Source organism: Corvus brachyrhynchos, unplaced genomic scaffold (assembly GCF_000691975.1).
Source record: "Corvus brachyrhynchos isolate BGI_N302 unplaced genomic scaffold, ASM69197v1 scaffold188, whole genome shotgun sequence".
NCBI classification, from domain to species: Eukaryota; Metazoa; Chordata; class Aves; order Passeriformes; family Corvidae; genus Corvus; species Corvus brachyrhynchos.
This window is the reverse complement of record NW_008239647.1, coordinates 26,549-160,994: the sequence shown is the minus strand read 5'-3', so window position 1 is coordinate 160,994 and position 134,446 is coordinate 26,549. Positions and strand designations below refer to the sequence as shown.

At 39.5% G+C, this 134,446-nt stretch overlaps 1 long non-coding RNA gene across 8 annotated transcripts; it reads right to left on the bottom strand.

Annotated features, from left to right (window-relative positions):
* Positions 1-14,100: 14,100 nt before the first annotated feature.
* LOC108448639 lies at positions 14,101-75,354 on the bottom strand. Of its 8 annotated transcripts, none has more exons than XR_001864597.1 (8): positions 57,827-75,354; positions 27,894-28,061; positions 26,279-26,424; positions 23,764-23,850; positions 20,930-20,985; positions 20,210-20,348; positions 17,710-18,776; positions 14,101-16,948 (listed from the first exon to the last, which is right to left on the bottom strand). It is a non-coding gene; the product is annotated as an uncharacterized LOC108448639 (long non-coding RNA). The 8 variants fall into 8 exon arrangements; XR_001864599.1 differs by lacking the exon at positions 26,279-26,424 and having other exon boundaries at positions 57,827-57,974; positions 58,334-75,352; XR_001864598.1 differs by lacking the exon at positions 26,279-26,424 and having other exon boundaries at positions 17,710-17,791; positions 18,527-18,776; positions 57,827-75,344.
* Between the last annotated feature and the right edge of the window lie 59,092 nt (positions 75,355-134,446).

Sequence of the window (134,446 nt, the reverse complement as noted above, 5' to 3'; positions counted from 1 at the left end):
GTGCTTGGAGAACTTTTATGATTTCATTTTCTTTGTATTTCTCCCACAAGGACTGCATCTTCAACCATCCCATGGGATTATCCTACCTTACAAAGGAAGGGGATCTAAATCAAGGCAGAATGGCAATACATTTCAACTGAGATTTGGGGGAGACAAAAGAAATCTGAGGGATGATATTGAATATGTTTTTTACAGGATTCAGAAATGTGTTGTTGAGATATCAGGTAAGGAAGAGCTACTGAGTAACAGGAAGTCTAAGTCAAAAAGCAGCACTCACGCCATTGATGCTCAGACTGTGAGAAGAGAGGAATGAGATGAGGAGTGACCAATTCCAAACTTGTTATAGACATAGTAGAATGACTGTTCCTGTGAGCAAGACCTCAGAATGAAACCACCACTCCAACATGCATATAAAGTTGTTTTGCAGTCAAGGCAAAAAAAAAAAAAAAAAAAAGTAGAAATTAATGTCTAATGAGGGGAGCAATTCCTATACTGCAGCAGAACAAAGTCTTCACTGAACGTTTTTTAATGTGTCCTTGTGGAGAAACAGTTGAATTCCACTCAGTATAATTCTTTCACAAGTGAAGGGATTTATGAGAGACCAGAAAGTTCAATAATGTAGGCAGGATAAAGAAAGGGTGAGGGCCATATCCTATTCAATAATATATCTGGAATGAATTGCTGAACTACCAGTCACAAGAGGGCATCTGAAAGGACTTTCCAAATTGTATGAGGGTTTTGAGGTAATAATACAGCTGGTTACTAGAGTAGGACCCTGTATCTCTTTCCTAACAATTAGAAGCAATAGACTGTGTGATTAACTGCAGTGTTCAAAACTAGAATTCTTCATGTTTTGTGTAACAAGGGATGACCACCTAACTGAAAGGTAGCAGTGTGCTTCTGCAATATTTTAGGAAAAGCATTCATTCACTGTTCAGCCACTTATTCACTCAGATAGACTAAATGCCTTTGTACGATCTTCTAGTGACAAGTAAAACTTAGATCATGTCTCAATACTTACAACAAATCTATAGGACACTACAGACTTTCTGGGGGTCTTATATCTGAAGTAGTTGAAACCACAAATTTTTATACAAAGCCATATATAATCTCCTTTCTTATTTAAAATCTTAGCTCAGTTCTCATCGAAGCTTCAAAAACAGATGGCAAAACTGAGTGGACCACTCAAACCATAGGCACTATGCTACAGAGAATAAAATCTCTTTTCATCTTTGTACTGTTGAAATATTTAAATAAATAATTAGTACAGATTCTCCTCTCTCTTCTTCACTCTACGTTTAAGATTTCAGTGAAGTGCATGCATTTTTTTTTTGTTATTTCTAAACATATACTTGCACATAACCATTACAGATTTGAAGTAACTATTTATGCAAGGCAGAGGTCCAGCAGTATTTTAGACATAGTAGCAAATTAAACCCACAGCAATACAGCAGTCCAGCCTACTGAGGTTATATGGTTCCAGGCATAAAAGCATTTTGGAAACTAGTATTACATTATAAATCATTTATGTGGGTACTTCCAACAATATGAAGAGTGGAAGGAAAGAAAGAGGGACATATTTCAGAAAGACTCTAATCTGGTTTTACATTAGAGGTACAAGAATAGAAAGCAAATAACCATCTATCTCAAACCCAGGAATGGTAGCACATTGTTTACCATGCTAGGAGAAATAAGTGTGACATGAAATTTGTTGTTCAAGCCTTGCTTTATTTATTTATTTGTTTAGGTTTTTTATTTTAGTTATAGTAATAAAGTTAAAAGATGCTTAATACTGTTAATACCTTTAAGTAAAGCTACTGCTGAAAAGGTCTGGGAATCTGAGACATTTCATGCAATAGAAGTTATTGATATACTTAGCTAAGAACTCTTTTTCAGTTCTCTATGTATCCCAACATTTTTTAGTACCAATTGAACTATGTAATTTGCTGAAAATTTGCTGCATCCTTCAGGTTCATCAGAAGCTGCTCATAGACAGCCTTTAACTACTCCAGAAATAAGAGTGACACAATGACTGGTGGGGTTTTCAAATGTATACAAACAGCTATTTCCCCAGACCAGCTCTGCTGGTTGATACAGCTCCTCCATCACAAAAAGTGAACTGGTCAGGGCTGGAAGGGATCCCACTTCCTTAATTGAAGCTGGCAGCCATCACTGAAATCAGCCTTGATATAAGCCCCTCAGACCTCTTGGAACGAGTGGAACCAGCTGAGGGTACACACAGAAAGGTCCTCCATGCATGTGAATCCTGGACCCAGAATTCACCTGAACTTGTCTGATACCTTCTTAAGGAGGACTCCTACTCTTTTAGCCCATTGTTCAATTTCTCCTTTCCCCTCCAGCCTGGCTCCAACAGACTGAGATGCTATGGTGAGCCTAATCTTCCAACAAAACCTGATGTTTCTAAATGTCAAACTCAGCTGGAATGCATCTTCTGTGTAAACTCCATCTTAGTACAAAAAAATGAGTTGTCTCCACCACTAAATGTCTGATCAGCAAAGGCTTCTCTTAGCTGAGTGACTGTAGTTCTTTCTGTTTTGAGGACTCATCATATGAGAGATATTTCATATGTCAATGTGACAGCAACCCCATAGCTAAGCCGATGAGATCTTGCTGCGGTGCCGTTGCTGGCTAGCGCGCTGCCCCGAGCACTGGGCAATCTTCTGCCTGCCCCAAAAGGGAGGACGGGGGCCGATCACAGCGCAGGAGGGCAGGCGAAGCTCCTGGTTGGGTTCTTCTTGCCCACCGATGGCAAAGGTGTGCGAAGGAGGCAGGAAAGAAGCAGAGGAACTTCTTTGTGGGGGAGAGAGTTTATTGAAGAACACAGGAAAACTATGGAGAAGCTGAGAAAATGGGACTGGATTGGGGTTTTATACCCTATAGAGTGGGCATGGAAAACACGTGGTAATCTAAAATACCTCAGTTAGGGGGTGCCACAAAGATGGGGAAAAGGAATTGTAGCAAATGGGAGAAGACGTAGGCGGGGGAGAGTAACAAGGGCCAATCAACTACCAAAGAACATAGAACTCTCTGGAAAGACAACCAAATATGAGAAATAAGGGGAGAGGAAAAGTGGCCAATGGTAAGGCACAGATCTACATATTTTTCACAGCCTTTTGGGTGCTGCCTGTGACTTCAAGGCTTTTGGGCTGTGGTGGCATCAAACCAATGGACCTTTTGGTCCACTTGATCCAGCTGACCCTGGGGTTGGCCATAGTTCAGCGCAACAAGATCTGTCAGCACCCCAGCGCTCAATGGAAGGTGGAATTTCTTGCACTTTTGCAGGACAGAAACGAATTTGAGTGGCTGGCTGGACATTGCCAACATAGGGAGAAAACAGCTGACTCAGAATAGCTGTCTCATCTAAAACTTTAAATAAGTAAATCTCAAATATCCATTCTGTTGACTCAGACATAGACCTTCTCTGTATCTCACTTCTCATGCAGGGATGAGAAATCAGTCTCAAGCCAGATTTAAGACTGAGTTACATCTACAGCATCTTAAAATCTACTGCCCTTTTCCATTACTCACGTGAAACATTTCAGACCCCACCTAGAGCTCCTGGGATCCAGTTAAGAGAGGGAGACCATTAATCAACTAATTATGCTTAACAAGAAAGGGAGTGATAGAGATTGAAGGTGCCCAGTGGCTTCATGGGTATTGCTGTGTGCCAAGTTCCTGACATTTTCATTGCTGCTCTTGACTTCACCTTTGCCTGGATATGCAAGTGTCCTATTCAGGATATGACCCAGCTAACATATGGGACACTTCATCAATATGTCTAATTTCATCAAGGTTATTTCAGACATTCCAAAGTGTTTGATTTGGGCTTACAGACCCATTTCCAGCATCTGTTGATGGACATCTGAATACTTTATCCCCCTCCCTCCCACATGCACTCACTGAAGACAGAGAACAGTACTTGAAGCAAGCAAACAAGGAGGGTGGTCGATGGTGGTTGATTACTCTCAGCTGGAAGTGCACTCTGAAATAGCAGCACTGTCCAGTGCTGTATTTTTCTACACTCTGGTGTGAGACACTGACCTGGTTTCAATCATGCTGTCAATCTTCTCTCACAGGACAACTTTTCATTTTCTCATCTCCATTGTGTGCCTCTTCCAGTCTGACTATAGCCTCCCTGAGCATGAATAAGCAGAACCATGTGAGGCACTGTACACAGGATCCTAGCAGAGATGTGGCAGACTAATGCTTGCTGTTATTTACTGAACATATTTTCCCTGGTAGACATTTGGTGTTTCACAGTTGTACCACACCTATGTGATCATGAGTGACATGACGTGATAGGACTGTGTCTAATTGTCGTGTATTTAACCTGTGATTCACTAGAACACTAAACAATTTTTTTTGTTTCCTGACCTTTTCATGGAATGAAATATGACCTCTTTGTAGAAATCTAATTTCTTTTTTTCTGTACTGTGAATGAGTCTGCAACTTGAAGTCAAGTTCCATTTCCACTACACCAGCCTTTCAGCTCACCCACTCTCTTTTTCATGATCCAGTTAATTTGAATACTGCTTAACTAATTAGCCAAATACAGTTAGCCAAAAGCAACTTTTGGGGTGACAGTCTCTGAGATTGGTACCAAGAGTGATAGATCTCTGATGAGCTTTCTTCTAACCTTCCTCCAGCTTGATAGTTTTCTTGTGTGCATCTCATTCTGTTGTCTCCATTTTAACTAGTTCAGGCAAGCTCAAGCCTTGGGTTAGGGTTAGGGTTAGGGTAAGGGTTAGGGTTAGCTTTAGGGTTAGCTTCAGGGTTAGGGTTAGGGTTTGGGTTAGGTTTAGGAGTAGGATTCCGTTTAGGGGGTTTTTTAGGTTAGGGTTTGGGTTAGTGCTTGCGTTACGTTTATGTTTAGTGTTGATGTTAGGTTTAATGTTAGATTTAAGTTTCGCATTTGCGTTTGCTTGTGTTTAGGTTTAGGGTTTTTCTCTTCCAGTTTTCCTTTGTCTCCTTCTGAACGCTTTCTTTTCTTACAGATTTTCTTCAAATTTTTTTTCTTTCTTTAGAGATTCACTTTTTCTCAGAAAAATGAAACTAGTTTTATATATTGCAATCTAATTTTTTCCTACGTGATATTTTCTTCTTTTTCCATGTTTTAATTATTTTTAATTATCTTTTCTTTTAATAATTATTCTTAAATCTTTACATACCATTAAGCCCAAATTAACAGTTACAATTCCTGGGTCACTTTTATCCTCTTTCCTAAATTCATGCACCACGTTTGCTATTCTTCAAGCATGTAGTGCTCTCTGAAGATGGTTAACTACTGTCTTACTTTTAAATCTTTCAGTACTTGGAAGGAAACATCATGTTTTGGGCATGCAGTGTTTCTATATTTCTATTAGAAATCCTTAAGTACCATTTGCAGGAAACCCAAGGCATTGTTTAGCCTGAATCTTAATATCCATCCAAGTCCATTTGATATTGGTCCTGAAGTGATACCTGCTGATGGCTCTATTCTTTAATTTCACAGAAATGTTAGCTGCACACAGATAACTTTAAGCCATTCATGGAGTAGCAGCTTTGGAGTCTGACAAAAATGATGCCCTAAAGAAGCAATGGTTTTTCTTGGAACATCATATGTAATATGGCAAAGCCACTTCTGAGGCATTTTATTTGGTTTTGATGGACTCCAACCACTACTTTGTCCCTTTGTGACTTTGTAGGAGTTGATGATTATAAAGACTAGCTGTTCAAATATTTCGTGATGTACTTTGCAGGGGGGGGTGTCAGATGTCCATACATTTCAACGTTCCCACCCATTAGAGAAGTAAACATAGAGATTGCACTTCTAGAAGATTTGATAAAAATCAAGTGAATCTGAATGCCTTTTAGAAGTGATTTGTAATTGGCTTTTTTCCCCTGACTTTTGTCATTTTATGATTTTTCCCTTCCATGCAGGTCCATCAAGGTTTTTTTGGATATTATGGATTGTATTTACCCTGCTGTCCTTGATAAGCTATGCCAGCTCTGAAGTGTGGGCACCTCTGGCCTCCACTACATCCTCCAGTAAGTCTGAATGACCTCTTTTCAGGTCACTGGAACCTAATTCCAGCTGGGTGGAAAAGACTTTTAGCCCAGATTTCCTCTAAAAGATTGAGAAATTCTTCCCTTCTTCTCCCAAATTTTTTCCTTTAACTGCTACACTATTGCTATAATGTTCCCACTGGTGTCTTCATTGCAATAAACAGGCTAAGCAAAGAAAGAAGTAAGATCCATATGGTCTGAAAAGCATCCACAGACCTTTGCTGAACTTTGTGTCTGTATTATTTATTATTATCATCTGGGAAGCCCTTTACTGCAAGAACTCTGGCTGTCTCGATAATTCTCTTGTATTTGTTCAACTTCAGAGTTCCATAAAAGACAGGAAAAGTAGTATATAAGCATGAAAGGAAAATATTTATTTTCTTTAACTTTCTAGCTAATTATTTTTCCTAAAAACGTGGAAGTTTGAAGTTTCTGTACCTTCAAGGTTTTGTCAGCGTAGGAAAGCTGTAACAACACAGCTCTATTCTGATAGCTGTATAACTGTCTTTATAATCACTTGGCCAATATCATAGCCTGTCTCCCTTCCTGTCCTAGGTTACAATGTAAGATGTAACCAAAAGTATGTATTCTATTATCATCTTCACAAGCTGTTGAAGTAGGTGGGGCAGTGTTTGTTATCTCCTACCACAACTCATCCCTGATAACTCCCTCTGGAAACTATCTCTGTTTAATGGGCAATCAAGGACCCACCATATGACTCACAGAATTACATCAGTCCATTGTGAGATGCTCCGCCCAGGGGGAGGAACCAAGCATTCCCACCTGGATATAATCCAGGGCTTGGAACAGCACAAGCAGCAAGACCTACCCCACTGGACTGTCAGGTGAAGATCAGACCCTTTTCTACAGGACCACTGCTTCAACAGGACCACTTCATCTGGACTGCCACCACCACCCTCACTAACAGGGTGTGAGGTTGTATTGTGACTCTGTCAGTGTTCTTTTACTGTTGCATTTATTTTAATTTTCTTATTAAATTGTAATTCTGATTTGTAATCTCCCACTGGTTTGTTTTCAAACTAGTACACTTCCCTGCCTGCCTGCCTCCCTCCCTCTCTGGAAGTGTTGTAAACAAAAGCAAGAAAAGGAGATGGGAAAATAAGCTTTAATTCAAAAGTAAAAGAAAAAAAAGTATTACCATTTTATAGACTAAATTTCTCTGGTATCACTCACAGTAGAATGACAATCTAAGCCAAACTGTAAATTCCTTTATTTACTTTCAAGGATTTTTATTGACTGTTGTGGGTATCCTTTTAACTTCATCCCACACCTGCTTGTTCTTTCTGAGCTTGGGATATAGCCCTGCTCAAACAGTAGGAAAAACTAGAGGTACCTGACACAGACCCCCGCCCTTCAGCAGGGCTATTTTGAGGGAAAACAGATTTTATTTATGAGATTTTCTTTATTTACAAAGTAGCTATGTGTAAAACAAAACCAGTTGAAAGAGATAGCTGGAGGAAAACGTGAGTGTCCTCTCTTAACCACTTGCTCAGCATTGCTGTGAGGCCTTTCCCTTGAACCAACAGCTCCTGTATTTCAGCCAAGGTGGTTTGAGAGCTGCCTTGGAAATCGCGTTAAACCCGTGCAGGAGCTTCCTCTTGTCCTTGAGCAATCAAGGTCTCACTTACTGCTCTGCCCAGGAGGTTCTGGCAGCATTTGCATTCTCTTCAACCAAGAAGAAAATGTGACCGTAAGGATGCTATGTTTGCTTCACAGGACTTTCCTCCACCAACAAGAAACCAGATGAGCTGCTCACTTGGCTGAATGAGTAAGTTCCATTTAGATAAAAGTATAGGCAAGGAAATCCTGCAATAATATCAACACCCATGATCAGTAATTAATAAATGCTGCAAACCATAACCAAAGATGTGCTAAGTGCCTGACTTTGGCTGTTTCTTGGAATATATTGGATCTCACATGCATCCATATGACTTTATTGATTCCAATAGTTTCAAAAGGATGCTACCAGAGAAGAGTCTGGTTTTGCGCCCATTATGTAAAAACATACTTATATGTGCCATTTATGTTTAAAGCTCTTCACAAAATGATACTGCAAATCCCTCTTTCAGTTACAGAAATAGAGGCACAAGAGTGATTTGCCCACAGTTGTGTAGGCAGTTAGTAGAAGAGCAGAGGGTTTGATACCCACAGCTCCAAACTTGGAGCACAGCACCTCACTGTATGAATCCTTCAGCCTCTTTTCATGTATGCACCTGCCTGTGGTTAATGAAATTACCTGCTTTTCATTTGCCAGTGTGCTGAGCTCTAGGAAGGGAAGCAGGAGGAATCAGCTCGTGTGTCAACTCTGAAATTTCAACGGTACAATCTATATACTGGGATTTGTGCATATTTTAAATCTGTTATACAAACAGCATTAACTTTCATAATTTTTATTCTAAAAATTATACAACATACTGTCTTTCTGGATATATTTTAATCTGTTTTGATCTAAAAATATCCTAAGTCTGCATGGAAGATACAGCCTGTCATAGATATAATGGTAAATAAACCTATAGAAGTTATTTTCCTGATATATTTATCTTTGTTTTCAAAGACATTTGGAGTTTAAGATTTTGAGTTTGGCCCCAGAATGATGTTACATCAGCTTGTGATGTCAGTTTCTGATTGACTGTGACACAATGTTTTGCCACTCGTGGCCCAGAACATCACATGTAATGTTTCACTCTTTTCCCTTCTTTCTGCTCATTGGTTCCAAAATAATTAGAAAAAAATAATTGATCCTGTAAGAATGATGTTTTCATAATGGATGAGTAATCCTGCTAGATTACACTGTATTAGACTAGGTTATGCTGTATTGAAAATCAAATGCATATGATCAGAGTTTTGCCTAAAAATTCTTCTTCAATGAAAATTTTCCTTTTAACCAGATCTTTTAATGAGCTTCATCTGTTCTTGAATTTCTCTTCTGACATATACAAGCGACTCACATTTCATAAAACATTTTAGCTAAAAATTAGATCACCAGTTCTTCTAAATGAAATACAAGGGATTGTATTTTCAGAAAACTTCTTTTTCACAGGATAACTAACCAGCATATATACTAAAAATGTATACAACTTTCAGATATCTTAGAGGGAGGCAACACCAAAAGAAAAGTCTCCATTTCTTCCGTTTGCTTTGAAGGTTGAAATATATGTTTATGAGTCTTATTGTAACAGACAGTAAAGGAGAGGTTTTTATTCTCAGCATAGAAATCTCTGACTACTGATAGTAACTAAAACATAACCAGCACCCCTCCCTTCACCACGAAAAACTACCACTACCAAAAATCCTAATACCCAAATACAAAAAGAAAACCAAACCAAAACAAAAAAATCACATGGGTTTTTTTTGTTTGAAATGTACAGGCTATAAAATGCTATTAAACATTCAATAACTTCTCTTGGATACCAATCTTCAACCAGCTTTTATTTACCAGGTCCTCTGCCTCTTTCTACGTGGCTGCAATGACACAGTTACGTCTAATGTCTCTTGTTTTCCATTCCTTGCAAGTTTTGCAAAGCTAATGCCTCCCATTTCTCCTCTCAGGTCTTTGTAGGTACCCACCCCTGTACAGTTTCCATCACTGGAGATTTTAAAAACAGATCTTCTATAGCTGCAATTTCTAACCAATCATCTACAAATATGTGCAGTGAGGTACAAATTAGCTTTCTGATAGTCTAATAACTGAATGAACATAAACGCTAATATTAAGCATGGGAGAAGGGCTTCTTCAGAAATGTGAACATATCTAAAGCTCAAACAACTTATTCTGTGATTTAAAAAAGCTTTATTGTCAGGGCTTTATTGCTCATATTTGACTTGCTTTTCCTTCATCTCTGAGTTGCGATGTGCTGTATCTGAAGCAGCTTAAAGCCACCAAACGAGACTTTCTGGAAGGCACATTAAATTTTCCTGGGACCAGGATCAGAAATATCCTCCGTAAGATCAGCTCTGCAGTTCCAGAAAGGCTGGGTGAGTGTGTGAGCATTAAAATATGTAACAGAGTAGGGAGGAAAGAATAAGAAACTGAGGAGTTTTCTTGGAAAGAAAGTTCCATGCCCCAGTTACCCCATCGTGCCCAGTACGGGTTGCCAAAGCACGTCAGTGTGCTATATAGAGCCTGTACTGCTTGCACTTCACACATTAGGAGAGAGGCAATGAAACTCATTTCTGCTTAAGTACCTGTGGTGTTTGCAGGGCAGACTATAATCTACTTCTCACTCTGACAGTCTCTGAGACTTCTCTGACAGCTCTGAAAACAGATCTCACTCCTGGCATATTAGCAGAGCTGAAAGCAACAGTTAGATCTTGCCATTACCTACAGCTGATTTCATTGGGAAGCATCTTGTGTCATTCAGTCTTTGAACATGATTCAACTTGGACTTTCAGCCTCCCAGGAAAATGACTTGTTCTTATGTCTAGCACCAGCAAGTGTGTGGTTCATAGGCTCACAAGAAAAATATAAGCGCTAAAATCATTTTATCGTGTGCTAACAAGTCCTGCACCTGTCTAGTGTTCAATTACTGATGTGTTCTGTGAGAGCAACCATGTTGTCTCTCAGCATTCATTTTGCCCAGCTAGAAAACGCCCTTCTTTCTAGTGTCCCCTCACAAGTCATGATTGTGATTATTCCAATCCTCCTTTCCCTGCAGCTGCTCTTGCTTCCACGTCTCCTGCCTTTACCCAACTGACTTTGCAGGTAGAAAGGCATATATATATATAAATATATATATATATATATATATATTTTCCTCTCCCTGTTGAAAACATTTTCTGACATTTGGTGTTTCCATGCTCATATCTTATTGATTCTTGGCTGTAATTCAAAAAATTATTATCTACATACACATACATTACTCATTTTTACTGAGTTTATTGAAGAATTTTCTGTTTGCTCCTTACATTTTACATTATTTGCTCATTTCAATTATTTCAGACCTGTTGATAGCACTTTTTTTCTTTCTGTTAAATTCTAGCCCTTTCCTCTGCTGATGATGCTGTTTAACCATGTATTATCTGCTCACATCATTAGTATACAAGTTTATTACAAAACTACTAATTAATCAGTGGTCATGAGATCTATTGCAAGGGAGTCTCACCACTCTGCCTCCAGCAGAATGCTTCCTCATCCAGCACAGCCTATTTTCACAGCAGAACATTGACTTAAATATGTGTTCCTAATGGCATGGTATCTTCCTTCAGTCAAATCTTCTGTGTGGTCACAGTAATTAAGACCTCTTAGATACCAAGTACCTCTTTGTAGCCTACAGCACACCAGGCACCACTTTCATAACAGGGTGAAAGATGTGGGCTGTGCAGCATCTCTCAGAAATACACCATTATTCAGTCTGTACCTGTAAGCATGGTGATATTCTCACTGGTTTGTATTTGCACACAGAAGGGTTGTGTCTGATGCAGCCTCCCCTCACCAGGCCTGATCCTGACCCCCACCCACAGGCTGACACCTTGGCTGGTTCTCATCTCCAAGCAGGTGCCCAGTACCCAGGACTGTGGCTTCCCATGGCTGCCCAGAATTTCTAACTGGGGAGATGGAATAGGGTCTGGACGGTGAGGTCCTGCCCTACCTCTCCAGGGGACCACCATACCTCTTGTCCTCAGGGAATTGCTGGTCCTCACAGTGTCCTAGCAAATGCTGGATTTAAGTTGCAGCTCTTTGGTGTCAACTGCTTTGCCCATTTTTGTATCAACATGTGTTGTGTTCATCCATACATGTTTTCCATGGGTCTGATATTGCATAATCATTTTTATTGCCCACATTTCTGCATACCACTTAACCCAGGGTTAGGAACAGAATCATCTGCATTCCCACATACTACATTTCATGCCAGCTGGGATTTGGAGGTGAAAAATTGTGTTTTGTTGGAATGAAGTGTTTTAGTCATTTTATCTGTTCTATATTCATACACATATGAATCTGAATACCCTAACAGATTTTCCACTTAGTTTTTAGAGATACTACAAGCTATTTTGTTTGAAGATTTGCAGTAAAAGAACTGTGAAATCTAAGTAGGGAAGAAATAAGTGATTTAAAAACCAACAAACTGAAGTGTGCATTTAGGTCTGGATGCAAGTCTGGTAAAATATCACCATGGTTCATGTGCTGCTGGTGAAGGAGTTTGAATACTTTCAGTATGAGGCAGACAAGACATCTTGTTTATGGGGACTGGTATGGTGTCAAAGCTCCCATGTTGCTACAGCACCCAGATCGGTCCAGCACATAGCCACTGCACACAAACCTGAACATCATATGCTGACAACTAGACATATTTCCTATTTCTGAGGAAATAAAAATGGGGAAATTGTTTGACCTGGATTAAGTGGTCAACACTGAGGCCAAATTCAAAGGTAAGGGTTTGAGACAGTCTGGATATAGGATATAAATTCATTCACATTGTATGTAGCAGGAATTGAAACCTCTTAAAATTGCATGACTGAACTGTAACATTATGTCCTGTCAGCTTTGCATTGTTCAAGTGGAAAAAAAGAAAGTTATATTATAGCTGGCCTTCACTATCTCAGAGATGGCTGAAAAATAGTCCTGTTCATCTCTGGGGAAGCAGCAAAGAGAAAGTTACTTTTGAAACTATGAACCAGTGAGAGAAAGCTTTTGGATGTTTAGTATCCAGAATCTCAACCCAAGCTGAAGACAGGGATGGGATTATAGCCAGGTCATAGATTAGAGAAACACCATTTCATTAGGCTGCTCCAGCCACAAAGGGAGGGATCTGGAGTCCAGTCCCACAGTAGCAAATATCACAAGGTGGGGGGAGAAGCTGCAATGGCAGGAATTGGGGATGCCAGTCCATCTGGATTTTCATCTACCATGTATGTTGGCAAGGCAAGCAAGGAAAAAGAACTCTGCCCGTGTGTATGTTCTTGCTCTGTTTCAGTTCTGCAGATCTGGCCAGTCAACATCCTTTGCAAGCGAGGATCTGTCTCAGGTTTGGTACTGGATTATTTCCTTTGAAGTGGGAGTTAAAAAAATACATGCATTTGGAAACATAAGCCAATAACCAATTACTAGCATGTTCAACAGCATTTTAGACTGCCACTTGAAATGCCATCCATTCATTACCCAGCAGAAGGAACACTGAAAAAAAAACGAGAATGTTTTGTGGTTTTCTGACAGACTGAATGTATGACGCAAAGCCCTTTTTGCATGTCATACAGCAAAACTGAGGAAAGTTGGTGGATTTCAAGTCAGAACACACCTGTTGCTCCAAAATTACCTTTTTTTTATATACCATATATTACATATGGTAACCTTGGCAAAAGCTAGTTAGCTGATGTGCAAGTAAATTTTTGTGGGCATGGAGTAGGACTAAGTTAAACCTCATCTCTACCTTGTTAAATAAAATAAAATGGGCAATTTGTCCCAGCAGATTGCTTTTCTGGTGACTTCAGGGACACGCTCCAATCAGAACCCCAGTCTGCATCCCACCCTTTCTCTGCCTGTCAGAGAGCAATGCCCTCCCAAAGAGGGGAAAATAAGCTTTAAGTGCCACTGATGGAGTCCCAAGTGGCACAGAGACACAGCTGCATCACAGCTCACATTACTAATTTCTCAGACATCTAAAGATGTGAGAGTCGAATCAAAGCCACTGCAGCGCTGAATGCAGCAGCAGACACTTTTACAAAAATGAAAGTGCTCATGCATTTGCTCACTTTTTTGCTTCTCAGTCACATTAATAACACCCTAGGCTTCTGCAATCCTATTTCTTTCCCCCTTGTTTTTATTTGCTTCTCCCTGCCCCTCCATATAGCCTATACATGTGTTTTGGGTACGGACTGTGGGCTGGTTACCCAATTAGGAACAGCAAAGCTAGCATTATGAAAATACAGTTAAAGTCTATGTCAGTGTCACCATTAAACTACTACAGTAAATAAGATATTATGGCACTTTTTTTATGGACCTCTTTATCTTAAGTGTTTTTTTCCCTCCTCATGTTATCTACATCCCCCTAGGGAGAACAGTTACCTACTATGAAAGAATTTGCAAGGCTGTAGCTTTTATTATCATTTAAATTGTCAGGAACATTAAGACGTCATTAGTGACAATGGCAACAACTAACCAAAGCAGGAGGGAAGTAGTATGTTTCCATTATCTGTTTCTTTTCATTTAAATTTTCTGTGTGCCTTGAAATGAGGAAAAAACCTGTTCTCTTCTGTCTTGAAAACGTTTCACAACATTCATTCTTCAGCCTTACTCAAAGACTTATTTAAGGATGAAATTATGAAAATACTCCTTAATCCTATATTTGCTCATGTAAGTAAACCTCCTGAAATATGTGGAATAATAGAATTGTATAAAATTAATCTACTATCTCTATTCAGAATGGAATATTAAGTGAATAATGTTATTACAGTTGAGTAAGTCAGTAGTAGGAAAAAATGTTTCTGATTTATTTTGCTATTTTTTCCTGCCTGAGCACTGGGCAGCCCATTCCTCAATTTTATTGTTTCTTGATGCAGAATACGACTGGTGAAAAACTCTTGAAAGCCAATTCTGCAGCTGTTTAACTTTACACTTTTTGAGTGGGTTGCTGACAACCTGTTAAGTTCAGCATCAGAATAAAACTTTAGAGTCCTAGTCTGGAGCTGCTGTTAAGTGACTCATTAAGAACATTTAACAGTCAGAATTTAGACTGTTCTTTAACATTGATTGTTATAAAGCATGATTTTTTTTGTTTGTTTCAGCAAACACAAGTGTATTCCAAAGTCTACAACTCATAATAGCAAATACAAAATTGCTATCTGAATACATTTTATCTTGAGCAAACCCAACACTATTCACCTGTAGACCTTCCTCTGTAAATTTCCCCCAGATACAACTTTCTAGATATTGTAGTTCTTGTCCAGGAGAATGTTGTTAGAGAGGAAGAAAAGAGCAAAGAATGACCTTATGCTCAAACTGCAAAGAAACATTTTGGTGATTCAAAGAAGAGACAGGTAAACATCATCTCATCCAAAAGTTAATACCTAATTTTGGACTGAAATATTTTGCATCAGAGAAGTCTCACTCTTTATTTTTTACTTTTAAAGACTATGGTTTTTCTAAGTATGATTTTTCATTAAATTATTTGCCTAGCCAACAGAGTGGCAGAAAATATTGAGATTTTGAAGAAATGCAGAGTAATACACAAAGGAAAATTCCCATGTAAGCAGGCATAAATTATGATGGTTTCTAAATTATCTATCATCATTCAGAAAATATTTGACTGCTTCTCTGAAAACATTAGCACAATGCTCTGCCATTTTCATAAAGGCAAATCTAATGTTTGAAGTTGTAAGGAATTAAATGGGGAACAAAACAAAACGTATTTTTGCACTGCTTTTTAAATCCATGGTATGCTCACATCTTGAACACAATCCAATTCAATCAATTTGGAAAACAGTTTGGTTTAGCTCTGAAGCCATGGTAAGGGTGATTAGGAATCAGAACAGATTTCATGTGCCTATAGCCTGCAGCTCCTCATCTTGGAAAAGGCAAGACTGAAGAAAGTCACCAAATAGGTCTACACAGTCTCAACTAGCAGACAAGAAGTAATTACAAGCTATTTTTAGTGTTAAAACTAGAGGTGCCCCAATGTTTTTATTAGGAAGAGCAACAAATAAAACTGCTTTTACACAACTTACAAACAAATTGCAGAACTCATTATTGCACGATATAGAGGTGAGCAAGAGTTTAAACATATTCAAGGCTGTTTCAGAAGGCTCCTGGGAAAAGATCTGCTGGTGTGGCGGTAAATGTGATGGAAGTGATACAACATCTAGCACTTATCAATTCTAAAGAAGGTGGCTGAGGGCACCAACGAAGAATCACCCTCTTTATTTCCTTCCATTTCTTACATTCATCCTATATATTTGCAGCTGATCCCTGTAGGAAGGAACATTTGGGGCTACATAGACTTTTGATGTGACAAAGAATACCACTTCATAGATCCTTAAGAAATGCAAGTAAATTTCTTGAACTTTTTTTGAGAGCCAAACTTAATGAATTTCATCACTATTAATATACTCGTTATTCTAATTTATTCTTATTCAATTTTGTCATCTCTATTATGATGACAGCAAAATAACAACTGATCAAAGTACTTCCTATTGGCAAGCTTTCCAAATACTGCACTTGTAAAAAAAATAGTCTAAATTTCAGGAACAACCATAATCAACATTATGTTTAAAGCTGCTGATACAAAAGACTTAATAATTGCTACATATGTTTTTCAAGAGCTAGGTCTGGGAGCCATCAGCATAGATCATTACACAGAACATTTTTAATAACTTCAACTGTCTCTTCAGAGTGAGTTTGTATTTTTTTAAGTGTTTGGGCTCTGGAAATGGGTAGATTTCCCTAGTTTGTGTGAGTGTAAATTTAAGCAATGGCTTGTGATATTTGCTTTCTGTTAGTACTTTTTATAAGGCAGATTGCTGAAACCAGTAACTTCTGCATACTCTAGTGTTTTATGAGATGTGCTTTGTCTATCTTTCTTCACTCAGTGCCTGTGAATCAGCTCTTTGGATGGAGCAAACAATACTTCATTGGTATCAGGGATGCTACAACACTTTACACCAGCTGAGAATCTGATCCTTCCAGGTAGGATGGGAGAAAGTGTAGAGAGCAGTTGTCCCTTATGCTTTTTCGATGAATTTCTGAAACACTAACATTGCTATTAACAGAATTTACAATAAGCTTGGTAAAGATGAACTGCAGTCACATCAGTTTCTCCCAGTGCTGACACAGCTCCTCCATGCAAACTTCATACACAGGGGCCAGGGAAGTGCAGGCATAAAACAATTATGCACTCTTCTGTTTTGAGCCGCTTCTGTTGCTGTCAAACTGTAAAGAAGCAAAGAAGATTGGAGGAATCTCATACAAGAAGATTTTAGCCAGCTGTTACTACAGGCTTTGTTTGTTCAAGTTTCTTTGGATAAAGGGTTTCTTTGAAACAGTTTAGATGAAACAAAAAGTTTCATGAAAGCTGGAATTCAAATCATCCATGTCATGCACTGGTATGAGTATTTCAGCCCATGTACACCCTGCAATCTCTGGTTTCATAACAGATTTAAAGTCTATTGCACTTTTGCTACAGGGGTTTTGTGGGCTTTTGTTGCTCTCCTATACATGAATTATTTTAAAGTCACAAAAACCAGTAAGAAAAAGATGCAAACCACTCCCTTCTTTATTCCTTGCTCCACGTAAAAAACTCTCTAAAAAAACCCCGACCCAAATTTCATCCTTCCAGAATATCCAGACCATCAGGATCTGAAGTTTGGAAATCTGTCCATTTAAAATTTCTCCCAGTGGGAATTATTTTTGCCAAATGCAAAGAGCAGAGACAAAGCAAATCCTAACTAACTCCTGCTCTCTTCTAGTCCTGAAAAGCAAGGCTAAATAGTTGGAGCCGTCTTCTGGAACAATGGAAAATGTCAGCCTCTCAGAGTTCCCTGAGAATTATTTACTTACATCTCTCATTTGAGGATTTCCAGTGCTTTCACATAGAATTAAACATTGTGGGAGCTAGGAGCAACCAAGAACTTTCTGAAGAAAACCTCAGTGGTTAGGATCTATGGGCTGAATTTACAAAGGTCTCTAGTTACCTTGAAATGCTGGTAGGTGTCTGGCCAGAAGCAAGTAGCCACTCAACAAATCAGGATGTACAAGAAACTCCTCACAGTGTGCCTGTATGTAAGTTAAAGACTAAAGTTAAAAATCTCTTTTTTACCATGGTAACATCCTAATCTAATCTCCCCTATAACACAGGAATACTTTTCCCAGATGCTGAAGGAATTCCCCCTTTAAGGTACTAAGTACCCCTGCTTCCCACCACAGTCTCTTGTACAAGGGAGAGGAAAACTCCACAGGCTTCTCATGGGCAAATGCCAAATTGTGAAGGCAACTGGAACCAATGCAAGCTTTCCTGGAAGAAAAGATTAGGCAAAAACTGATTTATAAATTCAAAACACTACTTATTAATAGATCTATTCACAGCTGACAGTGAGAAATCATTAGTGGGTAGAAGAACAGAAGCATCTGGAAGCAGTTTTTATCTTACCTTTTGAGCCAAATACTGCCAAAATACAGTCCTCTTGCTGGACTGTTAATGCTTGCAAAATGACAGTCAGGGGTTTCAGTCAGTCCACATGATTTCTGCCTTTCCCTTTTCTAATATTCTTGGGTTCTGCATTGTGAGAACTTGATCTAATAACTTCTTCTCAGATTTGTCCCTTTCTTTCTTCTAGACATCAGCATTAGATCCTGCTGTTCTCATCCTTGATTAAAAAGACAAGATTTTCTCTTCTGCAACTTTTTTTCCTACCCTTTGAGCTGGTATAAGCAATGTGAGGAAGAGTAGAGGAAAGGGAAAATTTCAAATGCCTGCTGTAGGAAATACCACTAATCTCTGAAAATACTTACCAGGCCTTATTCAAGACTAAATGTGTGTGAAGTGTTGAATACTCTAAGACCATAAAGGCTGTCCTTTGAAGAACTGCCTGGGTGCCCTGCAACTCCATGTATCTCAGGAGTTGGAGCACATGTCCAGCATTTCACCATCCTTTCTGGGAGAGGAATCCCAGGCATGATGCAGCAAGGGCACCCCTGTTTGCAGTTGCTGACTGGATGATTACAGTCTCAACAAATCTTTTCTTTTTTCCACTTGTTCCATCTAAATTATGAAAAGAAAGGGTATTTCAGACCCATTCCTTTGAAATGTGAGGCAGTACAAATAAAGTTGTGTCAAACAAGAAAAAGAAAGTAAGAGCCTACTGCACAAACTAGGAAAAAGGTACATGGACTGTTGAAAAATTTCTTAGATGTATTTTGGTTTCATAAAAATAAACTTTTAAAATGCATGCTTTCTAGGTTTTTCACACATAATTATTGCAATTCTATATTCAAAGTCCTCTTTTCACTTTTTATAGGATTGGCACATTATGTATTATACATTACTGATGCAAACACACAAAGATTGTGAAGTCAAAGCAAACAATATTCTACAAAATACTGGTTAGGCTTTCCTACACAATTTTAACATGGAACAATTGGGTTTATGAATTAGGGCATATTTCCAATTATATTTCCACTAATTATCCACAACTTTCCTTATCCAGTTTCTATCTTTTCTTCTTTGCTTTCCCTTACTACTTCTGCTTTCAATTTTTCCATTTGTTTTCCTTGCATATATCTGATATTTACATCAGCTGTATCTTGCTTTAGTAGTCCATTTGGAACCATTGTCACCTTCTTCTTATCCTGCCTTTAACTTAGTCTTGCAAAGAATATACATGTTTTCTTGTAGTCTGGAGCTAATCTATCCATGCAGTGGAAAATGAAAAAAAGCAGAGAAAAAAAACACCAAAGAGATAGATATGGTCTCTTGCATTTTTAGTCAAGCTGAAAATTATTTTACTCAATTAAAAAAAAATTCAAAATCAAAAAGAAAGAGTTATTGGCAGTCTAGAGCAACTTCCAGGAAACTTATGTTTGAATGAAAATAGATTTGAAGATGGAAACTACCCAGAGGTATTAGTTTCAGTATTTTTGACCAGCATTTCATTTTTAAGACGCTCAGCTCACATCTCAGATGGATTTGAATATAATAAGCTGGAGATCATCAATCAGATTAAGATGTTTTGGAAGTGAATTTAAACCAGGATATTTTGTACATATCTATACTCCATTTAGACACATTAATAATACAGTCTCTTTGTCTTGGGAAAACGACTTCTCATTCTTTATAAAAAGACTCCTAAGCTTCATAATACTGTGTTTTACTTCAAAGGTAAATCCTCCCACCCCTTTTGAATGAGGCTGATTTTGAGATCTAGACTGTGTTAATCCCTATCCATGCAATATATACAGATAGTATAAAGGCTGAACAGGTGCCAATATTAAGAAACATGCCCTCAGATGGGACGGTCTCAACCTACTGTGAGTAAACGTCTTGCAACTGTTGTGAAAATTCTGTGGGTAAACCAAATAAGTAGACTTTTAAAATTATGACTCAGTCTTTTTAAAGACACTATTTTCCAAGAGTGTGGTTTTTCTCTCTCTTTTAGGATCTAAATATTGCCACCCTCTGTTCATCCCTAAACTTACATAATCACATTGGAAGACTTCCCCATACTGTACATTGCCAGGAATCTCACTTCTTATCAGAGGAGGCCAGCACCACGTGGCTTAGAAGGGAAGATTTTCCACAGACTGTTGTCTGCTTAGTTTCTGTGAGGACTTTCTGCTGAAGAACAGAACAGAATTCTAACAGACTTCGTGATAAATTATTATCATCATCATCATTATTTGTTTGGCTAATATTAGTATCCAGAAGCTTGAAATCTGTACTTGAAGTTGCACAAGTTCAAAACAAACTCCTTGAAATGGTTAAGTATGTAGGAAAAAATTATGGAGAAAGAAGAATATTCCTATTTCATGGATGAGGAGTTTTATAAAAATTAATTCAGATTTCTAAGGGTTGTTTGACATCTAAAGACACAAATGAATCATTAAAATTCAAAGGTTCATCAAAGCCACTGAGATCTGCTTCATCTTTAGGTGTCTGCATAGATTATAACTACTAGCTACAAGTTTGGGTTTGTCTCCCTTAGTATTACCCACCAAGAAATGAGTGTGAAGAAGCAGCTGTCTGCCTGGCTTCCTGTTATATGCTATAAGGACAAACAAGTACTTCACTGGCTGATTTAGACAGTACTGTACTGTTCAACATAAAATGACTCATGGTTTCCATTACCTACAGAGGTTTGTCAAACAAAAAGTAATAGACCACACCTGTAGCTCACAAATTCCAAACCACTGACTTACCTCATAAAAAACAATCAGTAGCTTTCCTATGGACACAGTTACATTGTGATTCCATTCTGTAAGACAGGCAAAAAAATTGGTTATAGCAACTCAGACTCCAAGCTTTATAAATCAGCAAGATATTTGTAGTGTCTAAGCTCATGTGGAGACAATAGAACAAAAAAAGCAGAGGCTGCACTGAGCTTTTAGCCACATGCAGGAAAAATTCCAGCAAAGCATTTGGCTTTAATCCCAGTACAATGTTGCAATGTATTTAGTTAGTAATTATAAATCTCAACTGTCACATGCTCTAGGCACAAGGGTTGGAGAGGCTACCAAACAATCTCTTCTGAACTTCATCTGTGATCCGTTGGAAAAAACATGTATTTTCCCATGGGTCATAATCAAAACTTAGTCTACATGCAGCGATTCATAACTCCTGATTGGGTCTGGGTGTAGCTCCCAGCCCAGGCACTTGGGGTCTTGCTGAGGGTTGGCTGCTCAGCATCACAGCTTCCTCCAATAGCAGCCTTACCAGGAGAAACAATGACTGATTTTATTGTCATTGATGATGAATGTTTATTTTCTGTAAAGAAGGAGACATTTCTTTTAACCTAAGTCAGTTGAAAAACAGGAACCACAATTGCAGTTGGAAGTGCAATGAAGCTGGAATTCTTCACCTGCATCATAGAAAAGCACCTGTGCTTATAGAAAATTTCAAGCATATCACTAATAACCAGGTTAAGACCATCTTAAAAGGAAGGTCACCACAGTTCTTATTGGACAGAGCAAATTACTCCAGTCCTTTATTCTTTCAGCTGTGATTTTGTGCACTGACCTTTGGAAAGTATGGTCAAATAGCCTTTAGCAGCAGTTGTAAAGCATAAGATCATTGCACGGACACTGATTTCATTAGGCAGCTCTGTATAAATTAGCATTACTTACTGGGGGATATGCAACTAATGGTACCGTAAAGAAGTGAGGTCTGTTCATTCTGTGTGCTATGCCTATAAGTGAAGCCTTCCTGCCCCTCTGCAGAGACACAGCTGCCCTTCTGTGCACTGCTGCAGATGTGAGATGTTACACAGTCCCTGTGTGAAATGGTTTTTTTCCTACGAGAGACCATGCAGACTGTGTGAGGGAGAGATTAGCAGCCGTGGGCTCTTATGAAGCTACTCAGATTGATCCCAAGTAAAGGCCTCATTCACTATCAGATTTTGCACTATCAAGAAAAAGGAACCTCAGGTCAGATTTCACTCTGCCTAGTGTTTGAGCTCCTTCCAAGTAAAGCAGAGCAAGAAACAGTGAAGTCTCTTGCAAACTCCTAGGAGCCTCCAACATTTCTCCCTCATAGGGGAAATCTACCTGATGTTTTGTCCTTTAGCCTGTTTTTTCTTCTTTAAGAATATTAGGTTTTGGGAAGGGTTTTGATTCTGTCAAGTGCCATTCTCAGGATGGCCGCAATTATTGCAGCAGAAGGCTTGTTGGACACATCCTAAATATCTTAAGAGCTTAGATTTATCTGACTTTTTTCTAAGATTATTCCCCAGCTGGATCCCATCCACTAAGACTACCAGTGCTGTGCTGGTAAAAATGTCCTCTGCATAGCTGAGCTCCCACCATGTAAATATCTCTAAACCTTTAAACACCCTGAAACTGCCCGCAGTTTCAAATGGATTAGCATTCAGGGTCACTTTTCGTTTTTATGGACCAGTTTGCTAATCTCCTATGAGAACAGTTAGCTCTGTCTGAAAATCAGGGAAGGAGGAAGAGAATGAAGGATTAACAAAAAGAATAAAATTAATCAGATAAGAGCTTAGGTAATGAATTATAAACAATCTGGCAGTTGTGGCAACTGTAGAATTGTTACTTAAATTATGGAAGAGGAAAAAAACCACACTTCTGAAACAAGCATTAAAAATTCACATTTCAGCTGCAATCCTGGTACTCAAACTTGTCTAACTCCTTTAAGTCATCCTCTAAGTCTGTTCCCTTCTATATTTCAACAAAACAGTAGGAACTAGCAGATGGGACAGTTGTATTCTGCTACATAGTTGCTTCCTTTGATTGCTTTTAAGAAGCTGATGGCTGTCAGTCCCTGCAAAGAAAGTTTGAAAGGCTCAGGGGTGTGCTTTATTTTCATCAGCATTGGCTGGAAACATGCCCTTTATACCTTATCCAGAGTCTTGAGAATCATCACTTGGAGCTTTGCTATCTGTACATACAAAAAGGACATCTCGAAAGGTAGCTTGACATATTTTTTGCTACTAAAGAAGGGACAATTTATATTCTCCGCTTTAATTCCCCAATGTCAAACTTGATCCATAATTTAAAGTAGTGTAATGGCAACAGAATGATCTTCCTTACATAGTTATATTTGTTTTCAGGAGGAACTTAAAAATACAGTGTGCTGTACTTGCTCTTCCTCTTTCAATTCAATTTTGCTGTGATGGTGAGAGATGGAGCAGGGTAGTCTCACAAAAAAACTGGGCAAGTACAAACTTCAGACTGTGAGTTCACTTAAACACCAAAATATGCCCAAGGAGAAATCTCTCTTCTTCACCCTTCTGTGGATGGAGAAGCAGGAGCAGATGGGGTTGAAATTAGGACAAAGGACAAAGTGAACTGAATCCTCATCTGCATTTAGGTGAGAGGGTGACCAAGGAGCCTGGGCTCATCCCATTCTTCAGCTGCAGCATATGCTACTTTCTCCTTACCTCAATATTCTGTAGCTTGGCTTGATCTAGAATGGGCTTTCATCAGTGTCTCCTTTCATTTTCATGGGCTAGCTAAAGAAATGCAGCCCATATTATACTATTGTATGAAGGGAATTAAATCACTGTTCTTTAACTTACGTTTTATTTTGGAACTATTTGCAAATTTCCATTTCATTCCTGTCTGAGATCCACAAAGTTGTCCAGAACTGGTAAGGTTCGCTTCCACTTTGGGGAGAAAAGATCAGTAGCTTGAATTAGTTTAGTCCAAGGCTTATCATTGACTTTTCAACAATGTTCGTTTCAGGTTCATTTTGAGAAGTGAGTAATATTTCAGATTTTCTTTGAGAGGTAGGCTCACCACATACTGTTAAGCAGTGTTCATGCATTATTACAGATATGTCTTAGCAAAATCAGTAAGTAGTCCTCTGTCATGCTAGAACAGTCTCAAGTATGGTTTCAGAGAGTCTGGTATTATCCTGCTGTCTCTAGCTCCTTTCATAGACCCAGTGATGGAATAGAGTGCACTTGCTAAATGTGCAGATGACATAAAGCTGAGGGGGCTGCAGCACTCTAGAAAACACTAATAGAATACAAAGTGGTCTTTGCAAAAACAAAAATCAGTCTGGAATTAAAAAGGTATCATTCAATAAACTCAAGTGCAAGATAGTCCTGCAAGTTAGGCAGGAATACTTCACTTCAGACAGGACAGAGAACAACTGGCCAAGAGATAGTCTTGGGAGCACAGTGGGTCACAAACTGAATTTTAATCAATTGTGGCATATTATAGAAATTAAAAGTTCCCAAACTCTGATGTCACCATTAAGTGTATGAACAAGAAAATGATCTATGATGCTGAAAATAATCCTTCTATACATAAGATCTCATCTGGGATACTGGTTCTTATTTCAGGCTTCGTATTTCAGGAAGAGTAGGGAACGTTTGGTCTGAGAAGAGTAATGAGATTCAGAAGGCCAGAGATCTAAACAATACAACCCAATCAGAAGAAACAAAAACTAAGAGAGAAAAATGAAGGGGAAAAGGAATTAATTATATCATATAAAAAAATTACAAAAACATAATGTGGAATACGAAATCATCCTGCAAGAAATAAAGGAATAATCTGCCTGGGCACCTGGTGGATAGGACAGGAGGTAATTCATTAGTAACTAAGGGAAACTTTCTAACTGTAAGGTTACTGAAGGACTGGAGAAGTTTCCCATAGGATGCAGTTCTATCTTTTCTTTTAATTTCTTGAAGAACAGATAAGACAAATGCCTGACAGGGTTGCTTTGGGTATAGCTGATTCTGCCTTGGAGTTAAAGGATAAGTTAAGATGACCTCTTGAGATGGATTCCAGCTCCCTCTTAGCTCTAGTCTCTGTTCATTCTACCCTTTCTATGTACCTACAGCAGTACATCGGAAGGCAATTAAAACATTTAAAAAACACATTTTGTATTTTTTCCTCCTAAAACAAGCAAATTAATGATACTAATAAAAATGGTTTGCTCACTGCACTCCCTTAGTGTGCTCTAATTAAAACACTGAAATATTTGTGCTTCATATGGGAGCTCTGCTTACTGTTGAAATCCAGACTTGTGTAATCTGCTTTTTTCACAGCTAAATCTGCAGGCAGCAGTAGGAACAAGACTAGGTCCAATCTTCTTGAGACCAACAGCAAAGGAAATGAGAGCCCAGCCACTAGTTATCTTGGCATAAATAAGTATATATCTTTCCCAGACTAGCAAAAGTAAACATGGATACACAATACGCCATCACAGCTATTAGTCTGCCTAGCCTTAGCTTGCCTTGCCCTTTACCAAGTGTACTAAGCACATTAGTAAAAACTCATCTTCCCTGACATTTCCCAGTGCAGCTCTAGCAGGTAATGCCCATGTTAAATCGGATTCTTTCACCGGAAATGTCTGCTGGGTGCCTGAATTACAGCAGTCACGGAGTATCCCCAAGCCTGCTTGCTGGGACTCCAGCCCCCGCAGAGACTCAGGCAGCCCAAGCTGTTTGGCAGCTGAAAGCAGGTTTTGTGATCTCAGTTATGCAGCAACTGCTCCCACGTTGGCAGGATACCTCTCTGGCACACATGCATAGGCTTTTCCTGGTCATACTTGTAAAAGGCTCCTGGGAAGGTGCCTAGATAGAGTCAGGTTATTAATGCAGAGCACAGGATTAAAACAGCATGAATGTCAGAGTAGCCCTCCTGATGCTTGTACAGTGAGGGACATCCCTAGGCAGAGGCAAAGCCTTGTTTTCTCTGCCCCAACATGTGCTCTCTTCTAGGGGCAATCCCTGGCTCCTTGCCTGCTCTCACAGCAGCTTCCTGCTGCTGGGTCCTTGTGCACAAGCCTGCACTTGGTCTCTCTTAGTGAAGAACCTTCCCAGAAGATGTGCAGTTACACTGCCTGCATTGTGTCACCTCAAAGCAGGTGTTAGTGGCCTTGTTGTCAAAGCGAGAAGGAGAGGAGGGTCCCACATGTGGCTGAGCAATGAACAGTCCCAGTTCTGTGGTCAGCTCACAGGGTCCTGCTCCTGGCTCACAAAGGCTCACCCTTTCAGTGCAGAGATTCTTTTGGTCTATTTACTGGGAGTAGCAGCAATAATCTTCCAGAAAAAATGAAGCCAATAACTACAGTGTACTCACAATAATGGGTACTCCCAGCACCTAGTGCGGGACCTTATCCCAGGAGTCTTCCTGAATGTCTTACAGTTAGATGCTCACATGTTTCCAGTAAACAAAACACCTTCCCAGACTTAGCCTACGGTTTTACTCTGTATCCAGTACACTGCCTGGAAAGAAAAACAAACCAAAAGATAGGATGCACAAATCTTTAAATCTGGACAGAAAAAGAGAAGAAATAAGAAGAGAATAAGGAGCTGTTAATTATTCCAGCCCTTCTGGCAGCCAAAAAACAGAATAAATGTAGGGAGGGCATGCCTCAGAATTCTTCTCTTTTATATGGAAATGTGGAATGTGCTGTTAAAACTAGATTAACTGCTCTGAATTAATAAAATACCAACCCTGAACATTTATTCAAAATTCAGGCCAAACTTCAAGCTGCTTTGAGGTTGACAAACAAAAACAAAGACTTGTATTACCTCCTGCTTACATTATTTTTTGGTTTTGATCAGCACAGAAACACTTCAGTGCCTTGTCTCTGTCTAAGCAAAATCCAGTCATGCTGGAATGCCTCCAGAAAATCTTCCCAAATCCATTCAAATGCTGCACTCTTGGGAGATCCAGGTAAATGGGATAAGCTTGCAGATTCTTTCACGTTTCAGAATCTTTCTTGTCTTCAGTAATTTTTCATTTTCTGAATATTTCTCTACTTCAGCACAGAGAGCAAATGCTAGGGATGTGACATACATACTAACCACTGGTGAAAGTAGGTTGAAGGAGAACGGATTTACCAATTAAGTTGCAAAGGGCATTAAGAGAAGAGAATTCCTTTTAATCGGAGGAAGCAAGAAAGATTGTCCTTCCTTTCTGGACTTCAGTGTTCTAATATGATATAAACCACTCTAGACCACAGTGAATTATCAGCCTATAGGTATCTTATTTTCCCCTCTTTATTAGCTAGTGGTGTCTTTCTTGGTCTAAGAAGAGCAAAATACGTTCACAGTATTTCCATTTTCCAATGAGTATAAATACAATGTCTTATAGGGTAAGCCATCAGGTTATCTACTACCCACTTACAAAGACTTCTTTTGTAACACCTTTTCCTTTTCTAAATGCACTGTCCCATGGGAAAAGAAAGAAAACCTATCTTTAAAAGTCCCTTCCAGAACCAGCAGCAGGAAAAATGTATGTTTCTGCATATACACTGAGAGTGGGGGCATGGGATGTGAGAGAGCATATCCAAAGGAAGAAAATACAGAGATTTTTCTTTTTTATTTAAGTATAATACTTCTACTACACTAACATATATATTCCCCAACATGGGTCATAGTTAAAGCACTGTTTTGGATAAGAAATGATCATGTTTACTAATTTTAGTCCTTTAAAAATTTTCATTCATGGGAGCTCTGAGATAAACTGAAAACCAAGGAATGAGAACTTAAATTAGTGAATTTTCTTTTTGAAATGAGACTTACAGTAGCTCACAAAAGTGATATTTGTTACAGTAACTGGCTATGGAGGAAGGTTTCTCACTGCAGCACGAGGAAACCGAAGTATTATCCATTGAGCCGCAGCTGACATTCAATATTTTCATCAAAAGATACCAGGATAGAAACTAAAATATAAAATACCAGCTTACCATATATTTGTCTTGTGTGGCACAGAAGATGAATGTTCTATCTTGTGAGCGTTCAGGATTTCCAGCAATGAACAGCTTAGTCCCAGCTACTGTCGCATCCTCCACCCTTTTCTTTGACCCATCCAGACATCCTGGTACTTCTGTTAATGGCCTGGGTCCTCTTGCATGCTGCCACCATAAGCAAGTCCATGAATGTTGTATGAATCAGCATGCATCTTATGCTGGCTACAATTAAAATGCAAGAGTGACAGAAGTCTCAAAGGAATTTCCAATTGTAACTATTCTGAATAGAACAACCTCCTTAGAGATCTCAGAGTCTTTGGGGACTATATAACTTTAATATTTAATTGTAGAAATGAGGAATAGTGTTTTGCCCATGGTAATGCAGAATAACAGTTGGAGCTGGACTAGAACTCCAGTGTCTCACCATCATTTCTATCTTTAACCCTAAAATCACCTAATTTATATGGGGGGGAAAGAAAAGAAAAGAAAAAAAAAACAAAAACAAAAAACAAAACAACAACAAAAAAAAAACAAAACCCCCAAAACCAAAAAACAAACAAACAAACAAACAACAACAAAAAAAAAACCCAAAACATTTCAGGTGGACCACACCAGCAACGGGGCTGAATCACTCCAGAGAGAATGATAGTAAAGGAGGTAGACAATGCTGTAGGTAATAGATTATTAGGTCTACCATAATGCCCAGTTTTGTCATCTTAATTTACAGAAAATGTTGTAATATCCTTAATAAAATGTGATAAGGGAGGCATGCAGATAGCTAATTCTGAAGCATGTGCCCCTAACAAGACAACAAAATGAGGAACTGTGGCATTCCACAGATAGCAAAAGGAAAGTAATAGATGTGCTGATGGCCCACCCTGACCTGGGAAAGGTCTAAGGGGTAGTGCATGTAAAACTGGAGGACATTATATGCAACAGCTGGGAGGTGCAAGCTTGGCAGAATTGACAACCAAAGAATTACCAGGGCAGCCCTACCATAATTACTAATTAAATAAAAAATTATATAGTCAGAAAAAAACTGTGCTAGAGGGAGAAAAATAACCAGTGTTTTGCTTCTTTGGGGAGGGGATAATAGGAAGGTCATGCTGGTGAGCAAGTGGAGAAAAAGGGAATGTGAAGTGAAGCCATTCCAAAGATTGGAGCTGGTGCACTTTGTTCAGGGTGGTCACCCCAATGCTGACCAGGGAGTGTCCAGAGGGCAAAGACCCTCTTGTCAGTTCACTCCTTTCCCTATTTCACAGCTGCCTGTGCACTGGAATTTGAAGGTATCCTGAAAGCAAAGGTAGATGCTGTGTATTTGAAAGCCAAGAGCATTGTACCAAAGAGGCTGCACTAAATCGACGAAAGGTTTGCCTGCCCTAAAAACACTGTGTAAAGTCACAGGCCTTTTAGAGCATGAAAGATGCCAGTAAATTGAAAAGGACTCAGAGAAATGCAACAACAAATGATTAGGAGACAGATGGACTCACAAAAAAAAAAATTAAAAGAACTGAATAGGAGGATAAAAGGAGGTCATGCCAGGCAAAGACTGTAAATAACAAGGATAAAATAAATTATTTAAGACTGTAAAAGGAAATATAATCCACTGTCACAGTATAGTACTGAGCAGAGGAAAATTCAGTCAGCAAATCTGGAAAAAAAGTTTCTTTTCTGGTCCAATAGGTTGAAGAATAGGTTCCCAAAGGACATGATGGATATTGTATGGCCTGAAGAAATTTAAACTTAGAATCACAAAAATCAAGAATAGATGTCAGCAGGGGTGGAAAATCAGACTTAAAATAGTAAGCAAATCATATGTGCTAAGACACTTTCCTATTTCTCTTTTTTACATCTTTATTGTGGCAACACATTGGGAAGATTGTGTATGTATGTTTTATTGTTATTATTATTTGATATATGTGTTGAGAAGAACTTCCTTAACCTGCTAGCTAAATATTTATCAAGAAATTGTGTTTGCCTCAGAAACATTTGTATTGTAATGATATTATTTTGAATCTTTTGAAGTCTAAAATTGATTACAAATATTTTGAAGCTCAACCTGAATACCTTAGAAAGGTTAATGATTCATTTTCCTTGATTAGATGATCCCTTGCAATGCAAATATTAGCATGTAAGTATTTAAATTTCTGAATTTTTTAAAAATGTATGCATGTGGCTTTGAAATTTGCCTTTCAAGTTTGTGTCAGTTGCAAAATAATCAGGTGGTAACACCAAGGGAATACACAAGAGACCTGCACTTAATCTTAACAGAAATAAACTGAATAAATGTATTTATTCACAAAAACTTTCTCGAAGTGTTTGCCTTGCTCTGGTTTAATTACACAGCACTCTCATTCCTGTTGAACAATAAAGATTGCTGCAATTTTTCAATAGACATACAATGAACCAGGATATTCAGCACTGATTTGCGGGGGGATGCTGGAATAGACCCTCAGGACACAGATCAGGAAAACATTTAAATTCTTGCCTTTTCAAGGCAGCAAAAATTAAATATTTTCCAGAAATTAGAGCCACTTTCAATTCTTTTCTGAACAAAGGGCTTAGGACTGTCAATTGTTATGTGTGGCCAAATGGGCCCTGTGAAGGCTTGAATCCACGACCACACCAAATATAATCACAGTATCAGTATCATAGAATGGTTTGGGTTGGAAGGGACGTTAAAAATCATCTAGTTTCCAACCCACCTGCCATGGGAAGGGACATTCTTCACCAGACCAGGTTGTTCAAAGCCCCATCCAAACTGGTCTTGAACACTTCCAGGGACGGGGCATCCACAGCTTCCCTGGGCAACCTGTTCCAGTGCCCCACCATGATCATAGTAAAGAATTTCTTCCTCATAACTAATCTAAACCTACCCTCTTTCAGTTTAAAGCCATTCCTCCTTGTCTTATCAATCCATGCCATCGTAAAAGTCTTTCTCCAGCCCTCTTGCAGCCCTATTTAGGCACTGGAAGGTGCTGTAAGCTCTTTCTGGAGCCTTCTCTTCTCCAGTCTGAACAACATCAACTCCCTTATCCTCTCTTCACAGGACAAATGCTCCAACTCTCTGATTAACTTGGTGGTGTCCTCTGGACTTGGTCCAACAGGTCCATGTCCTTCTTATGTTGGGGACCCTAGAGCTGGATGCAGGACATGAGTGGAGTCTCACAAGAGCAGTGTAGAGGAGGAGAATCCCCTCCCTCACCTGCTGGCCACGCTGCTTTTGATGCAACCCAGGACAGTGTTGACTTTCTGGGCTGTGAGTGTACGTGGCTGCGTCATGTTGAGCTTCTCATCCACCAGCATCCCCAGGTCCTTCTCCATCAGGCTGCTCTCAGTGTGTTCTCTACTCAGGTTGTATTTGTGCTTGGGATTTCCCCAAGTCACAGGCAGGATCTTGGCCTTGTTGAATTTCATGAGGTTCACACAGGCCACCTCTCAAGATTATGAAGACCCCTCTTCACAGCATCCCTTCCCCTCAGCATGTTGACTGAATGACACAGCTTGGTGTCATCATCAAACTTGCTGAGGATGCACTCAATCCGGCTGTCCATGTCACCAACTAAGATGGTAAACAGCAACAGTCCCAATACTGATCCCTGAGGAACGCCACTTATCACTGCTCTCCCACTCATCACTGCTCTCCACTTGGGCATTGAGCTGTTGACCACAACTGTTTGAGTGTGACCATCCAGCCAGTTCCCTATCCACCAAATGGTCCATCCATCAAACCCATGTCTATCCACTTTAGAGACAAGGATGTTGTGTGACAGTGTCAAATGTTTTGGATTATGTCAGTTGCTCTTCCCTTATCCACCAGCACTGTAAGGCTACCATATTTGTAAGTTATGATTTGCCCTTGGTGAAGTTGTGTTGTCACCAATCACCTTCTTATTTTACATATGTATTAGCTTAGTTTCCAGGAGGATCTGATCTAAGATTTTGCCAGTCTCAGAGGTGAGACTGACTTAATTCCTCAGGTCTTCCTCATTTCCCATTTTTAAAAATGCGCATCGTGTTTCCACTTTTCTGGTCAGTGGGAACTTCACTGGACAGATCTCAAGTAAGATGAATAGTGGCTTAGCCACTCCTTCTGCCCATTCTCTCAGAACCCATGGATGAATCTCACCAGGTCCCATGGACTTGTGCACCTTCAGATTCCTTAGATGGTCTCAAAACTGATCTTTACAGTAGGGAGCTCACTCTCACAGTCCCTGCCTTTAATTTCTGTGATTTGGGCGGAGTGTCTGGGGCACTTGCCAGTGAATACTGAGGTAAAAAAATCATAGAGAACCTCTCCATGTCCTGTATAATCAGGTCTCCTGTTCCTTATGGACAGGGCCCACATTTCCCCTAGTCTTTATTTTATAACAGACATGCCTATAGAAGCTTCTCTTGTTGCCTTTAACATCCTTGGTCAGATGAAATACTCTTAAGCATTTCTATTATTTTCCTGTCTAGAACAGATAGAATTAGATAGAATTTCTATTCTGATTCTTTCTAGATTTTCTACTCTATTACATAATTAGATATAATTACATAATAACCATGATAGCTGTTAAAACCTTCTTCATGGGAAAGCCACTTGAGGAAAGCTTTCCTGAGAAAGCAGAACAAGAGTTGCACTGCAGACTTTATGCAAAATGTTTTGGGGGATAGTGGCAGGGGGTCATATCACACAGGACTGCTTCTCACCCTCATAAACCCAAAGAGCCTACCTGTAATTTCTCATCTGTGTCCCATAATTCAAAATAACCCAACCACTTTCCTAAATCAGGGGTGTTCCTGCACTGGACAGCAACACACTCAACAGTAAAGGAAAAAAAGAAACAGGAACCATTTTCTGTAAGAACTTCAAATGTAAATTTATGCTGTCCCTACTACACCAGATAAAATGAGATGGACTGCCTGATCCTGGTCATTTAAACCAAAGATATTTTAAAAGGTAACTTTAAAGTCTTATTTGAAATAATAATTTTCTCAACTTTGGCCTGGATTCCATTGTTCCATTGTCACCTCTAAAGTTATTATATCCCACATGGACAAGTGGTTCCACTGTTCTGGGGTCATATGTTTCATTTTAAGTGTAAAAGTGTGAAGCATATTACTAGGTGTGATATAAAAATTACTTGTCAGCATTAGCCTACCTGTTCCCTTAAACTGCCCTGTTTAAAGTACATAATTTTCCACTTAGGCAGCAGAAAACCACATTCTGTTCCCATTTGCCTTAAGATAAAGTCGGAAAAACTCTGGCAACTTTAATATAGTTTCTACTGACTTCCAGCAGGGAAACTGAGGACAAAGTTTGGTCGTTGAGATTCACCTACTGTTTGAGTGGAAAGGATCTACTATCTCCATGATACTAAGGAAGAAAGTAATTTGTAATATAAATAATATCAATAAATCAATAGTGAGGTCTCTATAGCTAGAGTTGAGATACAGATCTTTCAGTACCTCAAACACTCACAGACTTAGATGAAGTGCCTCTTCATCATTGCTGGGGAAGGTAAGCCTAAAAATGTAAAATTGAAACTAAGTGGCCTGGTTTAATTTTCTGGTTTTGCTGAATGTCCACAGTTAAGTCAATGAGACACAGGATTACACATCATCTCTAGAAATCAGTCCAGATATTTAAATCCCTAATTCATATTGTTTCAGAATTTGGAATACATGTCTTCCCTAGAGATGTAGAAAGGATAGAAACCCCGAGCAAGGAAGTTGTATTTTGGGCATACCCTAATTAGCTGTATGTAAACTGTTGTGTTGACAGAGCCTTGAACATCACAGCCCACATTAGTCCAGGCCTGGATGCCCTCCATGCAGACTACATCAGTCCAGCTTTTCTAATAATTTCAAGCATGGCTGACAACACAGGCAGGGCTGCACTGTGCTAAAGAACAACAGCTCATTTAAAGAAGATAAAAACCCCATGCATAGTACCTCAACAGGATTGCAAAGCCTGCAATTATGACAGACACATATCACAAAATATCCACCTTTTGGGAGATTTAAAAATGTTCATGTGTCTGTGGACACCTTTTCAGGTGCAGTCTTTGCTTCCCTGCACATAGGTGAAACAGCAAAACATGCATGTTGGCATTTTTTTGCAAGCATTTGCATCATTGGGCATTCCTCAAGAAATTAAAACAGACAATGATCCAGCTTACAGAGGACGAACCCTTGACACATTTCTGAAAAATTGGGGTGTTCATCACATATTTAACATTCCTAATTCTTCTACGGGCCAAGCCGTCATTGAAAGAACACACCACACCTTAAAATCCCTTTTGGATAAACAGAAAAGGGGGGAAGCAGAGGCTACGCCTCAGATGCAGTTGAACAAAGCTTTGTATGTTTTAAATTTCTTGAATAGCTCCTTTGCAGAACCTACTCCACCAATTATCAGGCATTTTTCAAATAGTACTCAGGCAAAATTGAGGGAAAATCCTTTAGTCCTGATCAAAGATTTATAGACCGGAAAGATCGAGGGTCCATTTCAACTAATAACTTGTGGCAAAGGGTATGCCTGTGTCTCAACAGGTGCAGGACCAAAGTGGATTCCAGCAAAAAACGTGAAACATTATCAAGTTCAGAAACAAGTAGGAATCGACTCTGGGAACAAGGAGGCGAGCACGCAGACATAAATCAGTGTCAATACTGCTGTTGATGTCACAGACATCAGTTATCTTTCTGTGCAAGAACTGTGGACTAAGTCTTATGCAAAAGTGTGGGAAAGTTAATGGTGTAAATTTTATATGTAAGAGTGTGGTACAAGTTGTGTTGCAGATCAGAGATTTCTGTGTGAGATAAAGCTGTTGAGCATGAAGCTCAATCAGGTATTATACTTGTGCCTTATTATCTCACTGACTGCCTTAAGCAATGCAGCTTTGCCAGTGAAACAACCAAAAGAAAATGTCTGGGAGACTCTGGCCAATGCATCAGGCCTAGACACCATTTGTCTAGACCAAAGAAACCATTCTCAACATGTTTGATTGGCTTACCAGCAGACAAATGGCCACCTTCCAAACATGCTAATCTAAAACTTTCACAATTCGGTTCGAATCCAGTGGAAAGTTGGGATGTTTGGACCAAATCCCTTCCTGAGGCTCCTTATGAACCTTAAAAATTGGAAATTCTTGGTTCAGTAAAGATGGAGTTTTGTGTCATATTCAGTTCTCCAGGGTTGAAACAAAATAGAGACAAAATAACAGATGTTACTCCAAATTACAAAATATATAGAAATGCAACATCTTGGTGCAATTCAACAGTAAAAATGAACACACCGTCCAACCAGGTTCCATTGCAATTGCCACGAGGGATGTTTCTCATTTGTGGGGACAGAATTTGGCCTGCAATCCCCTAAAATATCAAAGGTGGTCCATGCAGTTTTGGGAAGCTTTCCTTGATAATACCTAACGCAAAAATGATAAAAGAACATCAGCATAGGGAAAAAAGATTTGTTGAGCAATATACATCTGATTGGAGCTTGGAATTTTGGACAAAGGTTTACTGCAGCTCTCCTTTTACCTGGTGCTGCTGCAGGAGCAGCCTTGAGACAATTGGATCAATTAGGCTGTTGGCTAAGTAAGAACTCTCATACTGTCTCTCTTGCACTGAGCGATACATTAACTGATGTTCAGAGTGTGAGACAAGCAACTCTGCAAAACCAAGCAGCAATTGATTATCTTCTATTAGTGCATGGACATGGATGTGAAGAATTTGAAGGTATGTGTTGTATGAATTTGTCGGATCATTCGAAATTAATTCATGAAAGTATACGGCAATTAGAGAATGGAATAGCTAAACTTGGAGAAGAAAGTGGATCTTTGTTGAACGATGTGTTCAGTTGGTTTGACCTTACACCCTTATGGAGAAAACTTTTGAAGATAGGTTTGTATGTGTTGATTGTTGTTGTAATTCTTTTAGTATTTGTGCCATGTATACTTCACCTTGCTAGATGAGCCACGGACAAAGCTGTCAAGGAAGTGGTTTTGGTTCAAAGAGGAGGGGGAGATGTGGGAAACCAGAATAGAGAGAATACTTCTCTGTCTGTTTTGAAGGGTTCTATCCCCCTGAACAACACTGTTTTTGACCTTCATCCATGAAGAAAATTGCCTACCCTCTGGGAAGAATTAGAATCTACAATGGTGTGAATTAGGTGATAGAATATGTAAGATTGACACAGGGTGAAAATTTTAGAGGTTTTGGGTTTATTAATATAGTAAATAGATAAAAGCAAGAAACATCAAAATGGAGGATTGTTGTTGTTCTCCAGACCTTCTTCTTCTTCTTCATATACTCCATATTCTGCGGTAGAAGTAGTCTGGGATGACTGGATAAAGAATTCCGCAGTTCCTGCCTGCGTGACCAGATGAATTATTAGACATTGGTAGAAAAGTGAAAATACCTTGTGTTTGAAGTTTTCATTGGATAATTTACCTTTCAGAAGGCTGTGCAATCTTGATAATTCAGCTTTTGCTGCATTCTCTGCTTCATGCTATGTCTGGGTCACGTCAGTGGCTTGTACTTTTCTGATAAGACTTAATAAACAACTTCAGAAGAGAAGGCCAAAAGTCCTGTTTGTCTCTGACTCCTGGCAAAGACCTTAAAAAGTCTCCGCCATCAGGGGAGACACAATTAAGGCATGGACCACGTCACATAGTGTCAGCTTGCTCAGTATAATCCACGAAGAGAGCCTCACCTTGGAAAATGGGAAGCTGGGAGCTGAACTCAGATGCCTTCAGTCATAGACCTATACTTTACAAGCGGACAGCTTAGTTCTTTCCCTCTTTTATTTAGTCAATTATTTTGAACAGCTAGCTACTCTTTGCAAAGCTAGAAGTGGGAGTGGGTGATTTCAGCACTGCAGGCTGAAAAGCCTGTAGCTTGGTATGCAGTGTGTTCTTTGTATGTGTGACTGTATACAAAGGCAGGGAAAAGAGAAATGTATTCTGCAGGAGCTGTTTAATGGCCAAAGCAACATAATGTTCAAACAGCACAAAACCTCAATTTTTTCTCAGTGTGCCATGATATTAGGGTAGGGAATTAGTGACAAGGAAGAGAGCATCTGACTGAGCAACGAGCAGCAGTCTCTGCATGAGTCTCACTAAAGCTAGGCTTCCAAAGACTGAGCAGTACCCATGTCATTCTCTTCAATCACAACTGTGACAGCTCTTCCCTTCATTGACTACTGTTAATGATGGCTGAGCAAGCTGGAGGGAGACAGTAGCTGAGTCAGAGCAAGCAGAAGACTGACCTTGTTTGAAATGGTAGTAGCAAAACTGGTGGTCACAGATGAAGGCATCTGAAAAAACAGTTATCTCCTTTAATAAGGCAAATATTATATCCAGGAAGAGGTCTCCACAACAGAAAACGGCACATACTTGTCTCAAGCCTCCTTCCATACCACCATAAACCTCAATTGTCCATCCCTTTCTTCTACCTGTGAACTAGCATGCATTCACTTGCATTTGCTGCTAATTTTTTATGGGTGGCAGAAAGAATTCTCCAAATATTCACCTTCTGAGACCCTGTAAGAGGATGAACCGATAGTTAGGGCACAGCCTCACTTATTCCCACACATTTGGGACACTAGCATAGTGCTGTTAAAGCCCTCCATACCGAGAAGTCAGATGGATGAACAGATGAGACCATCGTGAAAAAGTGATCCACTGTCTACAGGTTGCTGGTCCTGAGTAGGATGTGTGAAACAATCAACAGGGTTAACTTTTTTCTCAGGCAGTAATGGATTAAGTTGCCTATCTAAAAGAGTCACATCAGCATGCCAAATAAAGAAAAGTCTTTGGATTATTAACTTGTTTTAATCACTGAAAGAAAGATCCTTTTTATTTAAGAATTTCCCTAGTCCATTGTCATCCTTTCTTCTCTGCATATCCAGGCATGTCTAGGGCTGTCTTGATCACTGAGGGAGAAGTTCATTTTCAGGAAGAGATCCTGTGCCCTGTGATTTTAGTTGTGAATTCATAGCCCTGTTAGTTATCTGTAAAAACTTAATTGGTTGTTGTACTGCAGTCAGGAATAGCAAGACGAAACTGTCTCTATGCAGCAACATTTTGGTGGGATGGCAGGAAAAGCGACACAATTATGAACACCTGCATCTGGACTGCAGTTATAAGTGAACCTCTATTGCCTCCAGCTTTTCTGGGCTTTCATTTTGCTGGTAACAGAGTAATTCCACATTTTACCAGCCCTACGTGTTCAGCACCTCCTTACTGTATTTCCTCATGGTTTGGCACTGAGCCACAAAAGTTGGAATCATCTCTGCTGCACAAAGATGGAGATGGAGGTTTGAGGAAGGCATCATCAAGCTGTAAAGTTCAGCCTCATAAGGAGATCTGGATATCTTGGAAGTTCAGATGAAGTTCATTTATGTCTCTAAAATCTAAGGATAAAACCATTAAAAAATACTATGCTTTAGAGGGGGGAAGGAGAAGCAGAGGGGAAATAATCTAAAAATCCCTTCCCTGTTGATATGATTTTAAAATAAACTTCAAAAATAGCACTTGCTTACAAGGAAGGAGTAAAAGAAGACTCATTTTTCTGTACCTTTCAGAGCTAATGGACTAAGAGAAGTGACAGGCAGACTATAGTTTAGAAAGCTGTATTTTACTTGATATTTTATTTAAAATTTTTTTGAGTATCAAATATCTATCTATAGAATGCCCTCTCATATAAGGACATGCCTGTCTGCCAGATAAAGCAGCATGAAGTACAGAGAAAAATGCTTTGAAGCCTCTTAGGAGAAAACAGTTCTACCTTAATGAAGTCCATTACGGGCCTCAGCTTTCAGTATGAGAAGGCACTTTCAAAACATGTCTAGCAATGAAAATGAGACTCTCTCATGAAGTGTAAAAGTTGTGACAAGCCAGCCACAGATGGAAATGACAAGGTTTTGCCTGCCACAGACAGTTCAGAAAACATCCCAAAGTGTACTGGAGCCACAAGGAGTTACTGGATTTCAATCAGGGCTCAGTGAAATCAATTGCAATTGGAAATGCATTAGCTGCACTGTGTATTTTCAGCAAGGTAAGAAATACATGAGAATGCTTTTCCCTTGGCATTATCCCTTCAAATGTATGAAGCTACCTGACTGAGGCTGGAAATCTATTTTTATAGTTAGGATGGAGGTATAAGACTTAGAATACAGGTTTGCTTTCCAGCTCTACACTGCCCAATTCCTGCTTGAGATTTTGTACATTTTTTTATACATGCTTCAGATCCCCCTCTGAAAAGTGAACCAATGTTTTTCTATTTATTTATGTGCATGTTCCTGTATAGCATGGGTTTTCCTCATAGTATTATGGAAATTTGTCTTTACCTTGAGGTTTCCAGCTTAATAAAAGTAATAACAATAAACAAAGTGCGGTAATATTCTGAGTTAATTCAAGATGGTGCCTCCTGATGATGTTAATAGATCTGCTATTGCTTGAAAAAGAAGGAAATCACTCTCATCTGAGAGTTTTACCTTTGGCATTCTGAATACACAATATTTGAAACTTGTTACGAATAAAGGAAAGCCAAGCTGACAGATTAAACATGAGATCTATGAAACTGAATCTTTTGCCATCACTAGATTTCACAAGATTTTCAAACTAGCCATCACATCCATTATGCCCAAAATGTTTCCAGGCCCAGAGGGACCAATAGGCAAAGAACTGAAATCCCCCATTGAAAAACTTTCTGTCAGATGCAAAGAAGCAAAAGGCTGGCACTTTCTTACTTGGAATACCATACTGACAAAATTTTAAACACATAGTATGTTTTACAGATCTCAAGCAGGTTCAGACAACTAAACCCAAACTCTGGCCAGATTTTTCCATCATGATAGAAAAAGCAGTGTGAACCTGCCATGGAAGGGGAGGGTCCTCAGGTTTTTTACACCTGTCCACTATGATTCTGCACAGATGCGTGCTCTTTCCCACTGTAAAAACGTTATATGAGCTTTCTAGTGGGCTCCTTTGCAGCTTCAATGAGTGTTTCGAGTTCTCTTCTACTGTCACAAATTAACAATGCCTTGCTTCCAGAAAAATGAACTGTGCTATGTAAATCTGCTTTAAAGTTCATACAACATTGACCACAAATACCAATTCACAAAGCAACTGTGACTTTTCTGTGGCAAAAATCCTAATTCAAGGGTTCCTTGAGAGCCCCTTCTGTGTCTGAAAACTGAAGGAAAGTAAAAACACATCTTTCTAGCTGCTACAGTCTGGTCTCTTCTGTTTGTTCATAAACTCTAACACTGACAGTGTAAAGACTGACTGATTTGGAATATTAGAATAGCAGACCTACTCTTCTGGAAATCCTTTACATGGTAATTTATCTTTGTGCAGTCTTTGCAAGCAGAACTTAGCCTCATAATTTCTATGAATTCTCTCCTTCCCTCTCCCGTATATTATCTTCATCTTCCAGACTTCTAAACCCAAGTCATTTTATTATTGATGAGCAGGATTTTTATAATGTTTGTTGAGAGATTTGATCTTAAGGACCATAAACTTAATGTCATAATTTTTTCAGCCAATACTGCTATGCAGGCCTCTCCAGTGTGAAACACGACTGCCTGAAGATGCCTTGCAGATTAGGGGTGAGAGAGAAGCTTGCAAGAGCATGAAAATTAATGTTATGCATAAATTTAATTACTTATTAAGACCCCAAGTTCAGCAGTTTAGTTAAAATAGTCTTAGTTTCTCATAAAGTGCCAACAATATTTATCCAATTCTAAAAATCATAGAATGCTTATTCTGCAGACTACATGGCAGCACATACCTGCAGCACACAGCACAGAGACACCTGTCCAGAGGTGGGAGGAGAATTCTCCTCATCATGGCTCATGAGCAGCCTGCAAGGCTTCCCTCCACAGCACCATTCCCACACCTTCAGTGGGAGATTTGAACGAAGACAAATGCCTGAACATATCTAAACTTTCTTTCAACCTCCCCATTTGACACTGAAAAGGTGATGAGGAATTTAATTGGGGCAGGAGAGGGTACATTTCCTGCAGAGTAATTTTTTCAGGCTACAGCACTTGTTTCCTCCACCCAGATCTCCTTGGCTGTCCAAACAACCAGCTATTGCACTTATCAGTGAGCTCTGAGGCAGAGCATTCTATTGAGAGAAGTCCTCAGATTTTTTTGGAGTAAGCATGCATACAAGCACTGACAAAATCTCCTCTGAGACTCTAAATCCCCAAAGTTAAGAGGGCTAGGGAAAATATGTAGCCATCCAAATGTCATGAAATAATCCTCTCTAAGTGGTGCCCTGAGATGGGTTTCACTCACTAGAACTCTTCAGAATGACAGAGGCATGGGGCTAGGGGACAAAAACCAAGGAGGGAGCACACAACTCAGGAGACAGAGAGTACCAGGGACTTTCTCCTGTACTTACTCTAAACAGTTTTTGTTCCCATCTCTGTAAAAAATCTTCCAACACTATTCCAGGTAGTTTTGATCCCTCCAGAGCCAAAACGTGACTTCATCCAGAACCAGGTGTTATGAAGCATGGATGCAGGCAGTTTGTGCCATTGCACTTCAGGCCAAAACATGGCCTCTGGAGATTATATTTAACAGTAAAAATGTAGACTCTTAGTTCCAGCAAAATCAGAGTTTTTCTGGGATGGTAATGAAGGGACAAAAAACATTTTTACATCAGATTGTTTGAATTAAGCAAGTAGAGACAGAATTCATTTTTTCTCCATTGCTGTCATGTTTGATGGATGATCTCAGCTGATGGTGGATTTTCAGTTATATTTAGGAGATTTACTTTTGTTGTGATAAAGGGATAATCTCACTTAGAGGCCTTCTCTGCATTCACTGCTCATTGCCTTTACACAGCAGCAGAAGAAAAACAGAGACTAAATATGCAAGAAAATTACAATAGTAGTAATAATGATAATAAAAACAACAATCACTGAACAAGCTGGGACAGGAGAGAGGTAAAGTGCTTTGTATTTAGGTTTGGTCTTCACACTGGTAACAAACAAAACAAACAGGAAATGGAGCAGTTATGGAGTCACACGCCTCCATGTGCAACAGAGAGGAAGCCACTTTGAAATTTGAGTTAACCAGGAATTTATTACGTCAGGAAATATTAGATTTGAGACCTAGTGCTCATGTCAATCAATTTAATTTTTTCACATACATTGGAAAACATGTCTTTCCCAGTGTGTAATATTTAATTAGACCTTCATGAGACTTTAAAGCAGGCTCCAAGGATTTTCATAACTCCATGTTCACATGCCAAATTTACATAAATGGAGACAAAGAGATTAAAAAAGCAGGGAATGTAATGAAAAATTCTGCCATCTAAGACCTTAGGAGGAACAAAAGGGATAAGAGGAAAAGATACTTAAGAAAAAAATATGAAAAAAGAGAACTAATAAAAGAAATGTGCATGAAAATATATTTGAAGAACCCTATCTTATGAATGCCTAACAAAAATAATAGCTCTTTTAATCTGATCTTGTTCTTCAAAGTGTAAAGGAAAGCTCACTATTGTAGTTTTAATAAAAGGAGGAAACTGAGGTATCAAATTTTGATTGACCCAATGAGGACAGAAAACATACTGTACCTCAGTCTCGTCCTTCCTCTTCCTGTTGGCAAGTGGTTATCTCATCTATTCAGTTTTTCACAAAAATAAGTCCTAATCACCAACTTCTTTTGACACTGTCTCCAGAGGGGAGATCACTGTTAAAAATTGATCTCCAGCCATTGGTATTCCTCTTTGTCTCCAACAAGGAACTTCCCTCAGGTCTATAGATCAGCTCACTTCTGGTGTACAGTTCATGCTACAATACATTAAACAGTTAAGAGTCAAACTACCTCCACATTCCTCTCTCAGTCCCCATAAACAATTTTAGAACATGTTCTCACTCCCCTCTAAACACTAAAATCGCCATGCCTGCATGGTTACTGTAGAGCATGGCATGATATTCCCATGTTTTCCCTGCCATATAGGAATTTTCCCCCCAGTTGAACAAAGAGATTTTCTATAGCTTTCCCAGCTCAGGAACAGCAAAGAAACTTGTTTCATTTGTCTCTCTCCTCCCACTGACTCCTGCTGGGATCAAGTACATCTAAAGCCAAATCCAGATATTAACAGAATGCTTTCACTAGGTGGAGTTCTTGAAAGCCATTTTATGCATCCCTTCAGGGTGCTCTCACCAACTGAGTTATCACTGAGAAAAAAGATGGGGGAAGTAAAGGGGAGAAACAAGCAAAGAGATGACAGAATGTATCATAAAAGTAATTTTTTTTTTAATAGATTTGAGAGGTAATCATTTTCATTATGTACACCAGAGAACAGAGGCTGACTTCAGGAAATAAGGTGTAAAGCAATGAGTAAATAGTAGAGCTCAAGCAAGAAAAGAGTGAGAGATGGCATTTGAGCAGGACCATACTCTGGAGAGTCAGAAGGCAGAGTCTGAGTGTTTTGCTACTCTAAATATTCCACCAGATTCCTGTTCCCCTTATCCCTCTGTCTTGGTATCTCAGATATACCACAAAATTATGCCACCGAACAACAGGAAGAAATTCACAAAGAAGTGTTAAGGAACAATTAAGACGATTCCCACAGCAGCATGTTGCATTCCTGATATGGACCAAGACAAAAGCACCAACAAAAATGACACCAGTCAAGGTGAGAGGCAATAAGAGCTGTGATGTTAATAGGTTTAAAAGATTTGCAGTGATGCATCAAGAAAAAGCAATGTGATTTTAGGAATAATGACTGAAAAATAAAATGAAATTCTGTTGATGAGAAGGAAAAGGTGCCTAGAGACCTGCTCACTTAATTAAGATATATACAGTATAGAAGCACAGATTTTCTTTATATTGGTCAGGCCTTGATTAACAGCAGACAGTAGAGTGGGAAGTAGATGAAGATTTTATAACTTATGATTATAAAATCTCCTGTTGCATGTCTTCACTTGCCTTACTGGTGGAGAACTATCAGGTCACCTTCCTCCCATGGGGGAAATGGACAACTAGCCCCTGCATTTACCCTATTTTGTGAAGATACCAAAGAGCCACAGTGTTTATCAGTCTATCTGGCACTTGTCCCGCCAACAGGTGAATGGAAAAAAATAATAGGTAGGACAGAAGGAAGATCCATCTGAACATAAGGAAAACCTTTTGTACTGTAGGAGTAACTGAGCATTGCCATGGGTTTCTCAGAGAGATTGTAGTGTCCATCCCTGGAGATACTGAAAAGCCATCTGGACAAGGTCCTAAGGAGCCTGCTGTGGGTGGCCCTGCTTGAGCAGGAGGGGCTTACACAGATGACCTCCAAAGGTCTCTTCCAAGTTCAACCACCCTGCGATTCTGTGACTGTAGAAAAAAAGCATAGGGGGATTTTTGGTGTATCTACCAGCTTTTCTTACATATCAGTTTGAGTTTGGACAAGCCATTTCATCCCTTAATTCTTCTCTTCCCTCATATGCAAGTGGCATTTAATTATATCTGTTTCCCATGGAGCACACTTCATTAGGAATCCACTCACATGCTGAAAACCTATGCACTGTTTATACCCTTAAGTGGAACACCAGTGATGCCCAGACTTTGCGGTTAGTTCAAGGAGCTGCGGTAAAGGGATACCTGGAAATCATAAGCATTAACACTGTAAAACACTCACCTTGTTCTTTTTGTAGGCTGGGGAATGCCACTATTACCAACACTTTATGTATGATTTCAGGACATTAAAATTTGTCTCGTGTCATAATCCATACGCTTGGTTTGTTATTTTGTGTAGTTAAAATTTGAACATGCTTCCCTGCTGCAGATAATTAGTGATATGCACATGGGAGATGTTACAGCTCGTAGGACATTCTTTGCTGTGACAGTTGACAGTGACGGCAATGCAGTCTGTTCCAAACAGTGTCACCGGGAATTGATTTTTGCCTTCATTAAAGCCTCCTCTTATCCACTGTTTTCCCCTAAACCTACCTATTGCTCAGGTTTGTTAGAAAGTATAAAATTAACTTTTTACTGGTTCAGTTTTATTGGGCAGGGGTTTAGGTATTTTAATATGCTCATCACTCAAGTTGAAGCCTTTGTGAAACCTAACTCTACATCCATCTTTTGATGTTGTCAGGGTAAACAGTATACAAGGAGTTTACTTCTGGATGCTGAAGGGTTACATATTCTAAAAGATGTGGGATACCAGTATTCATAATATTTGGTTTACACCAGACTATGAGGACAGTTAAATTAGAAGTTGAAGAACTAGTAGTCAATACATAGTGAGCGGTTTCAGTAATTCAGTGGAAAGGTAGAGTGAAGAGGTGATAAAGGTTTTTTGTGAAGATGATGATGGCGATGATGATGATTGATGATGCCATTGAGCTACTGATAATCTGCTACAGCCTTCCCATCTCCTTCCCAGACAAGGCCAATCTCCTTTTTTTTTTCTTTCATTCTAAACTATCAAAACAACCTTCCCATTTAGATCTTTCTTGAAGAATCAGGTAGTCAAATTTCAACCTTCAAAATCTATTCATGAGACTCTGGTAGAACTGAAGGAGAGACAGAAGGTTTCATAGAGAACACTTTTTTTTATTTCAGCTACTGGGCATGCCTTCATTTTCCAGCTTCTGGGAAGACAAACCACAAATCAAAATCCTTATGGACATTTATGAAAAGTTCCATGTGCCAAGCAGTGAGTTGGATGTTGTTTTACTTTTGTAGGGCATGGAAGTTGACATTTGCATTTTATGTAGAGTGTTTATCTGGTATAAAAATGTTGCACACATTTAGCCAGAGGAAAATATTTTAATGGTCTATTTGCATGTATTTTATGCCCAGCCAATCAAGTCCACTTTATCACTATGTTCTACTTTGTCCATTGGTGATCACATTTGGGAACAAGTTAATAAACCTAATACGCCTGTCATGTGATTGATTACATCACGCTCAGTGTTTCCACCTGGAGAGCAAAACTATGAATCCCCAACTTACCCCTTGGAAATCTGCATCCCTGATTTCAAAGGAAGGCTAACAAACACTGCCATGTCCAGTACCATTATCAGCATGATGGTAGGGACACAAAGAAGTCCCCCTCTTCCTCTTCCAAGCCTTCTAGATCTGTCACAGTTCTCAGACCTTGTAATATCCCATCTACTGTACTCTGAAAACTACTGGATCCTTCTGTCCTCACTGCTTGTCCCTAGAAGTCACAACAAGTTTGCCCTACTGTCAGTGTAATCCACTTTCCTGTTCATAAAAGGATTAACCCCAGTATTTGCAGGCAACATTATCCCTGAGTTTTAGGTTTGGAATATTTGACCACTGATGTCCAGAGTCTTAACATAACATTATACTGCAGTAATGATGTCTTAGCTGTAGGTGCCACCTATGCTCGATGACTTCACAGGAAGCATTTTCCTCCTCATTCTTTCCTTGGTTTTGTTGTCCAGTTTTATATGCGCACAAGGTTTTCTGGCTAATTTTTATTCCATCTCTAATTAAAGCTACTGAAAAATATTTTCTTGTCACCTGCATACTGAAAACTGACTCAAAATACAGTACCTACTTGCAAAATTTTGTTTCCATGTGCCATGAGGTCTTGGATAAATGATCAAAATCACATCACTCATTCTTATTATTCCAGTATAACTATGCATGGAACATGACTGAGAAAATGAGAAACTGCTGCCCTCTTAAGCTTCTCAAAGTACTCAACTAAAGAAATACCCTATCACACCTGAATATTACCCATGACATCCAGTGACACGATATAACTAAAAAAAAATAAAAGGAAAAAAAAGAAATTCAACTACTAGCAGAAGAGACGATACATTTTATGTGTGTGTATTAATCACAAACATTACCCTCGAAAACTTCAGACTTAATTGCTAGAAGCAGTAAGAAAAACTTGGTAGGAGTTATACTAGCTGTGTAGAATTCTTTTCCTTCTCAACAGGATTAGCTGAGCTGAGCATTGTACATGACACCATGGTACAGGATCAGTGCTAGCACTAGAAAATCAGCTCTCGGGCAGAGGCTTGACAAAGTGCGTGGCATGCACACAGTTTATGCTACAAGTACAGATTCAGGGGGTTCAGAGATTGACAGCAAGCTTTAGATAGGCATGCAGGCATAGACAGCATCACTGATTCAAACTGACAAAGAAGTAATGCATTCATTTCCTTTCAAATCCAAGGTTCTCCTCACAGCTTCTACCTCTGGATGTAGAGAGATTACACGTTTCTGCAACCATTTTTTACATGAGATTTGAGAAGAGATTATTTTTTTCAGAGGAGAAAAGCCATATTGAGGAGCCTAAGACTTATTTTGGGGCAGGGCTACCATAAGGAGAGAGCAAGAGAAAAGGAAGAGAGGAAGTGTCAGAGACCATGAGGAGAAAAACAGAAAACAAATATCAAGATGTACAAAAATTCATAGGGAGAGACTCATGATCATCCTTTTATTTAAAAAAAAAGTATCCTCAACATGTGGGCTTTTACTTTTGGGTGGACTCTGTCTTTCAAGGGAGTGAAGCCAAGAGGGAATTCAAGTGTTTTCACTGCAGTGGGATTTCTTCTCTCCTGGTCTGGGTAGAAGTATCATGTTCTGCAAAAGAGCATCTCATGAGCAAAAGCACAGATGATCATCTTGTGAACAGACTGTCATCCAGCCCATGTGCACGTGAAACTCCCAAAGTCACCAAGGTTGTGAAATGGAGAAATAACATTTGTTGTTATTGCAGAAGAGGGAGTGAGAAAAGGAGGGGAGAAGTCAAAAGTGAGAACAAACTTTGCCCTATTTCAAAGTCACACAGAAAGTCAACATCCCAATAATTTCAAAGGAAGCAAAACTCCCTGTCCTGAAATATGGGGAAAGAAGATATTTCCTGTTTCCTTTTGCCTTAAAATTTCCCTTTGAAACTGTTTCATACCAGCACCATCAAAACCTTGGCAAACACAGAGGCAGAGAACAGACATGAACCAGATTTATAATGAAGTGAGGTAGAAAACAGGTGAGGACAGCTTTTTCCCTAGCTCTTCCCAGCTTTGCAATGAAAGGTTTTCAGAGCTCTAATTATAAATCAAAGCTTAAGTTCTTCTGTGAATCACTGCTAGACGGAGCTGTAATTTTGCCCTTTAAAGCATTTTCTCAGCCAGGCAGCTGGATGGGGGAAGGGTGATTTTTCCATGTTTTATAAGGTGGGCAGAGAAGGACAGTCAGCTGCAGAGAATAAGGCAGCACAGCTGCCCCACATTAAAGAGCGGCACAAAAAAAGCTGGTGAATAGCTCAGCCAGGTGGATTTATTTTTCTCATCACCCAGCAGCTGTGGTAAAACACCAAAGGCAAAAATGTGTCACTGTGGAAACAAAACCAAAAACAAAACCAAAAACTGTGAGTCCAGTCCATGACACAAATGTTGTGTGGGGAAAGGTCACATACATGCATACCTGTAAGGAATCATTCACCTGACTCAGTCACTGAGTCGTTGGGGAGCATTAAGCACATTGCCTGGGGTTTTCTTAACTGTGCTTTTCAAGGCAGAAAGTATTGGAGATAGTAACAGGTCCTAGTATTGGGCTTCAGTGAAAATAAGATCCATGGAGGGTTATGAAAAATTCAGATATTTAAAGACTGAGAACAAAAATATTTTGCTACGGAGAAAAAGAAGAGGATAATCCACTCTCATTTAAAACAGGATGCAAAGAATTGCTTGAAAAAATCTCTCTGTGATACTATCCAGATGAATCCATCTCCTCTTTGAAGCTCAGTAACACCTGGGCATAACCTGTACAGTTACAGGGGCATTTTGTAAGCTTTTCCACTTATGTAGTTCCTCTGTGTTTATGGAGACCATTCATTGTGTTCCCATAATGCTCTTTTCCTCTGCACTCAGTTTTGCAAGGACCAAAGATCATCAATTATAGAACAATTACATCTTTAATGATATTGTGAACAAAGCTCTCATGACATTCATCTGTTTTTCTCTACCCTGCTTTACCAGAAAATTCTCATCAGCATCTCTCTGTAAAGTGAGCAGACCTCACCCTGAGACCGGATTTCCCCATGCCCTAGACAGGGTGTCAGTCACGAACTTGCAAAAATTAAGAAAGAAGAAAAACAGTCCATATAAGACAATGAGCTAATTAAATTCCGTACTATTACATTTTACAAAGAATAAAATATTACTGATAGTAATTCATGTGTATAGCTCTGTATCAGCAATGATGGTTTGGATTCATATAAACATCAAGGGATGCTTCTGAGTTACCGCATCTGAGAAGCCTTACGAGAAATAGAACAGTGATTGATGTCTCTGCTTTACCTGGTAATTTCACGCACATTAATGTTTTCTGTGCTTGCTTTCCTGGGCCTCACAAGCTCTCCTCATCACAGGAGCCTTGGAAAGAATTATCCCATAGGGACAGGTTTCTATTCTCAGTATGGTATAAATGCCTGTTCTCACAGCTGTGTCCAGCTGTAGGTAGCCTTTACTTACAGCAAAAAGAGACTAAAAAAAAAAAAAATCTTTGTCTGCATCATTCATAAGGGCCTTTCAGGAAAATACTTAGAGAAAAAAAAATACTTTAGAGAAAAAAAACCCCACTTTGCATTAGTACAACTCAAGGAGCCAAATGCATATATGAAAATCCCACTCAGTCCTGCTATGAGACAAGATTTAGCAGGCTTAACAATCTAGACTTTAATATGTCTCTCATTTGAAAATGATAATTTCATTCAAGGGGATAAGCTAATAAAAAAAAAGTTATAGAATTGATTAGACAGAGGGCAATGCATGCCCCTGATTTTGCAGGGCTTCTTTTTCTCAAAAAAAACTTAATTTAATACCAGAGCCCTTATTTAGACTAAATTACAAAGAGAGGAAAATTAAAAATGTGATGCAACAGTTAGAGAAGCTAAACAGGAAAATTACTTGATGTGCAATGCATATTGAGTGTTCGTGTTTCCACTGTGAGGAGAGGAATCAGTCCTACAAGCAACAGAAAATCATGCAGCTCAGATGGCTTCAGGTGTTAGTTTCCAGCTGCTGCAGAAGTCTCTGATTTACGTAGTGGCATAAACCACATTTTTTTCCAACATATTAGGGTCTAATCAGTACCACTGGATCACAACAAATGACATCCCTCTGTGCTGGAGAATATAAACAAGTAGATTTCGCAACAATTAGAGATTATAAAATAAATCTTAATGAAAATTTCTTCTGATCCATAGAAATTTAATTTTTTATGGATCATTTTTTAAATACGTTGTTCACCCTAGCTACCTGCAGTTATTTAATACGTGGTTTATGCGCACTCTACCCTATGGAGAGCATGGCTTGTTGATATAGGATCTATTGACTTTGTAGATGTGTGTCTGTGTGTACTCCTTTCACATGACACCTTAGAGTTTTAAGAGTGTAACACCTTTTAAAGCAGAGTGGAGTTGGGAGGAGAAATTTCTTCCCTGCTCCCTTCAGTTCTGCAGATTTCAAGGCATATCTCTGAAATGGAAACATCTATTTCACATTGTTTACTTTAAAGAGGAGTAATAAAATCCTAGATTCACATGACAATTTTTTTCTAAAAAAGTATAAAATCTCTTTATAATGATACAGTGTGTATTATGAGACTGTTGAGAGAGAGGCACGTAGATCTGTATGGATGCATATACAAGCACACACTTTTACAAATGCATCCACAAATATACATCATGTAATGCAATGCTAATAGACAGTTATGTTTGTAATAGACATCAGGCAGTGTGATACTAATAGACCTCTATATTTAAAGTAAAGTGGGCAAATGCTTTTAAAATAAATTCATTTGAAGAAATAAAATGAACAACTTCTCTTCCTTTTGCAACACACCTAGTCAGTGCACAAGTGTGAATGTCCCCCATATAGTATTACTGAGTCCCCTACAGTTCTGTGGCTCACATGCATGAACACACAGAAGCAGGGATGGCTTCAGTAATATTAAGCCGACGGCAAGGAGTTGAGAAGGGTCCTTGCACAGCGTTCCACAGAAAGCAGTTTACTGCTACAACTTGTGAAGGGTTCTAGAGGCAAATGACCCCGAGCGTGTGACAGCTCAGGCTTAAGTACAGGGGGTGGCTAACACCAGGAGCCAACCGGGGAAACAGCACTGGGGTACATTGCCATAACTGAACATGGCATTCTGGGGAGAAGCTTCTTTCCCTCACCATAACCGGTAAGTCTTTGGCACCAGAGACTGTCTTACCAAGAGCTCTCTCTGTCTCTTGTACCACAGGTCACTCGGCCACAACAATATGGGTATTAAATTTCAGTGGAATTTAAAAGAATTAATAAAAGCCTGCAGGAAAAATGGTGAGAATGAATCTGCAGTATATACCTACACTGTGAGTGCCTTTCTTTTCCTTGCCTTGCATGCTCTCCTCTCAACATATTCCCTTGCTCTGCTCCCAGAGGTTCCCACAGCACTTTTTCTGTCTTGCAGCACGCAGCCCTCCAGGCAGCACACCCTTGCTGTACAAGATAGTGTAGGGCTACGATCTTCAAGAGAGCACCCAACAAGCTCTCCCCTGGAGCCAGACTCTGTAACTGTGTTAGGACACTCAGACTGCCATCGGAGATGACATTTCTGTACAGCTTTGGCTTTGTTCAGAACGGGCATGCCCACGCTTACAGAGATGGCTCAGGGATTGCTGTAAGGGCACGGAAAGGAGAGGTGCTTTTAAACAGTCCCAGCAGAGGAGAAGAGTTGCTCTCACCCACTCCCTGTCTCCACGTGCCCTGAAGGGATCCAGCTCTACCATCTCTTTCAGATTTTGCATGTTCTTCCCCAGCTTTCCAGCATACCAGAAAACTTTTTTTCGTCTTCCCACATTTCTTACTTCTCAAGGAAACCTTCAATCCCACAAGACCTTTAGACCATGCCTGGTAGAATTTCAAAGACTTGCTGAAAATTTGAGATAATGAGCAGAAGCAGGAAGAATGACTGTGGAGATAGAGAGTGGGCCTGGAGGCAAGCTCATTTATGCAAATCCATTGCTAAATGTTCTCGCGCAGCTGGGCTGAACTTGCCTGCATAAAATGTCCCAGCCGTAGATAAAACTGTATTTATGCCCCAGCCTCAGAAAATAAAATAATATTTTTTAAAGGACAATTAGAAGAGAATAATGATTTGAAGTCCATGCAGATGAATTTATCCTTTTCAATTGCCAGTTTGTTTTTCTGAGACAAATGGAAGACTCTTACAATACCAGCAATACATAATACATTTTCAATATATGAAAGCTTTATTTCTGAGACACAGTGAACTCTCATACGTGTGTTGGGCCCTTGTGTCACATGTCAAAGCAGCTAGGAGCATCAATAGATGTAAAATGTTCTAATAGTAAGCAGCAAATCTACCTAATATGTTTCAAAGTTATGATAGGTCTCCTGTCCTCAAATTCAAATTTTGGGGGTGTTGGCTTGTTTGCTTGTTTTGATTTTTCGCTAAGTGTACACCTGCTTTTTCTTTTTTTTTTTTTTTTTTTTTTTTGTTTAATGTATTATTCTCTAGGATTTGTAGAATCCATCAGACAAAACCAAACCAGACCCACAAAGACAAGCTGAACCTAAACTTAACCAAGGGAAAAAAATCACTGGTTTTAGCAACAGATCCACACCTGCTATAAAAACACAAGCAAGTCCTGATGACCTTGCACCGTTAAACGGAAACAAGTATATCACAAAAGCAAATCTCCAAAGTCCAAAGAAGCCACCAACTCTCAATTGAGTCTGTGGTCACAACCCTCCTGTCAGACCAAACTCTTAGGCCATTTTCTGTTCCTCAATGTTAGAAAACAACCATATAAGCAAACCAGGGAAATGTATTCTCAAATAGATGCAAAACTACAGTTAGAATAGTTGACTCCTGGTCAAACTAGAGAGAATTCTTAAGCATTAAACCACAGGTATTTGGCCTGGCTTTGGTTTTATTTGTGATTTTAATTGACCAGAAAAAAGTTGATTTGGTTTGGGTTTTTTTCAAAAGTGTAAAAAGCAAGCTGGACAAGATTGCAAGCTCTTTGGAAGACAGGATTGAAAATAAAGCATATTGAAAACGTGGAAAGTCACTCTGAAATCCATAAGATGAAGTTCAGTAGGCACAAGCCCAAAGAAAATCAAGTGTACAAATGACTAACCTGACTGCATGGAGGAGAACCAGTGAGTACAGCACACCATAAACTGCATGTGCTAAAATTAGAAGGATGCTGTCGCAGAAAGGGAAGGTCTCACACCAGACCATATTACACAGGAGCACTGGGCAGAAGAAACCACAGTCATGATTCCAGTTCAGCTCATGCTGATACCAAGGCAGTAAGTGATTACCTCTGGTTTTGGATGGCTTATATTGAGAAAAACAAAAAGAAACTACTATAAAGAATAAAGCATCAAGAAATATAAGAGGATGAACAGATGTAACCTACTGGGAAAGGCCGATGGATATGAAACTATTCAGGCTAAGAAAGAAAAGGCTAATAGGAGACATGGTAACAGCCTTCCATTTCACAACTGGTTTGTATAAAGAGGAAAATCAACAGCTCTTCTAGAGCCAGTAAGGAGAGAAAACGAAAGAGGAATTTGTAGGAATCTTATTTGGTTTAAAAATTCTGATTGTCCCAGTTAAATATTAAGAAAAATCCAAACCAGGCTGAGGCATGGGAATAGACTCTTTAAGGATTGCTGCAAGAGATATTTCCCTGGAGTTTTGTAAGAATAGATTGTACAAATATCCAGTAGGTGTGTTCAAAGTGTATTTACCATGAAATAAAGAGGCATTTTGCTCTCTTGAGGTCTTTTCCCATTCTGTGTTTCAATGTTCACATATATTTTGAAGATGAGTTCTAATGAAAAAAATCAGCTTATGTATTTGTTACAAATTATTCATTGTTTTAAACAATGTATATTGGTCATCTCCTATACTACACAAATCCTTTGGAATTTTTTCTGTTCCCTGATAATTCAGTGTTTTCAGCTATTGTACATTAAACTTCTGCTAGAAATATATTTCTGTTATGTATTTGAAATTGTTTTTTTCTGAGAGCTGATCAAAGTGGAGAACAGTATTTTATGTTAATATTTCTATTAAGATTTTGAATTCTTACAGATTATAAGCATTCACATCAATTATTTGAAAGCTATCACAGATGTTTATCAAATTCTTATGTTTCTCATAAATATCTGATGCATTTTTAATGAAAAAATATCATTGTTACACTTTTCTTTGCAAATGGAAAGAAACGTCAATTGTACTCCATGTAAATATTATATTTCTCATGCAAATATTCAACAAGAGCAGATACTACTTACTACAGGTATGGAAAAAGCTGAATGCTACTTTCTCCAGATGCTTCTAATCCATTTTTTCCATATTAAACCAGTTCTCTTCATATCAGAAACAAAAGCCAAAAAGAGTAGAAAGAGAAAAAAGCCATAAAAAATAGCACTGCCTGGAGGAATCAAGGTTTCCCTTACTTACAGTTTTGTGATGTCCTTTTAGTAAGCTGTATTGTTATTTTAAAGCCAGCTCCAAGAGTGCACTACTTTTAGCACAAGGAAAAAAGTTCCTTCAAAAGGGCAACACACCTTTTTAACAGCACAGCTGCCTATTGTGCTAGGACAAAAACCAGGGTTTGCTGAGATAACTAGATCAACAGTAGGATGAATGTTAGTGTAGCTCAATCTGCCTGGGATTTCTCTTCTCTCAAGCCCAGATCTACACAGCTGTGCTAGCATAAGCCTGAGGTGCCGATTTGGCTTCAGACATTCTGCAGCAGGCACGTGACTCATGATCTGGAAGTATCTATTTGTCTCAATATCCTCTAAAGGAAGCTGGGTATGACTGGATTGGAGTTACAGAGCAATCTTTTAGATGTACAAATGAAATTGCAATCTTTTCCCTGGTCTAAAATGGAACAGAAATTGCTGTCACTTTCTAAATATCAAACCTCACAAAATGACTGTAAAATCAGAACAAAGCCTGAAGGACTCTTAGAAATCTTACCAGTGGAGTTGTGTTTCTTGGTGAGAAGTGCAATCATTCACTTGATATAGTTAGAGTGAAATAAGAAATGACATAGGTCCATAAAGGTATATGAATATTTATTTGCATAATTATAACTGATCCCCTAAAATAATAAAAGAAATAGTTTTCAAGAAAAATTCTGATTTCTCTTCTTAAAAAAAAAAGCAGAAAAAGTTCCAAAGCCAACAAAAGTACCTATAACAGTATGTCTGATGATGATGACGTCTGTGCTAATCAGTCCTCTCTAGCACTGCAAGATAGAGAACAAGATCATCCCATAGACTCTAAGCCCACCAGGGCACATCCATAGAGAGGCATCTCCCCACCACATACCAAACACAGAATACTGCACGTGGAAATGGCCCATTCCATTCAATTTTACTGCACAACATCTTAATCCAAACTCAGATGAAACCACCCTAGAACTCCTCAGGAAAACTACATTTCCTGATGAGTGATGTGAGCATTGCACGTGGCAGCGAGGTGCAATGAGTTATTTAACACAGGATGCTTGGGCATGCTGAGAATTGATTTTTGCTAAAAGCACCACAAAAGACCAGGTCAAATACAGCCCTGAAGAGCAGGAGAAAGCCACCACTCCACACCTTTGTACCCTTCATTCCTCGGGACTGTAAATGTTTTCTCCCTCAAAAGCCTGACCTGTCTGGTGTGCCTAGTGGCTCATGTGCTTTGAGATCTCTGTCAGAAATGTTTGACCCTGGGGATTTAGACCAGAAAGCCTGTCTATTTTGTGTAGCAGGTGAAACTGACTTATTTTGAAGCCTGGTCAATTTATCAAGTTGTTGTAATGGCAAGATTGTCACTTGCTGTTATCGATGACACAGTTCAGAGCAAAGCTGGCCGTCAAGTTAACTGCAGGCAAATTCACTGGAGCACCAGATGCAATATAAACAAATCCCACCACCCTACTAATTGAGGTATTGAAACGTACGTGACTTCTGGATGAAAGATAAAAAAAATCATGAATTTCAGGCAGCTGAGCAAGAGAAAGTGAAGGAAATTGTGGCAAGCTAGTTTTAGGCAAGTTTTGCTAGTTTTTACTGTCTCTATTGCATCTTGCTCAGAAAACATGACTTGTGACAAAAGACAGCAGCTCTACATCAGGTTGTGCCTTCCCCTTGCCTCACAGCACCTGTATGTCTCTGCAATACCACAGATGTCAATGAAGCTGCACCAGTGCAAGGGAGTGAAGGATCAGGCAAAGTAATTTCATCTCAGCTTTGTTTTGATGCATTTAAGACTCAGACTTTTGAAGCTTTCATAATAAAAGTTGCATCATTTTCATCAACTTTCTGCATGTACAAAATAAAAGGTGAACTGTACAACTGTACAACTGTGCACAGTTAAGAGGGATACATTAATTTTGGAACCTGTTTTATATCTGAAGGAAATAGAGTGCTGTGAATACTTTATCTGTAAAGGATGTGATTGAATGGAAAATTAGCTCAAAATATCCCTGGTATTTTAAAATGTAAGTTAACCTGATATTTCAGTTGTCAAAGAACACAGTTGCCTTACTGTTAGCTAATTCCAGTACTAGGCATTAGTTACTTGTTGGGAAGCATAGGATGCCTATTGCCTCCTGAGGAAGAAGATGTGCTTCCCAAAATGTCATGACTCTACTTCACTTTTCTCTGACCGAGATAATAAACATTATATAAATAATAAAATTATTTATATTATTTTATAAATAAATAAAAAATTATTTTATTAATAAATAAAAAAGGCTAATGACGTTTATCCATGTATGTTTTAAGGTGCTTTCAATTCCTTGAGTAGAAAGGCAAACCTTTGTTATTGCTGCAATGAACGCAGATATTTGAGACCAGACAACTAGTGAGTTAAGCAGAGAATATTTCCCAGGTGAAGATGCAGAAAGAGCAACCCTCCCTCATGAAGGTCTCAAAATACTCCAGTCTACTGAAGCTTTGTTATAGAAAACTTAATAATACAGTATTGTTAGGACTGGATAAGATATGATTCCTTTTATGCTAGAGATAGCATTGAAAATGGTGAGGATATTCCTGAATTATATATATAATTTTCCAGGAAGATAGGGGAGCAGAGCTACACCTGATGGAAGTGCTAGACATGTTGCTTACTGCAGCTTTACAATGCCAGATCCTAATGAGTAGAGAAATAGATAATGACATGAAAAGGAGCTATTTAAATTCTTGTGCATTGGATGCATGCCTCAGAAAATGTAATCATGCCAAAAAAAGATATATAGATGGTCACAGTTTTTCAAATTAAAAAAAAAAAAACAAAAAACAGCCCAACATTTCTGTGCTGGATTCAATATTAAGTCAGAATTGTTTCATTATCTTCGCTTTTTCCCATGCTTTCCTTTTTTACAAGTGCAAGCTCTTAGGAAATAAAATAGTAATTTGCTGCTATGTATTTCTGTATTTCTCTGGGAATACATTGTGTGAAATTTTTTGGAGAAAATCAGTAGGATATGCCATCTCTACTTCTTTTTAAGCCATCATTTTAAAGGCAAATTTATGCCCAGAGGCCAGTTCATTGAGCATTTTTTACCCATCACTCTTCTTGCTACCTGTCATCCACCCTTCCTCTTGACATTCTCAACTTTTATTTTTGTTTAACATCTGCGTCAGATTGTAAAGGCCATTACCAAGTTGCTAGGCTCTAATCAGAAGAGACATTGTCAAAATGAGGAAAACAGTATCAGTTTCATCAAATCTGAGAAATCACAACCTGTTTTGCTGCAAAAACACCAGGGTTTTCTTGTACTAATACTTCTTCTCTTTCCTTGTCCATCTAGCATAAGAGTAAGATTATGGTTTGGCAAAGACAAATCAGTCTGAACGCAAATTCAAAAATAAATAAAAAAAATAAAATTCCTCATCAACTTACCTTTGCTACAGTTGAAATATTTTATTGACATTTCCATTAGTTTTTTATCTTCTTTCACATGTTGCTGCTTTCCATTAATTACAAATGCCACCCAGATTCATTGCAATGTGTGTTGTTCCCAGCCCCAGCTGATTCTGTAGGTGCTCATCTTTAGAAGAAACCATTGTGAAGCATGAAAGGGAAACAAAAGGTTTGGATTCATCCTCGTGTGCCATCACTTGCTATAAAGCCCTGAGACTGGTTCACTCCCCTTAGCTATTTAAGGTGCAAGTGTGTGTGGTCATCCTGTCATGGAAATGTTTTTGATAATCTTTAGTCTACTTGCTAAGAAATCCATCTCCCACTCTCCCTAACAATTTCTGTACTGACTTTTTGTGCTTTTCTTTTTGTGGGCTGAAGTTATACTGTATTTGAAGAGCTAAGACAGCATTGTGGTCCTAGACTGTCAGGGCTCCCACCATTGGGACTAGAGAGCAAAATCCATCCCACTGCCTGAAAGTGACTTACCTTTAACAGAAGTCAAAGTTAACAACCCTTTCTGGAGGCTTTCTTCCTGTTGCCAGCTTTCAGGTCATATCGAGAATTCATTTGTTTCAGGCTGCTGAAGATGCAACATTGTAGTGCGTGTCCACATACAGGCAAGGCAAGGAATTGTTTTTCCTCCCTACCTGATGGTGCAGAATTATTGTAGACTGCATGTTTTGCTCATATTTTTCAGTGCAGCCATCTCATGCTTTTTAGTAAAAGGAGAAATTTTATGGCTGTTTACAGCACTTGGGCTCTTAATCTTAAAAGAAGGCAAAAATTACTTATTCTATCATACACAAGAGTCCAGAAAGAATCCCTCAGTGAAGTAAATTGTAACATTTCAAAGGAAAATACTTCTGTATTGGATAAGTATGGTAACTAAAACACAGACAGAAAGATATCAACAAAAATGGAAAATGTTACATTCACTGTGACAAAACAGTTATCTCCACAGCTGTTTGAGTATGGATCATGGGTTGAGAGAAGCTCATTCTCGGAGTTACTTTGTTAGAACCCCTCAAACCCAACAGCAACTGTACTTGTTAACACGCTCTTTCTACAAGCAGAGGAGAACTGCAAAGTTTGGAGGAGTATTTGACACATGGGCAACACTAAGGCAGTTGAGTTTGTAGCACAAGGGAGTACCAATTGCTAAGATTTCTCCCAGAAAATGTAGCTGCCAACTCCTTCTGGCAATAGAGGCCAAAGGAAAGGACAGGGACATATCCTTTTCAAGCAGGCTGTTCACCCTCCAGTTGCTATTATCCTGAAGCATGTAAGGTAGTGCTGAGAGCTAATCTAGATTTGGGTCAAGACTGACAACCAGTGAATGGACTGTGTGGTAGGGCCTCAAGATTTCTGTGGGTGTCTACCATTCATTTTTCTAATTTAATGTACTTCCAGATAATGATTTCCAGATAAGGTATTAAACAACGTCCTAGTTGTAAAACGGAAGCTTTTTCCCCCCATCTTCAAATTTTGAATCCTGTTACGTATTTCAGAGGATTTTCTCTTTTTTCCCTCATTCTTAGTTGATTTTTATACATACAATATGGACAGCTTTCCATAAAACCTGAAAACTGTGTAGAGCTGGATTAATTTATCAATCATATGAAGAAACTGACCCATTCCAAGAAGATTTCCTAACCATAATAGTCTCATAATACATTTTCATGTTGCTTTGGCAGAATGCTCAAAGGGTCTTCCTTTGTCATGACACCATTAATAAAAAAATGGCTCCAAGGAAACTAGCCATGCATTGAAACTCATCCGATTCAAATCTATTTTTCTCACCCAAAAAGGTTTAATTTGGACCTTATACAGCAGTGAGGTACCATGCTCATACCTGTAACATGCTCCACTCTCCAAAGAAAAGAGCTGGCAAAGAGTCATTTAGGTAGGGCCAAAGGGCCAGGATCAGACCCAAATGCACAGGGACAGGGAAGAGAATGCAGGAAGAGATGTGAGGAAGACAGGAGTCCAAAAGAATTGAAGAGTCATTTCCTGAGTCAAACTGTTGGTAATATAAAAGGGGCAGCAGGGATTTCTGGAGGCAGCTTGGTACAGCAAATCATGCTAAATTTCCTGATGTCCTTCTAGCAGAGCCTGGACTCCCAAATGCTCAGGCCTCTACGCCTTACATGACCAAGCTCATCACTCCTCCTTCAGGCAGGCTTTCCTTTTAACTATATCCTCATTGTACAAAGAGAGAATGCAAACCAGAATCTTGAGCTTTTCTTCTTTAAAATACCACAGCATGTTAAAAAGATCTCCTCAGAGAGCAGCACGCACTTACCTCTAGCCCTCAGGGTTTGGTATTATGTCCTTTTCCCTGACACTGTGCTGCTAATCTGAGCAAACATGCCACGTTCCTTTCTATAACAGGACATGTGAACTACTTAGCACCAAGAAAGGCCTAAAACCATCAAAGTGTATGTGGCAGTGCAGGTGGCTGCAACCACCCTGACCCCGGAAGGTACAACTTAGGTAACAACCTATGGTGATCAGGCACCAATGTCTAACAATACACTCGTGGTCAGGGAGAGAACCCATCATCCCCCAGTTTAGTGATTTGTGTATTTCAAAATGATTGGTTAATGTTTTCCCCTCCCTGTTTTACATATTAAGCTGTAAATATTCATTTCCCTTAGTTAATTATGTATTAGTTCTAGAAAGTTCTGTGCTCCTCGACAGCCTATTGGTTACTTCCCTTGTTCCCTCCTATGTGCTGTTCCCATTGGTTCCCTCAGCTTCAACCCCGCCTTCTTCCCTTTCTCCCATTGGCTGTATCCCTCATCCCTGCCTTTCCATCCCTCAATATAAAATCCCCAGAGCCTTGGATATTTTTGGCTCTTCATCCCTAGTCCCTTTGTGCCAGTGAACCTCCTCGTAGAACCTATATGGGGAGTCCCCTCTCTCCTTCTTTGCCTGCGTGCCTGACAACTAGCCCAGGAGTAGCTCCGTTGAGTGAGGAGCTCGCTCTCTACCCTTTTTGTGTGTGAAGCTGCCTGAATCAGAGCAGCCAGACCTCCGGGCTTCTTTAGTGTTTTCCTGGCTACTGGGCTCTCTAGTTTATGCTTTTCTGTGTACATGGAGAAAGATTTTCAACTGGCAGTGGAACTGGTTTCTTCCAGTTTCTGCCCTGCTTCTCTCTTAGGATGGTACAGCAGCCAGCAGGGGGAAGCTTGACACAGGTGAAGCTCACTTCCCCTTTGTTTGTCCTTACTGCTCAGATAGTCCCTTTTCTGAGCAAATAATGCTTTGTCATACTAATGCTATGTCTCTTTGGGTACATCTCCTGCATTATTAATATCATCAACTTGCAAAGAAAATTAACTGTAGAATTTGCCTCTGCATTTTGTGTTAATCCCCAATAAGCTCACACCTCCTGACCTTGTTAGCTTCAGCCTTGAGCATCTAAAATAAAATCCTGCCTAGCAGGCTACTTTGGCTGTGTGGTTAATCCAGGAGATCTCTCAGGTCAAAGGCTTAGATTTAGCTAGGGCACTACTGCAGCATGTCTGAAACACTTTGCCCAGGTAAAGAGCTTTGGAAATCTGCAAAAAAGGGTCAGAGGCTGACTTTATAGCATCATACTTCATCAGATTCTTCTCCAAGTGCCTCTAAGCAAAGATCTATTGCACACAGCAGCACTCCATCCAGCCAGGCCCAGCAGGACAGTTACTCAAACAAGTGCTGGTGTCAGTAAAACTTGAGCTCACCTCAGGCTGAGTGTACTGATCTTCTATCACCTTCTCATCTCAGCCTCCACACCCTTTCTACTCCTAAAAGGGACTCTTCTAGTGTCTAGGTTTGACATTTGATTTTCTTGTTAGAGTTTTTTTGTTTGTTTGGGAGTTTTGTTTGTTTGGGATTTTTGGTGTTTCATTTTGATTTGGGAGGGTTTTTTGTAGTTTTGAGATTCTTTTTCCTTTCAAAATCCACTGACGTTTATATTTAATTACCTTCCCCAGCAGATTGCTGTATCTGCTATATTTTCTACACAGCTACAGCTATACTAAAGACTTCCTCTCTTAAAAGATGAAAGACTCAGAAACACCACCTTACACACACTGTTCCTCACTGGAAGAGTAGAAACAAGAAGCTTAGCAAACTTGAAATTTTCTTACTTCAAAATTACTATCATTTTTAGGAGCTTACTATGAAAGCAACTAAATTCATTCATTATCCCTTACCTCAAATTTCTCATTTTATTGTTTTAGGTTTTTTCCACTGCTGTTAGTTGGAATAAGGCAATCATTCTGCTCCACTTCTAAATAACTAACTTTCGGCACTGTTATTCACCTTTTGTAGAAGGAGTAGGGATGCTATTTAATTCTCCACACCTGATAGAAATTAAATTTCTGTCAACAACAGTGGGGTTATGGCTGGGCTGTTGTATTCTATTGTCTTTTTTTTTTTTTAATTGATAAAATTCACTCATTGATGGAATCTCAAATTTAAACATTTGGGTGTTTGTCATCATTAAAGGCATACTCTCTCTTTTTCCCCATGTGTCTTAAGGAATTGTAAAGCAGAGAGTGCTGCTTCAGAGCAGAAAGAGCAGGTGAAAGAGGGAAGCAGCTATACAGTGTTAGGTAAAGTTTTTCCTGTAGAAGATTTGTCAACCCACAACAGAGAACTGAGACAGACAGACAGCAAAACCACTGCAGAAGTTCCCTTTTGCAGCATATTCTGTCTTACAACAATTTAATGATGATTGTTGGTAGTGAGTGGTCAAAGGGGTCCCAATCGTGAAAAGAAGGTAAGAAGATAACATCCCTGTGTATAAACATGCCCTACATTAGAAAACTTAGCATATTCACAAAATATGTGAGGGGAGTCCTCAATGACATTTAAAGGCAACAGATTTACAGTGGAAAAAATGGCATTATTTTCCAACATAGCAATCAGTAAAATTAATCTGCTTATTATGCAACTTGCAGTTTCACTGTGTTATTTCACTCAATGAGACAAAAAGCTTTGTAAATTTGAAGAAAGGATTTTGCAGGCATAAGCACAAGATTAGTATCTGCTGACTGTTATCCAGGAAAATATCTCAAAAGAAAATATCACCATTCTCAGGTTTCAGGATACAAGATTGTCTATCTTGGGAGGTCAAGGAGAATTCCCTTTATATTATTACAGAGTTACACCATATTACCACAGTGGTTTATTTATGAACACAGGTTATATATTTCCTAAATGTGCAATGTTGATAAAATATACAAACGAAAAATAACCTCAAAAACCAAGCATTGTTTTAAAGACTATTTTCTGGGTTTTGTTCAACATTTGCCAATTTGTTGAGAAATGTCTATATTTCACATTTACAGAGGCTTTTGTAACATTTCAGAGCACTGACACAGAAACTGAAGATGTACTTTCTATATTTTGCTTTGACAAGTGAATGCTCACACACGGCTTTGGAGACAGGGTGACCACACAGTGACTCTCTCAGGTAGGCTTCCTTAGTCTGTGTTTTCAGGAGTGTGCCCTTCTGCCTTTAAAACCCCTTTGTTTACCTCAAAATGTACCTGTGTATCTGTAGTAAAGATAACAGTGCAAGAACTAATCAAGGGCTTGGTATTTGTTTGTGATTAAAGGCATTAGGCTTTAGCCATAGTGTTCGGTTATCATTATTATTTAAAGATCATTATTTTATACTAATAAAGTATATCTTATTCAGAACTTCAAAGTAAACTGAGAAAAAGAAAAAAGCCAGTGGAAAAAACTCAAGAGGAACATGACCACTTTCTCCTTTTTCTTCCTGTAGCCTTCAGTCATCGCTCCCCTGTGTTTATTTCTGGTTTTGGCTATATCAGTATTTGTAACAATTTCCGTTCCATATCTTGTTTTCACAGGTGTTTGATACAGCTGGAAGCAGAACATATCAAGCAGTAAAGGCTAGCCAATCCACCAAAGGAAATCCTTTGCTCACTCTTAATTTTTCTTAGTAGGCATTTACCTGAGTAGAGAGGAGCAGAGGTCCTACCCTAATAACTGATGACCAGATGTACAGACAGCAGCATGTATCCAGACATGGAACTGCTGGTTTCTGAACTTAGTATCTTCTGCGTCACATATTCCATACTTAATTACCCCAATGGCAGGTGGAAGCGTATCTCTAAGGAAGAATTCTCTTGCGCTTGATACGTCTGATTTCTAGTGGCAGGAGGCAGCTTTTAAAAAATTTATTTTCTCTTGGCTTCAAATAAAACTGTATTATAGCCACACTTCTGAAAGCTACACCAGTTTATAAGGCTTTTGGAACTACCAAAATGTTCTGATGCTGTAAAGTTATTTTGATTTGATGATGCTGAAATATTTCATTGAATTATATCAAAATATTTTATTCTGTTAATGTGAAAACACTGTAGCGTAATCTTTAATCTTCAGTGCAGTAGGCTATTTAAAATCTCATATTAATCCAATACAAAAAAATTAATGTGTATAACGAAAACCAATTAATCAAAATGGTGTAGTCAAAATGATATGTTTTTACTTCAGCAAAACAAAATGTTTTGACATAACAGAAATAAAACAAGACAGCTGAAGTGATTTGTTTCAGCCCCTTTTCAATGAAAATTTCATCAAAATTGACATATTCTCCCAGAACACTTTGACGCTGATGAAACAACATGTCACAATGAAACACGGTCCTATTTACACTGGTTTTGTTTGCCTTAATTTTAGGAAAAGGGAAAAAAACCCATGAAAACGGCTGGTTGCAATGACACTGCAGATTTTTCAGGCATACTTTTACAGGTTCCTGGAGGTGCTAGCAATTAACGTATTTCTGTCCACTTACATCTTTAATTCTGTTTCCAAAAATAACCCAATAAAATTCCTGGTTTGTTCCTTAGGTGAAGATGACTTAAAAGATTTGTCATTCCCCATTCTTTTCTACAGTGAAAGCTCAGGAATAGCTGTAAGCATTTAATGACATCTCTCTCTTCTTGTCTTCTTTATTTTGTGATTGGGGGTGATTTTGCCTCCTGCACACTTAGCCCTCACCCACCTTCTCCTCATTTCCACAGTACAAAAGCTTGGGCAAGCTTCGTTTTACTTTCTCCTTGAGTATTCATAGGTCTAATTAAGTTAAATTCAGCTTGTCTGATTTGAGAAGTCTTATCAGGAATACTTAACCTGTGCAAATAATATGCATAGACTGAAGTATTCCTCCTGAATGCTAATTAACTATCATACAAGACTTCATACATAATCAAATTTCCAAATGCACCAGAAGCCTTATGGGGAAAGAAAATAAAAATAAAAATAAAACAAAGAATAAAAGAAATGCTTTAGAAAAAACAACAAACGAAAATCCTTTGCTGGCAATTCAGAGCAGCCCAATAACCCCAAGCACATTTCCTGATTCATGCTGTGACACCACCTTCTAATTTTAACTGGGAGAATATGGATCTTAGCCATTCCTCCACTTGGGCTGCAGACACCGCAAGATGGTAAAGAAGGAATAAAAAAAGCTAGGAGAGTCATTTGGCCTTCTTCATATTCTGCAACAATATTTTCAAACTGAATTTTGAAGAAAGTAATTAATTTTGTTTAGCTCTTCTTAGTGACGACATTCACATCTATGTCTTCCCTTCAGTGTTATCTGGTTTTTTCTTCTAGAACTTCTTACCTTAGATTGCAAATGTCTCAGGCCACAGCTCTGCCTTTGTGCAGACTAGTTCTCCTGATGATCAGAGAGTAGTCCAAGCAACCTGACACAGACCCAAGAAGGAGGCTATTATGAACCTGAAGATCACAAAGAAGATCTGCTGGACTTGTCCACCTGGATGGCCTGCAAGGGCTCTCTTATGCTAGCAGTGTGATTGATCTTGCTGAACCTAAATATATATGACGCACATGTCAAATCTGAGCCCCTTGCCTAGGTCCTGCCCTCAGTCAAAAAACCAGAAAGGGTAGGAATCCATCCAGCCTGTTTCTGGCATCTGCATTTGGGGGAGATGACCTGAGCGCTTTTCTCTCCAGTGATTGCACAGGAGCTCAGTGCAATCAATAGACATTCATGGTGTTAATGCGTGAAATCAAGTGAGATGATTTCCTTACCAGGTTTACTGGCTGGTCCTTGCTGTGTCATAGGATAACAACTGCACCCACAGTGGGACCAGGCCTGAGTCTGCCAGGGTGCTCTGTATCCCTATGCCTGAGGTGTCCTTTGAAACCAGGGTAAGAGATGTGCACGTAAAACAGTTTCTGCCCACTGGACTAAAGCCAGACATGCAATCAGGAAGTTGGTGGTACAGTGTAACTGTCCTTTTAGGTCCCAACAGACTTCCATGTCTCAATGCATGAAAACCTGGAGCACTAAGAGCTACAAATAACTTCATTCAATGTGCCTAGAATACTCAGAGTCCTATTCCTACACGTGTTTCTCATTATTGTCCAATTTCTTTCACTAAGTAGGTCAGTTCTTCCTCTCCCTTAACACTCCATCTAATTCTAGTGACTCTACCATAAGAATTTAATTTGAGAATCTTTTGCTGGTATCAAACTTAATTTTTCCCTCCCACAGTTTTCAACTATTTCTTCTTATCCCTTCATCTTCTGTTACAGTGAATTAGTTCTTCCTTTCCATCTTTTGTTGCTTTATTTCCATCTCCATTGCTACTCTGAATGGATCAGGCTATGATCAAATGCTTTTCACCTTCCAATCTTGTCATAATTTCTTTTCTCTAAATTGGTATTTTCTTCAGTTTTTTACAAACTATTTCTTTTGTCTCAAGCTCAGCATGGAAAAAAATGGACAGTTTTGCAAGGCTACACAGAAGGTCACTGGTATCTCCACAGCTTTGTGTGAGATCCTGTAAAATCTATAATACAAACTACATAGCCCAGCTTGACACTCCTGTGTTTGCTTGTATCCTCCCCTATTCTCAGGCACACAGCAACCAGTTCTCTTTTTTTATCTTCTCAAATCAACAAAAATTTCATTTATTGTAGACTGTGGGAGCTCAGGACTTCTGAACAATGAATCAATATGATTTTGCAGATGACATTTATTGTTTACACTACACTCTACTTATGCATTTTGCAACTACTGAACACATGATCACGCATTACTTGATTGGTCCCTCTATTTTGTCCATGCGTTCTGCATGCACTTTTCAAAAAACATGATTGGTTCTAATCCAGGGCGGCACAGTTCTTCTTTATCTATTTCTCGCTGTTTGGTATTCTGCTTCTCAGCTTTTTTTTCCCCAATTTAGCGCAGTTTACATTTCCATAACCTTGATGAATTCCTGAGGGCTCTGATTAAGAACAGCTAAAGATGGTTTGGCTGGGGCACACTGTCAGGGTTCACATACTTTACAGTAGTAGACCTACACTGTTATAGTCACAGGTGTCCATTGCAGGATAGGAGAAAAGGACATGCTAAGTTCTATATTTGTGTAACTTCTGCTTTTATTTTGTTCTGCTGAAAAATGGTATGTTCAGTATGTTTAGTCAAAGTCCTAAAAATTATGGTAGGAAAATGGGGAGAGAAGACTCACATTGCATCATGAGGAGGGAGCAGATGCATTTTTGTTTAGTTCTCATTGCCATAAGCATTTCTATTTTCAGACATTAAAAAAAAAATCCTTCCTTTTGTCTTCTTTTCTGACTTCAACTCAGTGAATATTTTAATATCTACTGCTGTTAATCATGGAAAAAAAGTACAGTTATGTGTAATGTGTAAAGATAAAATAGTTCACTATGCATGAACACCAGTATATTAACTGGATAAAACATACAGAAAAAGCTGACTGATAGAAACACTGGTAGGGAGGATTTGACTGATGACCCTATGTGTGTGACTAATACATGAATGTATTACATGGATGCCAGGGAAGGACAGATGGATGAGATAAATCAACAGGCAGATGGATTGATTAATGTAGTATAGCTGTATTGAGGGGAAAGTCAGGTTAAAGGAATATCAGAGAGAAAGTATGAGTGCAAGTATACTTGTGGAATTTCTTCTTTCAGAATGTACCCTGATGGATCTCTTTGGGAATCAGCTGGTTAAATGCAACTCCTTCTTTGCAGTGAAATTGTGTTCACTACACAGAGGTGCAAGGAAGATGAGAATAACCTTTGAACAGAGTGAATCCTAATTTAGAGCTGAAAGCACAGAGAGGTATTAATGAGAGGAACAGTAGGACAAGATTCAATCTTAGCAGAAGATGTAGTCTGGCTTTAAACAAAGAAAAATATAGAGTAAATTTGCAGGTAAAAATAGAATCCTTTGGGTTTTTTGAGTTGGTTTTTTTTTTCTTCTAATGAAACCTAAGATTTTGATGTAGCTTTCATTTAGCCTGTGTTTTCCTTAAGCCCACTCACACTTTTTAAATGTCTGAATTTTACATTTTGGACCTCAGTGACATGGAAGCTTAGCAAGAATTGGGCCTTCCATGTACAAAAGTGCTGCAGTGATCTGCAGTACACTGACAGCAAGGGGGCAATATGATGGTGTGTGGTTACTTCCCGTGACATTACCATTTGCAGCTGACAATTTCCATTTACAGTACTAGATAGCTCAGGAAGCTCAAATTTAAACAACTTCTCCTTCAAGCTTCTGCTTTAAATCTCCCCAGGGAGGTAGTACTTGTAACAGTACTTATTAATTCATCCCATTTTGGTTTTCAATAGGCATTTGTACAATGTTTTGTGCATGCACACTGTACAAATATTTGTGGGACTTTAGCCTCCTAGGTAACACATCCTAAGCATGTCATACTCGAGTAAGCCATGTGAAATAACCACTCCTCAGGACTAGCAGCCTTCCCTACATAGGGCCCTGCTAGCAGCTGTAATGCAATCCACCATCTCATTTATGCAACAGATAAGGCACAGCCTCAGTGTTTAGTAGGCAGCTACTCAGTATGAGCACAGCTTCTCAGAAAAGATCAAAGTAACTGATACAAGCACTCAACAGATTTTCACATACTTTAATTCAAAAATTATTCTACTGAAGCGCATGTCTTCTGACCAGTATTCACCAGAAAAATTATGTGTTTTGAGTTGCCAAGGCAATTCACAACAACAAAAGTTAGAGTATAATATTCTTTCTACTTATATAAGGAAGACCTTTGAGAGAAAAAATAAGTGAGGGTAGAAATAGCATTTTGCGGCTGACTTTGCTGAGTTTATACTCACAGTCACATTGTTACTGAGGCTATTAATTTCTGCATCATTTTAAAATCTGATTGGTTGTGAGAAGCAACACTGCAGAAATGAATACTTTCCATTATGTGTTCTCAGTATGTCTCCTGAGTCATTTCTGATTAGCTTGCTGGAAACATTACATTGTCAACAGTTCAGAGAAAGCCAGCTGCATTATCTTTTTGTCTTCTGAGCAATGCAACATCAGCAGTGACCAGCTGATTTCAGATTCTTCTCTACTTTTTACTGCAATAGTGAGGTGGTACACTTTCCAAAAATTTGGCAAGGTGGCAAGGTTACATTTCTGCCAGGCTGAAGAAATTAATTTTGAGGTGTAAACCAAAATATAGAGTTCACTGAGAAAGGATCCAGAAAAAAGGCCAATTTTCTTTTTTCTTTTTGCATTCCATAGTCTCAGGTTTTGGCTTTAACCACATAGAACTTGGGGGGCGGGGGGGGGGCAGGGAAGAGAGAGAGAAAAGAAAGATAATTGTTTTCTAAATTTTCTAAAGTTATATATTAAATGTAATTTTTCTGATGACAAGGGATGTTTCAGAGATATTTCTGACAACAGATATAATTTTCTTCTTCTTCTTCTTTGTTGAACAGCTACAACAAAGCTCTCAGCCTTGGCATCAACTCCTTTATTGAAAATGTCCTGTTCTTCTCAAAAAGAAGCCTTCCTCTTACAAATCCCCAGCACCATTTCTCTTGCTTGCTTCTGTCCTGCCATGAAAGGACTTTCCATCCTGGAGGAATATCTGGGTTCTCCTATTTCCATATATTTCTCTCAGATAGCCATTTACTTCCAGTCATACTTGGCAATTCATATGAGTATATCTGTTAACCAGAACGTAGCCCACATATACCAAGCTCATTTCTCAGTTACCAATGAAGAGTTACTGGATATTAGCAATTCCCCCTACATGGCTTATCTTGAACAATGTGACTAAAATATTAATGAAAATGCTCAAAATGCTTCTTTTATCTTGAGTCTCTCATGCCACACAGTTGAACTCATTTTCCCTGCTGTTATGGTCTTCCTTTTCGGTAGAGGAAGCTTTCCACCATTTATTACATAATTTATTATGTGTTGATCTTAAACCTAAAGAAATATTTATGATATGTTTTGTCTTCCCTCTCAATCTTTACTTTTTTGAGTTCAATAAAGAATCAGTATTCTCTTCAGGGATCAAAAAACACATACACAGACACTCAAACATATATAAACAGTAGTAGAAAAATTACCAAATCAAAGATCCAATTCCTCTTATTTCAAAGACTACTACTTATGAATAAATATGCAGATAATTTCTAATTTTTCAGTCTCCTTGAAAATGCTGCTGCCTGCCTAGCCTGGATTAATTGGCATATGGCTGTGATTCTGGTGCCATCCAATTGATTGTTGAGGTTGGCAGAAGCAACAGTGGCACCTGGTCAGCCTATGGTTTTAAAAATGAATGAGTGCCAGAATAATTATGCTTTGTTGTACCTGCTAATTTCTCCTAGAAAATATCTTAATAAATTGATTGCATATTTCAAGCAAACCTCTAATGAGAGGATTATTTACAAAGGCCACACAGAAGTTGTTATTAAAAAGCAGTCAGAAAGAGAAAGGAACAATGGCAGGAGGGCTCCGTGGGGAAACTTTAATGGTGGGGAGTTTAGGATTTGGTTTGTGTTATCTTGCTGACATTCTAATTAGAAACTCTTTCTCCCATTTCATTACTGTCACACACTTTATCTGAATTAGCTTTCACACTTGATTAAGGAGAAAGTAATTTTTTTTAACGTGCCAGGATGAGTCAGTGCCAATCTCTTTGCTTTTGTCTCTCAAGCCTGAACCTGCAAAATCCTGGTGTTCAGATCAGGGTTCTGCTGATGTTGGATTTAAAAGTGCCATGTGAGAGATTTTCCTGGGACACCTGCAAGCAGCAGGGTCCAACAGAGTAGCTGGTCCTATGGCTTGTCAAAAGGACCCTGCAATCCTGCAGGGAATGGAGGTGTTAACCAGACCTCTGCAGACATGGAGCTGACCCTGTTAGCTGATATAAGATGTTGACAGTAGGGAGAAGCCAAGTAATTTATTCAGCCCAATCCTGTTTTAAATGTTGAAAATTTTAAAATGTAACTGAAATAAACTTTCTGTTACACAAAAATGGTGTATTGTACCATAGTACCCCCTCTCCCCAGTCCTTCCCCTCCCTAATTAGTAAATAGGTTTTAAAAACAAACAAGACATTAGGAATCTGGAGAATCTGAGGTGTGAAAAAAAGGATTAAAAACCCTGAGTATGTGTAATTAGTTATAATTAATTAGCATATGTTTGCACAGAAGCTAGTAAACCCAAGTGCTCTGCAATTGCTGCAGTTCTGGGGAAGGATGTCTAAATGATTGGGAAGGCTGGGTTTAGGATAGATGTACCGGCATCTAAAGAACGTAAAATCCAAGGTGAAGAAGAAGCATGCAGGATATGAGTAATGTTCCTGGTAGAAAACAGCAGAAGGTCTGGAGCCTGAAACCCTCATGGATGCCAAGCAGGCTCAAAGCTGCTTCCCTGGGCAGTGCTCTCACTTCTTTCCCCTTCAATATTGCAGCCAGATGGACAATGGCTGGTAGTTTACCTTGGGTCTGAATGCAAAATAGATAGAAAGGATTTTCAGAATTGTTCTCTGTTAGTTTTTGTAGGACTCAATACAGAAAATCTTCCAGAATGGTTTTGCTTTTGCTTCAGAACTCATTAAAAATAAACACATGACCAAACCCAGAAGGTTTTAACTGAAAATGGTGTGTCAAAATCACATGGGAACTGCAGATTAGTTGTGGGTTGTTTGTACCTGTGCACAAGGTTTATAGGTTGGTACATCTGCTCTGGCAAGACACCAGGGTGAGCAACCAACACCTCTTTTCTCTAAGGAAGGAGACTGCTGAGCACCACAGGAAAGATGCACTACCACCAGTCCCCATTCAAAAGGCTGGAAGTGATGCTGAGGTACACAGATAAACTCTGGGCCATGACAACTGTCCAGTACAGATTTAGTCAGTTTGTGTTAGGATATCTCCCTAGGGAAATGGTAAGAAGACATTATCTGAATCACTTCAAAATAATCTGGGGTTAAGCGCTCTCTCTGTCACCACAAAAATCACTCTCAATCCAGTTCCTTTATTGTTATCCACTTCAAAGGTGGTGTCATGTTGTTTGAGATGTGGAAAAAAAAAATAAAAGTATTAAACCCATAAAGCAAAGGGGAAGAAGTCGCTCTTGCTGTGTGCAGTAAGACCACACAGCAAAACTCATCCTGTGTAACACCTTTCAAAATGACTTTTATAAAAATATTTGGAATTAAAGATTGAGAGACAGCAGTGAATATAACATATAGGTTACTTTAAACCAGGCTGTAAAGTGAAAGATTAACACAGTTTTCACTTAATGAGTCTCACAAGAGACTTGAGAAATGAAAAAGAAGAAACAAGCATGATGAGACACATTCCTAGCAGAGATGCAAAACATGATGAAGAGACAGGTATGTGAAGCAAGACAGAACCTTCTATGAGGTAGTAAGAATTACAGAGGAGCTCACATTGAGAGCAGCCAGCTGGAAACAGACAGTGACAGAAGCCACAGTGAAAACAGAGAGAAGACCAGGAGGGTGGCTGCAGCAGATCTCTGAAGGACACTTTTGTATTGGGATTATCAACAGATAATGGTGCTTCTTCCTGAGCCCAGGTTCCTTCTGGGCTATGTAGACAAACCTTTCAGTTACTCAGATCAAAAGTGGGATCAAAATCATCCATAGTCTTTTAGCAGCTGCTTGAAAAAAATTCTGGTGGACAATATCTGGAGGTATCAGAGTCTTGGCAAAAAATCAAACCAGAAGTTGAACTAAATGGAGGAACCTGGCTCCTTTGATTCAGCCTTTCCCTCCAGTATACCTGTGAGCATATATCTCTGTTATTTTTCTACTGTTCTGTTCCTGTTTTTCTTTAAGGGGAAAACAAGTTTTACTCCAGGGCAAATATCACTCCCACTTGTAGTAGTTCTCTTCTCACTAAGAGCACTCTTTACCACCAGCCTATAAATCCTCAGAAGATCTCACTGTAACAATCTTTATATCTGGCAGTTTTCTTGTAAAATGCACAGGGTTCTGGTAACTAATATAGTAGAAAATTATCATCATCGTTACATTTCTTAGTGTTATGGTATGTTAAACTACTGATGTACTGATTCAAGAATAATGCCCTCAGCACATGGGCCAATGCTGAGGCACTCTTTGATTTAAGGAAAAGCTGACTCTACCAAAGATCTGCAGTACCATACCATAAGCTATAATCTTAACTCATTTTAGAATCTACTTTTTTCTTGTAATACCTAGGGACGTTTTATGATACCAGATCTGTAGCAGTTTTTCAAATAAGCATGAACTCTACCACGCTGCACATAAAGCTCTATGCAATCCTACCAACCACCATACAACAACCCTTCCTCCCAAAGCTGGAATATATTACAGGATATTAAGGCAAATCATTGCAAGTCCAAACCCTTGCCTGACACTCCAACTGAAAATCTGTTTAGTGGTCAGTGCAGTTTGCTGAACACTGGTATAATCTGCTGGTCATGAAAAATGTTATTTTGATTTCTGCAGAGTTTCATTCCAAGCCAGAAGTTTCTCAGTAGTTTCAGGAACACAGGAAAAGTAATGAATTAATCCGCACTTTAAATGAAAAAGGTTTGGCTATCTGGGACTAGATTTCTTGCTGGAAAAAGCATGGCCCAGCTGTTTTCTGAGTACTGAACAGAAACATAGTTCTGACAGAACACTGATTCCTGCCTAACAGATAGCAAATGAACTGGCAGAGTCATGAAATGGAATGGGAAATGCAAGTATGCCTCTCTAGGCACATTATCTCCGTTAGAAGTGGTAGAAATAAAAGTTTTCACATTTCCAAGTTCTCAGGTAGTACTGATATTCTCAAACTTCACTTGGAATTTTTCCATTCGAAAAGATCACGTGAAACAACTTTCCACCATCCTCCTAAAATGGAAGTTGGCTGCAGTAAGACATTTATTTGTGACAGACATTAATCTCTTCTTTTTTCTTTTTTTCTTTTTTTTTTTTTTAAAGAGCCCTTCATATTCTAGGAAATTTTTCTGGCTATCTCTGCCAAGCCCTGTAGAAGTAGAGTGTGAGCACCAATGCTAGTGGCTTGGTTTGGAGACCTCTGGGAGAATCAGCAGTCACCACATCCAGTTCACTGAGCTCTATTCAGGAATAGTGAGTGGTTTCCTGCATGAGCACAAAGCCCCTGGTAATGTTGCACCACCACACAGCTTCTTGCCTTCTTCCAGCATGCAAGTGTCATGCCCCTGTTCACTTGGTGGATTTAGGGGAAGGTTGTTTGATTTACTCTGGGCAGTGCACAGGAGAAACAACAGAATTCTCAGGAAGTTCAGTAAGGAAGTTTTACTTGCAAACTTTATAACAGAAAGCTAGAATGAGGTACCTGGCAAATTTTTAAATGTAGCAATTTTGGTTAGACTGTAACAATATAAAAGCACAAAAATAACAAAGCAAAGAAAATGTAGAAAAGAAAGGAAAGGAAGAGAGAAAATGAAGCAGGAATAAGAGTAGAAAGGCATATAGTCACCACCCTTGGATCCAGTGATGAAACTTGATTATTGGAATTTCCATTGGTAAAAGTGATGATTGCAGTCTTCATCCATCAGGTGTGGGGGAAGCCCACAAAACACAAAATCCAGTGGCTTAATAGACATTCAGGATAGGTGGGAGCACCCAGGTATCTTCCATGGGATGGGAAGTTTTACACTGAGAGATACAATAATGTGGATCATGAGACACCTTGAGAGTCTTCGACACGGTCTAAGACCTGGCAGTTGCCTATCACTTCAGTGTAGTTGAGTTAATTATGGCCCATTAGAAGGGATAAATACCTTCAGGCTTTCACAAGAATGTCCCAGTACTTCCCTGGAGGGGTGTATTCACAGCTGAGCCACTTGTGTAAGGACATTGGCACAATAAAAACCACCATCCCACCTCTTCTGTTATCAGGCTCAGCACCCAGCCTGTAGCCACCGGTGATGGTGTGCACCCCCTCTGCACCACCTACCACCTGGGCAGTTACTGCAAGTAGAAATTGTTTGAATCATTAATCATTAACATTCCAGTCTCTCACAGCATGTCACTGGTAACATTGCACATCCCTAGGATTTAGACAGAGTGCTCCTTTTAAAGAAGTTAGCTGATTAAAGGAGGCTGCTGAGTAGTGTGGAAACACAGTTGAGGGCACTTCATCAAGGACAGTGCAAAGCTGTGTACTGAACCCAGATCTGTTGGATTAGATCAGTCTCCCAACAGGTGCTGTTACCTCCTTGCAGCTGTAAAAAACACCAAAATAAGACACAGGTTCCATTTCCCCTCTCCCCAGGCCCCACCTAGCATGAAATTAGCCATTCGGTTATGTTTAGAAATACTAAAAAAATACTAGGAGAGGAACAGGGGATGTAGCAGAGGAATAGGGTCATGATCAATGGCACAAAGTCTAGCTGGAGGACAGTAATATTCAGTACAACCCAGGGCTCGTTACTGAGTCTGATCCTGTTTAACATCGACATTAATGGTTTGGAGGATGGGGCAGAGTGTACCCTCAGCAAGTTTGCTAATGATGTGAAATTACATCCCAAGCCTCTCCAAGCAGATGAGAAATTGCCCAATATTCCCTCCAGTAAGGTCTCCATCAGCCAGAGGCTTTATCAGAATTTTAAGTCCCTCTTTCCAACTGCTGATCAAGGTAAAACTTCCTATTACACTGAGTATAGAGAAGTTATGTATCAGGGTTGTGATTCATCAAGTCTTTATTGATCCAGCCCACACAGTTTAGTTCTTAGAAAGAGAGAAAAGTAGAATAAAGCCTAAATTCCATAATCTTCATTGGGGCAGATATAGTCCTTGTGGAGAAGTCACAGTTGGTACAAAGAATTATATTTTTTATATGCTTCTATGAATAGAAATGACTGATTAGAATTATAAGTATTCCATGCTCCAAACCCCAAAATTAGATTTGTTAGATTATTTTTTTTTTAAAGACAATTCAAGCATTCCCCAAGCAAACACCTTTATTAGGTGATACAGTCCATTATGCCTCATTCTCTCATCTTTTGGTATAAATCATTGCAGGTCTGCAGTTTATTTCAATTTTCTTCTTGCATCCAGCCACTACTGTTTTATTTGCCCCCTTGCTATAGGCTGGGAAGCTTTAGATATTTCCCTTTAAATTCAAAACTAGCAAATGGACTCAACTAACGACCGTCTCTTTCTTCAGTAAAGACTTTACCAGCCAATCTTAATTCGTGCTGGGTACATATATATTATAGGTTGTGATATGTTTTCAATCCCAACTATAATAATGTGTTTGTAAGTGGTCTGCATACTTCTTTGTTAAATAAAGATGGATGCACACTTGCAAATATAAGCACAGACACCTGGATGTGGATGTGTTAACATTCCTTAGAGCTTACATATACACACACCTGTCCAAGAAGGGGTGTATTTGCCTACAAAGTCTGGGTTACCAAAGTGACAAAGAGTTTGAGGTTGCCTTTGGTTGTACTCCTGTTTAAAGTACCTCAGAATTCTGCTCCATGGTCCTTTAAGTATCTGATCCTTTTGTGATTTTTCAAGGTAGGCATTCAAAGGTTCAACAGGGAGCAATAGGTGTTTTGCCCAAGGATTATTTATTCAAATGCACACATACAGAGCACAATGATGTGTGTGTGTGTCCACACACCTGCACAAACACATGAATACTACTCTGTGTGTATAACAGCAACCATGTAACAACTCAGTCTTTTAGCTGGAATCTTGGAAGCTCTGTAGGATAATGAATACATTTTATTTCAACATAATTTATTTTCCTCATTTTAATGGTAAAAGTTGTGACTTAAGGAGCACATAGTAAAATAGAGACAGGCCTTTAAATACTGATCAAAACTCCAACACTAAAGCTGTATGTGACTCTACAGCACAGCTAGATAGACTAATACGTAAAATGATCGATAATTACAGTTGCAGATTTACATTAGCATAGAGGGAACACACAGAAGTCCTGGAATTTAAACACTGACAGCCAATTTTTTAAAGTTGTTTACTTGCTGTAGTGTCACCACATCCCAATTGCCATGGCTGCCTGTATGGAGATACCATTGGACCATTTAGGAACAGTTTTCTTCTGGCTGTTTATTCTCTTTCTATTCATCCATATTAAAAGTTATTCCTTTAGGGACACCTGCAACTTCTCTCTTCTGTGATAATGCATGGGCTTGTGTGGTTTTGAGAGCTATTTATGTAATATTTCCATTAACAAGCTGTAATTAAACCATCTAATTAAAAAAGCAGTAATCTATTTAACAGGGGGTTTATTTTTTTAAAGAAAGCCTAACCGAACTGTGATTAACTTTCTCTGCTAGATGAGCATTATGATTTTTCATAAAGCTCTTAATTACTCAACCCAAAATGTCAAATAAATTAAATTAAAGACATAATTTTATTTTTCTGAAAAGGAAAATAAAATAATAACACAGACTAGAGTAAAAAGCTGTTCCAAAATATCAATTAATATAGTGGAGATTGTTTTTAATGTGTTGTGCATTTCAGCCTAGACAAAAGCTGATTAGTGATGTAAAATATAGTGAATAAAATCTGGTACTTATTAGACAAATATATAGCTAATTGTACTTTTTATTCCCAAGATATGCCTACTGTTTGAGAATAGGAACAATCCATTGGGACCACAGCAGTGGTACCCCTCAACCCAGCAACTTGCTCCCAGTTGGGTTGAGGCAAGAGACTATCCTGGGAAAGCACAGAGGCCTGGACATTTCCCTCCGTCCCCTTGTGTTTCTGCAGCAATCACCTTTGTTGGATCAGGATGTTAGATTGTACATTTTGCCTGTTAGATTTAGTGTCCGTTTACAGCTCTGTTGTCTGCAAATTTTTCTAATCCCATTTTGAGCCTGCTGATGCTGTCTGCCTCTGCAGCCTTCTGGGCCAGCAACGTCCAAAGTTTCCCTATCCACTGTGTGAAAGGCTGCTTTCTTTACATGTTTTGAGCAGCTATCTTATTAGTTTTTATCAAGTGCTCTTTAGTTCCATTCTTGCAGGATTTGTTGGATAACAATTCTGCATTCACTTTATCTGTGATCTGTATCTTTTCATAACCTTACTGGAAATCTTCATTTTATCTTGCTGTATTTTAGCTGCCAGTTACTTTTCCTAAACATGATCATTCTCATCAACATTTCCCAGGACCATAATCAGTCCCCACTCACTCACTTTCTAAGACAAATGTTTCTGACAGCAAAAGTAAGTCAGCAAAAATGGGCTGCAATTTCCGAGAATGAAATTATGTCTTCTTCTCTGGCTGAAAAACAAATAAACTTGGACTCTACTGAGGTACTTTGAAACCTCTTTGAAGAGGTCAACAGGAATCCTCTGCCTTGTGGAAAATGTATGTGACACCTGCCTAAATCAGAGTAGCCATGCTCAGTCCTGATGTGATGGAGTTCAGTGTTTAAATTTGCACAGAACCTCCCACTCCCTGAATGCTCAAGGGGCTCCTTGGGTGGCACTCTCTCAAAAGGACCAGGCACACACTGGGACTGTGGGTGCTTCAATTAAGATGGAGCATTTTAGCTGCTGCAAGCCACAGGCCCAAGAGCTGAAATCCACTGGACCCTCCTGAGTTTCTTAAGTTTGCCCCTGCTCTTATACAAAGGTAGCATGATGGAGAAGGAGGGATCAGCCTACTCTGGATGCAAATGACAAGAAAAGGAGAAAAAATGAAGAAAGAGAAGATATCAAGAAGGGATTTGTGGAAGCAAAACACAACCCTGCTGTTCATGCATGTTTGTGGACCTGCTTGGTTTGCACCTGTATCTTTTGCCATGCTAGGGTTTGTCTCACTGCCAAGCCCAACAAGAACAAACAGATTAGGCCAAAAGAGGGTGTTGTTGTTTAGTTTGAACACAGAGCAGCGATATGTGAAATGAATTTCTGTATACTTAATCTTAGCCAAATGAGGCTGTCAGATGTTTGTTTCTCCAATCTGAATCAGCACTTTATACCAAGAGGAAAATGTTCCCTGGGTGTAAAGCACAAGTGAGTGAAACGAAAAACCATGGACTCCAATATTTATCATTTGCTTTCTCATTAGGATTCCTTGTTCAAAAGCCAGAACAGGCTGCCTGTGGCTCCTCCATCTCTATAAGCTGCCTTTCTCTCTTGTTGCTCTTCCCACAGGCAGTAATTAAAAGCAGCCATTTGAGATTGTTATGTTGGAGTGCTCCAATGAGTAAAAGAGTAGGAGGGGGTGAGAGGGTTGCCCTGTGACATGCACCCAAACTTCCAGGAGCTGTTGCTCATGCCTTACCCTGGGAACAGGAAGGTGGGCTGAAGGTGAAACCACCAGCTCCCCAGTGGTTTCAGTTGTCTTAGGCTGACCTGCAAGGGTCTGAAAGCATCTCTGTCTTGTGAGCAGGACCCACATATTAGCCAAAGCAAACAGGACAGTTTATGTTTAGCTACGGTTCAAACTGAGGAAGTCAGGGATCAAGTAGGGATGCTGAGCTTTAAATTACAGGAATTTGGTATTGAGAATGCAAAAGCAAATCTTGACAGATCCTTGTTCTCAGTTACAGCACAGCAGCACCTGTTTAACAGGACTGATCCATTCACCTGTATGTAAAACCTTGGGCATAAAGCCACATTTGCCCAGTATGAGCTTACTGGCACTAAGGGAACGACAGAATAATTTGTAGTTCAGCCTGAAGTTTGATCCATGTTGTTCCCTTCAGAGACAGCCCTTCTGCAAATCTCCCACTCACAGGGATCCCAGATCTTTCGTATTAATTGAACAGGGAAAGACTGATCCAAAATTTCATAACTATACACTTGGAGCATTTACTTGCCCCTCTAGATAGTCATATCTGGTGTTGTCATTGTTTAATCCCAGCCGGCAACTAAGCACCATACAGCCACTCGCTTCCTCCTGGTGGGATAGGGCAAGAATCAGAAAAAATTAATGGAAATTATCTTAATCCAGTTTTCTAGGATATCTCAGGCTTTAAAAAAGCCCAGTCTAGGCTAGAAAATCATAATACAAGATCATCAGCTAGTTTGAATGTTTCTAGATATCCCAAAGCCAAAAGTCCTGGTGCCTGCTCATGTTGGAGATGGGCTCATGCAGCTCGTGTACTGAAGAAGCCACTCTCCAAAACTGCTTTCAGAAGCAGCTCCCTGCTGTGTTACTAACCTTGTCCAAGCCCCAGCACAAGATGCTCATGTTTAGTGAGGCAACACTCCCTTTGGCAACACTGGGAGCTTCTTAATAGACAGTGGCCTACTTCTCACCTTGTGATGGTCTCCCACTGTTGACTTCAATTAATTTATTGTGGTTTGAACTGATGGGATATGATGTGAGGTCAGAACTATTTTCCTACAAGGACATTTAGGCACAGCACAATGAAAGAAGGAGGCTAAACCAGGAAACAACTTTACAACAATAAAAACACTGCACAAGAACATATTACCTGATGAAGATGTGGAATATCCAACAGTGGAGCCTTTTAAGCATGGATTAGGTAAGAATTTGACATGTGTAGGATAGACACATGAGATCCTGCATCAGGGAAGGAGGAACTGTATGCCTTCCTGAGGTCTTTTCCAGCCCTGTTTTCTGTGATTACTCAGTTCACGTCAACTATATTTAACTAAGATAACAATTTTGGCAGTAAGTCAAATGTCATTTTTTACTTAGCTCTCCCTAATTCTTTCTGCACTGTTTCCTGGGCCTAAATCACACAGACATGTTTACCAACCTGATTAATTAAATTCTTTCTGGGATCCCAAGGAGATATCACTTTAAGAACAAGCAGTGCAATGTTTGATTTTCACTCTATTAAACTTTTTTGGGGTTAGGCAATTGGGGGGGGGGGTCGGTTTTTTTGTTTGGTTTGCTGTTGTTGTATCAGTCAATGAAAATGTGTCAACAGACTCTCACATCAAAGGGAATATCAAGGGGGAAAATGCCCCTGCTGCCAGCTGGTTGTTTCCAAAGCTTATTTACATACTCTGTATGTGTGCGCTTGGGGGAAAGAGAAATGGCAAGGAAGAAAGTTTTATATGGGAAGCATATAACAAATGTAGAGAAAAGATGAGAAATAAAGAAGCTTTTTATCCTACCACAAAAAGTCAAAAATCCTCATCGAAAGCAGAAGTGAATTTGTAGATGGTAATTATATCACTGTATTGCTTAATGTAAATTCTTTTTACGATATACCGTTATTACTCTTATTAAGTGCATAGGAAACAGGAAATGAAACAGGTCATATATGGAAATGGAAGTGGATTTGTTAATTTGATTTCATAGTGAAAAAAAAATACAAAATTGCAAAAGGTGAGAGGGAAGGGGAGGGGAGGGCAGGCCAGAGGAGGAACACGCAACAGGGAAAAAATCCGCAGCTGTGGAGAAAAACAGCCTTGTGATTTGTAGGGGATATTTTTCTTCTTTTTCTTCCTTGAGTCTCTATTTTTTTATGTTGTTAGGATATGATAGCTTCTTACATTCGTAGAGCATAATGTATAGTAACCCTATTATACACAGCTTCATTACTTTACAACACAATATTCTTTTTAAAGACAGATTTTAAGCTAACTTATTAAATGCATGTGTTGTAGTTGGCATTATCTCTTCAAAGGAAATTAAACCCTGTATCTGAATTTCAACCAATTCTTTGCAAAAAGATAAAAATAAATCCAATTCTACTTCTAGAAACACTGGACAAATCCAAATGCATGTTGTCATTGCAGATTTACGCTTAAAGCTAACTGAAAGTTCTTGATGTGAAATGGTAAGAACCAGCATTTTGTTTCCATCAGGTTTTGAGGAACAAGACATTTGTGCACAATGATATATTTTTAATACCACCTAAAACCTTGACAGAAAAATGCACTGAATGCAGAGGGTTCTGTTTGCCTGGCAAAGGGGATGAGGGGAAGAAAAGCAAGAGTAAAAGACAAGGACTCTTTCTGGGAAGAAAGGAGGAGAGACTGTCAAGCCCGCATAGTGGCTCAGTTTTCTGAAAAGTGCTTCTTTTGCAAAGCACTAGGTGTATAATACCAGGGAGAGTATACAAAGATGCAGGAATCAGAGCAGCATCTTTCTCCTTTTTATTTTCTCTGAGCTGCCACAATAAAGTTTTATCTCTGGACTCCACTAAATGAAAAATCCATTTCCTCTCAGATTAATGACACAGAAGACACTTTGGTTGGAACCTAAAACCTGAATAGGACTTTATTCCAGCTGAACTCAGGAAGAATAATCACAACAACAGCATCAAAGGTAATAACATCCTGAACATATTGATGCTGTTGTCTATGTGGGATTTGCGTTAGTGATTCTGCTCCCATTGCTATTCTGGGATGTGGGGCACTGCAAAGAATGACAAAAGTGCCTTTATTTGGTTATGTTGGAGGTACTACATCTTTCATAAGCAGATGATGTCTAGAGCAAGGAAGCTTTTAGGGTAAGAATGACTCTTCTGCGGTGTCTGCGCAGGGTCTGTCACAGTGGGTCCAAAGCCCAATGAGATTGCTTGGAGCTATAGGAATACTGCACAGAGCGATACGTAGGATGTGTGAGTGACACCCACGGTGTTCTTCAAATGCAGATTGATCACTAAGTTTCATTAGTGTTAGTGGTTGCGACCTACAGAGAATAATTTATACCCCCAATCCAAATGTCTCTTGTTTCAGTCACCACAAAATAATAAAGTAAAGATCTGAGGTAAAATGCAGTAGCAAGTATGTGACCTACGTGTGTTTTCTATCACAAACTGCTTGAGATTTTCCACACAAAATGACAGTTGTCTTGGCAGATGACAAATTCTTAATGCTGACAAAGTCTGGTACACCAAAAGTGGAAAATAAAAATACTTGCCTGGCTTCAAAGCTAACCACATCATATCACATTTCAGTATTTCTCCTGGGTCCATAGCTGAACAATATGTTCTGTATTCAGCTAGCCTAGAAAGAGTCCTGTGTTTGAACCTGGGTATTGTCATAGATGAGAAACATGAGGCCAATAATCACTTTACTTAATAAAAGACATGGTTGGTGGCAGAAGGATCAGTATATTCTTTTCCATTACCTGTTTAAGGGGAGTCCCACACATATTGTCATGAAACATATTTTACTCAGCTGAATAGAGAGAAGTGGTAAAAAATGTCCATTGAAAGCATTCCTTGTAATCTTAAGGAAGTAAGGCAAGATAACAAAGCCTACACCATTACCAAAACAACACCACAGTTAAGCATATTTGGCTTGCAGCAGTATGCTATTTTGCATTTTGAATTATTTTTAAAGATCTCCTGCTTAGGGTGAGCATGAGTTGATAAGTTAATGGTCATTTCCCGTTTATAGCATGGGAATAACAACACTGTGACACATTTTTGTCAGAAAATTGCTGTGTACCTTTGACAGCTTAAAGGTCTAGGAGGGATGTATTTTCCACAGGTGGCCAAAACATCTGAAAAGTGTCAGTTCTTTAGAAGGTCCTGTTACCTTTAGTAAACATGAGATATGCTCTGAAAAGACTAGGACTTTATCTGATTTTTCTATTGCAATGAAGATGAAGTGTCTCCCTAAGTGTAAACTGATCCGTCAGGCTCACATTTTAATGATAGACATAAATGTGTCTCTAAAGATTTTCTTTCACAAGAATTACGTAGGGAGTCTCCCTGAAAGTTAGTTAAATGAGACTGTTATAAATCTGGAACACAAGCATCTCCCTGCATAAATTTACAAGCACTGATTCCAAAAGGTTAACAATATGGCAGATGGATATGATGATGTGTGAACTCAGAAAATTCAAGGTTTGGTTCCAAAAGCAGTTAAAAGTCTGAGCATTTCCTCAGTCCTCAAGCAGGCTGCCTTGACTGACGCAAACCACCTGCTGCTTCAGTTCAAGACAGAAATAGTCCAAGAACAGCACTTATGTGTCTTTTGCTCTGCTTCTGCTCTTCATTTCATTGAGAATCCAAAACTATAGAAGTAGAGGTAAAAAAATGCACCAGCATGACCTATCCCATTTAAACAAATAAATGTCATCCCCTGGAAGAAGTTGGAGTAGTGTCCAGTTCTCAGTTATGGTCAAATGTTTTCAGTGCTCATTTTATGCTGAGATTCCTCCACTTGGACCAATATTTTTGCAATACCAGGAAAAATATATTTTCTATCTTCTCTGTGCAAAAGCTGTTCCTGCATCCTTAAGCATCTGATTTCATGCTGTGCAACTTTTATTCCTGTGGATGCCTTCCTTTCATGTGGACAGCCTGAAGCAAGTGCAGAGAAATGGAAAAACCTCAAACTAAAAAAAAAAAAAAAATTTTTTTCTCATCTTTCTATCCTTTTTGTGTATTATACTGCTGAGACTTTATTTACTCATCAGGAAGAGCAAGGATGATCTCCCATGACCTTGGGTAAGTAACTACTGAAAATATGTGTACACAGCATAAAGTAGAGCTATTCAGGTGCCAAGCTAGGTCTGACTAAATGAAAATGAATGGTATAACTATACCCTGAACATCTATTGATCATGGTCTCTGGTGGTGCATGAAACTGAATGAGATTAGTACCTCAGGCCCCATGCAGAAGGGAAGTTACCCATGAATAGAGCTAACCTTCCTCAGGCTGATTCACCTCTTGCACGGAACAGGTTTGCCAATACAGGTAAGGTTTTCTACTTTAAAAATGCCAAACATCTTACTACTCCTCCTCAGCATGGTGCTGTGTCTCCCTCTGATGGCATCTGGACCACAATTCCAGGCTGATGAACATGATAAAATCTTGTGTAACAGAGGGTGTCTTTTTAGCTCAGCTAATGAATTTATTTAGGTCAGAGGTCCCAGGTTTAAAAACTTCTGTTTCATCAAAATGTGATTTTCTCTTTAGCCTTCTAATGAATCAAGTCGTAGGGACAATTTTTCAGACCTGAGCAGTTCTCAGCCACAACTGAGCTCAATTCATATTTGCAAAACCACAAGAACAGAGTCACAGAGGAGAGATTTAACAACCAGTACTTGCTAGAAAAGCTGTAAGGACTTTAGCTATTTCCAAGTGAATTAACGTCAGGCTACTCTGAACATTCAGTTTGTGTGAAGGCTGTAAAACAGCTTGTCTTGGGTGACTGTATGATACTGTATTTCCTATTGTCTGCCCTATGCCAGACATGAATCCTGTGCCTTTCTGTGTGTTTAAGCTGGGTCTGAGAGAAAGGGAGAAAAAAAAAAAAGAGCAGTTTTGTGTTCAAGGACACAGATACACACTCCCTTGCATTCGTGCTGCTGGGGAGCAGAGAAAACACCTTCCTGCTTTCTCCCAGCTCTTGGCTCTCTGCAGCAGGGAAGAGAGTGGCATCCTCCTGTTTTTTAGCTAGTTTTTTTTGTTGTTGTTAGTTAAAGCACGGAGCCCTGGGACTTTCGTTTCTTCTTTTTCTCTTCTAGACTGTTCAGCAGCACCAGAACATCATCCAGGAGACCCTACACACTGGCCCGAAGGGGCCCATGCTGAACCCCAGCTCCGGAGAGGAGACAGAGCCACCCACAAAGGACTCTCAAATCTACACAGGTTCTCTCCACAGCAAGAGGTTTTATTATTTAGCATTATTCTTCTTCTGTGCCTGTGTGCACTCTGCTTGTTAAATAAGTAGGTTTTTTTCACTTCCCTCCAAGGAAAATTCTTTCCAAACCTGGTGAGGGAGGGGTGGTTGTAACCTATGTTCATTTCAGATGTTCCTCCGAATTTCTCTCATACTGGAACACAGCTACAGGGATCTGTAATTTCTCTGTTTCTCAGGACTTGCCAGTAGACTTGAAGTTCTAAACACTTCCTAGCTGTCTACAGCTTGTGACTGGCACCCTGAAGACTCTGAGGAGGCTTTGTAGCCACCACGTGCTGCTTTACTGTCCTTCACAAGCTGCATCCTACTGAGTGACTTAGCTTTGAACCCCCAGTCACAAATAATTGCAAAATATTTGTCCCACACTAGCAATTACAGGAACTCTCTAACAATATTTTTCAGCCTATTACTTTATTTAAAATGCTAGTAATTGCACTCTCTCTTTTAGCTGAGTCCAGCCTGGTTAAGGACTGTTGAACCAGGTAAGTTTATTAGGAAAAATAACCTGTGTGTATTTGATGGTGACTGGAAGATTTCAAAATAAAGTGAGAAGCTTTGCAAGAAGGGTCAGCTTAAGGTCCATTTAAATATTCTTCCATTGTTAATACTTCATATCAGAACAAGATAGAAAATTCCCACTAGTAATTCAGTACTCAACTCAGTACTCACTAGTCACTGAGTGGGTTTGTGCTGAAAAGAAAAAGGGTGCTGAGGACCAGATTCCTTTCTTCCCCTTACATAAGCAACAATGATCTGTTTATGTAGGGTTAAAAATGCTGTCTTCTCATTGTATTCCAGCACAGCATTTTAGCAAAATGCTCAAGGCATTAAGAACAGTAAAATGGTAAAAATCCTCCTGTGATGAAAGCACACAGTGATCTAGGGTCTGGGGATAAGGATGAAGCAAACATTTCTTGTTACGAGACTCGTCATCTGTACGGCCTGGAAAAATAAAAATAAAATACCTGTAGCAAAACTGTGATTAAAACCAGCAGTACTGCCATTGATTTCAGTAAAGTCACACTGATTTTTAGTGTTTTAGGGTGTTACGCTGAGCTTCAGAAAGAACAGCAACATCTTAGACTGACTGCCTCTAGGTTTGAAACCTTTCCATCATCTTTGAATCCATTTTATTTCTCAAAAACAAAACAACTAAAAAGTAATGCTATAACACAAAAGACTGATATTAGTAAGAGGAGATTGGAATGCTAGAAATGCCTCTGCAGGAGCCAAGACTAGTGCCTGTTGATTCTGCTGTGGGCATCGATACAGAAATTCACATGAAACTGTCTAATCAGAAGTAAATGCTCTTTTTGCAGGGCATTCTTTTTGTTTCTTTAAGCCATGTGTTCATGGAAGGGTGACTGCATGGTAGTAATGATTAAACCCAGAGGGAGTTCTTCATTTTTGTGTCCGTCCAAATTTCATAGAGAAGTTGGAGACTCCTTTTCAAAGTTCACATGCAGGGATTACTGCAAGCATGTGAAAATCTATTTTTCTTTGATGCTTTACACAGACCCCATAGAATTAGTTCATTAATAAACTTATTGAAAAGAACTCAAGTGGGTTATATTTTCATATTTTGCAGGTGGCATAAGCTTATTTTGCCTCTAATATGAGGTAAAACCTCAACCTATTTATGAACCTCTCTGCAGTGAGAGCAGAGCCAGGCTGCAGCTAACAAGCCTTGTTGTGGATCTGTGGATCTGGGGCATGCCTAGCACATTTTTCAGAGTGGGGTTCTGGCCAATCAAAGCACGGGCAGATCAAGCCAGTGTCTGCCTGCAGAATACCATAGTCATCCATTTCATTCATCATACCCATTACTATGTGGATTCCAGATTGGATTCAGCTACTGCTATTTTTACCTGCTATCAGCTGAGCCCTGTGATTAGAAGCTCACATCAGCCTAACCCACTCTGTTCCTGGCAAAGGGCACTGGTCTCTACACAATACTGGAGGCATCTTGAGATGGAATTTGTTCCAATTGAAGTAAGATTTATCACTTGGTTTGAAATCTCTCTAAACAAGTCTGTGAGTTTCTAATGGGAGAAACTGTTTAACTGGCAAAGGTTAGCTCAGTGGGTCCTCACCTAAGGCAGTGGGGTTCAATGCTCCAGGGATAGTAACCAAGACCTGGATTCCCCTCTTGGCTGGGCTACCAGTTTGGATGCTTCTCTAGAGATATCTGAGACTGAGTTAATGATGGCAGTATTTGCCTGAGACTGCCATTGGCAGGTTTAACTTCTGAATGACTTTATGATGATCAGACACTGATATTTGGGAATATAGGACATGGAAAGTATAACAGACAGAGGTAATGAACTCATCCTGGCAGGGCAACTGTAAAATTCATTTATGTCTTCCAGTCATTTGCTCTGAAAAAGAAAAAAATACAGGGAGTCTTATGTAGGATATGACTGAAGTTTTTTTCCTTGCATGTTATCTTTAGCCAGACTAGCAATACCTATCTGGTTAACATTCTGCATAGAAAGCCAAAGTATACATATCAACAAAAAGAAATACTATGAGAGTCAGAGAACCTTGTCAGTTGGGATCAGCCAGTTTAGTTTGCTCAGTGTAAAGGAAAAGTTCTGAAAGTCTTACAGTAGGTGGCTTGTGAGGCATAATACAGCCAAAGAAAGGGGACTGGTCTGCACCAGATTCTAAGACTGAATTAAAAATGGGATCCTTGGGCAAAATTCTAGCTAGGGCTTTCAGACAGGAAAACATGGGTAATTCGACTGCCCAACTAGAGCTCAAGCTGTTGTGCTTATAACACACCAGATCCTCTGATTTTTAGTGGGAGCAGTTTACACCCGCATCTGAGGAGAATATGTGTCCCCAGTGGAGATCATGGGAGTTCACCATTCCCTCAGAGCACCATCATATTAAAATTCATCCTGTTGCTTTTCCTGCTCTCTTTCATGCACATGCACAAAAATATGTTTTAAGCAATGCACACAACTACCTCAGCTTTTGGAAAAAAGCTGTATGATAACACAGGGTAGAAATGGCCTCTGACAAAGGCTGCCTTTAACAGCACAGCTGCTAAGAAGAATTGTTCCGTGCACAGGGGCCATTAAGCCACGCGAAGGTGTCCATAGGAGTAGGACTGTGCAGACTTACACATTTGGAAAGAGAAATATGCACAAGCTGTCTTAGAGGGAAAAGAAAAGTGTGCGAGGGAAATATATTGGGAAAACTTACTATTGGTCCTCCAGGCTGCATAGCCCAGGGACTAGGGTTGCTGTAGCATAAAATGGCATTGCTGCTTTCACAGGTAATGATTTAGATAATCTCCAATCTGGATATAAACCCTTGAGTTACTGTGTATTGTCACAGTGTCAGTGCCTTAACCAGTCCTCCCACTCGTGCTTTATAGATTGTACAAGAACAGGATTGCATCGGTCTGTTTCAAACCTCTAAGCAGTTAATCTAACTGAGGGGTTTAGGGTTTTAGCAGGTCCTTCTAATAGCTGCTGTGCTAGTGTGCAGTTAACCTTTATTGCCGTGAGGGCCCTATTAAAAATGAGCTATATTCAGTCCCTTTAAGGAAAGAAAGATTATGCTTCCAGATGTGTTGATACACTTGACATATGCCCTGTGATTGCAGGGGCTCTCAGGCACCAAAAGAGTGCTGTTTTTACAAGGCTGCAATTTTTGTTTACACAATATATATACATGCTTGTCATGGTAATTTGTGCATGGCACTCATAACCTGAGTGATGAAAATACAAAGAGAGAGAGATTTAGTAAAGCAGAAAGACTGCATCATGCATAACACTGTATGCGGAAAACCCATCCTCACAAGCAGAGCCTGTGTAAAAACAGTTTTCTTTGGCTTGCTCCAATTAGAACATTCATAAACATTTTCAGTTGTTGCTATCATCACAACAGTTTGAACACAGAGAACAGTGTAATTTGTAAGGATATGCAATTATATTTGTGAATGAAAGCATCAAATTTGGTTCATTTAGACTAGTAGATGTATATTTTGTTTTGCCGTTCACCATTCAGAAAGCAAAAAGGCAATTGCGTGATTGTAGATTTTGTCGTTGTTACCACTGACACATATACATCCAGAAATCCATACCCAAGACAAGGGATTTTTCACTCTGCTCTTTTTAAAAATCTTTTACATCCTCTGCTCTGTGAGCAGAAGGTATGCAATGTTCCATCTACATTGTAGGCTGAGTCTGGGAGTGACCTTAACCCCAGCTCCTTTCCTGACACCTCCTGACAACCCATTTCCATATTTCTTATAAAACCAGGAAACATCAACAAACTAGTCTAAGGGGATCTACCTGGAAGATTAGTTATTCTTTTCCACTTTACATCCCATCTCCCAGCCTTACTATTCTTGTATCACTGCATCACTTGGGAAGATATTCACATGTCAATGCAAAATCTGTGGCTGTGGCATAGGGCAAAACCATCTTATCGTGCTTAACCTGACAACCTTTGACAGGCAACCCAAAAAAGGCTGAATAACATCATTCACAGATAGCAAGTCCTGACTATGGTAGGAACAGGCATGGTTCAAAATTAATATGTCTCATAAACATAAAATCTTTGATTCACAAGAAGAATAGTTACTTATGCAATATGAGAATGAGTTTGAGAGAAAAACACCATCTAGGTTAAGAGTCAACTAGAGGAATCCAAAACAATTTATTAATTCAAATCCCCTTCTAAAATTGATGCAAAATGCCCTTATTTCAAAGTAGCTCAACCTGGGCATTACAGCAGTTCTGTCATCTTCCATTCACACAGGGGTCTCAGGGGTTTATATTTCTGGCTGCCAGCAGCTACTCTTCTCGAAGGCACATAAGACTGGATCTCATTTCAAGAGGGGGCTGGGGTACTTTGGAGAGTCCACATTCAGAAAACATTCAGACAGAAGTCTAGTAGGGTTTAATGATTCTGCAGCAAATCCATGGGAAGGTCACAGGCCTTTGACCGTTTGATGACTGCTTGGTGTATACTGATCACAACTGGTCTAAGGAATCTCTCTGCTGATTACAAGACAGAAGCAAATTATGTAGAAAAGTATTAGAGAACATGAGCTCACAAATGCTATTTTTGCTTCTTCTCTACCCCAGATCCACTTGGGATAACAACACTGAGTCATATCCCTTGCTTTATTTAAACCCTGTGACATTTGTTTTTCCTAGTAGCCCAATGTATGGAGGACAAGATCTGCATAAATATAAACCTAAGCAATCTGATTCCTAACTGGTAGTGAAACACAAAAACACCCTTTTTTGCTCAAGAAGTCCCTGAAGCAATGAGGCTGTGACCCTACTCTACATTCACTTTTTTCTACATCTGCCCCAGGTACCTGAGAGACCCTACTGGTGCAGATACTTACCTAAAGAGTCTTTTGGCCTGACCAAACTCTAGATGCTGCTAGAAGCTTTTGTTTGCTCAGTTTCTGTGAAAACCTAGAAGCATATTTAACTCTTACTGAACAGATTTTGGATCCTGATTTTTAAACTCTGACTTTTAAGAATCTGCCCATTCTGAGCTGTAACACCTGTCCTGCTTCTCCCATGGTGTCTTCCAGTGAGAATGGGTTGAAGTGCATGCTGCCAGTTTTTCTAAAACAATACACACATCAGCTACACATTGGTGACCTAATTTGAAAGTGAATGTAAATAATTTGCTGGATAGAAATATCCTAATGTACTGCTGAGTAATGTACTGACCATCCAGGTGTTCCAGATTAGAGAAAAGTATTACACACACAGACATGCACATATGCACACACCCCCTGCAAAATTTGGTTAGTGAACAAAAGAAATAGAAGAAAAAGCAATAAAATTGGGAACTTCCTCAGAGGTTTGGGCTAATTTAAAGTATAATCCTCAGAGATTTACCTTGAATATGGCAAATGCCTTTTTAATTTCAGTGCAAAATATTTTTGTTTGTTGATTGGTAATTTTTTTCCAATAATTTTAATTATTTTAGACTTTTCTAAAATTAAAAATAATGTTCAAAGTAAAAAGGAAAACAATTAATTAGAAAAATGACAAAATGAAGAATCTTATTTTTTCTGTACTTGTTTTTTTAATCACTAATTTGACCCAAATCATCAGAGCGATTTGGTACCCCTGAAATCTGTCTATGATTATTTTGGCAATTTGCTATATAGCAAAGCTTTTCAAATGTTTTTTTAATGATTCATTGTATTTGTTCTTCTTGAATGTTAACAGAAGAACACTTGTGCTCATAAGAAAGCTGGAGTATCATATGAATGTGCTATTTCTGTGGGAGCTGCCATCGCAACCATTGCTTGGCATGAAACAAGTAGCATGCAGTAAAAATGCAATGTGACTGCAATGATAATTCACCAAACAGGAACTAGCTGGTGAAACTATGCTGCTGAAACATCTGCACACCAACCATTGATTTGATAATTTCAAACAGATTTGATCATTTCAAACAATGAGAAAAGCCTGTCTGTAAACACACACTAAAAAGAGTGGCTAATCCATCAAATAAACTGTTTGCTACAGATGGTCCTTCCAGCTCCGTCTATAGGTGTGTAAATAAAAAACAGATGACCATATAATCATTACATGCAGACGTACTGGGTTATTTGGTGTACTAGTTTATCTCCAAAGAACGAGCCCCAGAATCCACAAGTTAGCCAGAAGTGCTTACAGACATCTTATTGCTCCTGGAGAGGTTTAACTTCTATGTTTTCTGCAGGGTTTTTCTTATCCTGGGGGGTCTAATATTTACTTGCAGGTTCAGGATATGCAGCACAAAAGGATAAAGAGCCAGAAAAAGGAAAAAGGAAGAAGGAAGTCTTAAGATTGTGGATTCTAAGAAACAAAAAAACCCCAGGCTTTGGAGATGACTGTATATCACTAGCTGACACTGAACCATCAAACAATACCATCCAGTACTAATCTTAAGAGACAGGGAGCTAAAGAATCTGAGCCAAAGAACCACTTCAGGAAGCCATTACATGTGGTGCTTCAAGTTACCTGTGAGCACAAACCCCTTGCAAGTGAGAACAAAATATAAACCTAGCAATAAACCTTACAAAATCTACTGTGCTAATCCACTTGCAATTTTGTGCACCATCTCATGCTGAAGTCAGACAAAAGGTGGGCGGAGAAGGAGAAAGGGATAAAGAATATGGAGGAAAGATTTGAAAGCTGACTGGTTTTGTGCTATTACCACCTATGCATAGTCATGATTCGCACTGAATTCAGCTTCTCAAGGTCCCACTCTGCTGCCCAGGAGCTACGATAAAATGACTGCCGAAATGTAAAAAAACTGCAAGAAATGGACATTTTTCAGAATGGAAACATTTGAATGGCCACCAAAAATTTTAGATTCAGGCTTACTATAAATAAGAAGCAAAGCCCAAAGCCCTCACTGAAGTAAATGAAGAGCGATAGACATGGTCCCAGGCTGCTCCAGCCTGCCTGAGGTCTGAAGTACATATTGGAGGTTCCCTTGCTTCCCTGTATCTTTGACAGAGTAACTATGATCTCAGCTGGGGCATGCCATGAGGAAAAAAGCTGCACACAGTTTGGAACAGACTAATTAATCTAGGGGATCAGCCTCCCTAGCTCCAGAGCACAAGGTACTCACTTTCACACTGACATGTGAAAGATGGGGGGGGTAAGCAGGCAGTGCAACACATCTGCCAGTGAAACAAGCGTGCAGGCTGGGGGCACTGCTCAAAACAGGGCTTGGTCCTCAGTGCCAAGCAGCCACCCTATGGGGGCTTCCATTTCCATCTACAACCAGCATAATGCAGGCAGCTCTTGCCTGCAGTGACCATGTCACAAGTATGCAGAAAAGAGGCTTAGATTACTTTAATGTGCTCTCCATGCATGTACACCTCCAAAATATTCAGCCTGAAGCCAGCACAGCATGTTGCAGCCTGACAGACTGCACACTGGGAGCAATTTAGACCTCACTCTCTGCATTTCTCTGACTTCTGCTAAACTCCCATGTGGAATTCAAGGTGATGGTTTTAACCTACAAAGCCATCATTGCTTTGAGACATTTTAAGCTTATTAAAGCCTCCGTCTCTCCCTATCAGATGCTGATGCTGTCTAACAGGGAATCTGTACCCATGTTGTGTGTCAGACTCCTGTTTTTGTTATCATTCCATGCAAGCTATCGATTTTCTTCTTTCTCTACAGCTACACTGAGCAGCAGTGGATCTATTCACAGGTACACCCCTTATTTAGCCTGTGACTTGTAAGTGATTGTTAAGGTGCTTGAGGCACCGAATGAGTATCTACAAGTACATTATAAAAAGAGCAAAAAATGAATAAAAGAACAGTTGTCTGCTGCATTTGCAGTTAATTATCCACAAGCCTACTTTCCTCTCCCCAGCACCCACTGGAGGACTGAGTTCACATGCCAGACGCCAGGCATCTGTGCACCAAGTGTGGCACCGAGGAGGTTCAGCAACACGTGTTCACCACTTGATTGTACTCCCTTCATCTACCATTCATCATGCTTGAAAATTTAACAGTAAGCATCTAATGAGGCAAAGAGACATCGACTCCCTCAACCATCCTCTTATATATCCCCCAGCATGCTCTTTCTGCTCATCTGCCCTCTGTATGATTTTCTGTCACTTAGAAAATTAGATTCCTCCTCAGCACTTCCTCAGAAGTTTCCTATGGGCTGTACCACTCCCTTTTTGTTGCCAGTTTTCCAGTGGCTCTTCCCCAGGTTCCCTGCCTTCTCTCAGTGGGAGCCAAATGACAGCCATGGAGCTGAAGCTTAGAGAGAGAAACCCACAGAGTCAACTTGTTTCCAGGCACCTTTTTTTGTAGTGCTCTGTAAGGACCAGACTTTTTCAGCATTGAGTGAACTGATGCCTTTTAACAGAACAAGGAGAGTATTTAGACCAGTAATTTAAATACTAAACTGTTAGGTGTTTTAGAAATGAGATATAGAGAGAATGCTTTCTTTTATAGCTGTTGTAAAGCCCTGTTCTCTGGATATTTTGGTTTCATAAGAATGACAGGTCAATAGCTCCCTTTCCATGCATTCAGAATTGTGGGCAGACCTGGCAGGTGCCTTGTCTGCACATTAGGATACAGTGCACTGACTTTCACATAGATCTCACCAGAGCAATCAGTAGCCTGGAGACCTCCAACCAGCTGGTCATGCAGCTGTCTAATAACTGTCATATTACTTTCTGCTAAAGGAGAAAGGGAGCTGAGGAAGATGGGGTGAGACTAATTAAAAAGAAAAACTCAGAATATGTTGCTTTTAACTTCCCTCATCCTAGTAATTCCACTTCCTAAATTACTGCAAGATAATGGAAAAAAGCCAGAAAGCAACTGAGGGCAAACAGTGAAATGGCATCAGAAATCTACCCACTGTCCATCTCCTCCATATCTTTTATTACAGTCAACAACATTATTATAGTATTTTCAATCCTACATGAAGTCATTTTCCAAAAATAGGTGAGTAGCAGTAAAAGACACAAAGAGCTGCTCTCCTCTCAAAGGTCCCCAAAATGCTACACGCAGAAGAGAGGAAGATTACATTAGAGTGGAGAGTGCACTGGAGTGAAGAGAAAAGCACTTATTTCCACTTCATGTTTGGAAGGGGAGGGATTGCATTTAAGGACAGGAGGGGTTGCCAAGTTCTGGGTTGTGGCTGAAATTCAAAATTTAATGGCAACCAGTCTTTTTTTTTTTTAAGGATGGATTATGGGAGGTTCATTTGGTGTTCAATAGCACCTCTTTGTTTTCCAAAGAGAAAATAAAACATTTAGAAATGCTTTAATTAATCAGAGGAATAGATTCAGAAAGTGAATGAAAAGGAGGGAGTGCAGTACAGCATGGTTGCTCAGCCACTGCATATAAAAGGGGTCGAGGACTCCTCTAATGAAGTTCAAAACAAGAATTTTAACCAAAGACTCTTAGTCATGGGAGCTTGTTTTAACCACTGAACTGAACAATAGTTGAAGACACACCTATGTTGCTCTTGTCAAGATGATGTAGCAGTTCTTTAAATATTCACTGGCACAGACACCAGAAACCATATAGGTAAGTCTAATGTCCTGGCTAAAGTCAGTTTTTCACTTTGTGTCTGTGATACTTAAGTCAGATACAAAGTGTTTCTCCTCTGAACTTCAAAAGAACAGCTCAAATCAGAATACACAGTAGCCAGCAGTACAGGGAGAGACATGAACAATGCTTGCTACCCCAACAGCCTACCCAGATATCTTATTAAAGGACAAAAGAACAGCTCCTCCTACCTTACTTTTGTGACTGACACTTATATCCAGAAACAGTTTATTTGTCCAAAATTATATGGTGAAGTCTGAATGGATTTGTTAATAATTTTAAATAGACTGAAATGCCTTTTTACAAAAAAACAAAACAGTCTCTTTGTGTCTGTTTGCCTGTGCGTGTCTTGTGTGTTTGTGTATACACATTTGTACATGGCTGAGCGCCTCCAAATATGTTGAAATCCTCAGATAAAAATTAGGTCAGATTCCAATTGCATTCAAAAGTGAAAAGCCAATTCAGGCATAATTAAATGTCAGGATACTATCTGCTCCAAGGAGATTTCAGATGATGAGGTAAGAACCAGATACTTAAAAACTTTAGTAGTAAGTATGGGGTCCAAAAAAAAAAAAGAAAAATAAATAGGAAAGGTAAATAGTCAATCTTAGGAAACATCTCAAAAACCAAATGCTTGTGAAAAATCAGCAGACTAAAATCTAGCTCAAACCTTGGTCTATTGCAGTCTCAGATTCCATCTCAAAAAACATGTCAGTCACAGGTGAATTTTCTGTGTAAATCCGCTTCCACACAAGAGACCAGGGCGTGCAGGCAGCTTGCTAGGTCTTTGTATAAAGACAGCTCATTTGCTACTTATTTGACTAGTGAAATCAAGGGTCAGAGAGAAAGCATGGAGTGCTGACAAATAGCCATGTTTCCTTCTGAAAAGTTAAAATGACTTTGCGAAGTCTATTAATTCATTTTGTTACAAAGTGACAGGCACTGAATTAACTTGTCTATGGCGAAGTTCACACATAAAAGACCATGAGTCTGGCACTTTCATCATCCTCACAGATTCTTGAAGCAACATTGTTTACGAGCCATCAGTCCCTCTACTTGAATGTTAGTAGCACTGAGTAAACCCATTGAAAAGCTGCCCAGAACCAAATAGGCTCCACAGACGTCTGTGCTTAAAACCAGACCAGAACAAGCAGAGGGAAATGAAAAGAAAGTGATCATCTGTGCTGGGAAAACCACTCTGGTGATTCTGGGGTCTTCAGAGATGCCAGGAGAAAGAAGGGTGTCTGGAGAGAGGTTGCAGGAACAAGACAAGGGAACTGGCTGGACTGAAGTCATCTTTGCTTTTACTCTTCTGTTCAGGACTCTGCAGAAGAAAATATCTCCAGGAGTTGGATGTATAAGAGATACTGCTGCTTGGAGCCTTGGTAAGCAGAATTTAAAATACTTGGTAATATTTCAATCCCAGTCAGACACACAAAAGAAATAAGTTTTAAAATGTCTTTTAAAACAGGCTATTTTTCTGACTTTCTTCCCCTACCTTTTGAACATACAAACTTGGATTTCATTTTCCAGCTTTTCTCTACAAATGTGAACTCTAAGGAGTCATTCATTGAATTATTCATTCCTTACTGAGGATTGTTATTCAAGCAGCAGCCCCACTTCCAATACGTACTCCTCTCCCCATTACTACATCACCAAATATCATGACTTTCAGATTCCCTTTTAATTTTCCAGGAGACCATTCATCCTTACCCAACATCAAACCAGTAGCATTTCTCCTTCTCTGTGGGTTTGCCCCAAACTGCCTTAGCTACCTTTTCTATATACAATCGACTTCCCATAGCCTCCATTACTTCAAAGACTAAGTAATGACACTAGGGTTAGAAGTACAACTATTAATAGGACATAAAAAGAATGCCAGAACAACCAGCACCTCTTGGACTATTATTTTTCTTGCTGAGCAAGAGGTTTGTAGACTTTTTTTTTTTTTCTGCTGGTATAAATGCAAACCACGGCCACTGGGAAGGAATAATAATGAAAGGCTGCTCTCTGGGTGCCTGCAAAACTTTCTCAAATTAGATCATCAAGGTCCAAATTCTCCTTCAGAGTAGATCGTCCTGGCTCCTTTGAATCTGCTAGTGCTGCATACATTTACACTTGCTTTGAATCCAGCTGCCTAGTAATGTAGACAGGATGGCCAGGCAAAGAACATGAGTAACCAGTTGATAATGGGGGAGTATAAACTGTCTAAACCCTCTGTTCTTCACATTTTCTTCCGTAATACCAGTAGCTCTAACATCTGATTTCAGGCTGGAGATGAAAGGAAGTCTCCTTTGTGGCTTCTGTTCTTCTTCCATGTTAATTTATCTATTCCCCACCTACCTCTGTTGCAAGAATTTGCTGCTCCATTCAGGATACATGGCATGGAAAGAAACCCATGAAATCTGATGCAAGAGGACTTCAGGAGAAACGGAAATGAAGAAAAACAACCAGAGCAGAATGATCAGTATACGCCTGGGTATTGAATATTTGACGAGGCTGCCTGTTCAAAAGAAGAATCAGCTTTGTTTGGTTCAGCCTATGAAAGTACTTTAATAGGCAGAGAATAATTTGTGCTGAGATTCTCTCTCTATAATAATGTAGTACTGGGAAGAGATCTGTTCTCACTTCTTGCCCACCCCCTCGCACACGTATCACTGCATAATGGCTACCATTCTTAATGCAGTACTTGTAAATGAATTCATTATATGCACTTTTAGAGCAGAGATAATAATTGAAAAACATAAAAAAACCCTGCAAGGGGTGATTGCAGTGTATCTCTCTCTCTCAAAAAAGGAAATACTCACTAAATAATTTCTTCTTGAAAGCAGGACAGCGACCCTCATTAACATTATCAGTGTAGATTTCTCCACAATCTCTGGTTTTTCTACAGTTGCCAGGATGTAAAAACATCCCTTGAATTATCATTAGCAATATCTAGTGGGGAATACACTGTATGTTTCCACCTAATAGTTGTATCATTATAGGGGCTACAGCAGCTAAGGGTATAACAAACCAGTTTTTCAAATCAATGTTAAATATAAGTTTCAGGTTTTGTTGTAAGTATTATGGAAAAGATTTCAAGGGTGCTGGGGAATTTTCAAGAGTGATGCCCTTGTGGCTTTTCTACAAGTGTAATGCCTAATGAATCTTTTTTTTTTAAATTGGGAAAATTTGTTCATGCTCATTATTCCAGTGATACACAGTATTGCAAAAGAAAACTCCAGTTGCTTTAACTTCTTGTCTGGTGGTGTTGGAAATTTCAGACTGAAGAAAACCCTAATAGATTTCTCAGAAATTTTGTGACAAAGAAGAAAGAACACGTTCTGAAAGAGATGGAAAGCTGAAATCCCAGTGGTTCACAGTCATACCCTAAATCTTGTCAGTGACAAACTTTGCTTACTTTTTCCTCTCTGTAGCTCAGAGCCAATCCATATATAAGAAAAAGAACTGCAAACTACCTGACTCATGTATCATCAGCAGGATTATTAGCTGGGATTTAACTGCAATGCCAAATTTCATCATCAGACCTGAGAAAATGATCATTGATAGAGGACAGAGGATAAACTTCATATTCCTAGTGAAGAAAGTGAAAAGAAAAGTTGCTTTATCAATTCTGATGCAGGGAGCTCTGGGATCACTATCTATCCAGGAGGCTGACCTTGGAACATCTTAGTATTTCAGATAGGGTGAAACGTAAACCAAGTGTCTGCTTTTCTTTTCTCTGTGGCAAATAAATGCAAAAACACTGCCATCTAGTCGGGCTCTGGTGCCAGGAATGCTAGCGAGGGCACTGGGTGATCCTTTCATTAGTTCATATGTCTCAGCTTTTCAGGATAAAAACAGTAAAAAAAAAAAAACCAACAGAATATATGTCCTACTTCATATTTCTCCTATTTAGAATGACTCTCTCTGTCTTAATAGTACAACTTAATAATTGTACAGTAGTTATTGCTGTTGAAATAGTAGTAAAGAAGATTCTTGGTAAGGCTTCATCGTACTTCCTTTAAACAAGAAATTTCTGAGAAAAGAACAAATATAACAACACAAATTTGAAGACAGGCACAGTCAACAAGATTGTTACAGGAATTAGGAGAGAATTAACAGGATTTTAGTGCATTTCTATACATATTGCCTCCATGCAGTATTTGTCCCAGTCAGTAAAATGGTAAGATCTTCAAAAAATATATTCCTTTATATAAAAAACATAAATGGGAAAATAATTGAGATTTATCTAAAGACCTGACTGCTTTGCCCAATGCAGATGGTTTAAGAATGCCAAAAGGGAACGAGGTCATACAATCTTTGGGAGTGCTGCCAAACATAAAGATTCAAAACACATGAGTTTACCATAACAAATTCTGTTGCTCAGAAAAAGACCCAGTTTGGGTCATTAAGTCTCTTAGAGACAAGACACTAGTGTCCTGACTGACACAAAGATAAGGTTAGGTATGACCTGAGCACTGATCCTCCTTTGAAAGAGCTGTGTGAGGCTCAGGACCAAAGTCAATGGTGAGTCCCTGCATCTGGACCTCAAGTAGATGCAGGCACACAAGGACTGAGGTTTATTGGCCAAGACTGTGGAAGGACACACTGTGCAGCATTTATTAACCCAGCAACTATTTAATAAACAGAGGAAATTATTAAAAATTTTATCTTCCCATGAGAATTGTTCTGACTCTTGTATCCACCGTATGGCACATTCTGCTTTGCATCTTGTATCCCAGTCTTAACGAGGAAAACACCCTTGTGTGAGATACTACTTAACCAGTCAACATAGGCAGTATAGTAATGAGATTAATTAAAACACCTTATGGAACACAGGTTTCTCAAACAAAAGCCATGGCTGAAACACAGAGGCTGCTGGTAAAACGGTACCTGACTCTTTGAGAAATGGATCTGAAAGAGAATGATGTACAGAGATAAAAAAAGCTCTGGTAAACTGATCTTCACACTGAGAAAGCATGAGACTGCCAAAACTCTTTAGGCGTTTTCATGCTGCTATCACCACTCATACTGATAATCAGTGAGACACACTTCTTGGACTTGGTGGTCTGTTATTCTAACCTAGGACATTCTTATTTTGTGCATCTTGATTTCACATTTAAGCACATTGTTACTTGTTTTTTAACATATTTGGCTGAGATTATTATTTATGTGCCTCATCTTTGCTGACAGGAACCTTCTTCTCTTTTTGTTTCCAGATGGAATTACTGGTACCACTAGGGCAGACTGCCCAGCCTGGTCAGGAAGTTTAACAGGCAAAGCAGCACTCACAAAAAACAACAACCGTCCCCAGTCCAATGGGAAAAAAAGAAAAAAGACTGCTGACAAGCCTTCTAGATCCAGATTCACTCCAATTACATGAAAATATGCTGGGGACTTGGCGGCATATGGACTGGGTAATGGCTTACAGAACCCCCTTCTACAGGATGTTGGGTAAAAGAGTAAGAGCATGATTTATCGTGGTTTCTACTTAAAGTCACATGCAGAAGACACAAATAGAACTCAGGATGGAAAATAGCTATTGCACATACAGCTGTTTTTCTCAGTAGCAACAGAGTAAGAAATAAAAAGACACCATCCAACCTTAAAGTTTGAAAACCCATGAGCATTCCCTAGATTTTAACCCCAACTTTGTGAGCCAGGTAGGGACGTGAAAGGAAATACACTAAAGAAAAAAAATGCTAGAATGTTGTGTGTTGTGCTACAAGGTTACAAGGTGCTATAGCTGGAAATCTTCCCTCTGGGACATTGAAAATGCTGTTGATAAACCTTGCTGCCTGTGTCCATCAGTGGGACATTGAGTATTTCAGACCTCCTGTCATGCCTGGGAGATGAAAGTGCAGGTTGCCCAAACAGGATCCCATGGAATGGGTGACAAATCAGATCCTCCTCACTGGAAGATGCCCGTAGGGATTGCATAACTCAGGACAGCCTATTTGTTTCTTGGAGAGCAGCTTCCTTTGCCTTTTGTATTTGCTAAGTGTGGAGGTGTTCCTTGGACAATGACAGCAAGGCAGTCTTTCCAGCTTTGAGGGACCGCTCAGTTTTAGGCATGGTGCCGATTCAGCACTTTTTAAAAAGCCACACCTGCTCCAAGGAATCTGGTGGGAGAGTGGAAGGAAATGTACTCCTTATAGCTATGACCCAAAAAGCAAGTTACTAAGGAGTCTGCTTGGACAAAGTGACAAACCTTTCTTGAAGACCACTCTCCCTCCAGGACATCAGGTATAATCAGAGGGAAGCAAGAGGCTAGAGCTCCTGAGAGGCAGTGCACGGCTTTCTTGGCATTGTTAAACTCACAGAATATTATGGAAACACAATAATCTTAAATGTCCGCATTCTCTACAGATAAACCAGTAGAAGCAGTTGCTGTGCTACAAGTGTGCATTTCATGTGTACACTTGTGCCGAGGGCAAGATGCATTGATTGCTTTTTAAAATTTATGAAAACAAATATTTTTTATATAATTGACTAAAAAGTCATTCTGCGTGAAGTTGTAACATATATACTTCCATGATTTAAGGTAAATGAGTTTTAATGATGGGCTAGAGATCAGAGTGCTGAGCATCATGTAAAACCAGTCCAGTAATTATCCTTCACCTATTGAAAAAATTTTGCTTTTCACTTTAGTAAATAAAAAGAAAGGACAGTGTTTGGGGAACAATGTAACAGGTAAGTAAATGTATGAGCCAATGAAAAAATGCGCTCCCTATGGCAATGATCATTCATGTGAGTGTGCTGAACAAGGAATAATTATCTATACACAGTACAAACTTTGTTGGTCTACACATTGCCGAAAAAAAGTGATAAAAGCAGAGAAAAAGTCTAACCATGCCGCAGTTTTAGAAGCATATTGCAATGTAGCACTATCAGATGAATCTTCACCTTACCTGTCAGATTGCTTTACCCCACTTGGGTAGTAGGAATGAATGAGCTCTTTGATGTCAAAGCTGAAAAAAAAAGAGGTTTTGGCAAGCTTAAGCCTTTGTTGTTGTTGTTGTAAACTATCATGGGGCTCTGATACAAGCATTATTCAGGATGAGTCTACCAACATTTTCTGCAGAAATAATTCATCATATGGGCTGTGTGAACGTTATCTGCTGTAACCACTGCTTACAGGAAAACTCTTATCAGTAAACCATTACTCAGACTGGGTGAGCAACTGTCTGCAGTGTGTGCCACTGGTCTGCCAACCTGTGTCACCAAAGAGGTGGAAAGCTTTAATAAATCATATCTGAGATGCATGTTAACTAAGTACAAAAATACCTACTGTATCTAACTCAAATATTCATAGATTCAGAGAGATTAAGGCCGTAAAGGGCAATATCTCAGCTTGCCTGACCTCCTGCATATCATAGGCCATTCAGTTTCACCCAGTCACCCCGTGTTAAGCCCAATTACTCATGTTTGATTGAAACATCTATTTCAGGAAGGCATCAGTCTTGATCTGAATATATTGGTAGAAAGGAAAAACATCTCTCTTTTTGTAATTTTTTCCACTAGTTAATGCCCGATACTTTCAGTTTTCCCTAATTTCTCATTTAAATTTTTCTGGTTTCTGTTTCCAGCCATTGGTTCTTGTAACACTTCTCTTGGCTAAGATACATGCACTTTGAGATCCAGATTTCCCTTTGGAAAGACATGGTATTTAATAAATTCACATTCCTTTATGCTTCTTAACAAGCTAAACTGATTCAGCTCTTCCCCCACAGCATTTTATCCAGCCCTCAGATAGCATTTGCAGCTCATTTATATGCTCTCCAAAATAGTTGTGACCATGATTCAATCATCCATCTCATCAAGGCCACATTTGGGAGTTAATCTTCCCCCTGCTTTCCCATTCATACAACAAAGATCTCATTACTTCTACCCTCCACAGCAGCATTTTGGATATTTCCATTTGACAGCATTCCAAGTTCCTTCCAGGAGTGGCCACTGTCCATGATACTGCTCTTCCTTACACCCAGAATGTGCGATGCTGCCTCGTGGAACCACAGAACCATTTAGGTTGGAAAAAACATTTAAGATCATCAAGTCCAACCACAAACCTAACACTGCTATGTCCATCACTAAATGCTAATTTAAGCTGGACTTTCACTCAGATTGATCCAATACAGTAGTACTATTATCTGAGGAAGAGAGAGAAGATGGCAAACAGTCCATGGAATAATTTATGCAACAGCAAAGGCTTTTAGTAAAGACTGTGAGTCAAACTCATTCTTCCGCAGAGGTGTTTTAATACCCCTGGATATAAAAGTCTAACCAAAAGTTGTTTACAACAAGACTCCACTTATCTCCTTAGAAGGAAATAAGGTGAAATCTATGTGTTAGGAAATGGTAGTTTCAGGGAATGCCTCTGAGGACTTAAATTCTTATATAATGAATACTTTGTCTCAGGCTGGGAATATTTCCACCTGATCCAATGAATCTGATCTCTCTGTGTGCCTACCATGTTATCATTTTTACCACTCTACTCAATGTTACATCTCTTATGAGTTGTTTGTATGGGTTTTTTTTAAATTATTTACTGTCACATGATTGATGAAAATGCTCAAAAGGACTGGGTTTGATATTGATGCTTCTTGTACCCCACTTGGGAACAATCTCATTCAATGATGTTTCCTTGATGACAGCTAGTATTTGAAATTGTCAGATGGCCAGCTTTGGTCTATTCAATGTTAACTTTATCATACTGTATAGCACTTTTCATTAAAATAATTCCATGTGATACTGAATCAAATGCCATACAAAAGTCTATCATGTCTGAGCAGTTTCTCTCATTGACTAAACTTATAATTCCATCAAAGGATGAAATTGGGTTTTCTTGATAAGATCTATTTTTCATGAAAAAAAATTATTGGCTAGTATTAATTCTATTACCACACTTAATCTTGCATCAACTGATTTCTGTATCAATTTCTTTTGCTGTTGGTTTTTTTTTTATTTTGTTTTGTTTGGTTTGGTTTTTTTTTTTACCAAGGAGTCTTATCAGGCCAATTGTGCTTTGCTTATCTTAGCTATCACACTTGCCCTTTCTGTTCAGTAGGATGGTGTTAACTAATGTCCACGCTTTGTGAATTGTAGTGGCATTCTTATATTCAGCAAAAAAGTAATGTCATTGAGTCAGAAAGCTCCTTGGGCAGCTCCTCTGGGATTCTTTGGTAGAAGTTATCACCACTGCTGCTTACAAAGTTAATCTTCTACACAGTTTTCACCCCTCCTTAGATGTCCACACACATAGATGTGAATAGGGGGACATCATGGTGACATCCTGGCTAACTTTCAGCAGTGCCCTTTATTGCAAGCTGGCCCCACAAAATCATCTCGGCTACATCATAAAGAGCAGTGAGAAGGGTGTGTATTTTTCTATGACTCGCTTAGTGGTATGCTGAGAAAAACTAGGGGAAGAAAGCTGTGAGACTCCTCACACAAGCTGAGACACATTATAGCCAGGGTAGTAGAATAAGACGTGCTCGGAGACAACCCAAGGAGACCACGGACTCTTGCCCCTTTCCATGTAAAGACTTTGTCTAATTTTGACAGCAAGGAAACAGGGCTGCAAACACCATCTGGGATAATATGGGGTGATTTCTTGATCCAAATTCCTCCCTTTTTCATTAATTTTCTGAGAAATTACATAAGCACTCTGGTGTGGTTAACCCAGCTGGAAACTAAGCCTGAAGCAGCTGTTTCTCTCTCCCCATTCCCTCAGCTGAGAGAGACAAAAGGCAGAGATCCTGGCTTGAGATGAGAACAGTTTACTAGAAATAAGATAAGAAAACAAACAGTAACAGCAACAATATTAATGACAAAAGTATACAAAATGAGGATGATTTACATATGAAAAATGCTCACTGATCTGACCTGGTGCTGTGTGGACCCCAAGACAAAGAACAAAATGGCTGTTGGACACTCCATGCCCATGTTTTCTTCCCCAAGTCCAAGACAATGGAAAACAGTGACCAATGGACTGTTTGCACCCATGTTCTCCCCAAACCCGAGACAATGAAAAAGGCACTGCTTCACAAACCCTCCAGTTGGCAGCAGTGGGATCACACCAGTGCTCCATTTGCTGCTTGCTCCCCAAGAAAAAGAATGGTGGCAGAACCTCTCACAAGCCACCTTTTTCTTCCACCCAAAGCCATGCACTCTTCTTCTTGGAAGTGAGAATCCCTTACTTCCACCCCTCAGCAATGATGAGGATAATATAGAATAACCTAGACATGTCCACACGGTCCAAGCTTTGCCCCCTCATGGTTACTGTGAAAAAATTAACTGTGTCCTTGGCTGAAAGTAGGATACCCTCCTAGCACTGGAAAATGAGAATAGATTGATGGAAGACATTTCCTAACCCGTAGCTTTTTTATTGAACAATTAATAAATGGAAACAAAGTAATTCCAAACAGTCTTTCCTCGGAGGAGAAATTGTACTTGCCTTTGTGAAGATCCCTGTCCCAGCCATGATACCTCCTGTGGAACCCAGTGCAGAGGCATACAATACCAACTTTCTTCCCCCGGATGTTTTTCAAAGTAGCTCCAGTTGGTGTACTGTAACAACTTCTGGCACAGCAGGTGTGAAAATTACAATCTATCACCCGAAGGAGCAGGGTTCTGCTCCCCCAGATTCTCCCCTTGCAATTCAGCAACCACAAGCAACCTGTGAGATGCCCAGGGAAAGCCTTGTGGCCACACTACAGGTTCTGGGCTACTGTTCTCTCTGCAGTCTCTGGTCTTCTTTGGATTCATAGTTCCTGTGACACCTGAATTCATCAAGATATCAAGTTCTTGAATGTCTGAAGAAATTATATTGTGGCATCAATTACCTCTGTGCCTGAACTTGTCTAGGAAGACTGATGTCCAACTGAAATCAAAGTCACAGAACATGAGCACAGAAACCCATAGAAATAACATATTTAACATTTTCTAAATCAAATAACAGACATCCTGTCTACATGAGTAATTTACACCCAATACTGCACAAAGTTACTGAAGTCCTCATCTTAATAAGATGAGCAAACCAGAGATTTGCTTTACAGATATGGAAGTAAAGAGTAGAAAGTATTTGTAATGTGTATGATATCACATAAGGAATATTCTTCAGACTTCAGATTTTTATCTCCTCAGCCATAGATCACAGGACTGACAAGCTCTATTCTTTGTGGTTCTGCAGATCCTCTTCAAACTACGGAAGCTGTGAACAAGCATCCATGTTCACATCAGTATAGTGCTTAGATCTAATGATTGAATTTAAGCCTTTCTGAACAGAGGAACTGCCTGAATTCTATGTAGAATTTAAATTATCAGATATGTATCTGTCTGAGAGTTTAGAGCAAAAATACCTTGTATTATACAATGACACAACTGTGTCTCCACCTTAAAAAAAAAACTAGATCTGAAAAAAGAGGTTGCAACTGAAAGAAGGCTGAAATATTTCTGTTCACAGAAGTTGTAGTGGACCCAGTTTCTTCTCCTGAAGCATGACAGCAGAATTGAATTTCTAACTGATAAGGAGAAGTTTTATTTTTTCTTTCCTCTGTTTTCTCAGGCTACCAGAAAACACCAGGCTCAGTATGGAAGTAAGTCGGGTTTTGTCTACAATCCTACAAGCGGGTAATATTGAGCACTAAACAAACCTGAGAATATTTATTTGTCAGACACTTGGTTTCAGCCTTTTCTTATGACCAGCACTATCATGTTCTTCAGTTTAGCTTTTAGCTTCTCTGCTGTCATGACCCAAACAAGACATCACTGCATTATGAAAGACCGCTGATTTGTTTTCTTTTAAAATGAGTTAAAGACATAATGTCACTTTCTGCTATAAAATGGTCTGTGGGCAGCTAGGGAGAAAAGGTTTATTGGAGTTTTATTGAAATATATTAAATAATATCCAGCCAGCTGATTGAGGCAGAGACTCCCTGTAGATATTTTGGTTGTGCATTAAGAAAGTTGTCACAAGTAATTTGGACTGGAGCGAGGAGTTATAGACTGCCAAATGTTGATTAATTAAGCCCGTGTTTGGATTAGTTCTGCTAGATTGTTTCATTAGGGAAAATGACTGAAAATGTGGAATAAAGTAACCAGGGGGAATCCAGGAAGAATTTACATGTATTTGAGACCTCCAGCAAAGAGTAGGAGCCAGGACTGAACTTTATGTGCCCTATGATATTGCATGGTATTCCTTGCTCCTTCCTGACTGGGGAAGAAATAGGCACCAGGAGAATTGACTGGTGTTTGCTGTGTTAGTGAATGATTTCATCAGAATTATTCTCAACAACCAAGGAATGGAGTATCTTCCTTCTCACAGGATTTTTCATCTTTAAGACAAACTGCCAACTTATTTCACATGCCTAATGTTAGCCTAAGGGTGACAATATATGATCATAAAGATAATGACTGCACAATTATTGCTTTTTTTAATTCCAGATTTGCTGCCATATGGGTTTTTACCTCCACAGTGTTGTGGAAGAGAACACCTTGATGAGGTCCACCTCCTGCATTGGGAAATCCTTTACTTATTTTCTTAGGCTTGTAAATGTGCTGCCATGAGACTTCACTGAACTTAGCTGCATTCCAAAAATATCGAGATAATAGATTGAAAAAAAAAATGCAGTATGCCAAATTAAATGAAAAGAGAAAAATTCTTTGATTTTCAGCTGAACCAAACTGTTACCTACTTAACATAAATAAGGTCTCATTTCTGAGAAGCCTATAAAGAGAAAAGCATCTTCCTCATCAAAGCCCTTTTAGCCTTAAGGCTAAGGAGAGAGAGGTGGAGATCTGGCTTGTCCCAGGCAGAAACCTGGCCTGACTTGGCAACCCTGAGGTGCGCAGAGAGAGCACCCATCAGAAGACGGACAGCAAATTCAAATTTCAAGGAAGAAATAAAATAAGAGAGGCAGTAGTTGAATGTAATTTTGTCTCAGCTGGGTAAGGTGACACTGTGGGTGCCCAGTGCACTGTTCACAGAGCTTGAAGATTGCATTACTGTGCCACTGAAACTGTAGTGGGAAGCTGGTGCTTGTGCCACAAGTGATGTTACAGTACAGAAGGTGAAGAGTCCTGGTTTCAGCTGGGATAGAGTTGATTTTTTTGCTTAATAAGTGGTTCGGCACTGCATTTTGGATTTAGTATGAGAACGATATTGATAACACAATAACACAACTGATGTTTTAGTTTTTGTTAAAGTGCTTACTCTAAAATCAAGGATTTTCCAGTTTCCAATGGTCTGCCAGCAACCACATGCGCAAGAAATTGGCAGGAAGCATGTCCAGGACAGCTAACTTGAACTGGCTGAAAGGATATTCCATACCACATAACATCGTGCCCAGGGTATAAACTGGGGGCAGATGGCCAAGAGGAGCTGATCACTGCTTGGGGACAGGCTCAGCATCACTCAGTGGGTGGTGAGCGACTGTATCACACATCACTTGTTTTCCTTGTGTTTATTCCCCTCGCTCTTTCCTCTTCATTCCTACAATTTTTTGCTGTGGCTGTTATTATTATATTTTACCTTATTTAAATTAGTGAACTGCTCTTATCTAAATCCAGAATTTTTCTGATTCTTCTCCCCATCCCACCAGAGGATGGGGAAGGTGAGCGAGGGAAGGACATTGTGTAGGACTTCCTTGACAGCTGGGATTAAACCATGATATGAACTCATCATGCTTGTCATGATTCATAACATAAATCATCCTGCCTTCTTCTAAATACATTTCACAGCCATTGTGGTCCTGCCTTGAGAGACACAGCCACAGCTGAAAGGAAGATGCTGGGTTAATTCCAATAGCACCACTAAGCAATCTAAAGAAGGCAGGCCACCCAAATTCTGGCTGGCTCCAAAGCATTGTCCACAGGCCTTGATGGGTGAGATACTTCAGAGGTTCTCAGAATTTTTAACCTTGTGAAAAATTAAGACAAAATAAATAACTGGATTATTTGGCTATTTTTGCATCAAAATGAAGGAGAAGAAGTAAGACTTACAAGATATTCACTCTCTGAAAAACACAACTCCTTTCATATTGTCAGTTCAGACAGCCAAAGTCCTTAGACACTCTGGAGAATATAGGTGCCATTGCTCTTTCTTCAAAGCTTTTTATTTGCTGTAGTTTAGGAAATCTGGTCACTGAAACATGAAAAGATGTTTTTGACCATAGTTTTAGCTAGTGCCAGCTCTATTTATATTTGTTTTATTAAGTGCATTGTCATCCATCCATCCATCCATCTTCCATGGAGAAGAATCACATGGAGCTCAGGAGTGTTCACAGGGGTTGGAAAAAGAAAATAAAACCACCTGCATCCTCACCTCTGAAAAGAGAACAGTGAGACTAAAACCAGCAAAACAAACCAACAGATCATTACTCTTTTTCTTGGCTAGTGCAAATTTCTTCCATTTAGCAGATACGTAAGATCTAAGTGAATGGACAGAGAAGTATTTTTATATGCTCATTTGCTCTGCTCACCTGTGTCACATTGCTCCTACAGTGGGCATAACCCTCCAATGTTATTCTTGTACAAATGTGTCACAAAGATAGCGATTTATCTATGAGGTTACTTCAGGAGAAATACCGCCACTGATAAAATTATACTTGCAATTATGTCAGTTAATTCAGCTCAGCCCCTAGGTAGAAAATATGTACATGTTTCAGAAGTAACAAGGAGTGTTGCAGATCTCTATATTAATTGCTTATCCCCCTGACCACTTCTGTCTCCATCGTTTCCCACTTCTCTGAGTTTCCCTGACCCCACCTCCCGTTCTTCCAGCTTTCAGCCCTAGGACACCCAATCTCCTCCACCTCCCTCCAGCCTGGGCTCTTCTTGGTTACTTTGCATTGTGGCAAGTCAGCAAAAGTGGTTCAGGACTGTAACAGGAGATGGTCTTACATGTCAGGTGACATAACTGCTCAAGATTTCTGATTTCATTTTACACCACATAGCAACATGGAGGCCTTTCCACAATTTCATTAATGTTTTAAAGTACATATAAAGTCCGTCTTACTTTACTTTATGCCTCATCTGTTCCCATAAACTATATTTTTTTACCTTTGTGGATTAAAACTTGCAGTGCCTGGTATTATAAATCCTTTGTCTCTATTTTTCTTCTCTTCATAAAGTCCTTAGGCTTTACATGCTACACTGTGTTTATCCATCTTCTAAAAAATTATAATAAAAAAGCTAGCCAAAATGGCCAAATTTTTGTATTTGTAAAATGATAATACTATGGTTTTTTTGCTTAATAAATGCTGTCAGATTAAATCATCTGCACAGTTACATACTTATAAACTGATAGTTTTCTATAAATACTGAAATTCTGTAATTATCACTCATGCGACTCATCAGAATTTGAAAATAGTTGAAAGAATGGAAAAGAGCAAGAACGTAATCCTTAATCCTACCCACCTCAAAATATGCACCAGCTACTCTTTTTGAATGCTCCCAACCACTCTGTAAGGTGACTTGATGCAACAAACCTGCTATATTTGTGCACAACAAAAAAAAAATGTAGTGGGAAGCAGGTTATTTTTAGGCAAAAAAATAATCTGACAGCAGGCAAGTGATTCTGGATGCAAACCATCAGCTATATATCAGAAAAAATTCATTATACTGAACAATTCTTAAAGGTCTGTCCAAAAATTAATTCATCTTCTGTTAACTTGTGTCTAACATATCATAAATTTGGCCTTTTTTACCTCCTTACAGATCAAACTGGCACTACAGCAGGGTAGATAAACTTCAAAAGTAAAAGCAAAAAGTATGAAGGGCACAGCAAGGACAAACTGCCACTGACTGCAAAAGAGAGAGCTGCACTTTCCAAGAGACTTGCCTTCCCCTGTCACAAAGGTTGGCATACCCATACCCTGAGCACATACTTTTGGGTGTGTAAAACTGCAATGTGCGTTTGAAATTATGGGTCACTTGTCCTCAGGGATGGATTCACTGAAGTGTTTAAATATGGTCAGTACAACTACTTTACCATCTGAAATTAGCCAAAGACCTTCTGTTGACCAACCTTCTGTTACATTTATATTATGTATACCTGAGGAATTCTAAAATCCTAAATAATCCTACTAACAAGCACAGTCTGTTTTGGGGAGGACAGTTATCAACCAAACTTGTTTCTAGACTGTTCCTAGTCAAGACAACAGTACAGATCTCCAGTCTCAGTGGTAAAACCAAAAATAGTCACATGAAAAAAGAAAAAGTCTCAGTAGATGACCTCTTTTTCTAGTGTATGGGTGATAAAGCAGTGGAATAGTTGCCTGAAATACTGAGAAATACTGGAACAACGTGTTAGATCTTGTCCATTCTTTTCAGGCAATATAAAAAATTAGTGTGAAATCACAACATTACACTGGACCTCAGACCCAATTAGCATTATTGTCTCAGTCTTAGATGGAAGTTTGACGTAATAATGTCAAGGACAAGGCTTGTCTTACCTAGGTGGGGCTGAAAAAAGATGGTCATTAATCTCCTCCTAGATGCACATCCAGGAATCTCCAGCATGGCTTCTTTGATCATACAAAAATTTTTCAGTTCGCCTTTTCCAGACATTGGCAAGAACTAAAAAGAAATGTAGATCCTAAAAGAGAGTAAGCTGCAGCATCCTTATCTCTTCTTTTGGCCATACTAGTGTTTTATTAACTGCAGTGATAAAAGCTGTTTAGAAGGATAGAGAATGGTCATAAACATATCTCTCTCTGTCTTGCTCCCAGTGTTACCTTGAGGATCCACTCCAGTGGTGCTTCAGCACATGGTGTTGCTGTGTAACAGTGTGGAGTGGTGAGAGAAGGCTGAAAGAAAGCACTGAAGGAGACAAGAACTGTTTCAAGTGCTTGTAATGTATAGGGATGAACACAGGGAAACTGAAGCTGGACATCTGTGCATGTTTCCAGTTCATGTGCCCAGTGCTATTCAGGAAAACTCGTCTACATGGCTTGCAGTACAAACCACCAATTTAAAAGTCTGGGTTGGAACTGGCTATTAGGGAGAGTGATGGAAGACCCACTACTGGGATTTTTAAAGCCAGAATAAACCAAACACTGAAAACAATACTGTGAGGTCCCTCTCCTGCTCCAGCTCAGGGCAAAGCAGAATCAGTGAAATGTCAGGGGCTCTTTTTAATTCTCTCTCTAGATTTCAAACAAGAAGAATGAGACATAAACATACATTCACATCCTTTACATATTCAGGAGCTGTATATCCATGAACTGCATGTTGCAGCTGTACTTCTATGGCTTTGGAAGTAAGCTGCCCCTGAAACAAGTGTTGGCAAAAGTCAAAGGTGATGATGGAGAATGCAAGCATTACCAAGTCCAAATAGGGCATGTAACCACCACAAAACAAATTATTGAGGGTGAAGCCAGAAGTGATGAAATTATTTGTGCTTCTAGTCAGAATAAATGTTTTGTTCCTCTTATTTCACCATGTTGCATTTCTGGGGGAAGCAAGAAGGGAATCAGCTATTTTTTGCCAATGACATTATCATCCTTCACAACCAGGTATAGTTATGAGGTGCTCTATATGAAAAGTAAGTCAGGAGCAGGGAGGGACATGGGAGATTTTGTTCCACTCAGGCTAATATTTATTACAAATGCTTAAGGTATCAGAGTTGGGATATTCACTCACTCATTAGCATGAACTCACAGTACTCCAGAATGGAGTGATGGAAATAGCATGCTGAAAACTGCAAATGCCATTTAGTAATGAATTTGATTTCTGATACTGTTGTGCAGATTCTTGGGTTTTCCTGTTTTCTGTAAATCCCAAAACATAAGGCAATTTGCATTGCTGAATCTGAAACATTTGCTCTATTTTCATTGAACTGAAAAGCTGATCTAAGAAACTAATTAAAGGCAGAACAAAGTCAATGTTTTTATTTCCTTTGGAGATTTTTTTTTAATATATAAGGTAAAATATAGAAGAAAATATTAACAGTCATTCTAAATGCAAATGTCAAAAAGTTTACTTTTTAAAATATGAAAAAAAAAGTGTTTATGTTTTGCAGAAAGAAGAAGAAAGTGTTTCTATTGACACAGCAAAAAATAAATAAAGTAAATTGGCAAAACCTTGTTTTAAAATAAATATATTTGGCAAAAAAACTTCACAGCAAAAAAAGTTACCTAGTATCCATTTAATTCTCTAGTATCTATCAAGTCTTAAAATAACATAACTCCTATTCATTCAGACTGCCTCTTTTTTTTCTCAAAAGTTGCAAATTCTACTGCCAAGGATAGACAAAATGTTGTACTGGCACCGTCTGTCTCTGAAACCTGGACGACAAGGTACTTCAAACTTACAAGCACAAACCCTTGCTCCAGCACTCTGTGTTCTCAATATTTAGGATACTATTAACGTACTGGATCTGGTGAAGATTGAGCAGTAGGGACAAGAAAGTTACATGTTACAGGCGTTTTGCCCCCAAAAATTTAATTGTTATTATCACTGTTATGAAACATATCTTGTGTCAAGGATACAAGCACATGTAATTTGGGCTGCCTTTGGTGTCATTTCCAGGGCCAGGTTTTCCTGCCCAAGCCTTTCCCTCACAATTTTAAGGTGATCACTTGCATTATCAATCCCATTTTAAGGGGCTGAATTCAGCATGGCAGAAGGCAAAGCACTCTCCTGGGCAGTGTGCTGCAGTCCTCTGGCTTTTGGCTTGTGCGGGAAGGGTGACAGCAGTCAAGGATATCTCTAGACTTGGGCTGCTGCCTCACTGCCCAAACCCATCCAGCTGCACCTGGGAAAAGCTGGCTCTCCCCTTGTTTACTCACGACAGATGTTTTGGCTAATTGCTGCAGGTTCACATCTGCAAAACCCAAAGAGGTCATAGGCTCTAGCGTGAAAGATTACCAAGGTGAAAACTCCGACCAGAAGGGGTTGCAATGGAACATTTGCTACTGCTGTTCTCCTGCCTCAACAAAACCCACAGTGAGCTGTGGCCAGGGCTCAGGCTACTTATTTGCAAAGTATTAACTATTCTTTGCAGCTCTGTCTGCAACCATCGTCATTTTGGTATAATTACCTCATAGCGTCCTGAATTCCCATGTGCTTTCAATAGATGTTATTGTTTTCTTCCTAGAATAGTTTTGTTGTTTTGTTATGCCTCAGAGATGACAATATGTCACTGGTGGCTGAGTGATTCCATTATAGACAATCTGCAAAGAGCTTAGGGTCCCTTCAAGATGAAAGATGCCATCTAAATATAGGTTATATATTTTGGTAATATGCACTAAAGTGTAAATTTGCTTTGCAAGGAACACTTAAGGTTTCCAGCAAACTACATGGAGTTAATAAATAGGCAGTCAGCAGTGGTAATCTCATACCATGCTTATATTCAGAGCCTCCAACTTCTCCCAGGAAACTGCACTTTATCAGACAAAAAGCCTTGCTTGCTGCAGTGCCTCACTGTTATTGTAATGCTATTGACATCCTGCCTCTCCTGTTGCACTCAAACCTTATTATCAGCAGTGTAGTTTTAACATTCCCCAACCGCAGCTGAGAAAATTAGTCCTTGTTTGCAAATCTATCATTCCTTCAGAGCTGGACACCACCACTGTCATCACTCTGCCCTGGGGGAAGAGGTCAGCATCAATGTATATATTTAACCAATAAATATATGTAGCCCTATAATAATAATATTAAATATAATAATATATTTAACTATAATTATATTTAACTGCTTTCAGTAATCCAAACAAGCTTTTCCTTCTTTGCTTCATAGGCTCTTCCGCAGTATTTGAAAGCAAAAGACCTTCTGACCTGACAATGTGCCTGTGGGGTTTGTGCTAATAATCCCATGGTGAGACAGTGGCTCTGAAGGATCCCTTAACTGGTTCATGCTCCTGCTCTTCTCACCTCTCTTTTGTCAGTGTCTTACCCTTGTCCTTCTGTTCAGAGACCTGGGTTCCTTCCAAAGTCTGTTTAGAAGTATGGTCCACATCAGTAGGATAAAAGCTGGTGGCTGCCAGTCCCTAGATAGCAAAATTCAAAGCTGGAAAATAACAAAATTAACAGCACTTCATCCTCCCAAGCCAGACATCTGCTTGGTCAGCACACATGGAAGTGGATTCTTGGCTGAATAGCAAACTTAATGTCTCAGATTCCAAGCCTTGGAGAGCAGAAGAAATGACAGTGATGGGGGCAGTGAGGGAAATCTGTTCTAATCTCATGGTGTGATCTAGACATGGCCATTAATGCCTGATTTAGCGGCCAGACAAAGGTACTGGACAGATGGTAAGTTCATTTAAGGGAGAGCAAAGTTTGCTGGAGATTTAAATGTGCAACTCTGGGAATAGCAGAGGATGAGGACAATGTTTGGTTTTTAAAATTTTATTTATTATTGGTATGGAATTTAAGTGTAAGGTGTTTAGTCCTCACCTGCGAATCTCACCTTCCTCAATGTAGCTAGTGTCAGGTTTCACTTTTGATGATTTTCTAAATCTTTCAACAGGAATTTTGGGAATTAGGGAATAAGACAGCTTTTTTTGTTTTCCTTGCATGTATTTTAACACATATTTCTCAACACACCAGTAAACTCGTTGCTCCCTGTGGTAAGTGTGTGCAGACCTCGTAACTGCACATGATTTTCTGTGTAAGTTTGGGCTGAAATGTATCTGTCTGAAATACAGTAGACTTTTTTTTTGTGCCAACTAGCAGTAGGGGACTGTAACACATGTAGCAGAGCAGGTCCTCTTCCTCAAGCAGGAGAGATGGATCCGCATTGCCCTGGGTGTCTTTGGTTGCAAAGAACAGAGACCACAAGTCAGATGAAACTGTTCAGGCAAGCAGAGCAAATGGTCAGCTTTCTGCTAAGGCTGCCCTTAGCCAAAATGTCTGCCTTACACAAAATCTGCCCAGCAGCACAGCACCTGCTTAACACGCTATGCTGGGCTGCTGAGGAGCCAATCAAAAGCCCTTTGAATTTAGTGTCCGTGACTACAGTGGTGCCAGTCCCTTCAAACTAAGTCCATGCTTGATACTGTCTCATGTACTGGGCTGCTCAGGGAGCATCTCACTGCATCAATACTGCCAACCCCCCTGGTGTCTGACTATCCTAACTGCGTTACCGGAATTGCCCCAGAAATATCCATCACTAACTGAGAACAGAAGCAAGGTACCCACTAGGGCAGTCTTCTTCAGCTGAGATAGTCTTGAAACTGTGACTGTTTGCCATCTTGTGGTGAATGATTTCTCAGCCCTTATTTAGTTTTCCACTGCAATGCTTCACTGGTATTGAAGTATAAAGCAAGTTTTTCTCATATCATCCTCCTCCTCCTTTTACAAAATCCCCATCTGTTCTCAGGCCTTTTTTCTAGAGTCCTTTTTTTCCCTCAGTGATTTAATAATGTCCTTTAACTCTTCTCCAAGTCCAAGCTTAATGAGATGAGCCTTCTGTTCATTCACCAGTGTTAACTAACAGGGCTTTCACCCAAGGGCATGGACAGCAGTATGAAGCAAGGTGCTGCACCTGCTACTGCCTCAGTGTAGTCTTGTTTATACTGCTCCCCAAATAATTTTCTTCTCCAAATATTATTTTCCTCCCCAAATCTTATTTTCCTCTTACATAACTAGGGGTCTTGTGCTAGGGTACTGAGGATATCTGCCCTGACTTAGATGACTGAATATGTAAAGACAAAAACCATAGTTTCTTTCCTGAGTGAAGGAATTACTGTCATGCATTGCTAGACTGCTTTCCTTTATTTGCTCCTCTGAATATTTGCTTTCTGAATTTCTAGGCCATCCTTTCTCTTCTAGCAGTAGCATAATAGAGATGTTTGTGGTCACAAGCTGACACTTTTATTATTACAGGCTTTTCCGCAAGCTCCTGCCGAAGTGTCCAGCCCAAACCCAGAGGTACATTGAAATGGTACTGCATGGATCTGGAGAGAGTATGGACACAGGTATATAAGGATGTGTGTACATGAGTTGTCCTTCATCTCTGAGCTGATGGAGTCATACAACTGCTGTGATTTTTCTGAAATAACCTAGACACTAACAATTTTACTGCATGGGCAGGAATAAAAATAATTAAAAGCAGATAAAAACAGCAGCACAACCCAGCCCTCATATATTACAATCAGAAGAATAAGCAATTAGTTTTCCTTTTGTATTTTCAAAGTCTGGGCCACAAGTTAAGGCAGTGATTATGTCCATACTGCTAATAATAAAGCAGTCCCGAGGCCAAATAAATGAGACTGGCTGTGTGCAGTCATGTGTCCACACTTCATGGCATTGGACATTTGGTCTCCTAAGGCCACGGAGCATCACATGGGATCCATAGGACACAATCATTTTGTGATTTCTCTTTTTTCCCATTTAAAAGGATCTGAAATGCAGGAAAGTCTGTGTTGCAACATATCAGAAGAATTGAACATAAAGGCATTTCTTACAGTAGAAAACAAGGGTTATGTTTTACATGGCCCTGTGAAGCTATGAGGGCTGAAGGCACAGAGCAGCCTGGGATCAGACTGGAGATCTGTGGAGGATCCCAAACTGGCAGAATTGAGGTCACGCTGTTGAAATGACACTTGGCACAATCTGGATCAGCAAACTCTGCCTGGGTATCATCATGGACACTGCAAAACTGCTGAAGCCAAAACTTCCAGGGCATGTATTAGCAGTGAAACAAACTGAAAATCCACATGTCCAGCATGCAAGTAATCCTTGTGGAAAAAAACAAAAAAAAAACCAAAAAAACCCCCAAAAAAACCAAAAAAAACCCCCAAAAAAATCAAAGAATACTATTAAATAAACATATTAAGAATCCCCAGCATGTTTCCCACTCATATACACAGGTGTCCTAAGCACAGTCATGGTTACTGTTTCACTCTACTTGGGCTAGTGACAGACAGAAAAAAAGATTTTTCTGCAGCTTGATTTACCCTCACCTGAAAATATCCATCCAGTACTTCAGGCAAATGGACATTGAGGGACCACAAGGGGTGGGAGTCACTCAGAGGAATTACCACTGCTTTAAAGTTCCAGAGCCTTTTCCACTTAAAAAAAATTATTTAGAGAATTAATTCCCACCCTACCCCATGTCACCTTTGTGTGTGGTTTTGTGCTGCCCTTCTCTGCCCTGTTTCTACCTTTGCCTCATAGAATCTGTATAATGTCTCCCCTTGCCCTTCTCCCTGTCCTAGTTTTTCGCTCCTTGACAAATACAGTCCAAGATCACTTATTTCAGCTGATCCTTCAGCTGCAGGCTCTTCAACAGGATTTGTGTTGAAGCACTGAAAACGGTTACCCAATACTAATTATTCATCAAATGCAGAAATAAACAACCAGAATAAAATTCATTGAACACATGTGAAGCAAATATCCACAAGTGGGAGTAGAATAAAGCTGTGTAAAAAAGCGATAAAGCTGGAGGACTGGTAGGAGGAAAGATAAAAATCTATAATAAGAGAAGAATCACAAAGCACTATTTTAGAGACTGAGACACCAAAAAAATAATTCATTTCAAAAGGTAGAATATGAAGTAAGATATCACCAGTGGAGGCTGCAAATTTATGCAACTCAGGAAGATCAGTGTTCTATTCAAAGTCTATGAAATGTATAAAGAAAAATATACACCTACTAAACTAGGAAATTTGGCTATACACTAGGAGAATCTGTTACTTTATATTAAAGGACTAAATCCATTCAAAACATCTAATCATTCATGGGCACCCAGCCAGCCTTCCCTCTGAATTTACCCTAATTTTTAGTAAAGTACTTTGAGAACTGTTTAATCCTATCTTTTCAAAAGGTGTTACCTCCTCAAAGAGAAGAGATGTGAAATCTCTAGATAAGTGAAATTTGGGTCACTTCATTGCAATCTGTGGGGGCATGCTGATCTATAACATCTGAAAAACTGGAATAAATTACTCTGCTTAGACCATTAGTTGGCTTTGCTTGAATAAATTCAATATACATATTAAAAACAAACCAACTACAACAAATCAGCTGTCAGCACCCTGATATTGCAACTGACACCAATGATTTATTTTGTTCACTAAGATCAATTACTGTCCCTGATAAGTAGGCATCCAAGGGCAGAGACCATCATTTTTGCATAGTGGAAAGCCATCCACTGCAACAAAGTCCCAGTCCGCTCTCACTGTACTAATATTCTTTGCAGGTCTGAACACATAAGGAAAAAGAAAAAAAAGGGAAAAAGTAAAAAGTGACCAGAAAGAACAGGGACAGAAACCTGTTCTGGTTTTTAGGTTACAAGTCTCGGTAACAGGGACCTCAAAAGACCAACAGGCAGGAAATGCTGTAAAAAATAATTTTGCAGTCATTTCTTTAGCTCTCAGGTTAATTAAACAGCATAGTAGTGGCTCATTTGGTTGTTTGATTTTATGTTTGGAGTTTTTTGTGGGTTTTTTTTGTTTTTTTTTTTCTTTCTAAGGGACATAACTTCTCCGACATTTGAAGTCTAGCTTGCTGCTCTGAGAGAAGCAATCATTCCAACATGGGCTATAATCTTTTTCTTCATTTAAACTGGATAACCTAGGCTAAACATGCTAGACCAATTGCTTCCTAGCCCTCAAATGCATGAATTTATAAGTTCAGTAAGACAACCTGAAAAGCATTGTCAGTACCAATCTGCCTACCTGATGTGCACTGAAGAGCAGCCCTAAATCTGCCTAATGAAAAGGAAAAATCTTTGCCTTAGGAACATTGGGATGAAAGGCTGCTGGTTCTGAAGGTGTTAACGTGCTATTCACACCTTCCTTTGCTCGTCTAACATTAAACAGTTAATAATGGTTCAAGGTTTATGTGATGGGACATAGGTCTGCTTTTACCATAGCAACCACATTATAGAAATCCTTTCTGATATTATTAAGCATAGATGAAAAGCAAGCAAAACAGAAAGATTAAAATACCTGGAATTCAAAAGTGATTTTTTTCTCCAGTTTGGAAAAGCTCCCTTTTCTTTCATTTGCATCCAGTAAAGTCCTTCAGAGAGAATAGTGCTTAAAAAGTCACTGCATGGTACCAGGAGCTTTTCTTGTTAAAAGTAAAATAACATATTCACATTTATGAGGAAACCTTTTTAGGCTGCTTTGTAAGTAGAAGAGTCTTTTGTAAGGCACAAAATACCTGAAAGTCATTTTAAGGCCCAATTAAACAATTCAGGTTTCTTAAGAGTGTTTTAATGTACCTACGTCTCAGGTGCAAACAGTTTATTAGTTCCTGGATTTTTGGCTCAAGATTAATGTTTAATAAGGTAACGCCCATTTTTGAAACAAACAGGGAAATACATGTAAAGGAAAGCATGATGAGTCTGTCTCACTGGGAGAGGCAACATCTGCCCTTGGCATGTAAACACACAAAGTAGTAATCCTCCTATTAACCTAATTTCTCTTCTGTTCTATGCTGAGACTCCATTTATGACAATCTGTGATGTAAGAATATTCATGGGAAAAATATTTTGGACTAAATGAAGTCAGTTAATTCAGCCCTTATATCTTAAGTTTAGGCCATAAAACTGTAAGGCTGACATACCCCCTCATGATTCTGTAGTCTGATTTATGCAAGCCATAAAATTCCATCAAGTGATTCTACTTAAGAGCTTATAACTTTTATTTAATTACATATATTTTAGAAATCTTTTCATGTAAAGATATCAAGACATGCCGATCAGATCATAGAACTGAACAAATTCTTCCAGTAGTTAATTAACCTTTCTGCAAAATGAAAACCCTTTGTAGTTTGAATTTGATTTATTTTATCTTTTAGGTGGTAAATATCCATACAACTCCCTATGTTAGATAAAAATAATCCTCTACTGCTAGTTGCATGTCACTATCTAAATTTATCTTAACCTCCTTAATGCTACAAAAGGTAGTAAAGCCAAGGCCTCACTTCTGTTTATGATTCCATTGCCTATAGATACGTTATATTTGATTTGTTATTCCCCAGCTAATCACATAGCCAGCTGTCTGCTATGACCCACTTCTTAAAGTGAGTCTTAAAAAGTGTGTTTGATTTAATTTTTTTTAAAAAGTAATTTATTTATGGACAAAGCTAGATCTAACCATTGTTTATAAGATTCTTATTTTTCACTCAAAACACATGCCAACAATTCAAGGTATACAAGGTAAAATGCAACTTTTTTTCCATTGCGTTTTTCTGGAAGAAAATCCTAACAGCTGTACCACAGAGCCCTTTCTAAACTACTGGGATATGCTAAGATTTTAAGCATAATATTTTCAATTCTTCCCTACCCAAAAGAAAACAGACTGGTGAGAGAGTAATACAGATTGTTAGCAGAACTCTTCACCAAATACAGTCTGTTCTTAGCTCTTGATGAATTGCAAAACTTCTCAGTCATTAGCATAAACTAAGCCCAGGAGCTTATGGGCCAGCAGATAAGAATACCAGTCAGTTTAAAAATAAATATATAAGTGGCCCTGTAAAGTTAAGAAATACCTGCCAAAAGACCTTTGTCTTGTTTAACTGAGCAATTGCAGCTTGATAGATGCAAAGCTTAAAGCAGGAGACCTGCTCGTGATAAAATCAGATAAGGAAAACATAGGCAATAGAATTTGTTGTTACTAGATGAATCTTAGTATATCCACACCACTTAAAAACTGGAAGGAGCAATGATGCTCCCGAAAATCTTAAGCTGTATTTACTTAAATGGCTTAAGCTCTGCCACTGACATGGAAAAACATGAGGCTGTGGTTCCTGTCCCTGCCCAGCCATGCAGCCAACCACATCATGGGGCTAATGCAGCTGAAAACACACTCTGGTGAAAACATTTTCCTGTGGGATCTGAGAGCTGACTCGGCTTCTCCATCTGCTGCTGCATAATTCCAGGCTGTTGGCACAAGGGTTACCACAGCAGCGTAAGGAGGCTATAAAGTCAAAATCCTGTTGGGAAAAGAGGAAAGAGGGCACTGGAGTTTTATACAGGTAATCCAAGAGAAACTGTCTTCCATACCAGGAATACGAGGAAGGAGGAACACTTCTTGTAAGGAAGAGGTGTCTTGCATGGACCCATAAATTCCCTCTATTCTTTCAGATTGCTTACATGGAATAAAAAATGAGTATGTGAGGGCAAGTAAAATGAAGGTTCACAGAGCAAGAAAATGCCGTCCTAACCAGTAGACCAAGAGGTACAGAGAAAGCAAGCAAATTAGCTTTTAAGGCTAATGCTATTTTCCTTGCTCTGAGTCAAGTCGTTACTGGATGTAAGAGGAGTGACTTTCTGTGATGTACAGGGCCTTTTTCAATTTCAGAAAGATTAAGTAGGAAGCTGCATTTTTGTACAGAGTAGAGAGAAGATATATCTTGAAAGATACTGAATATATATGAGCAACTGCTGTAGAAACTCCTGACAAATTGACTAGAGAGTCTTTCACCACTGGCCATCACCCTAAATAGATGCATTGTTTATTTCTGAATCAATTGCCTTTCAGCTCCATTTCATTCTCATCAGATAGTCAATAACCCCTGGATAGTATTTAGCATTTGATAGCTGGGAAACCACTAGCTCTCAATTTTTTTCTTCTAAATTGCTGTTTGGAAACTTGTGTGTTTGGATTTCCTTAGTACAGCTTTCTAGATTTTTTTCTTCTAAAACAGCATACAATTGCCACATCAATTGCAGCAGAGAGGGTTCATACAATGCTTTCATTTTTTAACCTCAGAATTTTGAAAATTGCAAAATCTGCTAGTCTGACCTCCTTTCATGTTTATTATAAAAAGAACAGATCAGGACAAAGTATCTAGGTCTTGCAAGTTGTCTTCCAAGACAGCCAGCCATTTAAGAAGGGTGGCTATAAATTTGGGTGCTGCTGCTAGGCATGTGCCTTGACAAAACACAAAGCTGAAACTAGTGTTGTTGAAGGATTGATCTAGTAGAACACACTGTCTCTGGGAAAAGCCAGAAATACTGATTTACAAATTTCAGCTCTTATGATCCTCTTTTGATTGTCATTCATGGAGAAGTCCTTAAAGAATTAGGGATAACTCCTTGTCCTGGTTCCGGCCACGATAAGATCAATTTTTGCAATAGTTAGGAAGAGGCATGGCTAGAAGCAGAGGTTATTCTGTATCACCCCACGACATTGCCAGGGAAGAGGGGAGTCTCCTCCAGTCAGGGATAGTGTGGCAGCAATTTGCGTATTGTGTTTCCCATGTGCTGAGCTTTCATCATGTGTGAGCTGTTGCCTTCCTTGTACACCCTTTTCTTAATATTGTTGCTGTACTGTTTGTTTCTTATTTCATTGCTGTTTCCAGTAAATTGTTCTCATCTCAGCCTGTAATCTTTACCTTTTGTGCCGCCAATTCTCCTCTCTAGCCTGCTGCAGGGAGGGTTTTAGTGGGAACAGTAAATTGGGGAGCATCGTTCCTAAGCCATGACACTTCCATTACCTTTGCCCACATCAGCAGTGCTTACTCAAGCGAGTGACCACAATAATGCTCGAGAGCCGGCTCCTCTTATGCTGCCCCAGAAGTAGAGAAGTCTTAGAGAGCTGGAATCGCTGAACAGATAGAAGCTGCACTCATGCAGGGAGATCTCTGCAGAGCATAACAGCAAATTCCCTGCTTTGGAGAGAAAGGGTAAGGCAAAAATGCCAGACAGCTGCCTACACCTCAGATTTGCAAAGCCAATGGCTATGCATCCTCATAAATAAACAACAATTTCGGATCCTTATTACCCTTCCAATACAAGGAAAATGTCCTGATTTGCATTAGAGGACCAGGCTGGTTGCCTCAGTACAACTAATTGGATTTCAGCAGTTATACCTCACTGACAAAGGGAGAGGAGAATAAGCCCCACAGGGCTGTTGTTTTCCATGAAAAAGTTGAATCACATTCAGTGACCTACCCACTAGAGTGGGGCTGGAACTGGGGACCAAAGGCAAGTTGGAGCAAAAAAGAGATCAATGCTAAGAATAAGTTTCTGTTGTGGACCAGAGGTGGGGATCTTAGGCTGAGCCATAAGTTAGTGTTAGAGCTGAGCAGAAGACAGAACCTAAGAAAGCCATAACAGCCCCAGGGGGATGGGCAGCTGTGCACCTCATCTGCCCAAAGCCTGCTCTCTCCACCCCAGGCAACCACCACTTTTCCTCTTACAGCCAAGCCTCAGACAGCTGCTTTCATCTCAGTTCAGCATAAAGTTAGTCACATGTGCTGCACAGCCTCTGAGAGGTGCCAGTCTTTCTCCTCAGACCACACAAGAAGGCTAAATGCCCAAATTATCTTGACATAGGGGAGAGGAGACTTGAAAGTGCTGAAAATCTCAGAGCAGAACTTAGTCCAAGATCTGGGCTTTTACCATCATTGAGAAACAGCAAGGTTTTCTTTTGCCTAGTTAGAGCCTGGAATTCCGAACAGATGAAAAACTGTCACAGATCCTAGTCTGGCAGGGCAAACATTCAGATTCACAATGTTAAATGCACCCAGACTCAGAACTTGGGCTGTTTGCCTGCAGGGTCATCACCATTACTTGAGGACAAGGGTATCAAGTGTCACTTAACAGTCAAGGCCGAGCACAGTTTCACACATTAACAGAGGTTCAGCATCTGTGGTCTGCACCCTGCCCCAAAGTACAGTACTTACACTTGGAATTTAAAATCAATAGAGTCCAGCTGTCAAATTAATATCTTGCCTCAGCTTGTGTTGGGACATGCAACTGCTAATTTTCTGTGACTGTTCACTTGATAAGTTTCAAAAGGCTCTTGTAAAAAAATAATACCAAAGCCATCTGACCAGAGTGTAACCGAAAAAGAGCTATACTGGAAGAGATCAGCCAGAAGAACAAGACCAAGGGGTCTGCAAACAGCCATGGGCTCATCTCCCTGCCCTCTACAGCATAGGTATTCCCACAGGGTGTCATTTCCCACACCTTGGCCTTCCCCACCAGCTGTGGTTTTCCTGTGGTGGGGTGGGTCACCTGTGCTGGATGCCAGGTACCCACCAAAGCTTCTCTGTCACTCTTCTCCTCAGCTGAACAGGAGAGAGACTATATTATAAAAGGCTTGTGGGTCGAGATAAGCACAGGGAAATTTCACTCACCAATTACTGTCATGGGCAAAACCTGCTTGACTTGAGGAAATTAGTTTAATTTATTACCAATCAAATCAGAGTCGGATAACAAGAAATAAAACTAAATCTTAAAAAGTCTTCCACTGCATCTCTCTTCTTCCTAGGCTTAACTGTACTCACAATTTTCTCTACCTCCTCCCCCTCAATGGCTCAGGGGGACAGGGAATGTGTGCCTTTTTCACTGCCTTGGTATCAGCAGAACTGTTTCTCTCACATATTCTCACTCCTCTCTCTGGCTGCAGTTGCACAGTATTTAAGAAGGTTTTTCCCCCTTTTTAAACACATTATCCCAGAGGCACTACCACCATCACTGGAGGCCTCATTCTTGGCCAGCAGTGGGTCTATCTTGGATACAGCTGGCATTGGCTCTCTCGGGCATGGGGGAAGCTTCTAGCAGCTTCTCACAGAAGTTGCTCCTGTACCCCCCTGGCTACCAAAATGTTGCCAGTACGCCCCCTCAGCAGCCAAGCAAAGCTGGCTGGGGTATACAGATTCCCTGTGCAGCAGCCACACAAAAGTTGCACACAAACCATTTAATGTATCAGAATCATTTCTTACTGAGCAGTGTGTGAGAGGCATTTTCCCCACTGCTGCCATCTCCATTTGGCATAACAGCCTCAGACCAATGGGAAGAAGAGCGCTCCAGCTATCTCATTATACCTTCCTTAACATGCTACTGGGCCTGCAGCAAAGTGATCATGATGACATGCCCCTTTTGTAGCGTTGCAAACATCAGCTAATAAGGTCTCTCAACTTCCTTCTGATCAGAAAATGTCTGTCTTCATACACAATAGCCAGTAAAACTTGGCTTCTGATGGTGCAAGAAGAGTACCTGGGAAAAAGAAACAACAGAAAGACCGAGACGTTTTGCTGTTCTAATGCTTTCCCAGTGGTACCAGTATCTTACTCATGTTCTGAAAGCTTCATTTTTATTTCAGGAATTTCCACAAATTCAAGCACTTTTTTATTTTCTTTTTATTATTATTTTTTTCTGTGTACTATATAACCACAGTGTAGACACTGATGAAGAAATTTGCATGCTCTTTTATTTAGTCAGCCTAAACAGCATGAAATAATCTATATTAGAAGAGTAGATGCACACTGGTACCTATTTCCCAGATGCACTTATCTTCATTTATTTAAATTTTAAATTAAGCTATATTTTCTTTGAAAGTAAAAGTCTGGAGTTCGTTCAAAAAATTACTTTGGATATGATAAAAATGAACCATCACATTAGGTGTTGGTTTAATCTTCATGCTGTCTAAAGCCCACCTGTCCACAGAAACTATATAGGAGTCTCCAAGTTGTTGGCTTACTTTCTGGCAGATTTCACTAAATGGAGAACCTCCTCCAGGGCACACATTTAGGAACTGACTAAACACTTCAAATTTTAATTCTCATTTTTCAGCTGGATGAATAATACTCTAAGTATGAACTTGCAGCTTGCAAAGAAGAATGCAGCTGTCTGGAAAAAAGTCAAATGGAAAGAAAAATTTTTTTTCTTTTCTCGACGGGAGACAATGGGGTCTAGAGTCAGCTGTGGTGCATCAGTTGATCAATGGAGTGAGGGAGAGAGACAGAATTTTTTCATAGTCCAGGTGAATTGAAAGGATGTTGAAGGCTCTTAATATCTGAAATCCATTTGCACAAAACAGCCAGGTGGTTTGTTCAGTCTTTCCTAGGAGAAAAGCTGTTTATTCCACTACAAAGAGTCTCGGAGTAGGGCCAGGATTTGTCTGAGGAAACAGATGGGCAGAAGCTGCTCATTCCGTTATCCCTTGAGCCGTGCTTGTTCTGTCAGCATCCCTGGCATCTTATCTTCAGGGCTGTGTTGCTGTGGGCCCCTAGAATCACATGTTCCCATCCACTACCAGTCTTTATAAAGAACAAAATGGAAGTGACAATTTCTGTTATGCCCATGGCTGAAGTCTACCCAGCAATGTGTTACACAGTGTTTTTAAACAGGAAAATAGAATCATCTATACCTATTATACCCAAGTTTAAACCAGAGACGGACAAGCATCTCAGTGGTATAATTGGACTCTAATAAAAGTCAAAGTCGTGGTGCTGATTCACGCCTTTTGAGATGGGAAACTGGCTAAGTATGTTAACTTGTTCTTTCAATGAATTCTGGTACTTATTTAACTTCCATGTCTCAAAAATACCTAAGCTTGCATTTTCTTCTTCACATTTCCAACTGAATGAAATAGAGAAGAAATTTGCTTCAAAACCAAGGAAACTTCCACTGAGTTTTAAGACTTTAGAAGTATTTCTGATTTGTCTAGAGAGAGGGCCAAATTCCTGTTTATTGTGTCTCAAGATGTCTTCATCTTCCTGTGGCAATTTATCTTAAAAGACATTAATATTTCAAGTTAGCGGGAGGCTTTGATGAATATGCAAATAGGCCAGATTGGCCTTTTCATTTGTCTGGCTATAAAAAGAGCTACAGACACAGGGAACTTTCAGTACCATTCCTCCCTACAGTGCACAGGAGCATCTTTCTGTGGCCTCATCCAGCACCAGAGCTCTGCCCTTCTTACTGACAAAGAGAGATGAACACTCAGGAGATGGTAAGTTATCTTTAAACTGAAAGAGAGTAGGTTTAGATTTGGTATCAGGGAGAAATTCTTTACTATGAGGATAGAGAGACACTGAACAGGTTGCCCAGAGAAGTTGTGGATTCCTCATCCCTGAAATGTTTAAGACCAGGCTGAATAGAGCTCTGAGCAGCCTGGTACAGTTGGAGGCATCCCTGCCCAAGGCAAGGAATTGGAACAAGATGATGTTTAAGAGGTCCCTTCCAAACCAAACCATTCTATGAGTCTATGATTCTAATAAGGCCACCAGGAGACAAGACAATTAGAAATCCTTTCAAATCTCTCCATGCTGGCCTCCTACTCTGCCAGATCACTTTCTCTTGTGAAGAGTAGACTTAAGACATTGCCAATTGACTTTGCTATGTGCCCTGCACAATACGTGGCTTCCACCTCCAACAGCCTGATGTGACCATATGGCTTCAGTGCAATCCACGTGTAAGGCACCGTACAAATCAGACTGCCACAACTTTCACATGGACTGAGTCCAGCATTCAGCCCAAGCCCTAGATCTGCTTCACATGAACAGCTCTCCCTTACACCACATGTAAGCCCTCTATCATTCCCCTTAGGAATAAGAGATGGCTTATGTGACAAGTTAAGTTTCCAGCAAACTGTGCTGTTCCAGCCCAAGCGAGTCTGACTGCTTTGTGGTGCACAGGAGGCACAAACCTGCAAGAGGCTTGTTTTGAGATACGTGGCAGCTGAGAAAGGGAATATGACACTATTTCATATGCACCATCTTTTTCTGACTCAAGTCACCCCCCGAAGTTTCTCTTTCTAACCACATGATTATGAAAAAAAACATTTGATTCCCACGGTTTCTGCCACATAACACAAGGCAAGCCAAGCAACAGCCATGGGCTGTAAGTTTCATCACCTTGCAAGATGGTAAAAATAACTGAGAAGTTGTTACAGCATGAGTTGATCTGGCATACTACATTACAGACAGCAGGTGTCTGAAATATGTGGCACAGTATCTAAAATGCATGATAATGTTATAAAATATAAAAGGATATTACAAAATTGTACAGTTTAGATGACAGATAAAATACATGATTTGACACGCCATATATTTTCATTTTTTCTTTCCAGGAAAATTGTAATCTGAATACATTATTTCTAAGAAGTATTTTAAGTACTCTGCTGTAGAGTCATACAGTCTAGGGAAATGAAAGGGAGGGGAAGAGACAAGAGAAAAAAAAAGAAAGAAATGAAGGCAGGATTTTGAGCTCACAAGTGAGAAATTTTCCTTGTAGCAAACTGAGTTATTTCAATTTTTTCCACTGATCAGTGAGAGATATATCTGACTCAGGTATCTTTCTAACTTCTTACCAGATCCTTTACACATTCATGGTACAATATCTGAGTGCAGCTACTGAGCACACGGGTAAGTGCAGACCACTGTTTTTGCAGGCACATGAGCCACAAACCTCAGGGAAGCCCAGGCTCTGGGGTTTGAAGGACAGGAAGCTGGCTGGAATATGAAATTTAGGCTTCGAAGATGAGTTAGCGTACAGTTAAAGGAGTAGAATTACAGACAGTAAGAGTCTGTCGTGTATCCTTCTCCATAAACGCTTTTAGTTTCTGCTTTCACTTCCATCCCACAATGAAGCGACAAGCCTCTGAAGAGAGTGTCAGGGTCCTGTGACACATTTAAGTCACCTGAAGTCTCAGAGGGGCATTGAATATGACAGCATAGTACCTCTGGGAAGCCAGAGCCATCACTTCAAGCAGTTTTGTGTTCTCTCAAAGTTTGATTGCAAAAATAAAATGAATGCAATGACATTTTGAAAAGTCTCTCCAAGAGAAATATGTGAAGTACGTCTGTGAACTCATATAGGGTCATAGCAAGTCCCTAAGACCCAGTTCATCTTGAAGAACAGTGTACAGTTCTCTCATCCCAGAAACAGTGGCAGGATAAAAAAGTGTCTCAAGGGAACTACTTACTTTTTCTGTTAACTGGTGTTTATGTTAGTACGTCCTCATTGTGTGGGCTTAGCTCTTCTGATGGGTATCTTTAGGAGCCATGCACTTTTCATCAAACACCTACTCTGGGCAGAGCACAAGTGTTTGGGTTCCCTAACACTGACCATGCCCATGGGGACAAAAAACCTCAGGAATTATGACCTTTCTTTTTAGGCAAGAGCATGATATCATGTGGGTCTACCATCGCTCAAAAAAGCATGGGTGAAGAACACCAGGTGGAGACAGAACCCATTCACCTGGATCCATCCCAGCTAATGTGCAGTACTTGGGTAAGGAGGATAGTCCTATGGGATCACTCCCTCTGTCTGCAGACATTGGAGAGACAGAGAGAGAGAGTTTTCATGGCATGACTTATACCTTGGTTGAGTTGAATCTTCTCTGGAGATCCTTCGATTTTGCTTTGATGCTTGAGGGAGTTTAGGGCAAGAAAATTCCCAAATGACCTATCTTGGATAAGTCCTTATAGTTAGCTGAAATGCACCTTTTCTACACTCTTCTGTTTCAGGAGGGGCATTTGTCTTTGTTAAAATGTCTTTGCCTGTTGTCTTAAATGTTACCATGGAAATAAAGTGTTATTTATTAACACTTATTAAACACCTGCCTTCCTTTTTGCTATCATGGGTGAACGGGCAGAACAGTTTCTTCACACATTTTCAAATGCAGAGAAGATTGACTTGATTTGATTCAAAACTAAAGCTCTCTTCAGAAATCTGCAGCGCAGCAGGAACCAGTGGTTGCAGGGGAACCTCAGCCCATTCATTTCCCTGGCGCAGCCAGCCCCCATCAAAGTGACCATAGCCCAACACCACAGCTTTCACCATTTTGGCCATCAGAACTGACTCCTGGCATTGTTTCAGTTGCTGTAAGACTTCCTTTCACTATCTTCTTTTCCTACTGTGTGCTGCAACAGTACAGGTGTGAGTTTCCTGAGGCGCCAACACACAGCTTTGCTTTTCTGTCATCTTATTTTCCATTTATACCAAGGAAATATTTGTATCTTAATAATCTGGGTGCTGTAATAAAACTCAGCATTTAGAAGATTTTTTTCAGCTCCTTGTGAGGGGAGTGTGTCTGCATACCAAATGAGGAATTGTCAGGAAGACTGTGAGAAAAAATGACCTACAGAGCCTAAAAATGCAGTAAGGCAGGGCAATAATGCAGCAGAAGTGAACCACAGCAGGCAAGGCTAGAAGCAGTAAAGACAGAGAAGGCAAAGGGCGCTTAGAAAAGGAAGAAAGAAGCTTCTAAGCACTTTCCAGTCCTGCCAGAGAAGATTAGCTCCAAATGAGAGGGTCAGGGAAGACCTTTGAATGTGACCATTCAAGGAAATTTTTCTATTTATATGTTTGATTGCTCTCATAGTTCAGTCCTTATGAGTGCTTTTTTCCCAAGCATCTACAAATCACCCCTATACTCATGCTACATAAACCAAACTGTGTCAAAGAGATCCCAAATCCCTGGCTAGTTTCCCAGTTAAACATTATGTATGAAAATGTAGGTGCCAAATGCAGGCAGCCATACAAAAATACAAGGTTTCTGTGTGACAGTGATATTGCCTTTCCTTTCCTTAAAAATTGCCTCTTAAAATATTATTTTTAGTCTATCCCCAAGTAAGCAGAAGGCTGAGGGAGGTCAAAAAAACCAGCTTGTCTTCTAGTGGATGAGCAGGAGAGGGAGTCTCAAACACAAACACTTTGAGCTCTCAGCAGAGAGGAGTCATTTCCCCGCCTTCTCCCAGCTGAGCAATAGCACACACCCATAAAACTGCAGAAATGAAGCACAGAGTCTGTTCCAACATTCCCCTGTGCCCTCCCACTGCCAGTACAGCACTGAGACCTGGCCAGCCCCTAGGCTGGGCTCTGTTTTGGAAGCAGGACTGGCAGAATCTGATGGTGCTAATCTCTGCTTGGACCAGCAGCTCACAACTGAGCATCAGCCCTTTCAGCTTAACATGCAAAACCACCTGCAGCAGGTTTCAGCATGGGCTGATCAATAAAGTTATTGAGCCCTTGTTTTCTTTCAAGCTCTGGCAAACTCGTGAGTGTGACCTACTCCCAGAGCCAGGTTCTTTTTAAGTGAGATGGAGGGTGGTGTATTATTTTTACTTCTCCAGACCTTTCTTTTCTCATAGACACTAGAGACAATTTCTCAACACTTCGAGGCATATTCTGTTACTGCAGGTATGACATACATGACCTCACCTATTAATTCTCTGTTTGCCATGGCTTTTGTCATCCCAGTTTCCACCCATCCCAGCTCCACAGGAAACTCCAATACTCCAATACCACCTTCTGCCTCCTCCCTTTCTGTCATCACTCCTCCTTACATGCACCTTGCACCCTCCCACTTCATCAGTGGGTGTCCTTCATGTACTCATAACTCCCTTCCTACCTACAGAACACTTCAGTCTCAGGTATTCCTCATGCGTTCTTCTTTCCTTACAAAAACCCTGTTGTAATACACCCCTACTTTCTTTGCTGATGTGCCTTTATTGTCTCATCCCTGCTGGATTCTCCAGTGCCCCTTTTGCATTGACTCCCTTCAACCTAGATAGCTGAGCATGCTTCCCTTTCACTTTTCCTCTTAACATGAGAGGCTGGTGGCGTGAGGGACAAGAAGCTGAGATGCTCAAGAGAACAACTGTGGGGAAAACAAGTTTTCCCAAAACCACATGCTCTGCTATTCCTTGCAGATATGCAGCTCTCTATGGGAGCATTGTGAGGTGGAGATGTCCTGTATAGCAGGATGTGTCCAGCTAGTCCCTTCTGTGGGCAGATCTCCATAGGGTATAACACATGCAGCCCTTTGCGTTTTCTCCCTGAACCTTTATAGTTACTAATAATGACCTAGAAATACCAGCAATGATCAGTTAAGCCACAGGTCCCAAAGAAGAACTGAATACCTTTCTCTCCACATCTTTCATTATAGCTATTCAGCACAGCAATTGTTACTATGGGCCGGGACAAACATGTTTGCTAAGCAGAGCAGGAGGAAGACATAGAAATCTCCATAAAGCGTACACAGCAGGCAGTTGGCTGGCAGGAGTGATATGGAGGAGATGGATATTTGCAGACAATGCAAAAGTTATTGTGACAGCTGCAGATTGCAAACCTTCTGTGGTAAACTCAGAGCCCAGCCACAAACTGAAGAAAAGGAGAGGAAAGGAAAGCCATGGGGAAACTCTGCTAGGCACAGAATAGTCCACTCCCAAAAGGTGCTTCAGACTATTTGTGCTGCAGCTGTAACAGGCTCAACAGCTCAAGGACTTCATGGACACTGGCATTCAGATACAGATAAAATCAGTAATTTGCACTTTGTGTCAGTTAAAGAATAATGATGGCAAAACAGCAACTTTTCCTTTCCCTGCCTCAGCTACCTTGCCTAATGTCACATCTAATCCCCAGAGCAGGGACTTCCCCATACCACATGTAAGCAGGGAATCAAGCAGAAAACAGCTAATGGGGGGCATCCCCAGCTGGGTCCAAGCTGGTCCCAGCAAACACAAGGGTCTATGACTTAATTGTGCAGTGTTCTTTCAGCTCAGAAAGAAATAAGTCAGGTTTTGAGCTGTAAGTTCAGGCATCCATTTCTTTTGATGATTTACAGAACCCATGTTAGTTTAGCTTGTCATGGGGAAAGCTGTCACAGGTTACCAACAAAGAGGATGTTGCACAACTCGGGGTACATGGGGCACAAAGACTTGGGTAGTGATACTTTTTGTCTATATTTTGTCTGTTAGTTTACAAATATTGTAAGACTTCTGTCTGCAGACCCTTCAACAGCTTTTCCAGCAAGGATTCCCAAGGCTGTACCCATACCATAGTTCAAATAGCACAGAAGAGTCCCTTGTCTCTCTAATAACTCTGCTAGATCTACCAAATTAGCTGTTGCAATGGTTTGAGTTAATAGCAAAATCATATTTGCAGCAGATGCACTGAGTTTTAACACATCCCTGAAACCAATCCCAT